Below are 102622 nucleotides of genomic sequence, written 5' to 3'. Positions count from 1 at the left end.
AGGGTGTTGGATCCCTGGGCTGGACCTATATAGATGGTTGGAAGTCAACATGTGGGTGCTGAGTACTGAACCCAGGGTCCTATGGAAGAGCAGCAAGTTTGCTTGTTTGTTTTGGTTTCTTGAGACAGGGTTTCTTTGTGTAGGCCTGGCTGTCCTGGAACTCGCTCTGTAGATCAGGCTGGCCTCGAACTCAGAGAACCAACTGCCAGGGCCTCCAGAGTGTGCCACCACCACCTAGCTGCTGTCAGTGTTCTTAACCATTGAGCAATCTCTCTAGTCCTGGCACACACCTTTAATCCCAGCACTGGGAGGCAGAGACAGGCGGATCTCTATGAACGTGAAGCCAGCCTGGTCTACAGAGTGAAGTACAGGCCAGCCATGTATAGACAGTGAGACCTTGTCTCAAACAACAAAAACAAAAAAAAAAAAAAGAAACAAACACACCCCATTATCTGGTTACACCTAGAAAAAAAAAAAGCAGAGCGACTGGGCTAAGCGCAAACACCTGGTGCTTCCCAACTCAAACACAGCCCATGCCAACAGCCGCCGCCCGCATCGTGGCAGCTGTGACATCATGGCAAGCTGTAACAGCAGCCTCGCGGGTTAAAGAAGCAACTTGAAAGTGATCCTTAGCTTCATCTGCAATTTCTAGAACTGTCCTCTTCCGTTAGGCAGTGGTTGTTTACTCTGAGGTTGAGGTGAAGTGGGATTCAACGGAAGGGTCTGACCGAGAGGACTGTGGTGCTGAAGGGGAGCTGAGGAGGGAAAGCTTCTGCTAGCATTGCCAGGTTGTGCCACTCACTTCTCAACACAGCTGGGCCCGCTGGTTGTGGTCCAGAAGCCCAGCACCAGAAAGATGATGGCCGTGCTCAGCAATGATGTCACCAGGTTGGCCATGGCCACAAAGAAGGCCAACTTGATGTAGTTGTCACCTCTAGTCTGGTAGGAAGAGAAAGTGATGATGGTGCCCATGCCAAGGCCGAGGGAGAAGAGCACATGGCCTCCAGCCTGACGCCATGTGTCCAGCGATGACAAGATAGAGAGCTGTGGAGGAGAGGGTTCCCAGGTGAGGTGAGGCCGACAGAGCAACGAACCTGGGAGCCTGGGGAGTGAGGTAGAGAGGGACTTGCCTCTATGGTCACCAGGCGCCTGAGGCTAGCCATCGCTCCTGGCAGGAAGAGACTGCGGATGAGGAAGCAGCAGAGGAGGATGTAGGGGAAGAATATGGAGAAAATCAGCATCTAGGCAGGTAGGTCACAAGAAACAGGAGAAGGAAGACAGAGAAAACATTAGTGAGGTTGAGGGTGGGCAGGACGCTGTGAGGAGGAGGGAAGTGCTGGGGGGGGCTGGAGAGTGAACCGGTCAGTGGGAGGTGAACAAGGAGGGCAGTGCCTAAGGAAAGTCACCAAAGGTTGACCTCTGGCCTCCGCAGGCTTGTGCAGACCCCGCTGCACACACAAAAGGAGCGTCCCAGCACCCACCCCAATGTCACCCACACTCCCAAACCGCCCAGAATCATGTTCCTGGATCCAGTCTCTTATGTTTCTCTTCTGCCCTTTTACCTGTGCGTCCTAACACGCAGTCCGGGCCCTGCTAATTCCACTCCTTCTCGCTGTCCACCTTGTTCCTGAGACAGGTCTCACTGCCCTGGAGCACGCCGATTAGACTAGGACCCTGGATCCTCCTGTCCCCACCACCCCAGTTCTGGGTTCCAAGGATCCCTTTCTGTCTGGTCTTACACATGGGTGCTGGAGACCAAACTCGGGCCCTTGAGCTGCTGTCCTGGAACTCACACTGTAGACCAGGCTGGCCTCGAACTCAGAGAGTCCCCTGCCTCTGCCTCCCAAACTCTAGGATTAAAGGCGTGCACCATCACTGTCTGCCCATGCTTCTTTCTCCCCAGCCTGTGAAGACCAATCTTCATTGTCTACCTGATTGTACTTAGAAGAATCCAGGAGGTTGAGGCATGCCCCTGGTTGTGTCTGTGGGGCTGTTAGAGGATTAACTGAAAGGGAAAGACCTACCTTGATGTCTGTGTCAACATCCCTGAGGCTCAGATGGAATAAAAGAGGGATGAGAACACCATCTGAGAACCACAGCTCCTCTGCCTCCTGTTCTGTGGGGACCTGAGGATGCGCACAGTCCCAGCCATGTGTTCCTCACCACACTGTATACCCTCAAACCATGACCAAAATAAATCCTTCATGTCAGGTTACAGTGAGAAGACTAATGGGAAAAGGCCCCTTCACACCGAACACCTAGTCCTAGCAGGGACTCTGTTTGTAGGAACGGTGCCAAGAACTGGTATGAGGAATCCAGATGCTCACAGGGACACAGACGGAGCACAAGGAAGTAAACCATTTCTGCAGGGTCACCGTGCACACCAGAAAGCCCAGGGAGGTAGAGGTGATAGCAGAGCTAGGACAAGTCTCTGCTCAGTGAGGTGGGTGTCAGGGATGGTGACCAGAGAGTCCCGTCAAGAGCTTGCTTGAGGTAGCTATGGCCTCTTCCGTGGGACACTTACTGGGGACACTGGTGGGTGTACATGAACCTGTCATCTGGACAGTTGGAGGTCCTGAGGCTCAGCAGGAAGGAGGCCATGGGGACACTTACAAGCACTGAGATCCTCATCCTAATAATCAGGATGATATAGAGGAAGACCCAGGTGGCAAAGAGGCACAGGGTGATGTTCAGGACCAGCATCTCAATCCCTTCTTCCACCTGGCTGGAGGCATCAAGGGTTGTGTGATACCAGAAATACTGGTAGGGCACTGTCTGAAGGCACTGGATCTCTGCAGGGAGAAGGGGGCAGAGATTCAGATACTTACAGGTCACCTCACATGCTGCCTCCAATAGCTCTTGCAACTAACCCATCTCTCTGTCCCTCTCCTTACTAGTCATACTGATGTTCCCATGGTCACGGGAATGCATTTTGCATTGTTCCCAGGGTGGAGGGTAATCAAAGGACTGGCCCAGGTACATGACATTCCAGGAGATCAGCGCGCTGTTGTACAGGCTCACCAGCACACAAGCCTGAGGAGAACAAGGTAGGCCAGGCCCAAGGGGTGACATGGAGGAGACACGGCACCAGGAACTTGTGGGTCTGCCAGCCCCAACCTACCAGTGTGCTGGAGTAGCCCAAACCGCCTAGCCAGGGGGCCAGCTGCTTCCAGGCCTGGATGTTGTCCTTCCGTAGCCACTGTCCAATGATCTTCTCCATGTACAACAGGGGGATCCCCACCAGCAGCAGCTGGATGAGGTAAATCAGTAGAAAGCTGCCTGCGGAGGGGTAGGATCTTGCTCATGCAGCTGGGAGCCCCTCAGCCCTCACAATCCTCCCTGGGAGGTCTCAACACCCCTTCCTTAACCTCACAGCATAGTCTCTGGCTTCACCTCCTCCATTCTGGTGGCACAGGTATGGGAAACGCCACACGCTGCCAAGTCCAGTGGAGAAGGCCACCAAGATTAGGATGTTCTCTGTCTTCTTTGCCTGGAAGTGGTTTGGAATCTTGGTAATTCGGACCTCTCTGGTCCTGAAGCCCCGGGACACGGATGTGGGGTTCATGCCCCTCTTCCTGTACGTGGGTTCTTTCTCCATAGACTCTTTCTCCTTCTTATCATTGGGAAGTGCTTTAGGAGATTGGTCCATAGAATCTCTTCACTGGTTCCACATCTAAAGGGGTCTTGAGGTCACCAAAAACAGCAGACTTTAAGATAGAACCAGTGTCCAGAGAGGCACAGGGAAGTGGGAGGTGTGGGGAGGGGGACAGAAAGTGTTCCTTTCAGGATTGGATTAGGATGTGGGGATGTTTGATTTATTTATTTTACTTTAGTGTGTGTTGTGTGTGTGTACATGTGTGTGTATGTGTGTGTACATGTGTGTGCGCATGTGACTTTTTAAGACAGGATCTCTTGGTATAGTTCTGGCTGTCCTGGAACTCACTCTGTAAACCAGACTGGCCTCAAACTCACAGAGATCCGCCTGCCTCTGCCAGCTGAGTGCTGGGATTAAAGGCATGCGCCACCACTGCCTGGCCTTCTGGGGGGGGGATGCTTGATTTAGAGTAAATTGCTGAGGCACAGGAAAACCCTTTGATAATCCTCCCAGTGTCTGCCTGGGAGCCTACAGCCACGCCCCCTCTGAGACAACAGGCAAGGACTTCGTCAGACTTTTCTGTCTTCAAGGCCCTGTCAAACATGTGCCTTGCTATTGCCAGAGAATTGCTAAGAGAAGCCCTGTGGGAACGGGAAACCTTGAATAAAGACACAGAGAAGACATGTCAGATCCCTTTAGCCAGCTCCTGCTGCTGTAAGTGTCCTGTCTGAACGCCAGGAGGCAGCACTGAGACTGGCACTCAGAGGGGTGCCCTCTCCAGTGAGGGTTTTAACAGCACTTTACACACTAACAACTTCCCAGAGCCAGGGACAACAGCACTGGCTACTGCACACCCGGCTGTAAATGGCTGTGCCTTGCTCTGGTTCCAGGATCGCAGATCCCAGGCTTTCTCTGGCTAGGAAGTGCCTCTGGGCCTCTTCTGTAGGCTGAGTGCAACCAGCATCCTCTTTGGGAACAGAGCAGGAGCCATCCAGCAAGTTTTGAGAAGAGAGAGTGCTACTTGCTGGGTGAGGTACCTCCTGGTCGATTTTTTTTTTTAAATTGTGTGTGTGGAGGGGTGCACATGAGTATAGGTACCTGTGGAGGTCAGATCTCCTGGAATTGAAGCTACAGTCTGCTGCAAGCGTCTGTGCCTGCTGTAGATACTATGAACATTCAAGAGATATCACGATTTTAGCTGATTTTAGCATGATTTTATGCCCAGCACACCAGAACTCCTGAGGCTGACAGAAGGTTCAAGAGTTCAAGGCCAACTTGGGCTACGCAGTGAAACTTAGTCTCAAGAGTACAAAACAAAACAAAAAGACCCCACTGCCAAATCCTTCATGTTAAATGTTTGCTCCTTTTAGGTTTCAGAAGGGGAGGCAGCTAAACTTAGAAACTTATATCACATAGCTTTTTTATTCTGTAACACCGAGAACAGGGACTCTTCTGTTATAGTATATTATAGGTGATTATTATCATACACAAGACTATGTATTAACATCTCATATGTACTATATGAGTTTCTCATCAATTCTACATATTTTCTTCTATTATCACATGTAATTTCCTATGACGTATTTATCTATTATTTTGAGACAGGGTCTCTCTATGTATCTCCGACCATCCCAGAACTTGGCTATATAGAGTAGGCTGGCCTCGAACTCCCAGCAATCAGCCTGCCTCTGCCTTCCGAATGCTGGGATTAAAAGAGTGAGTCTAATTCTTTTGAGATAGGGTCTCACTGAGTAGCTTTAGCTATCCCAGAGCTCCCTATGTAGATCAAGCTGGCCTCGAACTCAGAAATCCTCCTGCCTCTGCAACTGCAGTATTGGGATTAAAGGAGTGTGCTGTCCTGCCCAACCTAAAAATGTGTTTTTTAAGGGTTACTCACAAACTAGGGTCCGTTTAGGGGTCTTCGGAGACAGCCCCGCCGACAGCTTCCCTTTAGCGGTCCGGTCCAGTAGGTCCCCTTGGCGGACAGGAAGAGCGCCTCGAGGGCTGCGGCCCGGCTCCCACGGGAAAGGCTGGCGTCTGAGCAGGGCTTAACGGTCCCTGCCCGCCTGGGCACGCGACCCGGGACGTCAGCGGAGGTGACCGCGAGACCCAGGGCGCCACAGCCCGGTGACCTGCAGCTCGCGCAGGGAGCCCTTACTTCCCTCTGGCCCGCGCTGGACCGAGAAGACCCCGGGTGCCAGGGAACTCTGGCTCGGTGTGGGCTGAGCTAAGTCACTGGTTACCGGATTTCACGGTGTTGGCTCATGGTGCCACTTGCCAGGAGGATGAGAGCGTGGGCTGAGTGACGTCACAAGTTGCCAGTTAGATTTCACACAAGCACATGAAGGAGGGAAAAAGATGCCAGGAAAACTGCCAAGGGTGGAGGGTCACGTACTTATTATCCCAGCGCTTTAGAGGTAAAGGTCTGGGAGTTCCAGGCTCAGAAGAAAAGAAGGAAGGAAGGAGGGAGGGAAGGAAGTGAGGAAGGAGAGAGAGGTGAGGGAGAAGATAGAATTTATGATGTTAACGAGCTAGAACATGTAGTTCCAAATCCTATTTTTGAACTTACTTGAGGAAATGTGAGATTTTTTGAAAAATAAAAACAAAAACAGGGTCTCCAAATTTAGAATTGTAAGAACATCTCATGAAATTCTAGACGAGCAATTCCTAACCCCTTCTCCCGCCCCCCAAAAAAGTAGTAGTGCTGGCAAATGCGCTGTTAAAGGGGAGCCAAGGATCTGGGGGTTAGGGTTCAGAGGATGAATAGAGGATGAATAGACCTGAGAGGAGCAGGGGCCACGTGGGCTGAGAGAGGGGCTCTACTCAGGCTTCTGATAACAGCTACTCCACGCTGCTCCAAGTGAGGTCCCCAACCTTCAGCATCACCTGCTAAGGGAGACTGGGAGGTCTAAATTTCCCCAGTAGTGCACGCTTTAATCCCAGCACTCGGGAGGCAGAGGCAGGCGGATCTCTGTGAGTTTGGGGCCAGCCTGGTCTACAAGGTGAGTTCCAGGACAGCTACAGCTTCAAGGAACCCTGAAACAGAAACAAAGCCAAACAAAACAAAACTCTGTGTGTGTGTGTGTGCATATTTATGCCCACACTAGGATCCGGTCACAGCAAGAAATATGGAGGTCAGAGGACAACTTGCTGGGTCAGAGCTCTTAGATTCTACATCTTGTTCCCTGGAAACTCAGGTTGGCAGGTTTGTGGCACTTGTCTCTGCCTGCTAAGCCATCTCACCTGCCTCTTAATTCATCTTCTTTGCTGTTTTTGGCCTCTCAAAAGCTGCAGAGGGGGTGTCTGTGAGTTCATCACTGACGGACGGTGTGCATGAAGTAGGCAGGGACAAAAGAGCAGTATACGAGGGGTAGGAGCCGTGTATTCGCATAGTGGATAAGTTGGAAAATCTCATTTGACTATGGGGAGAGGGAAGAACGGGTTACCTTGGCATGCTCTGCTTTCTGAACTCACAGCCGCTGCGCTGCAATTGCCTGCGGTGCACCTGAGCACTACTGAGCCCACCAACATCTGGTCCCACAGAGACTGCTGGGCCCACCAGCATCTGGTCCCAGTGTTAGCACATGGCCTTGATCTGCGATTTCTGTCTGCTATCTTCTGTCTGAAGTGTGAGGACCAGTGTGGGGGGGGGGGGCAGGAGAGGGAACTGAGAACCAGTGGGGGAGGCAGGAGAGGGAACTGAAGGTTGAGTAAAGAACACGGTGCACATATATGAGAATGTCATGCTACCCAGTGTTATATATGACCAATATGTATAATAAACATTTTAAAAGTTGAATGTAAAATTAATCAGCTTGTGTGTTTAACTACTAATTTATAAGAAATACATCAGCCTCCAGGGCTGGTGCTGCAGGCCTGTTGTTCCAGCCACTTAGGAGGCTGAGACTGTGGGATTGCAAATTAAAAGTCATCCTGGGCCACAATGAGACCCTGGCTCAGAAAGCAGAAACTTGTAGTTCTGGATTGATTCAGGTCACCAGGCTTGGCACCAAGCACCTCCACCCCCAGACCCATCTTGCTGACCCAAATCTAGTCTGTCTTTCCATCTCCTCCTCCTCCTTTCTTCTTTGTCAGGACTGGGGATGGAAGCTGAGGCTTTGCGCATGTTGGACAAGCCCTGCCCCACTTGTCCATGCTTGGAGGTAAACCAGCTCTCAGGAGCATCCCGCATTCCCACACATACACACTTGTTAGCATTCAGGCATTTACACCGGCCTGCTCTCAGGGTCCTAGAGGGAGATGGCGGCAGCAGCAGGAGCCAAGATGTGACACTGTAGCTACTGCAGCCCCTAAGTAGGGCACTGTCCCTATGCGCATGTGCTACATCCCCTGACAAAAGGCAAGCCCTTCCAGGTCTCTCTCATTCCCCTCCCCCCATCTCAGAGGCCCCCTCTGCACCTCCCCAAAGAAACCGCCCACGTGAGCTCTGCTGCATGCTGTCTGTTGGTGTTGGGCTGAAACTTCAATGGTGAGAAATGAACCACAGAGCTCAACAAACCCACGACTGGGGTATAGTGAAGGAAGTGGGAGAAGTGTGGTGTCCAAACTCACAAATATTCTCCTGAATGCTGGGATTAAAGTGCGGGTCACTTTGCCTTGTGTTGTAGGGCATTCTCTTGATTAATGGTTGGTGTCAGAGATCATAGGCCCCTGGGACAGTGTTGTCTTTTGGCAGGCCATACTGGGTTGCATAGGAAAGCGGGGCTGAGCAGGGCAGTGGTGCTGCACACATTAATCCCAGGCCCCAGGAGGCAGCAGCAGGTGGATCTCTGTATCCAAGGCGAGAATGGTCTACAGGGTGGCCATTCAGGTCTCCACAGAGAAACCCTATCTTGAAAACGTAGAAATAGCTACAGGGACAGAGGGGGGTTGTTAGCATATGAAAAATCCACCACACGTGTACACTCACACATACACACATACACACACACACACACACACACACACACACACACCGGAAGTAGGGGAGGGTGTCAGCTAAAATAACTGTTAGGCCCAGAGAACACAGAACCATCTTCTGAAATTTTCATGGGCACGGCTTTTGCTCCCTTTTCCCATCTCACTTCTGCCTGCCCCTTCTCCTTCCAGGAGGGGTCAGAAAGTGCAGCTGGCTATCTGTGTGAGGAAGAACAAGGAATAAAAACAAATCACTGTCCCCCCCTACAGAGCCTATCCAAAATGAGCTAAATTAGGAAGGGGGAGAGAAAATGCAGTGTCAGTGACCAGGAAATCCCAGTCACGTGACGCTGCGGTGCAGTCATCATGGTGAATTAAAATAAGTCTTCAAGGTTGTGGTTTAAACGCAGGCGAGATGGTTGACTTCCTACGAGTCACTGGAGAAGCGAGAATTGACATACGGTTTATCCAAGGTCAACAGAAAGGGGTACTGGGGAAACGAAAAAAGATAAAATAGCTACTTTCTGGTTATAGAATGTAATTCTGTGAGAGAAAGACAAGAAAGCTTGGTTGGATAATGACAAATCAGAAGATACCATAACAAGAGTCACAATCAATCCCATTTCCTGCCCCTGAGATTCTCTAAGAGAAAAGAAAATTCACAAAGCATGTATGCAAACATCAGTGTAGTAGTATGGCCCACAGAGGGAATTTTCTGGCACGGTGGCAGTGGCCTATAATTCTGGCTGCTGGAGGTGGTGGCACGAGGACGGCGAGCACCAGGCTTTCCTAGGCTGTGTAACTTGACCCTGTTCAAAGAAAGACGCAAACAAAAGTGAAGACCCACAAGTGGATGCTGAAATTTAAGATGATGTAATGCATAGACTACTAATGGTTGATATACCTCAGCATGGCAGCTGTTAAATAGATCCCTCCTCCTATCGTGTATGTGTGTGTGTGTGTGTGTGATGTGTGTGTCAGTGTGTGTGATGTTTGTGTGATGTGTGTGTGGTATGATGTGTGTGATGTATGTGTGAGTGTGTGATGTGTGTGTGATGTGTGTGTGGTATGATGTGTGTGATGTATGTGTGAGTGTGTGATGTGTGTGTGGTGTGTGTGTGGTATGATGTGTGTGTGGTATGATGTGTGTGATGTATGTGTGAGTGTGTGATGTGTGTGTGTGGTGTGTATGTAGCAAGACAGAAGCTCTATGAAACACCTGCATTCTGTGTGCCACGGAAGTGAAAGTCTCATGAAACGATGCTAAGATTTGGTCTGTCTAATGGCCTCTGGTATATTTCATTTTGGCCTAGTCTTGTCTGCATCTTTAACAATGTGCAAGCAGGACGCACTTCACGCCTTCCAAACAGGTCGCCAGTCTTGAAATCAAGTAGCTTTGGTCATCCTGTCCTGCAGAGTGATCGTGCTCGGGTCAAGTCTCTCCTCAGTGTGGAAGTTCTCCCTTCTCCACTGTCCTCGTTACACCCGGAGTGGTCAGATTTCAACCGTGTGGATGCAAAGCCATACCTTATACTAATAAATTTCCATTTCCATGGGATTTTCTTATCTTTGCAAATGGTGACTGAACCTCTGGCCTCGGGCATTGTTGGCAGACATGTGTTCCTCCACTGACTCCATCCCCAGACCTTCACGCATGTTAAATAAGTCAGACTTGGAGATCCTGATAACAGTCCCTTCAGCTTTGTTTCCTGTTCTGTGAACTGCTCTTTCTATGTTCTGTCTGTTTTCTCAATGAGTTGCCTCTTTCTTATTGGTTTATTTGTTATTTATAAGGTTTATTATTTTTGATACACAGCCTACATTTTTTATAGATCAATTTTTTTACATTTTGAAGATATACAGGTCATCATTAGACAGGGGCTTGTTGTGAAGTGTAGACTGTTTTAAATTTGTGACAATCCCCTTCCTTAGCCTCGCAGGTACTAAGGTCACAGCTGTGAGCTACCATGTCCAGCTGAGGTTTTTACATCTCATCTGTCTCATGGAGAACAATAGTGAGAAGTGTAATAATTAATTTTTATGTATTTTACCAGTATGTGTGTCTGTGCATGTCTGGTGCCCAAAGAGGGCAGAAGAAGGTGTTGGATCCCGTGGCACTGGAGTTACAGAGGGTTGTGGGCTGCCATGTGTGTGCTGGGAACTAGAACCAGATCTTCTGTAAGACCAGTGAGTGTCCTTAACCACTGAGCCATCTCCGCAGTCTGAGAAATGTGCCTGTTTCTCACACTAGGCTTTGTGCATTTTAAGAGCACCCTCCCTTCTCTTAGGTCATAAAAGGTCCTTTACAGTTTCTTCTACATCTAAAACCTTTAAAAGTTTTGTTTTATATGTTCAGTTCTTTATACAGATTCAGCTTGTATTAAAGTCCCACTCCAAGCCATCTCCGTCCTCCTCCTCCTCCTCCCTGGCTGTCTCTCTCTCTTCCCTGACCCCTCTTCGTTCCAGACAAAGAATACTGACGTGTGTGCTTCATGCTGCTGGTCCCTATGTGGACACTTTGTGGGAGTTCCCACCTAGTCCACAGGTTCCTGGACCATTCCGGAGCCTGACAGCAGGGGGCGCTGTGGGGAACAGCGCCGGGTCAGTCGGGCTCTCTGGCACATCCTCTCGCCTCCTCCGGGGCTTCCGGCGCCTCTTGTGGGCGACATCATGGACCGTAACCCGTCCCCTCCTCCGCCTAGCTGCAATCAGGAGGACGAGGAGGACCTGGCCGGGGGAGACTGCATTGGGAGCACGGTCTACAGCAAACACTGGCTCTTCGGAGTACTCAGCGGACTCATCCAGGTGGGGAGACTGACGCAGGCGTCCTCCAAACCAAGGGAGTGGATGGGATGCTGGAGGGTCCGGGTGCCAGTTTCCTAACTCTTCCCGGAACACCACCACACACATACTTTAGTCGGATTTTGCTCTGCAACTCCATTGTCACTTCTGAAATCAGTTTCTGTTTCGTGAGCTCTTGTCATAGTGGAGCGCATAGTTTGGAGTCAGACAGCTCTGATCTCCATCCCATGCTGGAAGTGTGATTCGTTAACCCATAACCTCGACTTCTTTCAGTTTCTATAAAACAGGATAACCAGTATTATTGTACACGTGGTTTTTGTGTAGATTGAGATGATGATGATAGTAGAGTGTTTGAAATGGTGTTTGATTTATAGGAGGCTAGCAGATTTTTCTGTGTACTGCCTTCCATGCCGCCAATTCCGTGGTTTGGTTTTGGTTTGTTTTCAGAGACAATTTCTACACGGTGACCAAAACAGTCTTCCTTTTTATTATTTTAAAAGGGTGTTTTTGTTGCTATAAATGAACACTTTCTACTTCTTAACTGGGGATCCACGGATGCTTACCACAACTCACTTAACGATACTTCTTAACCTATACTTAAGGATAGCTACGTTATGTTCCGTGACCAGTAGACTGGTGGCCGTCTCCAGTCGTGTACTATGCTTTTGTAAACTCTTGTACTCACCTCTGAATGCTCAAGTCCTACCCTTCCCGTGAGATTTCACTTTCCTCTTTTTAAAAAAAAAATGTCTTTTTCCTCCCAGGGATAGGTCAAAGTCCTTCATCTTTCTACCGTCGCTCTTTTCACCAGCTCTGCACAGTCAGCCTTTTCTATTGTGACTGTGTTTACATGACTTTCCTACACTAATCTTAAATCATTTGAAAGCAAAAGTTCATATTGTCATTCCTGTTTTTTCTCTTGCAGTGCCTTCAGACAGTGTTTCCTCCAAGAATACTGTAGATCATCCAAGGCACTGCAAGGCAGTTTTTAGAAACTGTTTCGCCAGAGGAAGTACTTTAGGGATACTCTCTTGGAGACATCTGCGTGATATATTACTTGAAGAACTCCTCTGAGTATTTTAACTGATGTGTTTTGTTTTGTTTTGTTTTGTTTTTCTTCTCTCTGTGTCTGAAGATTGTCACACCTGAAAGTGCCAAGTCTGGCTCAGATGATGATGAGCAACAGATGGAGCTCCCTGAGGAAATGGAGAACGAAATCTGCAGAGTCTGGGATATGTCCATGGATGAGGTATGAGGATAAAAGTGAAATTCTAGAGTGAGGAGACTTTTGAAAAGATTCATCCCAGATTTCTTGCTAACCCTCAATCAAGATATTCTTTCAGTACTCTCTGTCTCTGTCTCTGTCCTTGCCCCATCTTGACTATCCCATTCCCTCAAGTTCTTCTCCCCACTTCCCTTTTCCTCTCCTCCTCCCCTTCTGCCCTCCCTTCCCCCCCAATCCCATGCTCCCAATTTTCTCAAGAGATATTGTCTACTTCCCCTTCCCAGAGGGATCTATATATGTTTCTCTTAGGGCTCTCCTTGTTGCTTATCTTCTCTGGGGTCATGGACTATAGGCTCGTTATCCTTTGCTTTGCAGCTAGTATCCACTTATGAGTGAGTACATGCCATGCTCATCTTTCTGAGTTTGAGTTACCTCACTCAGGATGGTTTTTTGTTTGTTTGTTTTGTTTTTTGTCTAGTTCCATCCATTTGCATGCAAATTTCAAGCTGTCATTGTTTTTTACCACTGAGTAGTACTCTAATGTGTAAATGTGCCACATTTTCTTTATCCATTCTTCAGGTGAGGGGCATCTAGCTTGTTTCCAGGTTCTGGCTATTACAGATAATACTGCTATGAACATAGTTGGCACTAGAAAAAAATCCCAGGAATCCACAAGGATGACAAGCTAAGACCCTAAGCAATAATGGAGAGGGTGCCTGAACTGACCTTGCCCTGCAGTCAGATTGATGACTATCTTAAATGTCACCACAGAACCTTCATTCAGCAACTGATGGAAACAGGCAGAGAGCCACAGCAGAGCACTGGGCTGAGCTCCCAAAGTCCAGTTGAAGAGTGAGCAGAATGAGAATATGAACAAAGAGGTCACGGCCGTGATAGGGACACCCACTCAAACAGTCTACCTGAGCTAATGGGAGCTCACTACATCCAGCCAGACAGGGAAGAACCCAGCATGGGACCAAACTAGGCCCTCAGAATGTGGGTGACAGTTGTATGGCTGGGGCAGACTGAGGGTCCACTGGCAGTGGCACCAGGATTTATCTCTACTGCTTGTACTGGCTTTTTGGAACCCATTCTCTTTGGAAGCATACCTGATTCAACCTAGATATAGTAAGGAGGGCTTTGATCCTTCCGCAAAGCAACAAGCCTTACCCTCTCTGGGGAGGGGAGAAAAGTGAAGAAAACAGGAGGAGGGGAGGGGCTGGGAACTGGGATTGGTATGTAAAATAAAAAAAGATAGGGTTTTTTTTTTTTTAGATAAAAGAAAAAAGGCTCATTCCTTCTGGCAAGGCATTATTGAGTGACTGTAGCCCCTCCAGTTTGTGGTTCAGGGTATGAAGATCCAGGAGCTATTAATGTTAAAATCGTGCCTTGAACACAAATACAGTTTCATCCTATGAGCCTCATGGTGTATTTAACATAAATGTGAGCTAAGATAGCTATGACATCACTAGGTAATATAATTTCATAGGACCACTGACATACGTACATACACACGTACATTTAGTCATCATTGACTAAAACTTTATTTATTTAATTTGTTTAGTTTTAGATGTGTGTTTTTTAATAGGCATATCCCACAGCTAACAGATTTAGCTTTTGTACCTTACATTCCTATGTGAGAGCCCTCTCTCTGTGGCCGCATGTCCACTCTAGTCTCACCTGTGTGGTGTGCCCCCTTAGGTGATGTGGGTAGAAGAAAATCTCTGGGGAGAAAGTTCCAGACTGTTGTAGTTACATTGTGATCAGAATTCTTTTTGTTCTCATTGAAGCCCAAGTCCTGATATCGAATGTAACCCAGTAGCATTTATCTCAGTTTTAAGTTCTTACAGGGTAGGATTTAGGAGTTGACTCTTTCCCCATGCCCCTTTCTCACCCCCAGCTTCTAGCTTAGTATCTGGAAGTCAGCAAACGTGTTTGGGTAAGTTATGAGAATTCCAGGATCATGCAGAATAAAAGGAGGTCTAGCCTCTGGTGTGTCACCGTTAGGGTTATATTCAGTTATGGGATCGTTCTACTGTCTTGGTACCAGGTACCACAAAGACTCTTATGTTACTTTTGTCTTTTTGTTTGGTTGGGTTTTGTTTTGTTTTGCTTCTTCAAGACAGGGTTTCTCTGTATAGCTCTGGCTGTCCTGGAACTCACTCTGTAGACCAGGCAGGCCTCAAATTTACAGATATCACCTGCCTCTGTCTCCCAAATGCTGGGATTATAGGCATGTGCCACCACTATTTGACTTACTTTTGTCTTTTTGATCTTTTATTTTTCCGTTATGGATGAAAGGAAGTAAACATGAAATTAAACTTTTAGGGATATCTGTATGCAGCATCTAAATTGCTAATCATTTTTGTTTATAGGATGTGGCTTTGTTTCTACAAGAATTTAAGGCTCCTGATATATTCATGGGAGTGCTGGCCAAATCCAGGTGTCCCCGATTAAGAGTGAGTATATACAGTTCTGCTCGTGCACAAATGCTATTGGACGTTCTTGGGTAACGCACTCCTTGAAATAATTAGATACGTAGACTTTTAGGTTCGGATTAGATTTGGGGAGTCAATAATTTGAGTTAGCGGCTGTGGAAACCAGATAGACATAGCCATGCTAGGCTGCTGCGCTGTGGCAGGCCAAGAAGCAGTGCCTAGACCTGCTGTTTATCTCTCAGTTCACTGTGCCCACAGGCTGGCCGTGAGAACTCTCCGCTCCAAAATCTCTCCATATGTTCCCGGGCGAGGGCTGGCTGCGTCGTGTCACCCTTGCTGGCCTTCCCTTCTCTTTCTCTCCCTTCTCTTTCTTGTACTCAGTGCGGCACTTTTCTGCCTTGTCATTGCCGAAAGCAAGCTCCCAAGAACAGCAGGTGGGAGGGACCACAGGAGCAGTGCAGTGTCCTGAGTGTTACTGTCATTTAGGTCTCTCTGCAGTGCACATGATACAGGCAGTTTGTGAATATCCACTCTCTACTGTTTGCCTTCCTCCTCCTTTGAGACACACATAATAGATAAAAGAACTGAGTCTCAGACTAAGATAATATGTCCAAAGTCACACAGCTTGTAAAGATGGAGCTGGAGTTTAAGCTTATGCCCAGCTCTAGCATAACCCTGTTGTTGCTTCTTTTTCTTTGAGATAAAGTAGAAAATTCCATAGAGTGTATTACAAATTGAATGTTGAATTAAGGTTTTTACAAATATGTTTATGTATTTCTGTCTAGGGATGCTTTGTCCGCATGTCACACACCAGAAGAGGGCACTAGATCTCATAGATGGTTGAGAGCCACCATGTGAGTGCCAGCAAGAGCAGTCAGTGCTCTTGACTGCTGAGCCATCTCTCCAGCCCCTTGAATTAAGATTTTTATTTAGGGGAATGCTCCGCCCATATTGGGTCCTTATATTTACATAAAGTGTTGGTGATTTTGTGGCGTTCCCTCCTTGATTTTACTATTTTTTATATTAGTCATGATAAGTTCAGGAATTAAGCCACATGGCTGTAAATGTGTCCTGGTCACAGCCTGCTACAGCAGTGGTTCTCATCCTTGGCCTTATGAGGAATCACTAGTCTAAATGTCAGCATGGCCCAGATCACTGGTGCCGAGCCCTCCCCAAGAGCATCTGGTCCAGTAGGCTGGGGCAGGACCTAGGTGTCTGCTGTGTTCCCAGGTGATGTCAATACTTTAGATCAGGGCCATACTCTTTTCAAAAACTTTGTCCTGGAGGACTTTCCAAAGTCGTCTACCAGGGGTTCTCCTACGCAGCTGACACAGGAGGTTGGTCTTCAGCGAACGTTCACTCCTCCCCTCGCTATCTTCTAAGAGAACGTGTTTTCTGTCCCGAATCGCTTGCTCTTCTGCCAGTGTTTGAACCATCTGCTTTTTACTAAAGCTCTCTTTAGTTCCTCTCTAACTTTCCTCAGCTTTTGTCCCTTCCTATTTCTTCCTGTGCCCGAGTCTGGACTCTGTCCAGAGTGAACACCCTGTTCTCTTCACAGCCATTTTCTTAGTGAGTCTCAGCGTGAGGATTTGAACTTGTGGTTTCTGTCTCAACCTTCAAAGCGCTGGGGTTACAGGCATGTGCCACCACAGCCAGCTCAGTGCCACCGCAGCCAGCTCAGCTCCCTTTCTTACTCGCTTAAGCCACAGCTCTAGTCCTGCAATGGCACAAGCCCCGACTGCCCTGTTGGTATCTGGTGTCACTTCCAACTTTCCTGATGAGTTTTCAGCTGTGTATTTTCCTTTTTTTTTTTTTTTTTTTTTTTTTTTTNGTTTCTCTGTGGCTTTGGAGCCTGTCCTGGAACTAGCTCTGTAGACCAGGCTGGTCTCGAACTCACAGCGATCTGCCTGCCTCTGCCTCCCGAGTGCTGGGATTAAAGGCGTGCGCCACCCACCGCCCGGCTCTCAGCTGTGTATTTTCTAATCCTATCTCCATCCTCTGTTGTAATTCAGTAATTATCACCCTGATCATAAAAACTCCTGGTGCACTTGGTAAACACTAGCTACTGAGACTAAATGTAGCCTAGAGATTCTGATTCAGTGGAGTTGATGGGGCTTGAAAACCGTCAACAAACTCTGAGTGCTGAATCCCAGCAAGTTTGGAATCCCTGTTCTGTGTAAATGCACCATGCCCTTCCATCTTATTTTTTCCTGTTGATATGACTAATACTTCTGACTGGGAAACCATGGCAACTTCAGACCTATAAACTGTGCCTTACACCCCCTCTTCACGTTCTAACAGACTGTTTGCCATCCCTTTTAGCATCTCACTCCTTTTCCATGTCTGCCATTAGCCCTCATTGATAATAGCAGCCATGTCTTCTTGGGCGAGTACCCTGGAACATGACAGCTCTGGGTTGCTGCTGCCTTCAGTTGAAGATCTCAGGCAGCTTGCTGGACTTCCCTGGGCTTCAGTCTCCTCAGTTCAAGTGGGGACAATACAGTCCCATCTTGTAAATGCTGTGTAAAATGATGTGTGGACAAATGTTTCAGTGTGTTGTGTTCCCTCTTTGAGAACCTCCGTGGCTCCAGACACCATCCCATATTAAGTCTAAACCCTTTGACATGACAGTCAAATCCTTTTCCTCTGCCCCATTTCTCTTGTGCTTCCTCATGGTTCCTGCGTTCTCTCCATTAGTCGTCTGTGCTAAGGATCCTTCTCCGCATAACGCTTCTTCATCTATGACTTCTGCTTTGTGTCTTCTCTTCCTTCTCACCTGTGTGAGCTGTACAAGCTGAGTATGTAAATCTGGATGCCAGCTGTAAACGTCTATATCCTGCCTCCCTCTTTCCTCCCCTCAAACTTGGTTCAGTAGAAGTTTTTGTTCAAGTTGTTATTCTTCATGGCTTTTACCTCACAGCCATTGTGACCTGTGTTACTTGGTTTGACAGGAAATTTGTGTGGGAATTTTAGGGAATATGGCTTGTTTCCGGGAGATATGTGTGTCCATCAGCAGCTGCGAAGATCATGGGTAAGTCCTACTACCTAGTAGCCGTTCTAAGTTTCTATTCCAAGGGAACCCTTGAACCTAGGAGAGGTGGAAGTGTGGGGTGTGCTGTTTCATTGTCTCAGGACACCTTGGGTGCTGGTGTGGCTGAGACTTCTGCACTAGCTATGGACTTGACCTAGGACTGAGCCTTTGCATCCACGGTAAAGCATGAGTTACCCCAGCGAGTAAGGGGATGAGGCAAAGAATATGTAGAGCCCAAATTGGAGCTAGGGGCCGCTGGTCAGAATCCAGAACTATTTAAGCATGGAGAATCCAAGGACTCAGAACTAGTCTGGGAAACTCAATTGCTGGACAGTTTTGCTCTGAGAACTGAGACTTAAATAGGGGAGTGGGACTTGCCTAGGGACCAGAAGACAAAGAGTCGCCTCTAGGATTAAAAGGCTGTCAGACTTAATTAGAGGCTAGTTCTTTTTAAAGCCAGAAAACTTTGGACAGAGGGCTTTTTCATAGTGGAGTCTCAGGTGGTCGGTTACCATGGTAGATCTGAGAACGTGATAAATTTGATGGGCATATTCATTTCCCTGGAGATGGTTCATGGCTGTTAATGATCTAAAGAAGTCTGTGTCCAGCATACATTAAAGTGATTGTTCTTATTGGAGGGTCATAAAGGTTTATCCCTGTCTTCAAGGGCCTGGGCCTCTTGAATTGTTTCTCTTACATTCACACACAAGGTGTTCCATGACGAATTGAAGAGCACGTGAACAGTGATATGTGTCACATAAAGCAGATAAAAAGATGCACAGATAACTAAAGGATATTTTAAGGAAAAACCATAGCTGCTTTTATATAAAATTAAATGCAAAATCAGAAATCTATTAACAGAATTATAGAGGCAGAGCAAGGAAGTGATCTCTGAGGAAGTCAGGGCCACCTTTTCTAGGTGGGGAGGAACACGGTGGGCAAAGGCAGCTGCAGGTGATCAACTCTGCTCTGTACCTTAGAAACAGGAGTTCTTCTCAACCTTTAGGTCATGACCCCTTCTGTGGGGGGTCATAAACCAGATATTTACATTACAATTCATAGCATTAGTAAAATTGCAGTTACAAAGTGGCGATGAAACAATTTTATGGCTGGGGGGTCCCCACATGAGGAACTGTAGGAAAGGGTTGCAGCCTTAGGAAGGCTGGGAGCCACTGCTCTAGAATTTATGAAATGCATTTATGCTTTGTCTTACAATAGAAGATGTCTAAAATGAAATGAAAACTGGCTATTTGCAATGATACTCATGGCTCACGGTGTCTCGGCAGGCAGGTGCTTCTGCAGTGTTTGTGCGACTCAGACCCACCCACTCTGCTAGAAACCAGCAGGTAAGCCTTTCTCGAGACCACTCATCAGAAGCCCTGGGAAAGCAAAGTGCACTCTTGACTGTGGTGGCCCTTGTTGTTGCCCGCACAGATATTGAGCTCACATTTGTCATGTAGGTTGTTGCTTACTTGCCTTTCCCAGGCAGAAGTGGCCAGTGTCTGGGTTGAAAGGATCCGGGAACATCCGTCCATTTATGCTAGCGTCTGCTTCATCATGTCAAGTTCAACAAATGGTAAGTCTCCGTGCACTCTAGGGAGGAAGACTGGAGCACATCCTGGGCAGCTCCTTTAGACTTTTCATTTTAAAAATTTTATACTTTGATTTTTTAAATTTATGGGTGTTTTCCTGCATGTAAATCTGTGTGTCTCTTGCATGTTGGTATGTGCCTGCTGCCCACAGAGGCCAGCAGAGAGTGTCAGATCCCCTAGGACTGGAGTTCCAGACAGTTGTGAGCTATTTCCTGTGTGGGCGCTGGGAATCAAACCTGGGTGCTCTTAATGACTGGGCCATCTCTTCTGCCCCAGAGGCCACTTTGCCCTGAAGGAAGATAAGCCAGTTTGAATAGGTTCCTGGAGACACCTGGGAGGAAGTGGCACCCTGGCAGATTTGGCTCTTGGAGGAGCTTGAGGAGTTTGGCTCCCCCTTGTGGCTTCAGACGCTTGGGTTCTCAGTTGAACACCTGTCTTGACTGCAGTTGACTTGTTGGTGAAGGTGGGGGAGGTCGTGGACAAGCTCTTTGACTTGGATGAAAAACTCATGTTGGAGTGGATTAGAAATGGGACTGCCCGGCTTCCGGACCAACCCCAGGAGGACTCTGAAGAGCAGCCAGTATTTTCTTTTGTACCCAGTATACTGGAAGCTGCCAGACAAATACGGTAGGTGAACTCTTATACAGAATGGTCTGGAAAAATTCAGTTCTTCGAAACATCCTTACATGGGAGAGTCTTAGTTTCAGTAAGCAACCAGTCTCTCTTAGGTTGTGGTGGCAAGAATAGTACAGGTTCAGAGCATCTGCTCCAGTATGGCTTGTCATAGCCTGCTATGGCAACTGACAACAATTTTACGTATTTTTAATAATCAAGGAGAAAAGATTGTCTTGTTTTATTTTACATTAAATGTGAAACAACTCATTGAGCATATTTGTTTGCTCCCTGTTTCCTCCTTGTGTGCACACCAGTCTGTAGATGTTCAGCTTATGTGCACACCAGTCTGTAGATGATCAGCTTGTGTGCACACCAGTCTGTGTAGAGATCAGCTTGTTTGTGCACACCAGTCTGTGTAGAGATCAGCTTGTGTGTGCACACCAGTCTGTGTAGATGATCAGCTTGTGTGTGCACACCAGTCTGTGTAGAGATCAGCTTGTGTGTGCACACCAGTCTGTGTAGAGATCAGCTTGTGTGTGCACACCAGTCTGTAGATGATCAGCTTGTGTGCACACACCAGTCTGTGTAGATGATCAGCTTGTGTGTGCACACCAGTCTGTAGATGATCAGCTTGTGTGCACACCAGTCTGTAGATGATCAGCTTGTGTGTGCATACCAGTCTGTAGATGATCAGCTTGTGTGCACACCAGTCTGTAGATGATCAGCTTGTGTATGCACACCAGTCTGTAGATGATCAGCTTGTGTGTGCACACCAGTCTGTAGATGATCAGCTTGTGTGCACACCAGTCTGTAGATGATCAGCTTGTGTGTGCACACCAGTCTGTAGATGATCAGCTTGTGTGTGCACACCAGTCTGTGTAGAGATCAGCTTGTGTGTGCACACCAGTCTGTAGATGATCAGCTTGTGTGCACACCAGTCTGTAGATGTTCAGCTTGTGTGTACACACCAGTCTGTAGATGATCAGCTTGTGTGTGCACACCAGTCTGTAGATGTTCAGCTCGTGTGTGCACACCAGTCTGTGTAGATGATCAGCTTGTGTGCACACCAGTCTGTAGATGTTCAGCTTGTGTGTGCACACCAGTCTGTGTAGATGATCAGCTTGTGTGCACACCAGTCTGTGTAGATGATCAGCTTGTGTGCACACCAGTCTGTAGATGTTCAGCTCATGTGTGCACACCAGTCTGTGTAGATGATCAGCTTGGGGGCTTTGATGTCTTGTCATGAGAGGCGGTTGTTTATGAGTTGTTAAAACAATGTAGCACTGATAACTGCAAGATTAACATTTGAATTATCTGCTTAGTTGTTAACAGCATAGTCTCAGAACTTATTAGGCTATGTTAAAAGTTACTAATTTTATACCTTTTATCAAATGAAGATTAAGCCACACACGTATCTGCCTCTTCAGTGTTTCCAGCAGTGAATGATGTTGCCAGTGTCCCATCTAGAGAAGGTGGGAGAACTGGAAAGTCCCTTCTGACTGCCCTGTCCAGCTCCTTCCTCATGGCCAGTCAACTCTTACTGTGATCCCATCCTGACAGCCAGACCTCTTCTCCCTTGCTTGGGCAAGTGCCACACTGTCTGCCTTCTGAGCCGCCTGTCCTCTGGCTGGCTTCTCCCAAGCCTTGCAGCTGCTTTTGTGGTGCACACCCATCTTGCTTTCGTGCTCCCGGCTTTTCAGTGACCTTCCGCAGGAAATAGTTCAGGTTTTTAAAACAAACAAAACTGGCGCACAATCCTCCACACAAGGCCTATCCATCCTTGTTCTTGCTTATTCTATGTGAAATTCCATTCTGCAGATGAACCAGGCCCTCTTGTCTCCCAGCCCTTGCTCAAGGTGTCTATCCAACGCCACAAACACCTGCCTCTTCAGGTTCCTGTGGAAACTCCATTTCTCTCAAGATCTCTTCCCTGACCAAATTTCTGCATGGTCTTTTAGTGCCCGGGCCTTCTAGTGTTGAATTCATTTTGTTTTATGGTTATGGCTCTTTACTTCTTTCCTCTCAGACTGTTATGATCTGTGAAGGTGGGTGGAACATCTCAATACTGTCTGTCTTTCCAGCCCCTAGCAGTAAGAGCCCCCAAATGATAGATACTTCAGTAAATGTAGCTGAGCCATTTAATTGATCATGTTTTTCACTTAACTGGTTAAAAAAACAGTATTTTGCGTTCTAAGAATACAAACTGTTGAGCAAAAGAATTAGGTTTTTATGTTTCTGCTTTCTCAGCTAGGAAGCTCGGATGACCTGTAAACTCTAAAGAGCTTCAGGACCGTGGTGTCTGTGCTGTAGGCCTCACGTCCCTCCCATAGAAGTATCAGTAGCATACATGTATAGACTCACACACACTTGCACACACACTCACATACATGCACTCACACTCATGTACACATACATACACACTCACATTCACACACACTAATTCACACACAGACATATGTACAGCTATAACACTCACCTATGCATTCACATACATATATACTCACGCTCACTCACGCACTCATAATACATAAACTCCTTTTCTTCAGTTTTCCCATTTAATGTCAGTGCTAGTAAGCAGAGTCTACTCGGCTGGCCATCTCACGTTCTGCACGTTAGCATGAGGTAACAAACCCCTGCAAGGCGAGTGAGCATTGCTGTTCTCTGACGCTGAAGTTAAGAGTGCTGTGCCCTTTCTGTCTGCTTAGGTCTGAAAACCTGGAAGGGCTGGATGTTTACATGCACATCTTACAGCTGCTCACCACCGCGGACGATGGGATTCAAGCAATTGGTAAGGCGGTTTCTTGGGGCACACTGTCGTTGCTCATTAAGTGTTTGCTATTTTTAAATTACTATTTGTAAAAAATATTTCTTAAGTACAGTGTCCTGATACTGCAAAAGACACATGGAATTTACTTTTTGACCTGGTGTGCCATGAATTCTGCCAAGTTGGTGACCCGCCCATCATACTGCAGGAGCAGAAAACAGTACTGGCCTCTGTCTTCTCCGTGATGTTGGCCATCAGTGCTTCGTGGGCTGCACAGGAGCACCCCAAGAGGGAAGAAGGCAAGTGCAGTTCCCTTCCACCACTTGAACTGGCACCCACAGCTCGTAAGTGCCAGGCCTGTGTCTGCTCTTCATTGGGTTTCTTTTTCAATTTTTCTCCATTTGAAAAGAAAATACCCTTATTCCCCTAGTAACATAAAATGTTCAATGCTTAATACAAAAATATTACAAAGTTTCTAAAAGGCATCAAGGAGGGGACTTAGGGTACAGCTCAGTAATGGGGTGCTTGCTTAGCATGAGTTCCCCCTGGTTCAGTCCCTAGGACCAAAAAGCAAGCAGCACTGAACAGCGTGGCTCTGCCCAGAAGAACTGCCCCACTTTTATCAGAAATACTCCCCAAAGTCCTCTTTCTGCTGACTCCACTGGACTCACGCTCAGCCCCAGAGTGCTTTGGTGGTAAGGTTTTTTGTCTCAGTCCCCAGTGAGGATAGTCTCTATTCAGTCTGATGTCTCAGTATCTCTGACTGTTTGACCTGTTCAGTGCTGAATTAGGGTCCTGAGGTCAAAGGGTCAAAGCCCCATGTGCCTCCCGATGCTTTCATTGCGATTGTGTTGAATGTGTGGTGTGTCTAGGAATGCATTGTGCAGGTCTGTTTCAGAAGTGCCTTGAGATTTTTTTTAGTGTACAGATCTTGCATTCTTATTAGGTTTATTCCTGCACATTTTAATTTTGAAGTCCTAGTCTCTGTTGCATGCTTTCTTCACTGATGATTGTTAGGCTTTATGGAGGCTGTGGATTGTTAACTTTGACTGTGGGACCTTTACTGACTTGCCTGTAGTTTGTTTTCGCTGTGCTTGAGGTGGGACTCAGGGCCTTGCTCCTGTAGGTAGGAATCCTGTTGCCATATCCACATTCCTGTCTTACTGTTCTAAAATCCTGTCTGTCTGTCTGTCTATCTATCTATCATCTATCTATCTATCTATCTATCTATCTATCTATCTATCTATCTATCTATCTAATGTGTATGGGTGTTTTGCCTGCACGCACACATGTACAACAGATGTCTGGTGCCTGTGGAGACGAGAAGAGGTGTTGGATGTCCTGGGTGGGGATTATAATGGGCTCTGAGCCAACATAGGGGTGGTGGGATTTGAACCAAGGTCCTTTGGAAGAGCAGCTGTTCCTTTTAACTGCTGAGCCATCGCTCCAGCTTTTGTCTTACTGTGTTTGGTAGTAGTTCCCATGATAATCTTTAGCTTTGTCTGCTATCAAGTCACATCTACTTTTGTCATTCTCTATCTCTGACTTCTTTTTCCTATCTAAGTGGGTTGCTTAGTGCCTGCTGGAAACATCTTTATCTTCTTCCCGACTGTTGAAAATGGCGCTAGAGTTTTGCCATTTAGTGTAACTGGGCATATGGTGCTTGTTTTTGCCTCTCAAGGATGTTTTTTTGTTTTTGTTTTGTTTTGTTTTGTTTTCCTGAGACAGGGTTTCTCTGTAGCTTTGGAGCCTGTCCTGAAACTAGCTCCTGTAGACCAGGCTCTCACACAGATCCGCCAACCTCTGCCTCCCGAGTGCTAGGATTAAAGGCGTGCACCACCACCACCACCTGGCTCAAGGATGTTTTGATCTCTCCCTGTTTTAAGCTTTTTGTTTTGTTTTATAAATAAACACTGTTTCTGAGTGTCGATTCTATATTTCTGGAGAGGTTATGTCACTGGCCAAAGGAACCCCGAGTACTGGCTGGGGGAGCTAGTGGAGGCCGTCGTGTGAATCCTCGGGAGGAAGCACGGCCGATGGAGACAGGCACACATGAAAACACTGGGCACTGTGCTGGAGGAGCAGGGCTGAGGCTCTGTGTGGCGAGGGTGGCTTAAGAGTGAAAGGAAGAAAAGCAGCGCAGCTGCCAGGCAGTGGAGTGCGGAGGGCTGGACCTGCTGGGAGGGAGATAGACTGGGTAGGTGTGGCTGTGGTAGCCAGCCAGGGGCTGATGAAGGTCGAGTGGGCAGGCTGTGCGGCAGCGGCTGAGGAACAGTAGAAATGCAGGGGCATAACACCAGGCTGTTCCCTATAGAGACTGGGAGGGTGAATGGGTAAAGCAGCTGCCACTTACTGTGACACGCACACACGACTGGCTTTGAGCGCACTGCCCGAGGGGTCTGAGTGCGTGCTAAGGGGCAGTTTAAGTCAGCAGTTGGGGGAGGTGTCATGGTGTCAGCTAAACCTCAGAGATTTCTTGGACTCGCTCTGACGTGAGAAACGAGGGATCCTTCTCTTAGCGCAGACATGTTTATCTTGTTTTCGGTCGTCATGCAGTTTGTCCAGCGAGGCCATCATGCTGTCGTGGGTGTCATCTTTCTAGAGACCCATGGGGAGCTTTTTCGTGAGACCAGGAGCATCCCACTTGTTGCTGTTGCAGGACTAGGCGTTCATACTGCTGCCTGCTCTGCCACCCAAACTTGATGTAGTTTGTATGTTTAGGCAGAACATGGACATCCACGTTAACTCCTGTCACAATTAGCTGTCTCCTCTCCTCACTGTTAACTCTCTGCTTGCCTGCTTCAAGCCTTTCAGAGAAGCTCTGGGGAGTTGGGGGTTATTCCAGTTTTGTGTGATGCTATGATACAACACTGACTATAATCAACTTGGCTGCAGGGAGGCAGTCTGTTTGAGCTTATAAGTTAGAGACTGTCATCCGTGGAATCAAAGCAGGAACCACCCTACCTGTCTATAGTCCCCAAAACACAGGTGGCACTGGTTCAGGATGAGTGGATGATGAACGAGTGAACAAATGAAGGAATACTTACCTGGCTGGTGTCATTCTCTTATTCGGTGCAGTGGCTCTTCCTCTAATTGACAGCCTGATTCGGGTGTTACAAAATATGGAACATTGTCAGAAGAAACCAGAGAACTCCACAGAGTCTGACCCAGAGGAGCCTACAAACTGTGGTTCAACCCAAGATGAGTTCCATATGAAGATCCTGAAGGATATTTCATGTGAATTCCTTTCTAATATTTTTCAGGAGTTAACAAAGGTAGGAAAGAAGTATTGGTGGTTTCTTATAAAAGGCGTGGGTTACTAGACGTGCTGAACTTTAAACTGCTGAGGCACAGGCAGCTGTGCTGTGACAGAACTGAGACCCCAGCCATGATGGAGAGAGGACCTGGGTATAGTGGCCGGGCAAACTCTGGACCACTTGTGTTCTCAGCTCCATTATTGTTTTTTATGATATTGAAAAAGATTTCTTTTCTCCTCCCTTCTCCTCTGCCGGTCTGATGCTGGGATCTGGGCTTCATACATGATAGGCAAGTGCTGTGCCTCTGAGCTGCAGCCTCAGCCCCGCTCCTGTTCGTTTTCACGGGGGAAGGTGCACATGTGTAGAAGTCAGAGCACAACTGCAAGAACTGATTCTTCTCTTCCACTATATATATGTATATATGTATATATGTGTGTATATATGTATATATACGTATATATGTGTATATATGTGTAGTATGACTGTTTTACTCAATTTGGGAAAATTTTGTTATTATTTTTTGTCTTAAAATAACTGGTCTTGTTTGTGTGTGCACACAGTTTATGACATTAGACATATCAACAGACTACTAAAATTTATATTGATAATTTCTGATGTGTGAAAATGTTAGTTTTGTTTGATTTTTATTAATGGATATTGTAATTTTATATTAACTCAACAGGTGAAAATTTGTGTTCTATTTTGATTTACATGTTTTATTATTAGTGAGCTGGATTATCTTTCCATATATTTGTATATTATTTGTCTTTACTTTTTATAAAGATCTAATTTTTCTAAAGTTTCATATTTTTGTGATGCTTAGAGCCCACCCCAGGGCTTCTCACATGCTAGGCAGGTGCTTCCCCTCTAAGCTCCATCCCTGGACAGATGAATTGATTTTGATGGTTTATATGAATTTCTCCAGGGTTACTTATTGTCTCCATTGCTGTTCTGTTGCTGTGAAGAGATGCCATGACCAAAGCCACTCTTAAAAAAAAAAACACATTTAATCGGGATTTGCTAATAGTTTCAGAGATTAGTCCATTGTCATCATGGATGGGAGCGGGCAGGAGAGGTGCTGGAGAAGGAGCTGAGAGCTACACCCTGGTCTGCAAAGAGGAGGAGACATTGGCTCTTGCTTGGGTTTTTGAAACCTCAAAAACCTCACAGTGACACACTCCCAACAAAGCTACCTACTCCAGCAAGGCCATGCCTTCTGTTCCTAATCCTTTCAAATAGAGCCACTTCCTGGTGACTAAATAATGCATCTGCAAGCACCAGCCCCACTCAAACCACCACAGCGTCTTTTTTGTTTTGCTTTCAGATATGTTTTCGATTGTTCGTCATTGCTTTAGGTTTGGGAGGAAAAGACAAGCCTGTTCCTTTGTCTTTAAGATACAGGCAAATAGCAGGAAGGTGTGTTGATTAAAGACCCGATGGCATGCCATGAGACTCGTAGATTCCACTTCAGGGAATTTGGGTTTAATCTTGAGGAAACTGGGGTGCAGCTGAAGTTTTCTTTCTTTTTATAAGCAAGTGATAAGATCAGTTTGGAAAGATTCTTCCAAACACAGCAGGCATAAAGGAATTGAGTTGAGGGTTGGAGGCCACGAGCCAGCCAGTGGGTTTATAGACAGTAATCTTTGGGAATAGTCTGGAAATGATAGCCTGGGATGGGGGGGGGTTGCACAGGAGGGGCCAGCAGGCAGGCTTCCGTGAGTGGCATCCTTCACTGAGGTTAGTAGTGTTCGGGGTACACAAGGCTCTTCATGGCAGCTCAGCTGAGGGTTTGAAGTGCCGGTGGGACCAGTTGTGATTGAGTATACTGATGTTTATCTGTTTGCCAGGTGCAGCGTTGGACATTTTCCTTTTCTGATACTAAGTTTTCTTTTGTTTGTTGTAGGAAACTGTGGCTCAGGGACTGAAGGAGGGCCAGTTAAACAAAGAGAAGTGTTCCTGTGCATTTCAGAGCCTCCTGCCCCTCTACAGCCCCGTGGTGAGTAGGGAGAATGCACGGGGGCTGAGATTCTGTCAGAAACGGTGGTATACCTTACACGATTCAATGCCTTGTGCCTTGAGATTAATTATGATCTCAAGAGGAAGGAATCAACATGGGTTTATAGTGCTCCTTCCTATTATGAAGTAGACAGCCTGTATAGTAAGTGAAAGTCTAAATTTTTTAATTAAAGTTTTTTGAGATTTTGTGTGTGTGTGTTTCCCCTTAATATATGTCTGTGCGGAATATGTGTACAGTTGGCTAGAAAGGCCAAAAGAGAATATTGGATCCACTGCAACTGGAGTTACAGATGGTTGGGAGCTGCCATGTGGGTGCTGGGAATTACATCCAGGTCCTCTAGAAGAATAGCCAGTTCTGAACTCAGGAGCTAAATTTTTCTTCTCTCTCTCTCTTCCCTGCCGTTCCCCCACCACCACCTTGTGAGATTGGGTCGCACTGTTTAGCATAGACTGATTGTAACTCTATAGTCCAGGTTAGCCTTGAACTCATAGAGATCTGCCTGCCTCTGCCTCCTGAGTTCTGGGATTAAAAGCATGTGCCATCATGTCTGCCCCCAAACCTAATTTTTGTGAATACATTTTTATGATTTTTCACACAACACTATTTATTACCATTGAACACAATTTCAGAATAAGAGTTTTTAGGAAAATGAACTGTGGAAAATGAAAGCGTAAGGGACCTGTCAGCAGAGAGGGTTATGATGGAGTGTCGGTGCACAGAGGGCTATGATAGAGTGTCGGTGCACAGAGGGTTATGATAGAGTGTCGGTGCACAGAGGGTTATGATAGAGTGTCGGTGCACTATCCTAAAGGGAAGCAGTTGGGGTCTGTGATAGCTCAGGAGGGAAGGAGCTGGTCAGGGCTCGCACTTCTAGAGTCACTACTAGAGTATTTCCGGTGACTGCAGGAAGTGCGGTGGCTGACCCCTGTGAATCTGCTGCATGCTTCTGTCGGCTTCAGAGCCTCTGGAGGAGCATTTTCATAGTTGACCACGAATGTCTTTAAATGATGGAGGAAGGACATTGGTTAATTATAATAAAGAAACTGCCTTGGCCCATTTTATTGGTTAGAACATAGGTGGGTGGAGTAAACAGAGAGAATGCTGGGAGAAAGAAGCTTAGTCGAGGGGTCGCCATGGTTCTCCCACTCCAGACAGACACAGGTTAAGATCCTCCCTGATAAGCCAGCTCGTGGGCTACATAGAATATTAGAAATGGGTTAGAACAATATGTAAGAGCTAGCCAATAAAAAGCTGGAACTAGCCGGGCCAGGCAGTGTTTAATAGAATACAGTTTCCGTGTAATTATTTCGGGCATAAGCTAACCATGTGGGCGGCCGGGTGCCGGGGACGCAGCCCTGCCGCTCCTATTGGTGCTGCCAGGAGCAGAGTGTCTCACAGTCATTTCTAAAGGTTTGGATTTCTTGTTTGCTTAGTAATAGTATATCTTTCTGGAGTCTTTGATGGAGTTAAAAAATAGTTATAGTTTTCCTTAGTTATGATATAGATTATTGTAATTTTTATTTGATAACTGTTTTGTTATATGTAATTTTGCTATGTTAAGTTAAAGCCTTCCTTTTTTTTTTGTTTAAACAGAAAAAGGGAAAATGATGGAGGAAGGTCTTTGGTTAATTATAATAAACCAACTGCTTGGCCTCATAGCTTAGAACATAGGTGGGTGGAGTAAACAGAATAGGATGCTGGGTGGAAGAGGAAGTGAGGTCAGACTCTGCTAGGCTCCCGGAGAGACCCGACAGCTCTGCTCTCTGGAGCAGAGACGCCATGCTCAGCTCTCCCGGGTAGACTTGACAGCTCTGCTCTCTGGAGCAGAGACGCCAGGCTCCGCTCTCCCAGGCAGCTCCGACCCAGGATGGACGGAGGCTAGAATCTTCCCATTAAGCGCACCTTGGGGTGCTTACACACATCATTAGAAATGGGCTAGTCCAGGTGCAAGAATTAGCCTGTAAGAGCTAGAGTTCATGGGTCAAGCAGTTCTTTAAATGAATACAGTTTGTGTGTTGTTACTTCGGGCATGAGCTAGCAGGCGGCCGGGGTGCTGGGGACGCAGCCCCACCACTCCTATTTCAACATTTAAAACTGCCTATTCCTCCACTACAGTTACTTGGTTCTTCATGTGATTCACAGGTGGAAGACTTCATTAAAGTCCTATGCGAGGTTGACAAGGCTCTTGCCGAGGACCTGGAAGAAAGCTTCCCTAGTGTGAAGGCTCAGACTTGAGACCCAAGTTGGAATCCTGCTCTCTAAGGAATAAACTGTTTCCTATGGTTTGAAGTTGGCATTTGGAAGATTTGGATGAATGTTGTATCAGACCGTGTACTTCCTGATGTCCCTCCTCCCCATTTACCCCACTTTCATTTGCGCCGGTCACTAGCCATCAGCGCACACCATCCCCTTTCCCAGTCCCAGTGGCCCACCGTGCAGATCTTTGCACTTACTTACTCATAACCATGAGGGCTGTGCTGTTCCATCCAGGGATGAAAAGGAAGAGGCATTCTAGAATGTTCTGGCAGCTTCCCCTGACCCCTGTTCTGTGTTATATTTAATGTCCCGATCCTCCCTGCACTCTGTAAGAGGTAAAGTATAACCGGCTTAGAGCGCTAACCTGCTAATACACTGTAGTGGTTATGTGAGCATTTAACAGGCTGTGTAGACTTCCCAGACTGTTAGTGACAACTTGGAAGCAGTAGTTACTCTCTTAATTTGGGTGTCTATTGCTGTACAGAGACACCATGACCGTGGCAGCTCTTATGAAGGAAAGCATTTTATTGTGGTGGCTCACTTACAGTTCAGAGTTTAGTCCATTGTCATGGTGGGACATGGCAGCATGCAGGCAGACACGGTGCTGGAGAAGGAGCTGAGAGTTCTACATCTTACAGGCAACAGGAAGTTGACTGAAACACTGGAGTAGCTTGAGCATAGGTGAGACCTCAAAGCCCACCCCCACAGTGACACATGCCCTTTGGGGACCATTTTCTTTTTACTTCTTTCCTCCCTTTTTCCTTCCTTCCTTCCTTCCTTCCTTCCTTCCTTCCTTCCTTCCTTCCTTCCTTCCTTCCTTTTTTTTTTGGTTTTTTGAGACAGGGTTTCTTTGTGTAACAGTCCTGGCTGTCCTGAAACTTTCTTTGTAGACCAGGCTGTCCTCAAACTCATTCCCAAGTGCCAGGATTAAAGGTATGTGCCACCACCACCTGGCTGGCATTCTCTTTCAAACCACCACAGTTACTTTGCCTTTGTTCCCCCGAGAGTCACTCTGGTTCGCAGCTGGAGGTGGAAATGCATGGTTTTGCTTCAGAGCGTGATTTACTGGAGCAAATTGTAGATGAGATTGAGGGAATGTGACAGCCTCTGCAGTCTGTCTCCCTGGTGCTTCGTCCCTCCAACCAAGGCTTCCTGATGAGGATACTGGCACAGCCAACCAGGTGCTTAGGATTCAGTCTGCATCACTTGAGGTACTAACTGGAGTTCTTCATTGGCTTTTTAAAGTCTCAGTTGTGCATAATAAGGGCAGCTTTACAAATCCATCCCAGTTCTCCTCAGAACCTTTGAATCTAAGGGGATGTTCTTTGTACTCCTTGAAGGATTTGTGTTTATAAAATGTATAAAAATTATCTTCATTATCCCAGCTAAACTGCATGGAGACTCTTGCCCTGAGGATTGTTGGTGTCTTCTCACTATGGAAACTGAGTATGTGGTTTGGCACTAGCACAGCCTTGTTGGAAGTCTTTAGTGGTTTTGTGGTATAGTAGGTAGGGAAAGAAACTATCAGAATCTCAAACATGAAAAGTTTTTAAGATATTGCTATTCTCAGTGCTTATTCATTGGGTTAGTCAAACCTACAAGCTGGTCAGACATCGTCCTTGTGGCCAGGTGTACCACGAATTCTATTTGGTCTTATTAATAAAAACCCGGAGTCTGATATGGGGTTAATGTTGAAAGATCAGGGAAGCAGAGCGGCCAGCCACTAGTTCTTACCTCTACTGAATCCTCAGACCAAAGGGGCGATCCTGCCCTACAGATCATCAGACTGGATGTCCTGAGCTCTCATCTCCTCCCACCTTATGTTCATCTCCACCCTGCCATGTCACCCCAGTCTCCACCTCCTTAGTGCTGGGTTTAAAGGGACGTGATCCAAAGTGCTGAGATCCAAGGTGTGAGCTCTGTTTCTCTTTAGACTAGTTCAGTCTCACCTAGCCCAAGGTGGCCTTGAACTCACAGAGATCCATCTGCCTCTGTCTCCCAAGTGCTGGGATTAAAGGTGTGTGCTACCACACCTTGAACTCAGGGATGTTGCAAGGAGGGGCTACTTGTTCTTCCTGGCTTCCCAGCTTGCTTAGCCCCGAAATAACCACACAGAAACTGTATTAATTAAATTACTGCCTTGCCCATTAGCTCTAGCTTCTTATTGGCTAACTCTTATATTAATTTAACCCATTTCTATTAATCTGTATATGGCCACATGGCAGTGGCTTACCGGGTAAAATTCCCAGAGTCCTGACTCTGGTTTCTTCCTCCCAGAATTCAGTTCTGTCTTCCCCGCCTACCTAAGTTCTGCCCTATCAACTAGGTCAAGGCAGTTTCTTTATTAACCAATGAAAGCAACACAAAGATAGAAGGACCTTCTACACCACACAGAGGTCTGCCTGCCCCTGTCTCCCAAGTGTTGGAATTAAAGTGTTTGCCACCACACCCAACTACTCTCTTTCTTTTTTATTTTAAGTACTTTAACTTTTTTTCTTTTCTCTCCCAAGCCTGCATATATTTTTAACACACTGTAAACCATGTAGAGGTTTTCTTCATCTTTGAATCTCTCTTTACTGTATATGTCTCTCTTTTTGTGACCATGTGAGTATTTAATTTGCTAAGCCATATGACTGGGATTAAAGCCATGACTTTGATGGCTGGATCCAGCCCATTACTTAGCTTTCTGAGATTCCAGCCTCATGGCAGAAGTACTATGGGAGCCTTGTTTATGCCACCACTCCATGGCGTTTCAAGATCCCTGCCACCACCAAAAAGCACGCAGTCACCTTTTCATCAACACCATTTAAGTGTTTTGTTAAAAGCTGCAAGGTTTTGCAGCTAAAGCTGAGTCAGGAAGCCTCTCTTAAATGAGAGTGCTTGCCTCTAACAAGCAGAGTCCATCCGAGAATGTGCTGCTATCAATAAGCCGTGCTTTACTCTCTCCCACCCCTCTCTTTTGTCTAGAATTATTTCCCAAACTCTCTCAGGTTTATGTGGATGCAGTTGTCCACATGGGCGCCATTGTGCTGACTGAGGTTTCTGTTCCGCCTGGTCCCTGTAGACCAGGCTGGCCTCAAACTCCCAGAGATCCACCTGCCTCTGCCTCTGCCTCCCAAGTGCTGGGATTAGAGGTGTGTGCCACCACACCTTGAATTCGCAGAGGTCTGCCTGCCCCTCGGTCAACACAGCACAAACAAAATCTCACCACAGCTATGCCCGACTTAGAGTAGTGGGAACCATGGGAAACCAACAGACCCTTTGTGGAGATGCTGCTACTTTTGTTCTGTGGTCCATGTTTTAACCTGTCTGTGCTGCACATCTGCATAGAATGCAAAGCCTGCATTGATAAAATCGTGTAGTATGCCTTAGTTTAATTTGTATGACGTCAAATTCGCTTAGATCTCGTCTTGGACAGCCCAGGGAGCATCTGTGAAATGTAAGGAATCTAGATTTCTAGTGCATTCCACAGCCAGAGGTGTGGATGGACCTCTGTGACCAAGCAGCACCACAGAGCAACCAGGCTCACCCTGAGTGTTTCTACCTCAGGGTTCTGGCAAGGAACACAGTTCTGGGAAAGGCTGTGTGACTCTGCACCCAGACCTGGAGGAGTCCGTACTCAACAACAGCGGCTACTTTGGACTAAGTATATACTGCAAGTACAATCCACTAAACAGAACTTAATTGAGCCTGATACAGAATATGTGTAAGGGTGGAGAAGAGTGTGTCAGACACAGGACCTAAGATTCGTGATAGAAGTGGTCCCCATTGGTTCAGGCTTTACCGTGTAGCATCCACTGTACAAACACATTTATGTTATTCCATAATGGTTCCGAAGGCAACACTCGCCATTTTATAGATGGGAAAAGGCTAACTCAGAGTGTCTGCACACGTGCCTAGCGTCACACAGTTGGCAAATAGCTGCCGTGGAATCTACTCTAGGCTTGCCTGGCCCTAAAACCAGCCTTCTTCTTTTTCATATGATCCTAGCAGCCTATGTGTAAGCATGGATTAGATCGTGAAGGGTTTCTAAAGGAATCTGCCTATCCGCGTCCCCTTCCCTGTCACTGAGCTGCCTGCATTCCTCCCTGTTACCATGTCTGACAGAAGGGGAATGATGTCTGATAAAGCTTGGAAAATGAGCTTGGCTCGGGGGTACGAGACTCAACATCATGAAACTTAGAAGGCTGGGGACATGGTCTGGGGCAGCCAGTCAGCCATTGTTTGTCCACTGTGGCATGTTTTGACACTAGGAAGATAGATGAACAAAACCCAGAGGCAGCATTCTGAAAAGACCACAGTGGACAGAGCAGACAGAAGTCTTGTCCCAGTGAGGGCTCATACTCTAGATGTATAAAGATGCAGGCAGATGCTGCAGACTGCACAGGGGACAGACGAGGTAGACAGCTGTGGGCAGATCCTTTCACTCAGCTTACCTATGTATCTGTGTCCTTGCTATGCCTCCTTGGTGAATGAAGCATGCTTTCCTGTCCCTTGACTTTGAGCTGGCCCGGGTCACTAGGCAATAGAATGTTAGAATAGGATGCTTCTTCGCATTCAGCCCCCTGCATTCCTGCCATTCACTGGGAGGAGAACATGTCCTGGGTGATTCTTAGACCCTGCAGGACAAGAAATTAATGCTCGGTCTGTGATCAGAAGTCTGTAGACCACTGGTTCGCAGCCTTCTTAACGCTGCAGCCCTTTAATATAGCTCCGTAAGTTGTGGTGACCCCAACCATAAAATTATTTCATTGCTACTTCATAACTGTAATTTTGCTACTGATATGAATTACTATGTGAAAATAGTAATATGCAGGATATCTGATATTCAACCCCCATCCAAACGGATCATGCCTCACAGGTTGAGAACCATGGCTGTAGTCCATCCTGACTCACATGCAAATGAGTAGGAACTAAAATGCTTGTTTTGAGCCAGTGAGTTTTGGAGTGGCTTCTTAGTACTAATGAAGTAGCTTTCTGAAACAGCCCAAGGGAGATGCTGCCTTGGTGTTCAGGTGCCCTCTGGCTTCATATCCCATCTGAGGTCTTCAGTGTAGTTCCTGATTCAAGTCTGTGAGTATGACGGCCCTGCTGTAAAGTGCACTGGGCATGAGTCCTGTTCTACACAGTCATTTGCATTCCTAGTCTTTTTTTTTCCATTGGTCTGAACTGTAGCACAAAGCTATAGTTCCAGCCCTCTGGAGGCTGAGGCAGGAGGGTCATGAGTTCAAGTCGAGCCTGGTTGTAAAGCAAAATTCTCTCTCAAACAGAGTATTAACACACACCTATATGTAGTTATAAGGTGCAACATGGTTGTAATACATTTACATAAGCCACACAACAGTCGGAGTAATCGTTCTGTCTCCTGTTTATCATTGCTTTTTCTTGAGAATTTAAGAAAAATCCTTTTGGTTAGCTAATTTGAAATATGCAGCTAAGTAGTTACCCAGCTGTGTCACAGAACGTTAGACGTGTGCTCTGTCCGATTGTGCTCATCCCTGAGCCCCTCTACTCTTTGCACCCAGCTCCCACCACCTCTGGGCACCCTTATCCCCTTTATTAGGAAACCATTTTTTCTTCCATGTCACCTTTGAGAGCTTGTGGTATTTGCTTTTCTGTGTCTCACTTATAACAGCCTACTTTCCGTTCTTGATAGATGTAGGGAATTGCAGGCACAGGAAACCATCTTGGCAGTGGGAAGACAGGCGAGGAAAGACGCTACCAGACCCTGATTCGGGTTCTGAAGAGTCCCTGTCCTCAGTGATACATCACTTCAGTGGGTTTGACCAAAGGCAATGAGAAGCCTGGCATCTCGTCACAGGCCAGAAGCTTTGGTGACAGACAAGGGGACTAATGTGAGCAAGTGTACATCAAGAATCAACAGGACTTGGTCACTGACTTGAGGCAAGGCAGACCGGAGAGTATGTCATGGTCTCTATTTCTCCGTGAGCCATGTTTGTAGCAAAACTTTCAGAGCTCCTTGGCTGTGGTCTCGGTGTATTCCTCCAGCCCCTAAACACCTTGCCTCATGAGACACCTTGAAGGAACCTTAAATACCAGCTTCCTCTTCCACTGCTCAGGCAGCAGTATATATTCATGAAAACTCCCTTGCTTGCTAGGCTCCTGCTAATTACTTACTAGCCTTGTATCAATATTGGGCCTGTTGACCTGCAGGCTCTTTGCAAGTGGAAGACCATCTGCCCAATGCTGTCATTGGGAAGGCTTTCCCTCCAACCATAATGAAATCACTAAGATCATTTCCTGCTCCCAGCCCTTGTTCAGGGCTTCTATCTACTGTCAATACAAGGTTATTAAAATGCTTCAGTAAAGTCCACATGTCCTTTTCATCCTGTCCCACAAAGATTTGTGTTCTAGTGATGGAAACAATAAGTAACAGGTGATGTCAAGCCTATTGTAATAAAGAAGGCTGTTTATTAAAGTGGCTGCCCCCACTGTTTTTCCTTTGACATCATAGGGTCTGTTTATAATGGCTTTTGTGGTTTTCCCCACAGCATCCGACACTCATGATTGCAGGAGACACCGAGGTTTGGAAACAAGTCTTTTCAATACAAATGGTACTTTCCTGCTCAGGCCCAGCTGCTCACAGCTTCAAGGATAGAATATGGGAAGAAAGGACAGAAAGGATGGAGGGGTTGTGTGTTTTGAAGGAGTTTGACTTCCTCAAGTCTAGGCTTTCTGCTTGCAGGGAGGGTGCATTGAAAGCTCAGAGCATGGCTGTGTGGGGTGGGTCCTGCATGTGCAGCCACAGTGGACGAGTCCAGCACCAGGACTTTATTGTGCCAGTCACCAGCTCCATTAGAACCAATCAGCACTAGATCCTGAAGCTGCCTGTGGACACCTCAGCATCTGAAGAATTAGCGTCTCTGGGGAGCCACTCTTCCCTGAGCCTGTGTTTGGGAAGGGTGTGTGAGGATGCCCCTCTTCCTTTGGGATCTCTATTGGAAATGCTGGGGAATTCGCAAATCCAGAACCATGCTTTCTTCAACTGTGGCTGCTGTCCGACTTCTGCTTGTAACCAGGGACAGTTCGCAATTAGCAAACACTTCTCTGTAGGAAAAAAATTCCGGGGACGTGGACCCCGGAACCAACTCCCTAGATAAAACTCATTTTTTTATATCTGTTTTAGCTTTGAATAAAATAAATGACTTGATTGTTTTAAATGACCTCAATTACTTTCATTTTTTAAATTGTAGTATTCAATTTATAAAGAAATATAGACGGCTTGCCCCAAATACATTCTATGACAATGAACAGACTTGAACAATGGAAAATTCACATTTTCATTTGAGTTCCCAGTGGTATGAAAACGTTGGTAGTCAGATTTCCTGTTTGAACCTGTTTTCATGGGGCCTGGCTCTTCCTTTAGAACAGCTGAGGGGAAGCACACAGAGCAAATACGAAGTCCTGGAGATGCTTTTTGCTTTTAGGATGTTGCTGGCCTCTTGGAAGGGTGTTCTCTGAGTATTGTGACCCCCAGAAGCCCTTCGGAGGAAGGTACCAGCTGCTCTGTAACCATAAGCCGCCCCTCCTTTGATAGGGAGATTAATACATCCCATAATCATATCCTGCTTTCTCTGGGCCTAGAGTTTACTCAGCCTTGAAAGAAATGGAAATTAATTGAAGAAAGGACAACAATATTTCTTATTTCCTCTCTGAATTCATCTAGAAAAGTGATTGAAAGAAACTCAAGGGTTTGCTGCTGTCAGGAGCTAAGAGATTCGCTTCCCTTCGCAGTTCTGGAAATTTTAAAAACTAGAAGAGCTGAGCTCCGTGGTCTCCCCCAGAGCAGAAACTCCACGGGGTACACAGGGAGTGCCGTCCTAGGGAGGACAGACTTATGGCCCTGGGGATCCATGTGGCGGGAACAGAAAGCAGGTTACCGCTGATGCCCATCACCAGAGGAACTGTGCTGTCTGGATCTGTCCTCAGTCTGTCTCTCTCCCACAAAACATCCAAGTTTATTTGCCATGTGCTGGAGTTTGGGGAAACCTAACTTTGGTGTTTGTTTTTCATCTTATTCTAAAATTTAAACTCAAGGTTTTTTGTTTTTGTTTTGTTGGTTTTTTTTGTTTGTTTGTTTGGTTGGTTGGTTTTTGGGTTTTATTTGTTTTGTTTTTGTTTTTTTGTTTTGTTTTGTTTTGTTTTGGAGACAGGGTTTCTCTGTATTACTTTGGAGCCCGTCCTGGAACTAGCTCTTGTAGACCAGGCTGGCCTTGAACCCACAGAGATCTACCTGCCTCCGCCTGGGATTAAAGGCGTGCGCCACCACCACCCGGCTCTGTTTTTTTTTTTTTTTTTTTAAAGCTCCTATCATCAGCTTTTGGGGGAGGTGAGACAAAGCCTTGCTACATGCCCAGGCTAAATGGAACCCCAAATCCCGTCTCCAGGCACTGCGTGTGTACTGCCAGCCCTGTTTCATCGTTCTTGTCTCGTTCTCTCCAGCTGCACTCTAGCACTGGTTTCCACGTGACTTCACGAGCTTCTGTGGGCAGAGGACTGGTCCACTGTGGGAGAACTTGTGTATCAGCATGGATTCTGTTAAGGTGTATTAGCATGGATTCTTCAGAGACCTTCAGGGTGTTGTCCCTAAGTGCTCTGTTGATGTTTCTAAAAGAGGTAAGATGGAAACTGAGCTGTAAAGGACACCTACTCATTCATTCCTTCCGTAGTCTGTAGTGACCTGAAGTTGACCTTGTGTGAAGTATTGTGCTGTTTGTGAGACTAAAGAGGCGGGAATTCAAGATAGGCCAGAAACAAGGGTGCTAGTTAGCACCTCCTCTGTCATTGCAAACCAAGGCCCATGCCTCTGCCTCTGATCAGTCCTCCAGGTTGAATGTCCAGGGCTTCCTAACACCATCCCACTGCCTTTCCATCTTCATGACAAGGTCAGCAGCTAAATGTCTGTCCCCATTCATCCAGCACAGAGATGACTCTCTGGCTGCTCCGGGCTCAGCTCTGTCGTCTGCAAAGGGAAGCTCCCGGTTAGCTTCCCAGAAGTTCTCAAATTGAGATGTGGGTGATGCCAACAAGCCTGCCAAAGCAGGGCATGGTGATGTTACAGCAGAGGGGGGAGGGGAAGAGCCAATCCAGGTTGTGTGCAGGAGACTCAAGGGGCCTAAGCGGGAAGAAAAAAATCAGAACCTGGAATTTATCTTAACTGTAGAGCATAGCCTTAAGTCACCAGAACCCTCAAAGCCATGAGGGGGTTAAGGAGAGCACAGTGGGTCTCATGAGGTGAGGCCCGTAGCTACCCTTCTGCACCTGACACTATCGTAGTAAGAAGCCATTTAAAATGTGAAGTTCTTTTCAAATTAAACACAAAGCTATTCTTTTTTTTTTATGTATACAATATTCTGTCTGCGTGTATTCCTACAGGCCAGAAGAGGGCACCAGACCTAATTACAGATGGTTATGAGCCACCATGTGGTTGCCGGGAATTGAACTCATGACCTTTGGAAGAACAGACGATGATCTTAACCGCTGAGCCATCTCTCCAGCCCCACAAGACTGTTATTAAAGGGTATATTTAAATTCTTGGATCAGACCAAATTAAAACCGACAGGGATCTCTGTTTTATTACTTCAGGGATGGGGAGGGGGTGGGCAGTTCAAAAGAAATATCTAATGTGTTATGAACAAAATGCAGCTGTTGCCTTCCACCCCCGCATTTGAGAATAGTGCATGAAGTGCTGAGGCCCTGTGTCATGGGTGCGGGGAGAAGATGGAGTTGCCAGCGTTGGAGCTGAGAGGTGAGAATATTCGGGCATCTTCTGGATTCTCTGTAGGAAGGTACACTTACCATCCCTCCACACACACAGACTCACTCCCCAGGAAAAGAGAGATCAAAGACAGACCAATATGTCAAGAGGCTTGTTAGCCTCCCCCCCCACACACACACTCCTTTCTAGTCCCCAGAACCCACGACAGACTGGCTTCCTGTATCCCCCTAACAAATGTTTATTGATTGCTGGCTGTATGTACTTAATTCTGGGAGTGCAGTGTTTGGTATATGGCATTCCCTGGCTTAGCTATATATAAATGAATGAGCATCATGCCTCCCTTTTGCAACTAATAAAGCTAAGCTTATAGCAGATTCCCAGACTCCTAATAGGCCTGGAACCAAGCCCACTGGGGGGATTTCTAAGACCTGATGCCAGTTCTACCCTAGACCTACCAATTTAGTTGGCAATGGGAAACAAACTGGACCTTTATACTTTTGTGGGACAGTCTTTAAACTTGCTGAGTAGCTAAGGTTGGCCTTGAACTACCAAACCTACTGCCTCCACCCCTGGGCATTGTTATTATAAGTGTGGGTCACCCTCTCTGGTCATGCATTAGGTTTTGGGTGTTTGTTTGTTTGTTTGTTTTTAACAAAGCTCCCTGAGTTTTTAGCAGAGTTTGGGGGATCACTGATTTAAGAGCCTCTTACTTGTTGGAGCCCCCAAGACTCTGGGAAGTACCTTGTCATTTTGAGTTTGTAAGCTTACATTGTTTTTCTTAAACAGGGCACCTATACTGAATAGGCTTCAGGTCACAAGTGGCTCTGACCTTCCCTGTCCTTGAGTGCTTAGTCCAGAAACTGGTGGCTGAGCCAGAATGAGCTTTTCAGAAGTGTGGCTTGGCGGTAAGACACAGATTTACAGCCTCTTATGGTGGTGCTACCATGAGAAGCTAAGCCTTTACAAGCTACAGCTGACCCCTCTTGTGTCCTTGACTCTGTCTTTGGTTGATGATCTTGACCATGGTTTTTGCAGTACTTTCAGGACGAACTGAACTGTACTAGAAGACTTGGTTGACTGCAGGTAACAGGGTTTTACTACAATGAATTGGATTGTGTGCCCAAACAAAGATTTGTTTCTCAAAGCATTTCCCATACAAAGTTTTTGGGAGTGACACTATGGTCCCTTCCTGTGTTCCTGCAGTTCTTCTGCTCCTTACTCACCCCACACACACCTTTTCTGGAGGAGTTGCATAAAAACACTTATAAGGCTGGTTTACAACACTGCAAAATGTATTTCAGTGACTTTATTCCACAGGCAAGCAGCCATCTCTGCTACCCTGTGGGTGGGTCACAGACAGGCTGGCCGGGTGTGGAGTTTCCTCTTCTGTGCTTTTGGCCAAGTGCATTGCACTTGGGTCTGTGTCTCAGGGTGCATTGCACTTGGGTCTGTGTCTCAGGGTGCATTGCACTTGGGTGTGTGTCTGGGTGCACTGCCTGGCATTCAGCGAGTGAGCATGACATCGGCTGAAGGGGGAGAAGTTGGAGCTCGTGGTCTGGGAGATCACAGGGGCTCTCAACGGCTCTGAACTCACTGAGTGGCTGTGTGCTTACTCATGTCACCTATAAAGCACAAAGACCAGTCTAGGGTACCCTCAGGCTTCCTTTCTTGGCCACACCTGGCTGAGAGTCCCCTTGGCCCATTCTGCATAAGAAGCGCTAACTTGGCCACTCAGATCCATTATGTACGTGTGTGTGATTCCTAGTGGCTGTTGTCTAGTATTCCTCTTGGAGAGCCATGCACTAGAAATGCTGCAAAGAAAACCAAAACAAACCCCAATTGTGTGGAACATGAAGTCCAGTCAGTATGCAAAGCGCTATATGAACTAGAATCCTGCCATGAATACCAGGTAGTTCTAGGCACACTGGCTTCCCTCCTGAAAGCATTACAAACGTTTCACCATATATAGCTAGTTTCCTTCTCTAGGGAAGAATAAAGGCCAATTAAGGGCTTGGCTACTGCCCTCTGTAGGGAATGGCTGGGGCTGTATTGATTTCTTTTCCCCACACTGGAGTCTGTAGAGCATCCCTACATCTGGCACATCTGGGAAAGTGCCTCATGAACCTCTTCCAGGTGGAGTCTGGGGCACTGTAGACTGCATTTCCTGGAGATGAGAGGAGAACCCTTTTCTGTGTTTGGCTCTCTGAGACTAGCCATCCTTGTCCCCGCAGGCACATTTTCTTCTCTTGGATGGAGTCTTCCTGACTGCTGTGGAAGGCAGGTTGCTCCACCAAGCTCAGTACAGAAACAGTGAAGGGAGGCTAACTATGTTGGCTCACTTCCCCTGATGTAGACTCAGTGAAACCCTTTTATAAAAGGTTCTCTTCAGAGATCATTAAATTAGACAAATGGTCCAGGCTTTGTGCTCAATGGTCCCAACAAACCCTGTTTGACTTGCTGCTTGGAAAAGGGATTGGCAGCCATGAATGAGACGGTGATAATGCCTCTGTACACAACGCAAAGCAAACAAGACAGCAGACATGGAGGGCATCGGTGTCCAAGCTCAGGGCCCGTTTCCTCCATCCCAATTGATCCTCAGAGGATAACCTCTCCATCTGAAAAGCCCGAACAACCACTCTCCTGGTGATTTCCAGCGATTCTGAGCACTATGCTTCCACAGGCAGAGGCCCTTTCTCCACTCGCTTGGGCATCTGAGCAGAAAGGCGTATCTTGAGCACCCTTCTTGTCCTCTTTCATCTAAAGGGGACACTGTAAGCTACAGTCTTGGCTCTTCCAAGTGCAACTGAGTACTTAAATTTTGTTTAAAGACGTACTTTTATTTTCTGTTTATGTGTTTTACTTGTATGTATATCTGTGCACTATATGCCTGGTACCTAAAGAGATTCGAAGTGGCTGTTGACTGCCCTGAAACTGGAGTTACAGATGTTGCAAACTGCCATGTGGATGCCAGAAATTTAATTCAGTCCTCTGGAAGAGCAGCCAGTGCTTCCAACTGTGAAGCCTTCCTTCTCTTAGCCCCTTGAGTACCTATAAAACTATCTTGGGAATGTTAGGAGGGGTCTGTAAGATTCAAAACACAAAGTTAACAAAGCCTACACACCCTACAAAACTAAAAATGAAGCAATCATTGTATTCTTTAGTCTGAATTTTGAAAACTCTGCAGCACACTGAGACAAATGTTTCCGGGGCTAGAGGAAAGCCTTGGAAGCCTCCCCATTCATGTGTTTTTAGGCAACCGCAATACAGAGCGAATGGGAGGCTTTGTCATGACTAATTTAGGCTAATTTCTCAATGAGTTTGGAATGACCATCATTTGGGGGAGGGGTGATTGATGGAGCAAAAATGCTCACATGAAAAACATAGTTTTCAGTTACATTTTTTTAAAACTACTAAGAAATGAAGAGGATTTGAAATGAAGCATGCATTATATTTGAGCAAGTTTGCCCCTACCTCTCCTTCTCAGTAAAGCCATGAGGTGTTATCTGCCATGAGAACTTGCTGAAGACATCCTGTGAAGGTTATCGTACTCGCTTGTGTGTGACAGCAGGGAGTAGATTTGGATCTGAACTCTGGTGTATAGATTTGTGCCTAGATCTCCCCCCAAAACCCCTGGGTGTTATCAGATGCAAGCACTTGCCCGGGGCATCATGTGAGGATGATAGTCCTTCTAGGGAGGGGATTTTATAGATCTGGATCTGGTGCACTCCAGAAAGTTTGTCTCAGCCTGACCTCTCCCATCACCCACTTTCCCCTCTTCTGATTAAATCTGCCATGACTTCTAGTTTCTTGTGGTGCTTTCTATAAACATGTGTTTTGTGCCCAAACCTCCCTGGTGAAGAACAAAAAAGAATGTCTTGCCTCATTGTCCCCTCATTTCTCCCAAATATGCCTGTGCTTTTTTGTATTCCTTCTGAACAAACACGTGTGGTATTGTTGTTGGTTTGAGAGCCGCCTCTCACATGACTGTGCTGGAACCTACACTGTCTCAGTTCTTTCCCTGAAGGAGTTTGTAGCGTTGAGAGAAGCAAGGAGGCCAATACTACGTCAGAGCTAGAAGAAGCTGAGAGAGCACAGCATACAGCTATGTTTTCTGGGGGTGGGGGGCTGGCATGGCTTGTTTCCAGTCTCCCTCAGTTAAATGAAGAAATTTAAACTAAGTACCTGTAACTCAAATCCCCTTTTGTCTTAGAAGTAACACAAAGGGTAAATACCACAGAGCTAAGGGACAGCAGCTGCTTCCAGCTTCTGTCCTGACGTAGAGCCTTGGAAGGTCACTCAGCCATTCTCCGTCTCTGTTAGTTTAAGAACCAATGTAAACAATATAAAGATACTTTGCTAAATGAAAAACACTAAATAGATTTTAGAGATTACCAAGCCCATTTACTCACTAGGCTGTGTGTGCCCAGGAGTCTACTGTATAGATGAAGAGTACACTGTTTTACTTTAGACCTTTTGCTTGTTTTGTTTTCAAAACACATTTTTCTCTAAATGGATTTTTCCCTTAATGGCCAACAAAAGTCACATTGCAATATTAAAAATAATTTTCTTTGACCCAAATCTCGAGACTCAAGACAATATGGACATTGGACTCTCAGTCTCTGTGTAACATGGAATTAAATTCTCATGGGGAGCTGCAGGGTGCCTCTCTTGCGGAGGACCCAGGTTTGGTTCCCAGCACCCACATAGTTGCTCACAATCATCTTTAACTCCAGTTCCAGGGGATCCTTTGACCTCCATGGGCACCAGGCACACACATGGCGTACAGACATAAATGTAGACTTTTCCTTTAAGGAAATTCTGAATAGACCAGCCTGAGAGTGACCTCACTGTAGTGATTCATCTGGGTCTGAGTGCTGCGTGATGAAGGGACACCTTGTGCTATCTGTACACCTGCGTTTTATTATTTAATGATTCAATACTTAAAATTCAGCAGGAATTTTGCTGTCTTTCCGGTTAAAAATTCTAGCATAAATGTGGGAGGAGCTCCTAGACCCTCCCCTGGATGAGGAGCTATTGCCAGTTGCTGTCTCTATCTAGGGGAGGGAAAGTCAGTCTTCTGGGGTGTGGCCCCTGGTGGGTTGCCTCTGTCCCAGTCAATGGGTCCACAACCACGTGTGTATGCACAGCACTAACAGGTGATGTTTAAAAAGAAGATGGGTACAAGTTGGAAGATGTGTTGGGATGGAGGGAATTTGAGGGAATGGATGGTGGCTATGATCAAGATAGACCACATACATGTAAGAAACTAAAAATAAACAAGCAAATAAAAAGTCCAAACAGGAATGGGGATTTTCCTCATTAGTTGGAACTGTCCCGGAAAGTGTGAGGCCCTGGGTTTGATCCCTAATTCACAATAAAACAAAAAGATACATAATAACAAAGTCAAATATAATGTCTTGTTGATAACTTAAAACTTACTGTATAAAATAATGGGCCTTTTTATGATATGTTCATGTGACTATATAATGTACTTTGATCATTTGTATGCCCTTCTCCCATTCCCTGTACCTTTTCTTTTTCCTAATTAATTAAACCAATTAATCATTAATATTGGTCTACTTGATTGGATTGAAAAATGCCCAGGAGATTAGGAAGAGCTCAGAGTGTGGCTGCAAATGTGCCCAGAGGCGATTAGATCAGGGACAGGCGATTAGATCAGGGTCTCTGTCCTGGTCAGTGGTTTACTGCGTCAATGGATTAAAAGTCTGCATTTACTTTGGGGAAGTAATAGAACTGGGCAGGGTGGGGCCTACTTGGAGACAGCTGGGTCACTAGGGTCACTTTGATGAGTATGTGTTGGCCTCGGTTCCTTCCTGTTGCTTTTTGCTTCCCAGCCCACCATACTGAGCACCTTGGCTCTCTTTACTCCTTCCATTGTGATATTCTACCTCCCTGCGATCCAGAGACAATAGCTGCCAGTCCTAGACTTGACGCCTCTGAATCTGTAAGCTGAGGGAAACACTTGCACCTTGAAGTTCTTCCCGGCTGGTGTTTGTCTTCCGGAGTTAAACTGTGCAGCCCTCGATATGGGTGAACTAATTTCCATTACTAAAGGGTGAATGTTTTCCTTCATAGTTTTATGATGTTCACAAAAGAAAACGTTAATGCACACTGTGCGAAGGCACCCGACAGGGAGAGAAATACAGGCAATAAAGAGAAATAGAAAGCTAAGCTGCCTGCTGTCTCACAGCTAATGAAGTGGCTGTGTTGGGCCCCAGGGTCTTCTTGGAGTCCGTGTGCTGTCGGTGCACATGGGGAAAGACCTTTACTTCCTATGGAGATGATTCTGGACTTTCCATATTTGCTTCTCATCTTCTTCTTCTTGGCTTATGGGAAGACACTTTACACTTCTACAGTAAGAGAGGGCAATGTGACTAAGGGGAGCCAGGGAATGTCGAAGCATCTAAACTCTGGTATTGCATCTCAAAATTACTATCCATTTTGGTGGATATATTCCACCTATATTCAGATGACACAACCCTAAGATGGAAGTTTACAAAATCCCTGAGCAACCACACAGATCACACAGAGAAGAACAGCTCTGGAGAGTCACTCAAAGACTGTTGAACAAGAGTAAGAGAGAAATAAGCTTTTATGGTGTTGACATAACAAAGAGACAATTGAATGCTGCCTTCGCTGTACTTACCACATATTAGTCTAATGGAAAAATTTACCTTGTTTTATATTTAAATGGGACACCCATAAAACAGGTGATTCAGAGCCCCAGCCCAGAAATCATATGCGCACACTCTACCTCCTTTGCAATAAAGCAGAGAAACATACATACACACACACACACACACACACACACACACACACACACACACATTCATGCATGCATACACATACTTTCTTTTCTTCTCTCTCTGTCTCCCTCTTTACCCCCCTCCCCCATTTGGATTGCTCAAACTGGCCTTGAGTGACCAGGCAAAGATACCTTGCATCAATTTCCCAAGTAACTGAGATTACAGGTATGTCCTACCATACCTGGTATGTCACACACACACACACACACACACGTTTAGAAGTGTGACCAGAGGGAGAGAGGAAGGAAGGAATAAGGGAAGGGAGGGAAGAAGAGAACCTCGTGAAAAATTTTAATCACTCTCTGGGAATATAGTAGCTAACTAACCTCGCACTAAGGTAGAGGTACAAATATTGAAAATGCTGTAGAAAGACCACCTCATCTTCATCTGTAGGCAGGGGCTGCTTGTTCATTCCTGGCTGCCCAGACTCGAAATAACCACTCAGAAACTATATTATTCAAATCACTGCTTGGCCAATCACTTAAGCATATTTCTGGCTTACTCTTATATCTTAAATTAACTCATTTCTATTAGTTTATATTTTACCATGGGGTTCATGGCCTACCAGCAAGGTTTCAGCTAGCAGCTCGTGTCTTTCCCCTCTGGAGGCTCCATGGCGTCTCTTGACTCTGCCTTCTTTCTCCCAGCATTTAGTTTAATTCCCCCCCACCCCGCCCGCCTAGCTCTACTCTACCCTATCACAGGCCAAGGCAGTTTCTTCATTCATTAACCAATGAAAGCTACACAATATACAGAAGGACTTCCCATACCATTTTCCCTTTTCTGTTTAAAATCAAAGGGATGTTTTAACTTTAACATAGTAAAATTACATATAACAAAACAGGTAACAAGCAAGAATTACAATTACAATATTTATATCTACTTTATATTTTATCATAACTAAGGAAAACTATATCTATAAATTCTTCAACTCCATCAAAGACTCCAGAAGGATATAATATTACCTAAATTAAGCCAGGCGGTGGTGGCGCACGCCTTTAATCCCAGCACTCGGGAGGCAGAGACAGGCGGATCTCTGTGAGTTCGAGACCAGCCTGATCTACAAGAGCTAGTTCCAGGTTAGGCTCCAAAACCACAGAGAAACCCTGTCTCAAAAAAACAACAAAAAAAATATTACCTAAGTTAATAGGAAGTGCATTGTAAGCTACTTCCAAAACTCTAGAATTGACAGAGACATCTTTCTGCCTGGACAGTCACCCAAAGTTCTTCTGTACTTTTGGGGCATCCATCTTCAGCCCACAGGCCCATAGTATCCAGCAGACTTTTCCATGAAGCAGGAAATTTCAAAGACAGTTCCACCTATATTGGCAGTTTGTCATTCACTTTCTCCTGTGTCCTGCAGAATATCTAGCAGACTCTTTCATGAAGCCGAAACCCTGAACGATCGTCTCACCTTTTGGCAAGTTCAGCATCCATTTCTCTGTGGGTCCTACATGTCTAGTTCATACATATAGCATCAAGCTGTCCAGGCAAGAGCAGTTTCTTACCCAAATGGAGCCATAAGGAGCCTCTTCAGTGCCCATCATCCTCTTGAAGTAGATTGGTGCTGCCAGGAGCAGGTGTGTCTCATTGTCATGAAAAAGCCTAAGTTTTTAAAACATCTTAAATGCCATATTCTGAAAGTCTCTGAAATATTTAAAAAATACCTATCTAACTGAAACATAACTCTATATATTTAGAAAACCTAACTACCACATGACTACACACTTGAATATTATAGATGATTATCTATTAACCTATATTTCTTAATTATACATTATATTTTCAAGTGAACTGCACAATCACAATACCCTAATCAAGAGCAGAAACATACATATAACAATATTGACCCAAAACCTGCATCAATAGAACAAGATCCATACCAATACAAATTATTTATTTCTATATATTATTCATATCCCCCTTTAAATGTTAACAAACATTTATAAACAATCATCTAGGGAATTTGGGCATAGTTCTCTCCAAACTGCTTCCTGCTTTTTGTTGGGCAGAGTAATTTTGCAGGGGGAGCGGTGTTCACAATGACCTTTTGGGGCATCTTGGTCCATTAAACCACATTAGTCTACCTTCTTTCTCCCAGCATTCAGTTTAATCCCTCCCCTGCGAGTTCTACTCTGCCCTATCACAGGCCAAGGCATTTTCTTTATTCATTAGCCAATAAAAGAAACACATATACAGAAGGCCCTCCCACACCATTCATCTCAAGTCAAGAAAAAAAGTGGGAGAACTTTTAAAATTATTTTTTATCCTCTAACAATTACACACACACACACACACACACACACACGTCTTGACCATATCCACCCCCACACCCTATTCTCACTGGTCTTAACTTCTCCACATGCCCCTCCTGAGTGGGACATTGTGAACTCATTCTACACCAAGATGACTCTTATCCCAGAAAGGCAAAGTGATTTACAAATGAAAACAGAACTATGCAACCATTCCAGGGAATGGCAGTAGCTCATTCAATAAAAATTAGTGTGTATTTCTGCAAAGAAAGAGAGAACCTCCTTTTTAGACTGGTGAAAAGGAAAATTTAGTTAATATGATACTTATAGCAGACATGGTTCTTTTAAATTGAAAAATAATGATTTAATTTTAAGTGTGTGTGTGTGTGTTATGTTTTAAAAGTGATCAGGAGTTACAGGTAGAGCTGCCTGATGTAGGTGCTGGAAACTAAAGTCAGGTGCAAGAACAACAAGTGCTCTGACCTGATGAGCCATTTGTGCATCGGGGCTGTTAACAGAAACATTAGAAATACTCCCACAAAAAGCTGGAATAGATGTATGGAACATGTTCCTGACAGCCCTAACATACAGTCTATTTTGAATTCTCCTCTGTGTCTCTCTGTCACAGCCCCTGTCTCACCTAGGAGCCACCCTCTTGTTTCTCAGCGTCTCTTGGCTGAAGAGCTGTGCTATCTTCCAGGTGTGTTTCAGGTGGTCTGATTTACAAAGTCAGAGGACTTTCCAGCTGACCCATAAGAACGATGAGGGCACCCCCTCTGTTTCCTCTATCGTCATCTCCTCTTGGTGGAGTGTTCCAGCTCCTCTCTATGTTACCTTTAAGAAACATACATTTTTAAATTCTCCTTTACCCTGGAATCACCTCAACCTGTTCCTGTATTTTTCTGCTTCCCATTTGTAACTCTGGAAGCAGCAGCCATCAATCAGTGGCCTAATCATAAGGTCACTTTGACTATAGAAACAATAAAAAATAAGTTGTGAGGAACAGAAGACTTTAAGTGAATTTAAAGACAAGTGGAAGGTTTTGGTGGTGGCAACCAAGATCCACAATCTCCACCCAGGAGGCACAGCCTCTAACTCCAGGGCTCATGAGTCTGAAGCTCCAGGGGTCCCAAAGTATGACAGACCTGCTCAGGTGACACGATGAGACCTCAGCTCAGCTAGCAATGGCGAAGGGCTGCTGAATGGCGAGTCCCCTCTGCTGGCCACACGGCAGGCATGGAGGAGAGCATCCGTGCTGGTCAGGATGGAAGGGCTGTAGACCCCGCCCAGTGGGAATACAAGCTGGTGGAATACTCCGGAAGGCAAGTGGGTCTCCCACATCCGGAATCCACTCTTCACAAGCGCTGTGATAAAAGTATTTGTTTTTCAGGCAGACTTTCACTGTGGAGACCAGGTTGGCCTGGAACTTGCCATCTTCTGCTTCTTCCTTCTGCTAAGATGACAGTGCCATCACGCCTGGCATATCTGCTTTTATCGAAACTTAAGTTCTATCATTTATTTGTAACTCATTTTATGCATTTACTTATATGCATGTACAAGTATGTGTGTGTATAGATATGGATGGTATGTGCATGTGGCATGTGTGTGTACAGGTATGTATGATCTGTGTGTATGCTTATGTGTGTATAGGTTAGTATAGTGTGTATGCACGCGTGTGTACAGGTTTGTATGGTGTGTGTATGTGTGTGTAGGAATGCATACACCACATCACATATGGAGGTCAAGGACAACCTGGGGTGCTAGTGTACCTCTTCCCTTTGCTTGATGTGAGGAGGGGGGGTGTCTCTGTGTTGTTTATTGCTGAGTCCATACACCAGGATAGGGGCCTAAGAGCTTTCAGGGATCTTCGGTCTCTGCTTCCCATCTGCCGCAAAAGCACTGTGATCACAGTACAGCTTTCCCACTCAGCCATCTCCTCAGCCTGCCACAGTGTTTTTTCTGAAACGGAATCTGTTTGTTTGTTCGTTTGTTTTGTGATTTGGAACCTCAGGGATCTTCGTGACTCTCCCTCCCTGGAGCTGGGATGATGAGCAGGTGCCCGAACACTTGGGTTTTCCTTGAGTTCTGGAACCTGAACCTAGGTTCCCATACTTGCAGGGTAAGTGCTTTTCTGAGTGACCCATCTTTCGGGCCTGTCATTGAGATGGAGGTCTTGATATGTTGTAAAGATGCCTCAGTGTCCCAGGCTGAGGTTACTATAGATGCGTACCTCTGTGCCCAACCTCCCACAGACAAGTACTGAGAAAAAACTGCATGTCTCTGTGCCAGGCACTGGGCTAGTTAGTGAAGATTTTAGCATAAAAAAACATTCTTTCCCCTGTCCCCAGCTGGTTGGTTTCTCCCCATGTGTCTTGAAGTTCAAAGCCAGCCTGAGTTACAGAGCAAGAAAGACCTTGCCTGACCCCTCACACAGACTCTGCAATACACACACATTCAGCAATGCAACTGATAATATATGCAACCTGAAGTTCAAAAGCATTGCGATATGTGCCTGGAACAAAAGCCCAGTTAGACTGTATAATCCATTTTTCTCATTCCAGAGAAGAGAAAATAATAGGGACAGAATCAGATCAGTGATTGCCTCTGGGAAATGGGTGCAGGTGGTGAGAAGTTTGAGGCAAGCAAGTACTTTTTGGAGTATTTATTTGTATTCTATATTTGATTGTTTGCATTGTGGTTACATACTGTTTGTCAAGACTCAGAATTGTACACCTCAAAAAAAAGTGGATATTCAGCCATACATGCTGGCTTATGCTTGACTGTCGGCACTTGAGAGGGAGAGGCAGGAGCATTGCCAGAGCTCTAGGCTAATCTGAGCTATGGAGTGAGTTCCAGGCCAGCCTCAGATACAGCATAAGACCTTGTCTCAAGAGCCGGGCTGTGGTGGCGCACGCCTTTAATCCCAGCACTCGGGAGGCAGAGGCAGGCGGATCTCTGTGAGTTCGAGACCAGCCTGGTTTACAAGAGCTAGTTCCAGGACAGGCTCCAAAACCACAGAGAAACCCCGTCTTGAAAAACAAACAAACAAAAAAGACCTTGTCTCAAAAAAAGCCTCCCCTCAAAAGAGTGGATATGTCTTTGCTTAGTTTATGCATTGACCATTTAACCCAGATTTCCAAAATCTGGACAGGAGAATGCCCTATAATACTAAGTGTTGTGTATACAGCTGGCCCTCCTCACCCAGGAGAATACCCTATGATACGAAGTGTAGCGTATACAGCTGGCCCTCCTCTTCCAGGAGTCACACATCCACCTCTTACCCTGCATTGAAGGAGGTCGTTGGGTGGAGGCTGGGGGTTGCTTCTGCAGACTTTATTTCCTTGTCCTTAGTCCATGCAACACTATTATATTTACATAGCAGTAAAATTGCGTTGGGTACTGTAAATAACCTAAAGATGATTAAAGCCTACAGAATACACGCATGCTATAGCACATTCCTTGTAAGACTGGAACAGCTTACAGACACTGGAGTCTGTAAGCATCCTGGGAACAGTCCCCCCAGAATACAGAGGGGCCACGGTTTGGAGCTGTAGTATAGCGCCTAATAATGGATTATCAACAGATAAATGCTTTTGGATTCTATGCCACGTTCGTATAGCAGGGAGAGTGATATTTCAGTAAACACAGTATCTTTATCTGTGTGCATCCTAAACTTTTTTTAATTGCAGGAGTACTGAGCACTTCTAAAAAGTTCAGTGGCTGTTCTGTCTAAAGGAATAAAGCTCTACACTAGGAGAAAGACAAGGCAGGCCTAGGTTATTAACCCAGAAGCTCAGGGATAAGCCAGACACGGGGCGGGGGGAGGGGGGGAAGTCCTGCACTGGTTTCTAATCTTGGAGCCTCGGTCCAAGCCCGCGGGAGGTCACTGTGTCAATAACAGGTGTGATGGGGTTTGGAAGGAAGTTCTAAACGGATTGTTTGATCTTACTCAGACTTTTGTGGCTGAGGATGAGTCAACATTAACTTAATTAAAACTCCTGGAGAATAGCTGAGAATGAGAGGTCCGCCTGGGCTGCTGCCAGAGACTCCAGGTCAGCGCTGGCTGCTCCCGCCTACATTCGCACTGCTCCATCCTCATTAGCCGCTGGCCCGTGAGCCCGGCACCCATTGGCTGTTCAGACAATGTGCTTCTCTCATAAGAGGCGGCTCCTCTGGTCTTCAGGCGACCCTCTGAACTCTGGTGCCTCTGAGGTGAGTGGAGTGATGGGCTGGCTCCTTCCCGGAAACCCGTTTCTGGGGTCTCCCGGTAAGAACAGGTCTAACCTCCAGAAGTAGCCGGGTGGAAGTCCTACCCCTGTGGGGTTCCCTCTTCTTTCCTTGTAGCTTCTTTGGGGGACAGAAGATCCTATTCTTTAGGATCTTCTATGTGCCAGAAGCAGACTCTTTCCCTTGTCGGATTTGGGATTTACAGGGAACCCTGTGAGGTAAATACATATTGTATTTTATAAATAAGGATGGATCTGGGGATTTCGAGTGGGAACCCAAGTCTGTGTGACTCCTTGCCAACAGAAACAAACACATTAACCTTTCTTTTCCATTTAAGGGTAGCTCTCTTTTCTTTCTCTCTCTTTGAAGGGAGCCCTTCCTTAACCTCCACCAAAGGGGAGTCTCAGATGCTAGGCCTCTCAGCACCACACCTGCACTCTGTACCCCGTCCCAGGTCACAGCTGGCAGAGGCATAGGTCCTTCCTTGAGACTCGGGGCTTGTTTATAGTGCAGGTAAACTTAAACGTGATGAAATGTAACTGTCTGATTTTCAGAGGTGTGAAGTGTCCTGGCCATCTTGGAATGGAGGTGGAGGGGACAAGCCCCACATGCTCCAGGGTCACACACTTGGTCACTGGAGTTCACCTGTGCATGTGTTGTAGCTACTGCCCTAGATCACTGCAATCATCCAGAGGGATGCCTTTCTCGAGGGTTCTTTTATCTTCGGTGTGCTTGCTTAAGCCTATTTGTATTCCATCTCCACTTCTTTCCCTAAGGAAACAAAAAGTTGGTTTGTGCACACCCTTCACTATGCTCTGCTGAGGCCACTGGTCAGCTGACCTCCTTAGCAGGTCTTATTTCCAGTGCTGGGTCCTGCACACTGGGGCATCTTCATTCAGATGAGCGGGGTTGCTGTCGTTGAAACTGACTCCTTACCTTCCAGGGTGATCTTCTGCCCTTGAAGGTAAACCTCTCCCTTTGTGGGTGACCCTCCCTTTTATTATACCTGGCCGGAAAGGGGCTCGAAGGGGAATAGAAGGCTAAACCTGGAAAGAAATACCAGAGAAAATGTTAAGGTTCTGGCAAGGGCTTTGGGATTGCTGAATGAATGCCCTTAGGCTAGGCAGATCAACAATGCTGTGGGAATGTGGCTGTCGGCACAGCCACCTGAATACACTAGGCCAGGCCTCAAGTGTCCAGGACAGCAGAGGGATGTGCGCTGTCAAAGACCCAGTGTCAACATGTGTCCTCACCTCCTACAGCTGTGTGACCATAGCTATGTTAGTCTTTTAAAGTTCTAGTTGAGTTTACAAATAAAACAGAAGGCCTGGTCCCCACTTTGAAGGAGCTTTACTTCATTTTCGGGTACAAGACATATACGTATGAAGCAGGTGGGGAGGCCACCCAAATTCTGATGGGAGACGAGGTAGACCCTCACAGAGGACTTCGTTTGCAGCTTGAAATAAGCAGGGGGCCTGCCAGAGGCTGGAGGGCTTGATCAGTGCCCTCCGAGGTCAGAAAGAAAACAATGGAAAGTTCTGACACCCATCAGGTGCCCTTGCCTTTCTGGGCACTCTGATAGGGGGTGTCTCACTTTCTGGCCCCACTGCTCCCTCAAAAAGCCTGTCAGACCCATGAGTTTTGCAGGTGAAAAAAATGGGAGCAGGGAGGTGGAGGAAGTCACCGCTGCTGCCCTGCTCCCGTGCTCAACCCTCATCTGAGCTTTCCCTCTCCAGACACACCATGATTGAAGACAAGGAGAACAAAGACCGGTCCTCGGAAAGGAGCAGAGTGACTCTCATTTTGTCATTAAAGAATGAAGTTGGAGGACTCATAAAAGCACTAAAAATCTTCCAGGTATGGCTTTCCCATAAAACCCATCTGAAAACCAGTCTCTGAAATGCTATTGAGAGTGTAAGGTTCTCTCAGTCAGTTCCTCAGAGATGGCCTTCAGAAGTCTCTTTTTAAATTGATTTTTATTGAGCTCTACATTTTCCTCTGCTCCCCTCCCTGCCTCTTCCCTCCCCCATCCACCCTCTTCAAAGGTCCCCATGCTCCCAATTTACGCAGGGGATCTTGTATTTTTCTACTTTCTACTTCCCATGTATATTAGATCTATGTAAGTCTCTCTTAGTGTCCTCATTGTTATCTAAGTTCTCTGGGATTGTGATTTGTAGGCTGTTTTTCTTTGCTTTATGTTTAAAAACCACTTACGAGTGAGTACATGTGATAATTGTCTTTCTGTGTCTGTGTTACCTCACTCAAAATAATGTTTTCTAGCTCCACCCATTTGCCTGCAAAATTCAAAATGTCATTATTTTTTCTGTTGTGTAGTACTCCTTTGTGTAAATGTACGACATTTTCCTTATTCATTCTTCAGTCGAGGGGCATTTAGGTTGTTTCCAGGTTCTGGCTATGACAAACAAAGCTGCTATGAACATAGTTGAGCACATGTCCTTGTGGCACGATTTGAGTATCATTTGGATATATACACAAAAGTGGTATTGCTGGGCCTTGAGGAAGGTTGTTTCCTAATTTTCTGAGAAATCACCACACTGACATCCAAAGGGGTTGTACCAGCTTGCATTCCCACCAGCAATGCAGGAGTGTTCCCTTTTCCCCACAATCTCTCCAGCATAAGTTGTCATCAGTGTTTTTGATCTTGGCCATTCTTACAGGTGTAAGATAGAATCTCAGAGTTGTTTTGATTTGCATTTCTCTGATGAACATTTTCTTAAGTGTCTTTCAGCCATTTTAGATTCCTCTGTTGAGAGTTCTCTTTTAAGGTCTATACTCCATTTTTTTTTTATTAACCACTTACTTTACCAGTTCAGGGAGTGTTGTTCAGGGAGTGGAGACACAGCTCAACAGGTAAAATCGCTTTCTGTTCTTGCAGAAGACACAGGTTCAGTTCCTAGCACCCACACCAGGCAGCTCACAGCTATCTCTAACTCTAGTTCCAGGGGATCTGATGTCCTCTTCTGGACACTGCACACCTCTAATGCACAGCACTCAGAGCGATATATAAAATAGATAAAATATTGTGCAGTTCTAAGAAATGGGTAAGAAATACAACAGCCTAGGAAAGAATAGACACAGATAGCTAAGAAGGAGATGGGGGAGGAGTCACTGCATAAATTTGAGAGATTTCAACTAAATAAAATGTTTTACACCTAATGAAATGCCTAACCGTGTAATATTGATATTATTTAATGATATGCTAAATATTTTCAGGTGATAAGGTAGCAAGAATTCTGCAGTTATGTCATTTCCTACTTTCAGAGCCTTAGTACACTTTGTCCTCAAATATGTGTTCAACGCAGCATAGGGAGACTGAGGGCTAATGTGCATTTTAAGAGCCTTAAAATGTTCCTATTTAAAGTTTCCTTTTTATTTGCTGTGCGTGTGTGTGTGTGTGTGTGTGTGTGTGTGTGTGTGGTATATATACACATGTGCAGAGGCCAGTGGAGGATGCCAGGTGTCGTTCTTTGCCATTCTCTGCCTTATTCCTTTGGGACAGGGTCTCTCATTGGGCCTGGATCTAGGCTGGCCGCCAACAAGCCCCAGAGATTCCCATCTGAAACCCCACAGTGTGGGGATTGCTTCAAGCGGCTGCGCCAAGCTTTTTATGTGGGTATTGGGGATTCAAACTCAGATCTTCATGCTTGTGCAGCAGATACTTTCACCCACCGAGCCATCACCCAGCCCCTCTTCTACAGTTCACCTGATGAAATATGGGTGAATGAGGCAGAGCACACATGTTGATGGAACACTTACTGTGTGCAGGGTACTGGACTCTACACTAAGCGTGTGGATCTGAAAAGAAACAGACATGCTGCCTTTCTGCACAGAGAGTATGATCTGGAAAAAGAGGCAGACATTAGGCACTTTAGTAAGTACAACACATACATACACACATAAAGAGAGATACCAGGTACAGTAACCTCACTGACACTGGAGACTCTAACATAGTTTAAGGACACAGGAACACAAAAATTGATTTGTCTCTCTTTTTTTTTTTTTCCAAAAATTGATTTCTAACAAACTGTGTGAACAGGCTATGTTATGGTGCTTGCACACCACATGGCTGGGCAGGTTCTAGAACAGACTGCATGTATACAAAACCCTTATGAGCGGGGTGGTCATTGAAGTTAATCTCTCTGCATGTCTTGATAAAATAAGAGAGAACACTGCCTATCTCATGTCATTAAGATAGTTAAACTGTTCATAGTAAACGGTCAATAAATGTTGACTGTCATTATAGATCAGGGTTGTCTCCATGACTATCAGTTAGCCATTCAAAGACTAAACATTTACATGCAGACACGGCTCTAGAGGAACATGAGAGAGCCTCACGGGAGAGCCTCAGCCACCTCTTCCACCTGTTGCTCTCTTCCTTCTTTAGTGATGAGCTATAAAAGACAAGCTTTGCTACTGTTCCCTCCTTGCACTGTGAATTAGTTTGTTCTCAGTGTGAACAATGATATTGATACTATCTCCCTTTGTTCTTTTACCCCTTCCTTCCCAAATTTAATACTATATTATTATTATTATTATTATTATTATTATTATTATTAATTAATGACATACTAGGAGTTAAACTGAGGGCTTTGAGCATGCTGCATGAGGGCTGTGTCTCTCAGGTGTATCCTCAGCTCTGTTTACTTATTATTTTGAGAGAAAGTCTAGTTATTCAGGCTACCCTCAAGCCCATGATCCCCCTGCCTCAGTCTTCCAAGTGGCTAGGATTGCAGGACTATACCAACAAGCCTGGCTTATATTGTTATTTGTGTTGCAATTACCTCTGGACCTCTAAAGTATATACCTTTATTTCTTCTTCCATCACCTTTCATTTTTATTTATTGTTAGGGTTTCTGTACATGATTAAAAACTTGACATACTGCATTATAAAGAAAGTACCAGTCTTCAGTAGTTTAGACTGGCCTGGAACTTCTTCAGCCTCCTGAGTGCTGTGCCTGCAGCTGTGAGCCACCACACCTGGCACATTCTTAAATGTTGCCCGATTTCTCAGAGAGCCTCAGGTACAGAGCATGGCAGACGCTTTCTCCACGGAGTCTTCTCCCTAGCCCCGCATGGTTTCCTAGCTTGGCCTCCCTTCTGCCATCTTCATTTCTGTTCGCTCCTCAGGTGCACTGCTTCTGTTCCCTTGGACCCACACTTCTGTCTCTTTGATGGGTATCTGTGCATCTAAACCTGCTGCGTCTGTTTCCTTGTGCTCTCCAACCAGACGCTAGATGGTGATTGGTCCCCATGTTTGGCTTTTGTGTCTGACATGCTTTTTCCTCAGATACTCAAATGCTGTCGCCTGAGGCTTGCACATGTGGTACTCAGATCTTAGACTGACAGGGAAAGGGAAGGAAAGAAGCAGTGTGCTTCACCAGTTACCATGGCTGTCATATCATTTTGACATACATAAAATTTTCAAAAAAAATCCTCTGTTTTTAAAAAGTAACAATAACATCACATTCTGAGAACTCATTTTATTGAGAGAATTTCTCCAAGAGTCTTTCATCCAGGCAATTTGATGTTTGAATTTTTTTAAAAAAAATTTTTATTTATTCTTAAATGTTTATTCTCTCTCTCTCTCTCTCTCTCTCTCTCTCTCTCTCTCTCTCTCTGACTCCCTCTGTCTCTGTCTCTGTCTCTGTCTCTCTCTTGTGTGTGGGGGCTGTGTGAATGTGGAGGTTGGTGTGAGGAGTCAGTTCTCTCCTTCCACTTTGTGGGGTCCTGGGTTTGAACTCAGGTCCTCAGGCTTGGTGGCAAACACATTGACTCACTGAGTCATTTTGTTGGCCCATGTTTTAACTTTTTTTTGAGAAAGAGACTATGGGAGCTAGAAATTTAGTTTAGTGGTGGAGTGTAAAATGTACAAGGTCCTGGGTTCAGTACTTAGCTCTGACTGAACACACATACACACAGGGACACACACATACACACACACAGAGAGAGAGAGAGAGAGAGAGAGAGAGAGAGAGAGAGAGAGAGAGAGAGAGAGAGACTATGTAGCCAGGGTAGCCTCAAAACCACTACGTAGTTGAAGAAGACCTTGAATTCCGATTCTTCTACTTCTTGAGTGTTGGAACTCTAGGCATGCGCCATCACAGCTCAGCACTTGGTGCTTAGATCTGAGTTCTAACCAACCCTGGCCATATGGAGGGCTCCTGTGGTTGTCACTTTACTGGCCTTTAAAGGGCATGTTGCAGCAGGGAATTATTTCCCATTAGTAGCATTAAACCCACCTTCATCCCCCATTTGGGCAAATTCTGACAAATGTTAAATTGTTTTTAGTGCTAATGAAAGTATTCTCCTCAACGATTATTAGCAACCCAGGTGTGTCCACTCAGTATTTACCCTCTGCTTTACACAGGAGAAGCACGTGAACCTGTTACATATCGAGTCCCGGAAATCAAATCGAAGGAATTCAGAGTTGGAGATTTTTGTTGACTGCGACATCAGCAGAGAACAGCTGAATGACATCTTTCCCCTGCTGAAGTCCCACACCACTGTCCTCTCTGTGGATTCCCCAGATCAGCTCGCTGGGAAGGAAGATGGTATGTTTGAGAGGGCAACACTCCACCTCCAAGAGCGAGCTCTCAATGTCTGTCCAGCCTCCTCTTCATCTTGAGGACAAGGAGACAAAGACAACTCTGTCTTTTTAAAGTCCTCATAGTGCGGTAGTGAAGGAAACACAATGGCAACTGATCAGAATTCTGGGGGGAAATCATGAGGCAGCATTTTACGGAGGATGGAAGATAAAGGAGCCTTGAACACGAGAAGGGTGGGCTAGAGGTTAATGCTCTCTCTTAGCTCCTCAAGCACTTCCAGATTCCACAACCCTGGTCTCCCCTCCCCTCACTCTTCATGGGTCTCTTGGGTACCTTATTTGTCTTTAGTGCCAGACAATTAAGCGGCTATTTGAATTTGGGGGAACGTTGGCAATGTTTGACATCTGAGATCTGAAACTCACTATAGACCAGGTTCCCACCAAAACCTGCTCGGGTGAGATCAAGCCTTCTGAGATTTCAGATGGAAAAGACAGAGGCGAAGGTCTTCATTTCTGACAAGAAATCATTATAACTTAGTTAAAACAAGAGACAAATGGATTCATTTTGTTACTTTGGATTCAGTAGCGTCTCTTCAAATTACATCACAATCTTTGGAGTGTGACCAGGGCTGCTGTTCATATGCCTTCATGTTCTTGTTGAACTGGATTCACCTCCATTTCTGGCTGGCAGGGAGCAACTTCCCTGAGTCCCTGAGCTCTCTTCTTAAACAGGAAGGACAAAGCACTGAAGAAGGGCTGACTTCCATGTTCCCCCTCCCACTGGCCATGCTTGCCTTGGGTAGGCTGCCTTGGCATCTGCAATCTGCTGACCTCACCTACACAGCAAAGAGTTTTCTAGAATGCTAGATGGTTCCTTTGATATTTAATGTATACCAACTCAGGTCAGATCACACACAGACAGACAGACAGACAGACAGACACACACACACACACACACACACACACACACACACACACACCAGGTAACTTAGGACTCCAGTTCCAGAGGATCCTACACCTCTGGCCTTCTTAGCACCAAATACTCATATGTAGGCATGCATGCACACACATATACTGAATTAAAAATAGTTCAATAAAAACTTTTCAAGAAGAGTTTCTTTGTGTAGCCCTGACTGTCCTATAACTCGCTCTGTAGACCAGACTGGCCTCAAACTCATAGAGATCTTCCTGCCTCTGGATCCAGAGTGCTGGGTTTAAAGGCGTGCGCCACCACCTCTGGCAATTTTTTTAAATCTAGAAATTAGATATTTGGACATGATACCCTACTCCAAACAAGCACTGCTGTTAAAAGCCTTTCCAGGACTTGCACGCTGGTCTGTAGACTTGCATTATCCTAGCCTGCCTCCATAGGACGATTATATATGTGAGTTTAAACATTTAAACATTTGGTTTGTTGCTTAAGAACAGTATTCTTTAGCACTTGGGAAATCAGCCTGAAGATTAATTGTTTTTAAGAAAGTAAAGCTAATGAGTTTAATTAAAACATAATTCCTATGAATAGAGCAGTTCACTCGTTTTATTCATTTTTCATCAATATACAAGTCTCACCCAACTGCACTTTCCTGAATGTCTCTTTGGTTAAGATTATCTCCTCAAATCTCAGTGGCTTTGGGATTTTATTTTGCAGTTTTGGAGACTGTTCCTTGGTTCCCAAAGAAGATTTCTGACCTGGACTTCTGTGCCAACAGAGTGCTGATGTATGGGTCCGAACTCGATGCAGACCACCCTGTAAGTTATCTTTTTAAAACACTTCGGTAAAAATACTTTAAGGCAAACTAAAAAAATTAAGGACAACTTAAAAACTTTAAACATTGATTTATTTATTATAGTTTTATGTGTGGGGGTGTTTTTCCATGCATATATGTATGTGCCTGAAAGCCAGAAGAGGGCACTGAATCCTCTGGAACTTGAATTATGCATGGTTGTGAGATACCATGTGTGTGCTGGAAACCAAACCCTGGATCCTCGAGAACAGTCAGTGCTCTCAAAGGCCAAGTCATCTCCCTAGGACTAGGGGTAACTACTGTGTTTTTCAGACAAGTTAATAGCATATATTAACTATACAAAATACTGAGTTTCATTGTGATATTTCATACATATATAAGATATTTTGACTATACTCACTTCAGTTGCCCTGCTCTGTTCCTTCCCACAAATAACAAGGGCAACTTGATTGTGGGAAAATGCTTTTTCTGAACTAAATGGAATTTGTGGGATTGGGATTTCAGGGAGTATGAGCAGCTCTCCCCAGAGGTAGCAGTGGGCCAGCAGACAGGAAAGAATCCAGTTCACTGGCTCTGAGATCTGCCCTGTTTCCAGCATTCGTTATAAAGCCATGCCCAGAGCCGTGCAGCTGAGTGTGTTTATAGTCAGCTCCTGCTGAAATGGGCCTGGGTGTTTGACATGCGCTAAAGGGGGTCAGAAAAACCCCTACCACCATGCTGCCCGGTTTGACCGATTAGGCGGTTGGTGATCCGAGAAGTTGTTTCCTTGGAGAACTTCACAGCACAGCCACGAGCTCAAGAGCTGGAACCCAGAGCACTGGACTTGTGTTTGAATCTCTGGGTTCTAGGGAGGGAAGAAGAGAGAATGCAATTGTGGAGTGTCACAGATCTGGTCTGCACATTAGCACCTCCTGCTTTCTAAGCTGCTTGAACGTGGCCATGTATCACATGGTATGTACTTTAGATAGCCTCCAGAGGACCCATCTGGTTGCCAGACAATCTTACCAAGTAGCTATTTGCAGTGAAGTGGGATGCTCACCCTCAGGAAGCTTGCAGCCTAGTTGAGGATGAGCATGTCTTAACATATTGCAAGATAATATGTACAAAATGTGCCAGAGGACATTAGCAAGTCGAACATACACCAGAGAGCATATGCTTCTGGCTGAAGGCATCAGAGAAAGGTGACATTTCCACTGGATCCCAAAAGATTTCAGCAGGTGAGAGATGGAAAGAAAAGACAGTGGGGTAGGGGCAGGGCACAATGTGAGCAAAAGTTCTGAGATGAGAACCCCCGGGGTGTGTTAATAGAAAGGTGAGTACCAGTTTTACACGCTGTCTACTGCTAAGGATGTTCACCTCCTTCATACTTTTAAATTTGTTTCTAATTTACCATGATTGCCACATCTTTCAGTAGTTTCCCTGCCTCCAGCCTTGCCACCCTCACACACATGCTTGAAGTCATTAGACTGGAAGCCTCACTATGACCATTTTCTCTCCTCTTCCACACATCAACAGTGGTTGGTCCACACAGCATGGTAGACAGTCCAGTGTGACAGCGAGCGGTAGGCAGAGTAGGCGTGGACTATTACTGGCTGTACAAAGGCACAACAGATGGGAACTTGGGGAATCTGAGGCAGGAGGAGTAGCACTAGTTTTAGGTCAGCCTGGGAAAGATGGTAAGAATATGTCTCACAAAACAAAATGAAACAGGCATGGAATACCATGAGACAACATGGGTGAGCCTTGAGCGAAGCCAGCTACAAGAGGCCTCATGTTTATGGTTCCATTTACCTGCAGTGTCTAGAAGAGGTGACTAGATCCCTGGCCGGCAGAGCATGGGTTTGGGAGGGGGATGAGGAAGAGATAGCTAGTATGATGTTTCTTTTGGGGGTGACACTATTTTTCTGAAGTCGCTATAGTCTATGACCCTGAATACACCCATGAAATCAGAGGGTAAGGGTAAACACAGTGATAGACGCCTACTGTCTCAGCCACTTCCAAGCCTGAGAATTACAAGTTTCAAGGTTAGCCTGGGCAACACGGTGAGATGTTGTCTAAAAATAAAAAATAATAAAAAAAAAAAAAGCAAGCAAAAAATATGATCATGGCTTTTAGTTTCTATTAATGTTGTCGCATGGCATATGAGCTGTATCTCAGTATAGCTGTTAGTCTAAGAGAACACCAACATAGCTCTGAGGTCAGATCTAAATCCCCGAACAGCCCTGTAATCTGCAGGCCCTGAACTAGTCGTCAACACGATCCGTGCACCATACAAGTTCCAGAAGCAGGGCGTGGCTTGCATTTTTTGTATCCTGAGCATGTTTTCCTTCTCTGTGCAAGTTCTTGTGACCCCTCTGTCCTCCACCTTGCTCTCTCCACATGATGGACACAGCTTGGAGGGGGGGGTCACTTCTAGGAAGTTTAGTTCAGTTAAGTCACTATTTTATGTATTCATTTTGATTTTAGTATTATTTACAGAGTTCTAGGCAGACTCTCTGTTGCCAAATTACACCTCAGTCTTTTTATTGCCAATTCTGACCATAGGTAAGCATAACTGAAGGTAGAGTCAAGTGATTAGGAGAACAAGTAAGAGAAGAGCTATGTACCTAACTAGGATGGCATTCCGTAGTCGGCCTTCATCTTTGTACTCACTGTGGCATCTTTGTATAAGAAGTATTATTTCTCTTTGTATCCATGAGATGATAAATTGTCACGGAACTATTGACATCAAAATTAAAACGCTCACGTATCTCTAAGCATTGTTTGCGTGTGGTAACAATTGTGTTGTTCTTCGATATCTCCAGTCAAAACAATGAATTGCTTCCTAATGTCATTTTCAAGTGTTTTTGGTTTCAATACTTAATTACTTTTAATTATCAGGGCTTCAAAGACAATGTCTACCGTAGAAGACGGAAGTATTTTGCAGAGTTGGCTATGAACTACAAACAGTAAGTATATTACAAGCCAACATATCTAACTTTGAGATAACAAAATAATGGAATAAGATGTGTTTGCATAGCAAGTAGAAAGTCAAGTAAGTGTAACTACCTAACTACAATGCAGAATTCCCCATTTTGATCTCATTAGCGGGGACCCCATTCCCAAGATTGAATTCACGGAAGAAGAGATTAAGACCTGGGGAACCATCTTCCGAGAGCTGAACAAACTCTACCCGACCCACGCCTGCAAGGAGTTCCTCAGAAACCTTCCTCTGCTCTCGAAATGCTGTGGCTATCGGGAAGACAACATCCCACAACTGGAAGATGTCTCCAACTTTCTAAAAGGTAGTAGCCAACAGATCTGTGTAAGAGGGTGTTATCTGCGTCAGCAGGAACAGTGTTGTCTGTGAGGAGTGAATTCTAGTTACGTGGAAGGGCCAGCGTCTTCTAAACTCATCCTGGAGGACTGGATACTTTGGGTGGTAACTTGGAGATGTAGGGACTGTTTACTAAATGTTTAAACATTGACAAATTAGAACCTGTTTCATATAATAGAGAGATTACTATATACATATATATATAAAATATTACTCCTTTTTTAAATAAAAAGAAGACCTTATTTAGAAGAGTCATGTGAAAACAGCCTTGCAAAGTTAGATCTCATCAACGAGGATGTCTGTACCAGACCTCTGTACCTGCCTTCAGGGTTGTGTAGAGGAGACAAGGGCATCTGTGCACTCTCTGACGCTGGGTGGTCTCTGATGCTGAGTGGTCTATGATACTGGGTGATCTCTGATACTGGGTGGTCTCTGATGCTGGGTGGTCTTAGTTGGGAACTCAGTACAGGGTCTGTGGGATGCTAGGCAAGAGCTTATCTCTGAGCTGCATCCCTCAGTCCAGAAGTTATGTTTTTGGTTCATATTGTTAATTTTTTTTCCTGGCATAAAGTGTTGGCTGAGTTTCTTACACAGTTAATAAACACCTTCCCATTTATTCAACCCCTTAATTCTCCTTATTTAAAAACCATGCATAAAAGCCTAAAGGAACCGAGCAGGGAAATACAGAATGTTTCATGAGGATAGAAATAATGTATGTGTTTCTGATGAAAAGCTAAGGTTTGAAACATGGTACAGAAGCACTGCAGGGGTCCTCGCTGGATTCACGCAACCACATGAGTCTGTGTCACAGGCGCCGTTCACTCAGGTTTGCAGGAAGCATTTTGTAGACATGAAACTGAGAGCTGCTCCCTTGGGGTCTGGAGAGGGGCTGGCCGCAGAGCCGCTTACTGTTTCAAAACTTCCACAATAACTGCCCCAGGAAAATTTCTACTGTCAGTGTGTAAGAGTTAAACTACCCTGCACATTTGAAGGAGGGCACCAAGTGTAATCTAAGGCCTACTGAATTCGCGTTTCGCCTTTATCATCTCCTGTGCTCTTTGAGCACATTATTAAGTGTTGTATACCTTTTACAGCAAAGAGAAAAATCCTTTTGTAAGCATGCAAGAAGTATGTAAAAGGATCACTGCCTGGTCGTGGGATGTGCTTAATAATGCTTAGCTTACCATAGTACACACAGGCTACGTTTTAGTTTCCACACCCCTTGGAAGTGCTACCTGGTGCCACTGGCCAATGTCAGTGGTCTGTGGCTGAGGTAAACGTTTTCTGTTTTCTCCTTTGTTCTGCAGAAAGTACAGGGTTTTCCATCCGCCCTGTGGCTGGTTACCTCTCACCGAGAGACTTTCTGTCAGGGTTAGCCTTTCGCGTCTTTCACTGCACTCAGTATGTGAGACACAGTTCAGATCCCCTCTATACTCCAGAGCCGTAAGTACTCAAGTCATTCACCCATCAAGTAGTTTATAGTAATGGTGCCCACTTCACAAAGCATCTTGTGAGTGTTCAGTGAAGCAGCATATGTCAAGCCTTTAGGATAGTGACTGGCATTAAAGCATACTCCGTAACAACCAGTTATTAGTAATATTAATAATTATTATTATGTTAATTGTCAAATCATTAGATGCCAGGTACAGTTCTGTGCACAAAGGGTGTAAAAATCAGATAAAATTACTGTCTTCATAAAGTTTTATTTTGGGGAATATACAAATGATAGATAAGTAAATGTAGTAAGTTTCATGTCAGATGATGGTGTGTGCCATGGGGGAAAAATAAAACTAGGAAAGAAAGGATACAGGCATGTATATGGGATTGCTTTGGGAAGTGTGATCAGATAGGGCCTTTATTGAGGAAGCGTGGCACTAGAGAATAGATTTAAGTGGGGGACTTGAGATGTCAGCGGAAGCATGTTGAGAAGACAAGATTTGGAACCAATGGCATTTCTGTATTCAGTAAATATCCCTTATGATCTATCACTCCTGATCAACTAGAGTAAGAGCAAAGTTGACTTTGGGTTGGATTCAACAGTAGTTTATGCATTTGTGCCAAGCATCACAGCGTGACGGATTGTGTCTCCGTTTCAGAGATACCTGCCATGAACTCTTAGGTCATGTTCCTCTCTTGGCTGAACCCAGTTTTGCTCAATTCTCCCAAGAAATTGGCTTGGCTTCACTTGGAGCTTCAGAGGAAACTGTTCAAAAACTGGCAACGGTATATATCTGGAAAATGCTGTATAGTTCAGTATTCTCCACTGGGTGTGGTTGGCAGTATTTGGGTAATTTGAAGTCCATGTTCAAGGTAGCCATTAGAAAATTTGTTTTTGCTTTAAATGCTTATAATTTAAATAAGTTAAATGAAGTTATAAAAATTTAAGATTTCTCCAAAAGAAACACAACATTAAAACAAGACAGAAAAGCACAAGATTGATTTAATATACTAATTTTTAGATTGAAAAATGAGTGATGGGGCTGGAGAGATGACTCAGAGGTTAAGAGCACTGCCTGCTCTTCCAGAGGTCCTGAGTTCAATTCCCAGCAACCACATGGTGGCTTACAACCATCTGTAATGAGATCTGGTGCCCTCTTCTGGCCTTCAGCCATACACACAGACAGAATATTGTATACATAATAAATAAATATTTTAAATAAATGAGTGATGTCTTATGAACCAGGGAAGGAAGGACATTTTAGGATGAGGCTTAAGACAGATGAATATAGGCTTGGCACCACTGGGAGTTGCCTGAAAGTGGAGAAGGGTTGAAAATAGACTCACTGGTTATGAATTTGTGGTGTAGGGATGTTGGGCGTCCCTGAGACCTTTTGTGGAGTCCTTGAGGACAAAATTATTCATAAATAAAAGACACATAGTGTATTTTTAATGTGACAGACAGGGCTCAGATACCACATTGAGTCTGAACTTTAAGTGACTACCGTATGCTGAGTGAGGTAGTTAAAGAATATGAACATTTCTTTGAAGAGGGGAGCCAAATGCCTGCCCTTTTCTAACTGCATAACTGCATAAAGCTGTTCATATACTTGAACCAAATACAGAAGCAGATATGGCAATCCATCTGCCTCCCCATCAGACATTAAATACTGTCTAGCCAGACACGGACAAGACGTGAACAGATGGGCTTAGCTAACTCAGTCCCTCCACACTATGAATCCATAGGATTGTAATTGTCAAAAATTAAAACCAGGGTCAGTGAGATGCTCAGTGTCCCCAAGCCTGATGACCTGAGTTTCATCCCATGGTGGAAGGAAGAAACTAGCCCCACAGGTGTCCTCTGACCTTTCACAGGCACGTGTGTGCGTGTATGAATGTGTACATACACACACATGCAAATAAATGTAAAAGAAATTAAATTAAAGTTAAAAAGATATTGGCTACATAGTTGGAAGCATTCTTCCTACTACTCCAGCTCCAGGGGATCCCATGGCCTCTTCTGGCCTTTGTAGGTGCCCGTACACATACACATAGGTAAAAATAATCAAAATAAATTTAAAAGATGAATAACAATTATAAAAAATGCTAGTCTTTTGTTACTTTTTGTTTTGTAAAATATACTTTTGTTAAGTGTTACTTATGTAGCCACACAGTGGGTTTACCACATTTAAACAGATTTTTAAGCACCTTAATTGTTTCTTGGTTTTAACTTTAATATGGTCAGTATAACTAGGGGTAACACATACACACAGAGAGATCTTTGAACTCCTCAGTAATTTTCAACCCTGTATTAGAGTCTTTACCCCAAGTTTAGAAAGTCCTGGTGCACAACAGGGCCAGATTGTGGAAATACTTGGGGCCTAGGCTGGAAGTCCTGGGCTTGATTCTGGGTGTGCTTTGGGCCAGTGACTAAGAACTGGAATTTCTTTAGAGTGAGATGTTCAGGATGTGAGCGTGACGTTGGCATCCTTTTGCAGTGCTACTTTTTCACTGTGGAGTTTGGTTTGTGCAAACAAGATGGACAGCTGAGAGTCTTTGGTGCCGGCTTGCTTTCTTCCATCAGCGAGCTCAAAGTAAGAGACATCGGTCTTTGCACATAACTGTGTCCACCAATACATTCAACATGTCTGGAGGCAGAGCTTACATCTGACAAGCCTTTACTATGGCAAATTTCTAGAAAAAATGGGTCTTTTAAGTAGAAAGTATTTTAAAGCTTTAAACAAATTTCTGGGATGCAAGCAGTAAATTCTGAACCAAGTAGGGAAGTGAGACCTGGTTGCCTAAGAGAGCAATGAGAGAGCTCTGGGCAGTGAGCCTTGGGACAAGTGCTGTCTAAGGTACTGTGCTAAAGGAGGCTGCTCCGTGGTGATGGGTAGAAGTGTGAATGTGACCAGTGGAGGTAGACAGTAGGTGTTGTAATGCATATATAAATAAATGAATAAATAAAGATACTTGGCTTCCTCCTATGTGGTGAAGAAAGTTAAAATATAACCCTTGAGATGGTTTTGAGTCATTTGTGGGGGACAGCAAACGTCTTTTGGGTTAGATTGGATGAAGCAGCAATGTAGTGAGACAGTCTGGGGTTGCATAAATTAGTTGCTTAAATCCTTGCATAAATCAGTTGCTGCAGTCCTGAATTCTGTGGAGATAGAGGCAGTATTTGATCACCATGCTTTGTCCCCCAGCATGCGCTTTCTGGACGTGCCAAAGTTAAGCCCTTTGATCCCAAGGTTGCATGCAAGCAGGAATGTCTCATCACAACCTTCCAGGATGTCTACTTTGTATCTGAGAGCTTTGAAGACGCAAAGGAGAAGATGAGGTAGAATCTATCCCCCTCAAGCTTCCATTTGCTGCAAAAATAATGTCCAAAGATACAATAATCACAGGTATAAGCAAGTAGGTAATTGGATGCCCACCAGGAGCTTTCTACCTAAGACATATCTGTTTAGAATAGGTTGAATATCATGTGTTAAGTAGTTGCATATGGGAATGGGATACATTGAGAGACTGGCTCCTCCCCATTCCTTCCCAGCAGAATTTATAGTTCAGCATGGACAAGTAACTATAGACACAATACTGAGTAATAGGGAAGTGATGCGAATAGAGACAGAGAGGAAACACTCTTGCCTCCGTTGGTCTCCTCTCCAGCCGGAGAAGCACAGAAATCGTGGAGGCAAGGGAGACAGATGGAAGACTGGCTAGAACTGAGATGTGTCAGGTTTTAGGCTGAAATGGCATGGAGAAAGAGAGAGTGATAGAAATGCATGGGGCTATTTTATTGCAGTCAGATCTCCTGCCTGCATCAGGTAAGCATGCTGCCATGTGAGGAGAGCTGGAACACAGCCACTTCAGATACTTTTGAACTCCAGGCGAAAGTAAAATCTGGACTAAGATAGAGGCAGTGGGGAGGAAGTGGCTGTGGAAGCAGAATCCACAAAATAGCATGCAATTGAGGAAGTCAGGAAGCCACACTGTGAGGACAGGGGATTGCAGGGCTTAAGACCATGCTTTATCTTCCAGGAGCTTGCTATGCACAAAATCAAATAACAATAGCAGCTGTGCTTTCTCTAGCACAGATGGCATCCTTAGGCAAAGCTGCAGTGGTCCCCACTGAGGAGACCAGATGGATGGGAGCCTGGATTCTAGTACCCAAGCATGTACACTTGGTCCAAGCTGTGCAGTTATCCTTTGGGGTTTTGAGCATGATTGTTCTGTAGGGTACCAAGGAAGAGGTTCGAATGTTGAGTTGATAAAGGAGACAGATTTTAAACCATGAGGAAAGGGTGGGGGGATTAAAGTCACTTGAGAGAAAGCTAGAAACCTAAGCTGAAAAAAAAAATCACACAAGTATGGGAAATTAGGTCTCTCTCTCCCTCCTCCCCATCCTGTCCCCTCTTTTTATTATGTAAAGCATAGCTGAGGAGTGTCTTACTTTGTGGCTCAGTATTGCCATTATCTTCTGAATACTGGCAGATAAAGCTACTGTGGGTGATGCCCTTAGTGAAGTCAAGAGGTCAAGAGATGGGCTATAGACCACTTCCGTGACATGAGACATGGGATTAGTGCTCAGTATGGGAGAATGGAGAGGGGGAAGAGGGAGAGGGAGAAGGAGGGATTGAGGTTTCCCTCCAAGGCCACAGGTGTTGACGTCACTGATGTCAAGACAGAGAAAGCAGGTGTGTGTGTGTGTGTGTGTGTGTGTGTGTGTGTGGTGTGACCAGGTCTTCTGTCCTCTGTTAGGGTTTTGTCACTCACACTCATAGAAATTAACACTCCTTTACTTGTCTTAAATAGAGAATTTACCAAAACCATGAAGCGCCCATTTGGAGTGAAGTACAATCCGTATACTCAGAGTGTTCAGGTTCTGAGAGACACCAAGAGCATAACCAGCGCTGTGAGTGAGTTGCGGTATGACCTCGATGTCATCAGCGATGCCCTTGCTCGGGTCAGCAGGCAGCCCAGTGTGTGATTGTCTCCAGTCCGAATCCAGAAAGTCAGTGAGCTTCAGTTCAGAGCCAGGGCCACCTCTCGCTTCCCCCGAAGACCTGCTTGAGGAGGACAACAGCTCCCAGCTTAACAAAATTTCTTATCTCTCTCTCTAATAAATCAGCCACTGTCTCTGAAAATGCACACCTGGATGCTTTAGCCACTGCTGACAACCTTCTTCTTCTTCTTCTTCTTCTTCTTCTTCTTCTTCTTCTTCTTCTTCTTCTTCTTCTTCTTCTTCTTCTTCTTCTTCTTCTCCTCCTCCTCCTCCTCCTCCTCCTCCTCCTCCTCCTCCTCCTCCTCCTTCTTTTTTGGTACCTGCTTAGGGAAATATAATTCACATATCATGTGATTCACCAAATGCCCATTTAAAATATTTTATTTCATTAAAATATAGTTAAATCATCTTCCCCTTCCCTTTCTTTCCTCCAACCTCATCCCCCAGTATCACGGCCTTTTTTACTGAATACCCACTTTTGATGGGGCAAGTTGTTTGACACTGGTCAGAGCTGGTCTTACCTTGATGCTGTTTCCACCAGTTCGTCATCAGCAAATGGTCACTTTGAATGCCCTGACGAGTGTATCTGTAGCTGTTACTTGTCACCAACCTTGTCACAGCTCAGACACATTCACAGACTAGATTTATAGGAGACCAGCTGTCCTCACTGCCTGCATGGACAGACGTGCAGAGGGCTTGGCCCTCGAGCGTGACTAGCAAAGAGCAAGTTGGCTTCAAGTGCAGTGTCAGACGAGGACATGGAAGTCACCAAGACTCAGCCAGGCATGGCAGTGCCTGCACTCCCAGGTCTCCCTGGCGCCTTATTTCAAGGTGTCACAGCAGAACATAAGAACATGAGGAGGCAGTGAGGGAAGAGGGTAGGAAACGAGGAAAGAAACAGAGAAGGGCCAAGGAGAGCAGTCTGGTCTGAGAGTGTGATTTGTGGGGACTGTGAGGGTGGAGAGTAGTGATGTCAGACATGGAGCATGCGCAGAAGCGGCTGTCTGAACTCTTCACTACTGTAACAGAGTGCAGAGGCAACCGACGTATAGAGAGGAAAAGTTTAGCTTTGCTCATAGGTTTGGATGCTTTGGTCCATTAGAAGTTGTTCCTGTGTTCTAAGTCTGTGATGAACCAAGGCGTTGTGGGAGAATGTGGCAGAGCAAAGCTATAAACTTCAAAAAGGATGGAAAAAAGAAAGAGGGAAGACTTGAAATGAGGAAGAAGGTAGAAAGAGAGAGGGATGAGGAGAGAGAGAGACAGAGAGATCCTATAGTACAATGTAGGAGTTCAATACTACCAGGGTAGTTCAATACTACCAGGGTAGGACAGTGGGCTCAACAGTTAAGAACATTAGCCACTCTTCTAGAGGGCCTGGGGTTGATTCCTAGCACCCACATGGTGGCACACAACCATCTGTAACTCCAGTTTTAGGGGGTCCAATGTCTTCTTCTGGCCTCCATGAATAGCAGGCAGGCATGCAAATGGTGCATAGAACACATGCAAGCAGAACGTCCATACACATAAAATAAAGAAATTAAAAACCTCTATTTTTCACACTAATAGTGAAATCAAATACCATTGAACATGCTTTATTTCAAGCCCACTAGATTGTTTACACTAGATTTTTTTTATATCCTTTTAAGACATCAGAGGAAATTGTTAACAGCTGCATTGTTGTCAGTCTTTCTTCCCGGACTTCCTTTGGGACCGCCAGCCCCCCAAATAATGACAAGAAGACTTATTATTAATTACGAAAACCTGGCCTTTGGTTTAGGTTTGTTCCCAACTAGCTCTCATAACTTAAACAGCCATATCCATTAATCTACACTCTGTCACACGACTTTTTACCTCTCCTCCATTCTGTTCATACAAGTTGCTCCATATATTGGTGGCATCTTCTGTCTGTCTAGATGCATCCCCCTGAGTTCCTCTCTCTGCCTGGAAGTCCCACCTAACCTCTCCTGCTTAGCTATTGGCTGTTCAGGTTTTTATTAAAATGAATCACAACAACACATCGTCACACAGTGTACAAATGTCCCACAATGCTGTATTCCATCCCGTGCTCTGCGAGGAAGCAGACTGAGGAAGGGTGACTCAGCCGTCTCAGCTCTTTATAAAAGTTCGCTTTCACAGCTACTGAGCATCCGTATGATGATGACATGTGAGCGTGTCTGAAATCATTTGACGTACAGACCAGCTAGTCTGTTTAGTCACCAGGAAAAGCACTCTAAAGAAATCATAACAGACAGCATAGAGACCCCATCTGCTGTGTCTGGTTATTTTCACAAGACTTTGATGACGCTGGAGAATCACAGTGGGTTTTTAAATGATGGTGCTTAATATTTGCTCTGACTAATGCACTTTAAAATAATTAGTAGCTTCAAGATAGTGGAAATATTTAGTGGCGGTCTTGACTTTGTCTAACCTCTGGATCATGATATTTGGCAAATCAGGGAGGGATCCAAGAGTTTTTAGAGTTTTCAAAATACCTAAAAAAATTTAAATAATTATCCAAACACCAGGACAGAATGAAATCAAAAGCATGGCTTGCAGTTCTTAGCCGGAGACTCATTCCTGACCACAGTAGCATGTCTGACTTCAAAGAAAAGAGAAATATGAATCATCAGAATGCCTGTGTTCCTTAACTTCATGCTTTGGCATTTCGAGTTACATAAGGAGCAAGGTACGGTAAAATGTGTGGAATCATTGATAATTTGTAAGTTGGCTTCCAGAGAAAGAAAAAGCCAGGACTTCGCAGAAGCAATAAATAGCAGAGACCACATGTTAATGTCTATGAAGTGGATAAAGATAATTGTGATCCATTTTGCTCTTGTCTTCATCACACTGTGGAATGTACATTTATAATTTAAAAGTTTGCTATTCTACTGTACAATAAACTCAAAGTTCATGTTCTTGAAAAGTGTTCTTTTAAGTACATTTTATTATTTTATTTTGTGTGTATGTATGTGGGCCCCAGGAATCAAACTCCAGTTATCAGGCTTGGTCACAAGCACCTTTAACTGCTGAGCCATTTGCCCCTCAACAACTGTTTTCTTTTTTGTCAATCATACATTAAAAACAGATTCAATTTTATATTCACAATCATTTAGTTTAGAGACCCTAGCAGGGTGATGGTTGGTTCAAAGAATCAGCCATGGGGGAGGACAATGAATTAGAACAGAGAATGAAAATGCCACAGTGGAACCCATTGCTTTGTATACCAACTCCAAACATTTTTTTAAGAAAGTGCAAAATATAAAATAAAGACCTGGAGAAAATTATCTCACACGAGGCTTTGTAAGAAGCCGATTTATGGTTCCGAAGAGATGGCTTCTCATCAGTTAAGAGCACTCCCTTCCCTTACAGAGTACCTGAGATTGTTCTCAGCACCCACATCTGCCAGCCCACAGCTGCCTATAACTCCAGCTCCAGGGGCTCTGATGCCCTCTTCTGGTCATCACCATATTGTTTTCTTCATGTAAAGAATCATTAGCGATAACTGTTTTGAGCAGGATTCCCCCACATCTTCTGGATGATTCTGCCTTCCTCCAGAGAGAATAACTGCTATTTCTAGCAGTCAATGTATTTATTATGGCATGGGACGATCTTGGTCCACTTAGGGATGGAGCCAATGAGAAGCTGAGCTTCAGCTTGGTGAGGCTGGTCTACCCCCAGGCCACCCCTGCTCAGTCTGTAGTGAAGCACAACTAATTAAAACTCAGAGACAGATACTGGGGTTCAACCTGAAGGTCAGAAAAGCAAAACATGCAGCCACTGGCTCTTACCTCTGCCTCAGTCCAAAATGGCGACCCTGCCTCCAAAAATCTCAGAATAAGACTCAGACTGAGAGCTGTCTCCTCCTGTTTTATAATCCTCTCTAGTTCCGGGGTTAAAGGCATGCACCACTACTGCCCAGTTTCTATGGCAAGCTAGTGTGGCTACTGGGATTAAAGGTGTGTGTTATTGCTGCCTGATCTGTAAAGCTGATCAGTGTGGCTGTTTTATTTCTCTTATCCTCAGGTAAGTTTTATTTAACAAAATACAAATGAAATGCCACTACAGCGTAGCTCTTTAGGGGTCCCACTAAGTGTACATCAGGGGACCTGGCTCCCTCATCGCTATCCCCACCGCCTCCCCAGTACTATAAAATCATGGCTCAGTTTCTCAGCTGCTACTCTCACCTTAGATTCTCATCCTCCAGCCAATGCTTGCTTGCTCCAAGGAAATGGGGAGTGCCGGTAGAACCTTGGCTTCCTGTCTGGGCCTCTTGCATTTCTGTTGCTCTGGAAGCTCTCCGATGACTTGAAGCATATTTTTAAAACAAAAACAAACAAAAACAAAATACACTTTCAGACAGCTTTTCTAGTTGAGGGAACTGGTCAGCAGCAGCTTGGCAATCTTTCTGTGGAAAACGGAGCTTGGCCTCTGTTTGGCCTCACTGCCGCTTGGTTCTCTGTGGACTCACTCTTCCCTGGTCCCTGCTGGGAGGACTCTGCTGAGGGGGCTCTGGAAGGCTCTGGAAGCTCTGCTTTCCTGTTCTAGATGACTTCATTTGGAGAAGCGAAAGAACCCCTGAAATTCGAGTTTAGTCCCACTTTTTTGCCTTGGGAACACAGCACCTTAGGTAGGCAAATGGACAGAAGAAAAAGCTGCACCTTCCAAAAGTTCCACAACCTCCTCAGCAGTGCCACCAATGGGGACCAAGTGTTCAAATACCAGAGTCAATGGGGACATTTCTCATTCAAAGCACCCCACTTTCCACATTCCTTAAAATTGGTCTGTAAGTAGCTCTGCTTTGCACCCCGTTCCACATCAGGATTTTAAAGGGAATGTAGTTTAGGGTTAGTGTTCTCTTCCAGCTTGTATAATGCTTTGGATTCCATCAGAAGCGCCACAAAAGGAAGTCCTCTACTATGGACTGAGAAATAACAAGCTTTAGGGTCAGAGCCTTCTTCCTCCTCTAGGACCGAGACTAGAGTTCATTTGCTCCTTTAGTTCCTTATATCCCTCCCCCACTCACTAGAGGCTTGGTCTCCTTGAGCACCTACGTGGCCGGTAGTAGGGAGCTGGAAGAAGCAGGAAAATTCTCGTTGGGCTAAGTGTTGGGAGGGGCACCAGACCTTCCTGCTCTTGATAAGTATTAATGTCAGTTCACTCTGTTTTGGGTGGTTTGTAAGACCTCAGTATCTGTTGAAATTGGAGCAGCGGGGCTGCGTCCCCAGCACCCCAGCCGCCTGCTAGCTCATGCCCGAAATAACAACACACAAACTGTATTCATTTAAAGACTGCTTGGCCATTATATCTATCTAGCCTCTTCTCGGCTAACTCTCGCACCTGGACTAGCCCATTTCTAGTAATTCATGTAAGCACCCCAAGGTGTGCTTACCGGGAAGAGTCTAACCTATGTCCATCTTGGGTCGGAGCTTCATCGCGTGTGCCTCAGAGAGCAGAGCTATCGGGAGAGCTGAACATGGCGTCTCTGCTCCAGAGAGCAGAGCTGTCCAGTCTTTCTGGGAGCAGAGCAGAGTCTGCCTGAGGAGTCTTACCTCACTTCCTCCTGTTTACTCCTCCCACCTATGTTTTAAGCTATCAGGGCAAGCAGTTTCTTGATTTAATTAATCAATGAAATCAACAGATTGATATATGACACTTCCACATCAAGTATCTCTTGATGTTGGTGTCTCTGACTAAGACTATTAGCTTCATCTCTATCAGTCTCTCAGGCTCTCTGAACCATCAACCCTGGTCTGGTGGCTAGCTATTGCATTTCTCATCACGAGCCAGACTTTCCCCAATTCAGATGTTTTTTGTTTGTTTTGTTTTTTGGGTTTTTTTTGTGTCCCCATTGCAGTATCTTTCCTTGGAGCTGAAATGGGTGGGGTTCATATCACACTCTCAGCCTCTTAACAGTAGCCAGATATCCAGTCGGGATCTCTTTCAGCCTCTCTCATCTCTTAGGCAGGAATCCATCTAGATTTCCCGAGATCTGCTTCACAAGTTCAGGTTTGGTTTCTCCCACCTTACTTTATTTCTTTTTTTTAAATTATATTTAAATATTATTTTTCTTTCCTTTTTTATTTAAATAACTTTTTTTCCATTTATTTTACCACCAGTTTCCCTTCCCTTCTCTCCTCTCACCCCCTCCCTTTTCCTATCTACCCCTCCCCATCCACTCCTCCTCCATCTCCATTGGTAAAGGGGCAGGCCTCCCATGGGCTTGCACAAAGCATGGCCTGTGAAGTTGAAGTGGGACCAGAGCTCCTACTCTTGAGGCAGGGTCAGGTGCGTGGGCATGTACGTGAGGAACAGGTTACCAAAAGCCAGCTAAGCACCAGGGAGAGGTCCTGCTCTGTTAGAAGCCTTACTAAGAGACCACGCTACACAGTTGTCACACATGCAGAGGGCCTAGGCTGGTTCCATGTAGGTTCCGGACTGTTGGTCCAGTGTCCATGAGCTCCTGGAAGCTCAGGCCAGCTGTCTCTGTGGGTTCCCCCGTATGACTCCCTGGCTGGAACAATCCTTCCTCCCTTTTCTTCTGCAAGACTCTTACCCTGTGCTTGTCTGTGGATCTCTGCCTCCGCTTCTATCAGATAATGGATAGAGTATCTCTGATGGCAATTAGGGAAGTCACCAATCTGCTTACAGTAGATGGCCAGTTCATGCACCTCCCCATTATTGCTGGGAGTCTTAGTTGGGGCCATCTTTGTGGGTATCTGGGGGTTTCCTTGGCACCAACTCCGAAACGGACCGCCCTATCAAGGTGTCTCTTTTGTTACTCTCCCCTCCATCCTGCTTCCAACCCATCTCCTGCACCCTGCCTGCCAACCTGCTTCCTCTAGTATCCATTCCTCTATCCTCCCATGCCCTGCCCCCAGTTTACTCAGGAGATCTTTTCTACTTCCCCTTCCCAGGGAAATCCATGCATCCCTCTTTGGGTTTTCCTTGTTATCTAGCTTCTCTGGGGCTGTGGATTGTAGGTTGGTTATCCTATAGTTTACTCCTAATAACATCTATAAGTGAGTACATATCATGTTTGTCTTTCTAAGTCTGGGCAACCTCACTCAGGATGATTTTTTCTAGTTCTATCCACTCGCCTGCAAATTTCATGAGAGCATCTTTTATAGCTGAGTAGTACTCCATTGTGTAAATGTACCACATTTCCCCCTATCCATTTTTGGTTGAGGGGCATCTAAGTTGTTTCCAGGTTCTGGCTATTACAAATGATGTTGTTATGAACTTAGTTGAGCAAGAATCCTTGTGTTATGATTGCACATCCTTTGGATATATGTCTAAAATTGGTATAGCTGTGTCTTGAGGTAGATTGATTCCCAGTTTTCTGAGAAATAGCCATACTGATTTTTAAAGTAGCTGTACAAGTTTGCCAACCCACCAGCAGTGGAGGAGTGTTCCCTTACTCCACATTCTCTCTCGCATAAGCTGTCATCAGTATTTTTGATATTGGCCATTCTGACAGGTGTAAGATGGAATCTCACAATCATTTTGATTTGCATTTCCCTGATGACTAAAGATGTTCTTTAAGTGTCTTTTGGCCATGTGAGATTCTCCTGTTGCGAATTCTCTGTTTAGATCTGTACCCCATTTTTTAATCGGATTATTCGATATTTTAATGTTTAGCTTCTTGAGTTCTTTATATATTTTGTAGATCAGCCCTCTGTCAGATGTGGGGATGGTGAGGATCTTTTCCCATTCGGAGGCTGCCATTTTGTCTTATGACAGTGTCCTTTGCCTTACAGAAACTTCTCAGTTTCAGGAGGTTCCATTTATTAATTGCCAATCTCAGTGTCTGTGCTATTGGTGTTATATTTAGGAAGTGGTCTACTGTGCCAAGGCACTTGAGATTAACTCCACTTTCTAGTCTATCAGGTTCAGTGTGGTTGGATTTGTCTTGAGGCCTTTGATCCACATGAACTTGAGTTTTGTGAAGGGCAATAGATATGGATTTATTTGTTTTCCTTACATGTTGACATCCAGTTATGCCAGCACCATTTGTTGAAGATGCTTTCTTTTTTCCATTGTATAATTTTGGCTACTTTGTCAAAAATCAAGTATTAATAGGTTGTGAATTTATGTCAGGGTTTTTGATTTAATTCTATTGATCCACATGCCTGTTTTTATGCCAATATCAAGCTTTTTTTTTTTTTTACTACTATAGCTCTATAGTAGAGCTTGAAGTCAGGGATGGTGATGCCTCTAGAAATTACTGTATTGTACAAGATTGTTAAACATTATTTTAAGGATTTTTATACAATATATTTTGACTATATTCTTTTCCCTCCCTCAAGTCCTCCAGGTCCTCTTCACCTCTTTCTCCTTTCCTCTCAACATCCCCAACAAGAAAAACTAAAACCCAAAGGAAAAAAAAAACAACAAAAAAACAAGCCATACCACCACCACCACCAAACAACAACAAAAAGGCACACATGAAACACGGAGCCTGTTTTGTGTTGGTCAACTGCTCCTGAGCATGGGGCCTGCCCAAGAGTGCGGTTAATATACCCAGTCCATTCCGTTGGAGAAAACAGATATTTTCTTTCCCATGTATCAGCTGCAAATAGCTTCTTAGTTAGGGGTGGGACTTTCGTGCCCACTTCTCCTCCTCGGTGCACAGAGACTGTGACAAACATGTACGAGACCTGACCAGATCCACCTTAGTTTGTTGTATGTGAGTCATTGCCCTGTATTGCTTTGGGAACTGCTGAAAAGGAGAGAGAACGGTCCCGCTACATGCAACTGTGACATCCTGTAACAACATGCCTGAAAGGAAAGTTGCAACAGAAAAGCAGTAAATATTGCCCCGATCTCTCAGGACTTCGGGAGCAGAGCGGCTGTGCCTGGCTTGCCTGTGTGCTCCAAGCAGCACCACCCACCTTCTTAAGATTTCACAGTCGTGGGGAGAAAAGACCAGGGGCTGTCTTCACAAGGTCCAGCAGGCAGTAACAAGCAAGGAGTGTGGAACGTGAACAGGTGAGACCTGGATAGTAGCTTCCCGGGGACACTTTCCAATGTGAGGGCCAGGCAGGCAGGATGAAGTCCCTGAGACCTGTCTGCAGAGAGGCCAGAGCTGTGAAGTAGATCATTGCCTTAATCTCATGTGACCCTATCTCCCCCCACTTCAGGTTCTGAATTCCACTTTCCTAGTGCACATTGGTACGTTGTACTGTTTAATTCCCTCCAACGTCATGACATCGTCGATAAAAGCCATATTATATGAAAATCTATCTTGGATGAGAATTATTCATCCTGATGATCAGAATTAGGGCAGGCAGTTGTGGAGGGTGGGGACAGCTTAGGGACACAACAGACAATAGCCAGTACTAGGGGTGTTACCAGGTGCGCATTCCCCGTCGTGACGCTAGGCCACCCAATATTCTCAGGTTCCCACATGCACAGAGAAGCGGGCTAAGGCAGCTCCCGGAGGACTCCGCACTGGACCCTTCCCACCTCCGGGCTCAGCTCCCTTCCCCACCACACTGTGTTATCCTTGTCAGGTCAGCCCTCTGGGCAGCATGGGGCACGTAAAGAGCTTTCCGAATGACTGTGATGCGGAATTACGAGCGTGGGTGCAGAACACATTCCCCCCCCACACGGGTGTGTTGCCTGGAGGCCGCGAGGTCCGGTCTGACAGCGCTTTGGCTGAGTTCCTTCGCGTGGGGGTGGGGGAGAGAACTGTCACCAGCATCCTCCCTCTCCAGGCCCACTGGCCCCGCCTAGTCCCTCGATTCGTCCCGCAGGCCACGCCCAGCTACCGGCCTCGCCCCGCCCCCGACGTCCGCGGCCCCGCCCCGTGCAAGCCCCTCCCGGAAGTGCCGGCGGAGCGTGTGCATGGCGCGCGTGTCCTGTGTCTCAGAAGCTGGCTCCGCCGCGGCCGCGCTCTTCGGCTGGGTACGTGACTCCGCCCCCGGGCTCGGGAAGCGACTTGGGGCGCGGAGACCCGGGAGCGCCCGGCATCTGCTGCGTGAGTGAAGGGGGAGCTGAGAGGCAGAGGCCCACGCCAGGGTCCTGGGTTGAGCACTCCGGGCTGCGACAGGAAGGAAAGGGTTCGGAGGGAGGGTCTCCCCGCGGTGCCTGAGGGGCCTGCTGCTAACTGGGGCTTGAGGACCGGAGGGACTGAGGCTCTTCGGGTAGACCCTACCTTCAGGGGAGAGCGTCCATTCTGGGGAAGCTCTCGGCTGCCTGAGCGCCTGGGAGGCAGCGTGGAGGCTGGACAGAGAGAAGATCGCTTGGTGACAGCTCGTAGGGCCACCTGTGTCATCGAATCTTTCTTTTGCCTGGAGGATGGGAGGCTCCTTACCAGCGCCGTCACCCTGGGGAGCATCCTGTGGATGTGAGGCCTGTGGAGTGTGGCCGCGCGAGGCGCAGACCCTGCATATTTGCTGTTACTCTGCTCCGACCGGATCTTACCTTTTCTGGGGTCGTGGAAGTCTTGGCTGCTTCGGTTTGACACTGAACTTTGAGAGAATCCTTATGTGTGACTGGAGAGGAGGCTTTATGCTCGCGAATGGGGGGGACATGCGTGGCAGGAAGCATATGTTGGATGTTACAGTTCTTAATATTAAATGCCAAAATTGTGATAGGATGCACGATTTGTTAACGGCAGTCTCCTTGGCTACAGCGGAGGTGTTCTGAGAGTGAGTACTGAGCTCGTGGTGTTCACATTGGCTCTCTTGGTGCCTGGCATCTTGTAGACTCTGGGGATATATTTGTTGACTGAAGAATGAATGAATGAACGAATGGACGAAACAGATGAGTACCTGTGCGCACAGCCATGTGGAAGGTTTGGGAAGTCCATACATGTAAAGCTGTTCCAGTTCTACTGCTAGAGGAGGCTATAGCACCTATGTTTCTGCCAAGATTGGTATTCATTGACATATCTTTCACTTGTTGAGTGTCAGGCTGCTGGAAGGCAGATCTTGGCATGGCCTAGCTGACTCAGCTCCCTGAGGTAGCACTTGAGGTGGGGGCGGGGTTAATAACCGAATGTGTTGCTGCCTGTCATTTTCCAGCCAGGAGACTGTTGTCTTTCCGGCAGAGGAAAAATATCTGACAGAAAAAGCCTTTCAGATGCAGCCTTAAATGGACAGAGGCAGAACAGGGTCGAACCTCACTTTTCTAGTGTGCTTGGAGGCCTGCTGGCATAGTCTTCCTGTTGCGTATTCAGGCTTCTGCTGCCATGACAAAACACCACAGGCTGGGTTCTTGAACAATAGAAATTTATTTTCTCATAGAGCTGGAGGCTGCAAGTTCAAGATTGAGGTGTGGACGGTTTGGGTTTCTCTGAGGCCTCAGGTGGCTGTTTGTTTGTGGGTGGGTATCCTTGGTGTCTTAGGAGGAGACTAGATGGCTGCACCAGAGCCCCACCCTTACGGTCTCATCAGTTAACCTTAGTTACCTCTTTAAAGGTTGTGACTCCAAATACAGCCATATCGGGACATTTAAGAGGTTAGGGCTTTAATGTAGAAATTTTAGAGAAACACAATTCATCTCTCACAAGGGTGTGTGTGTGTGTGTGCGTGTGTGCGTGTGCGTGTGTGTGCATAAGCTCTGGATCCTTTGTAAAGAAGGAAGGTATACATAGTTGTCATAAAGTATATTAAAATTTCCTTTGCTCAGTTTGGTTTTAAGGCCTCTTGCTGCGTTAGAGACTGGTACATAGCGTGAACCTGGGGTTGTTCCTGCCTGTCTTCTCCCTCCAGTATTTCTTATCCTGCAAGTCTGGTAATAGGGCAACCAGATTGGCTAGAGACCCCAACACATGCTCTCTGTTTCACTCTGCAACAGTGTTGCATTTGACCTTTCCAGGGTGGAGCCTTGGACCTGATGCAGTCAATGCAGTTTCAGGTTTAGGGGAGTAGCTATGAGCAAGACCAAGTCCCTGCCTTCATGGTCTATTTCTAGGAGATGGGGTAGACTAGTCAAGTAGGCAAGACTCACTGTAGTGCCAAGGAAGGATACAAAGAAGAGAAAGGTGCTGAAGTGCTGGAGGTGAGCAGCAGCCCAGAGTCTGTGGCTTACCCTCTGGGCTGCCTCCAAGCACATCCTCATTAGACACAGTAAGAGCTAAAGAAAGAAGCCAACTACTGACTTGGTCACGTCGTTGTGTAACTATGGATCATTACTTGAGCCTCCCTGGGCCTCTGTTTCCTCATCTGTAAAATGAATGCTAATGCGCCTTAGTTGTGAGGATTGAAGGTGTCTGTCATGTCTACAGAGAACACTTAGTAGGAGCTGTATTGTTCCCGAGGCTCTCTTGACCTGTGCCCCTCCAGTAGCTCATTCTTCTTGGAGCCCTGCTGCACTCTGGAAATACCCAGCGGACAGGAGGGTTTTAGTGGGTTTGCATTCATGCCTTGGGGGTTGTTTCCAGTCACATGTTCTCATTCAGGGGTCCTCAGAAGATGGGTTTTAAAGGCTCCACCACTCACCTCCAAAAGAACCAGCTTGGGAGTAGACACTTGAAGAGAGGAATTTCTGAAGTATTAAGTATTAAGAACTGTGGGTTCACAGTTCCTCTTCTTTAAGTGAATATGGCAAGCTCTGAAAACTTAGAACATTCTGGGCCTTCGGCTCTTTACAGTGTGTATTCACTGTTGTATTTATATCTTCTGTTGCAGAGATGTTACTGTTTAATTTAATGGACATTGCCCTCTCTTTACAGCATCTTTGTGATATGTATTTGTGTATATACTGAATTCTATTTCGGTAACCAAGCTGTAAACATTTCAGACTAGAGACTTTTTTCTTCCAGTGTTGGTGACTGAACCTAGGAACATGCTAGGTAAGCACTCTGTTGCTCTGCTGTACCCCTAGACCTGAACTATGTATGCAGTTGATAGTGTAGATCTACAAGGGAGATCTGAATCTTGGAGTCGCCAAATGCTATACTTGAAAAGGCCCTTTAGAGATAAACTGCCTAGGTCTTGTACTAGCTCTGTTGGTAGAGCATGGGACTCTTAATCCCAGGGTCGTGGGTTCGAGCCCCACATTGGGCACCATTCTGTAGTATGGAGCCGTGGGCTGTGTTCCTGCCGCCCGGCTCCTGGCTAGCTTATGCCCCGAAATAACAACACACAAACTGCATTCTTTTAAACACTGCTTGGCCCATTATTAGCTCTAGCTTCTTCTCATATCTTGCCTAACCCATATTTAATAATCTGTGTAGCATCAGTCTTACCAGGAAAGGTTCAGCATGTCTGACCTGGTGACTTGCTTCATCGCATCTGCCCCAGAGAGGAGTGGCATGGCGTCTGAGCTCACTTCCCTTCTTCCCAGCATTCCGTTCTGTCTACTCTACCCACCTATGTTCTGACCTATCGGGCCAAGCAGTTTTCTTTATTAATTAACCAATGACCTTCCCACATCACAGGTGAATGATGATGCGTCCTGTTAGGGATGCAGCATCCTTAGCTAACTGAATAAATACAGAAAGTCATTGTCTGCTTCCCATTGAGGATGTGGGAGGGGAGCACAAACCTAACTCCAGAGTGTTTTCTGCTAACTTTTTCTTTATCTCTCCCTCCCCACCAACTTTTTTTCTTTTCCCAGCTTTCCTGGATAATTAGCTTTTATCAGAGGGCTTCCTTGGTCTGATTCCCAAAGGCAGTTTAGTCTTGGTTGGGTTTTATTGCCCTTGTGATGCCACATAGAATCGCCTGGAAAGAGAAATGTCAATGGAAGGCCTCAATCAGATTGACCTGTGAGCACATCTCTGAAGAGACTATCTTGGTTGATGATTGATGTAGAAGGTCCAGTCCACTGTGGGTGGTACCATCCATTGGTCGATGGGCCTGGGCTTTCTAAGAAAGTCAGTGGAGAGAGCCAGAGAGTGAGTCACAGGCAGTGTTCTCCATGGCTTCTGCTTGATCAATCTCGGTCCCCTCTTCCCCCAGCAGCCAACTAGGAACAGTGTTGTATATACATGCAGGGAAAGGTGAGCCACATGGTTGGCTAAGTTGTGGATGCCACAGATGCCTCTGAAATAGGAATCACAGTGCTCACAGATGGGCTGGTTCTCAATGTAGATTGACAAGACAGCCTCCTAAGAACAGGTGTGTGAGATGTCATGGGCTCCGAGAGGTGTGTCGGGGCGAGGGACACGATGGCTAGATGGGTGCTGACAGTTGGGCCTTCAAACTGCTCTTCTTCTGTGTTGTATTTTATCCCCAGGGTGCAAACAGCTACGGGCAGCTTGGCCTTGGCCACAAGGAAGATGTGCTTCTTCCCCAGCAACTGAGCAGCTTCTGTGAGCCCGGATGCATCAGGAGTGTCACAGGAGGTGGGGGCCATTCTGCAGCTGTCACAGGTAGCTCTCTTCTCAAATGGATAACCACTCACTTTTGTATTGAGGTGTTTCCCCTTGGAAATAGAAACCTTGCCATCTTTTAGTCTTTTGTACTTCTCAGAGAGCAGCATTTGTTTTTGTGAAAGAGCCAGATAACCATTAAGGGAATCCTAGCTTGCCAGAGCTTGAACTCCTGAGTTCCTTCCCTTCCCTTTCCCTACCCCCTTATACAAATAAGGCTCAGAGAGGAAGGCTTAAGGTCATAAGGCAAGTTGGTGAACGTTACAACCTGTTTGAGTTTTACTTTGAAACCTTTGCAAGTAGGTGAAATACCCCTTGAGATCAAGAACTTTACCTTACCTTGTCCTTAATTTTCTGTCCTAGTGCCCAGAGAGTACCGGGGGCCACATATACTTCAGCTTAGCAAAGGCAGTGTATGGCATACGATTGGGAATGGGAGCTGTGGCTCAAACTCCCTGGGCTCAGGTGCTTGTTCTCTAGTTCATTAGCTCTGCGGCTCTGGCAAGTATCTCCCTGTACAGCAGTGGTCTACTCTTACTTCTGTTGTAATGATAAAATGCCACAAGCCTCTGAAGGGGAAAGGATTCTATTCGACTTAATATTGTCTTTATTGCAGGGAGTGAAGGCAAGAACTTAAAGCATCACCTCCACAGTCAAGAGTAGAGAGAAATAAAGGCATCTTTGCCCGCTGGCTGCTTGGTCTCTTTATTCTAACACAGTTAAGGGCTCAGCCCATGAAATGGTGCTGCCCACATTCAGATCAGTTAGAAGTCAAGACAGTCCCACAGACATATCCACCTGTCAGCCTGGTCTGGATAATTCCTCATTAGTACTCCCCTTCCAGGTGATTGTAGGTTGTGTATGTTGATAGTAAATGCTAACTAGCACACTCAGTTTTCTCTCTGTCCTGTGCGGATAATAACAGTAGATAAACTTAGGGTATTTCCAGCACTGTTTTAGGGCTTTTACAGGCCTTTGGTGTTCCTGTCATCATGGATTCCTCCCTTCCTTTGTAAAGGAATGCTAAAAATTATATTTTACAACTGTACTTATATAAAGTAACTATACCTAAGAATGGCATTTGTACTATATATGAATTATTGTTACATTAAAATCAACTTAAAACAATTTGAAATTAGATAGCTTAGTTAAAGGCCTATGGGCCTTTCGAAATATTATGGGGCCTAGGTACGTGTGGAAAGGACTTCCATGCTCAGCTCTTAGGACAGCTCCTGGCACATTCTAAGTATTGAGTTGATGTTGGCGTTCCTGTGATCATAGATGCTCCATTTGGTGATATTGGCACTTGTTACAGAACTGGGAGTTTCCATTCATTCATTAGATTTGAGGCCCTTGGCCTGATTCTTTGGTTCCAGAACACATTAGCATGCATCAGTTAATAGCATTAATATGGCCACGAAGCCTATGTCTGTGGCTCCAAATAATACGTGGTAACCTTTTCTTACTTTGGGAGTTGTGACTCTCTCCCTGTGCATGCTGACACTGGAGCTTTGTTTTAACTTTGTCGTAGTGGCTGCGCCTTAATTTACTGCTATTCTTTCCGCCAGCACTTTCATCTCCACAGTTGCGGCCTGCTTCTTTGGAAGCGGTCTGGCCACTCCAGCCACAGTGTGGTGGGAATTTTGTTCCTGTGGATACCACTAACTGGAGCTTTAACTAAATCTCTATTGTTCTGTTTCTAAATAAGACCTGAGATACGAAGGCTGGGGTGAAAACCTGTGAGCTCAAAGAGGTGAAGTAACAATTAGCTAGCCCTCTCTCCTCACCGGTGCCACCCAAAGAGAAAGTCCTTATGCTCAGCCAAACCACTCCAAATCCCTCCCAGCTACTTCCTGTGTGTTTCTCTAACTCTTCCAAATGCCCTCTGATGCTCTATGAATACTTTCTGTCAACTGGTTGCTTACTCAGCCTCCTGTCTCAAGGTTCATTTTATTTTATTAATGCAAATGCAAACTTGGGGTTCACAGTGTGATCAAATATCTGTTTTGCAGATAGAGGAGGACTCTTTGTTTGTGGCCTGAATAAAGATGGGCAGTTGGGGCTCGGCCACACAGAAGATGTTCTGTGTTTTACCATCTGCAAGTCTCTCCTTGGTTGTCCAATCAGACAGGTGGCCTGTGGCTGGGATTTTACCATTATGCTCACAGGTAAGCTCTCTCTTGAATAAATATCACTACCAAAGTTTTTGGGTGATATCAGTGTAGTGTGTGTGTGTGTGTGTGGGGGAATGGTTAAATAAGAGCCTCTGTACTTTTGAAGAAAAACAAAACAAAACAAACAACAGCAAACAAACCACCCCATGAACCAGTAAGTGTTCTCTATTAGGGAAATTGCAGGGTACCTTTTACAAGGAGAATTTTAACTATAAAGGAGATTAGGCTGGAATATACATTTGCCAGAGACTGGAGGATGAACCGGATCTCATCAGGTGGTCATTTCTAGTCCCAAACGCTCATGAGAGCTATGTGCCTGGTCTAACTGACCAGGAGTGCCATAAGAGTTCTTATGTGCTCGTTGTCTTAGTTAGCATGTCTCCTGCTGTGATGGCATGCCATGACCCAAAGAACTTGGTGAGGAAAGGGTTTGTTTGGCTTACACATCACTGCTCATCATTAAAGGAAGTCAGGACAGGAACTCAAGCAGGCCGGCAACCTGGAGGCAGGAGATGATGTAGAGATCATGGAGGAATACTGCTTACTGACTTGCTCAGCCTGCTTTCTTATAGAATCTGGACCACCTGACCAAGGATGAACCTACCCAAAATGGACCCTTTTCCGTCAGTCACTGATTAAAAAAATGTTCTATAGCCATATCTTCTAGTTGGGGCTCCTCCTCTCCAGTGACTCTAGCTCGTGTCAAGTTGGTGTAAAGCTAGCTATCACTGTATAACAATGAGGGAGCAGGGATCTCACAGCACCAAGGGGCTTCCATGGTGACATTACTGAGGCTCAAACCCAGGGCTTTACATGTGCTAGACAAAGGCTCTACCACTGAGTTATTTCTCCATCTCTCCTTCAAAACATCTAGTCTCTATGAAGACAGGTCACAGAATGAGTTATGGCTGTTATGAGTTGCTAGAATAATTCTTTTGGAAGCAGCTGGTTTGTTACTCTGTTAATTGATTTCTCTGTTTAACTCTGTCCTTTCTAGCTGGGTTTAAAGGACACCTGTAGTTTCTGTCTCTTCATGCTCGTGGATCCCTAGATGTGTAGTGAAAGTCCCAGGCCTTTGCACACAGCCTTCTACAGAGGCTCCTGTGTCTGCTGCCTTCTTCTTACTTGCCAGACTCCCTGTACTTTTCTTTGTTGCAATGCCCAGTGGTCCCTGCTTCAGAACATGCCCTGTTGTACATTCACTAACCGTCGTCCAGTATTTCAGTCTTCCTCGGCTGTCACCATTTCTCTTTTGCAGAGGAGTTCCATATGTATCCAGCTTGACAGTAATCATCAGAGTCCAGATGGGCTGGGGAGGCAGCTTGCTGAGCACGGGAGCCCTGACTAGATTAGCTCTGAAGAAGAAAACCTCCTTCCATATGAAGGATTTCAATGCTAGATATCACTTTGTGAAGTACTTATTATGGGCCATGTTAGGGTCGAAAGAGGCAGAAGGGAGCACTGTTCCCAACACATCACAACAAGTTGTGAGAAAGGCACCAGTCACAGCTGGGGAACAGACTATCATATTTTTATGGATGAAGGTTAAGTTGGAAGACAGGGTTAATTATGAAGACAGGTGGTTCTAACATTCCTCTGGGACAAATTTGCCCTTGCCCTCCAAACTTTAGACTTGTCTCCAGGGGACACCCTTACTTTGCCAGGCCATACATGTCTTGTCCTTTTCTCCAGACTCTTCAGGTGAGTGTGTGGGGAAGGGCAGGGAGGAGAAAGGCCCAGAGCATCACAGTGTGCAGAATTTGTTGGCTGGAGACATGGGAAGTGGGAAACATGAAGAGGGAGTAAGTGTTCAGTCACTTCAGTACTGGGCTCTGAGTTAAGTGCTCTGCACAGGTAATTAGCCATAAAGGCTACAGGTGGCAGGTAATCTTTAGTGTGGAGGAACTGAAGAAGAAAAGTGGGGTGCCTGCTGTATCCTCTCCCCCTGTTTCCCGGTTGGTCACAGGTATCTCACTCTTAGGTCTGTAATCTGAATGCTTGTGTTTTGCAGAAATAGGTCAAGTTCTGTCATGTGGATCCAATGCCTTTGGCCAGTTAGGTGTGCCGCACGGCCCTCGCAGATGTATGGTTCCACAGACCATTGAGGTGAGGACACCTGGTTTTAGCTGGTTCTATCTTGCTGTTTCTAGGCTGTTTCTTTTATCCTCACTCATATGAAAGACTAGGTAGGTCCTTGAAAGCCCATGGAGTAATAGAACTTGAGTTGAAAATAAGTTCTTCTGTTAAAAATCAGTTTTAGGGGAATCCATGCTGGGTGGAAAATTTTTCATCTTCATGCACGTTATAAGAGTTTATAAACTTGGATAGCAGAACTGCACCTCATATGCTCATTGTTAATGACGGGAACTGTGTTACAGACAGGTCCGAGTAGAAGTGATTTGCCTCATGACACTAAGTTCAGGGTCTGGGAAGATGGTGTAGTGAGTAGAACACTTGCTGTGCAACCATGAAGATTTGAGTGTGATCTCCAGAATCAATTTAAAGCTGGGTGCAGTAGCACAAGTCTGTATGGTGCTCCAATGGGAAGATAGGAAGCTGAGACAGGAGATTGCCTGAGAGCTTCCAGGCCAGCTAGCCTAGCATATGAAGTGGCAAACAGCAAAGACCCTGTCTAAAGCAAAGTGAAAGGGGTGGAGCAGCCCTGAAGGTATCCTCTGACCTCCTTATGCTTGTGATGGTATATGTCTGCATCCACAGGCATATGCGTGCGCGCACACACACACACACACACACACACACACACACACACATATATGGAGTTTTAATGACATTTTTAAAAGATTATTTTATGCACATGTATGTTTTGCCTGTATGGGTGTCTGTGCACCACAAAGACCAGAACAGTGTATGGGCTTTAGTGTTATGATTGAGCATCTTTTTTGTTTATAGACCCAAAAGTGGTATTGTTGGGTCTTGAGGTAGATTGTTTCCTAATTTTCTGAAAAATTGCCATACTGATATCCAAAGGGGTTGTACCAGCTTGCATTCCCACCAGCAATGCAGGAGTGTTCCCTTTACCCCACATCCTCTCCAACATAAGTTGTCATCAGTGTTTTTTGATCTTGACCATTCTGACAGGTGTAAGATGGAATCTCAGAGTTGTTTTGATTTGCATTTCTCTGATGGCTAAGAATGTTGAACATTTTCTTAGGTGTATTTTGGCCATTTTAGATTCATCTGTTGAGAGTTCTCTATTTAGGTCTAAACCCCCCTTTTTTTATTGGATTATTTGTTCTTTTGATGACCAATTTCTTAAGTTCTTTGTATATTTTGGAGATCATTTCTCTGATGGTTGGCGAAGATCTTTCCCCATTCTGTAGGCTACTGTTTTGTCTTGTTGACCGTGTCCTTTGTTTTACAGAAACATCCCAGTTTCAGGAAGTCCCATTTATTAATTGTTGCTCTCAGTGTCTGTGCTTCTGGGGTTATATTTAGGAAGTGGTATCCTGTGCCAATGCGTTCAAGTGTACTTCCCACTTTCTTTTCTATGAGGTTTGGTGTGGTTGGTTTTATGTTGAGGTCTTTGATCCATTTGGACTTGAGTTTTGTGCTTGGGGATAGATATGGATCTATTTTCATTCTTCTACATGGTGATATCCAGTTATGCCAGCACCATTTGTTAAATATGCTTTCTTTTTTCACTTGATATTTTTTGCTTCTTTGTCAGAAATCAGGTGTTCAAAGGTGTGTGGATTAATATCCGGGTCTTCAGTTCCATTGGTCCTCCTGTCTGTTTTTATGCCAATACTATTGTTTTCAGTACTGTAGATCTCCAGTAGAGTTTGAAGTCAGGGATTGTGATGCCTCCAGAAGTTCCTTTATTGTACAGAATTATTTTGGCTATCCTGGGTTTTTGCTTTTCCATATGAAGTTGAGTACTGTTCTTTCAAGGTCTGTGAAGAATTTTGTTTGGAATTTGGTGGGCATTGCATTGAATCTGTAGATTGCCTTTGGTAAGACTGCAATTTTTACTGTGTTAATTCTGCCTACCCAAGAGCATGGGAAATCTTTCCACTCTCTGGTGTCTTTTTGAATTTCTTTCTTCAAAGATTTAAAGTTCTTGTCATAGTAGTCTTCCATTTGTTTGGTTAGAATTAGTCCAAGATATTTTATGTTCTTTGTGGCTATTCTGAAGGGTGTTGATTCTCTGATTTCTTTAACCCTTTTAGCATCTGTGTACAAGAGGACTACTGATTTTTTTTTAATTTAATCTTGTATCCTGCTACATTACTGAAAGTGTCTATGAGTCTTAGAAGTTCCTTGGTAGAATTTTTGGGATTGCTTATGTAAACTATCATATCACCAGCAAACTGTGAGAGTTTGACTTCTTCTTTTCCGATTTGTATCCCCCTGATCTTTTTTCGGTGTCTTATTGCTCTAGCTAGAACCTCAAGTACTATATTGAATAGGTATAGAGAGAGTAGACAGCCTTGTTTTGTTCCAAATTTCAGTAGGATGCCTTTGAGTTTCTTGCCATTTAGTTTGATATTGGCTGTTGGCAGTCAGTGCTTTTAACTATCTCTCTAGCTCCTTGACTTTTTTTTTAAAGTATAGGATCTTATGTAGCACCGGCTGCACCCAGACATATTATATAATTGAAGCTAGACTTGAACTCCTGCTTCTCCTGCCTCTACCTGCCATGGCTTTGATAACAGATGCATCACCACACCCAGCATATCTTTGGAAACTTGAAAGCTAATTTCATCTATCCAAGCTGTTGTCGTTTATATAAACATAAATGTAGCATTTGTGAGTCAGGTATTTTCCTTTCCTTTGTTTGTACTGAGGCTCTGAACTCTGTGTGCATGTTTTACTGGTTGCTTTGAATCTAATCACATGCAAGGGTTCAGTGTCCACATGTAGCAGTGACCATGGTAGAGAGTGAGTGGGAAGCAGTACATTTGGCTTTTTTTAAAGACTTTTTCTTATTGACTTTTTGTGGATTTTACATCATGCATCCAGATCCCATTCATTTCCCTGTCCTTTCATATCCACCCTCTGCCCTTGCAAACCATGCCCCCTCAATAAAATAAAATTTAAAATAAAACCAAAACAAACTAAAATACAAAAGAAAGAGAGAGAGAGAGAGAGAGAGAGAGAGAGAGAGAGAGAGAGAGAGAGAAAAGAAAGGTCAGTCAGTCTCAGTGTAGAAGCTGTAGTGAGACACAGTGAGTCACACAAAATACCCTTTAGTCTGTACATCTTTACTTGCAAGTGTTCATTGCAATGAGTTATAGATCTGATTTGAGGGCTCTGGCTTCTACTACACCATTTATACTGAGCCTCACCGGGACTCCTCTTGGATATCCTGTCCTTGCCCCATGTTATGGAAATCCTGCAGCTTTGGATCTGCAGGCCTGCCCCCTTCACATGCTCCAGCAGTTTATTGATAAGGTAGATGTTGGGATGGACCAACTCATAACCTGTGTTCTGGGCCTAGGTGGTAGTTGGGTTGGTCAGCCTGCCGGCTTTCCCTCAGCAGCAGTATCTACACTGTCAAGGTGAGCTCTCCAGACTGCTCTGGCTAGCTCATCCATTGCAGTAGGCAGCAAGGAACCGGGCCAGTTCTCCTGCTCACTCCTTTGGGGGCCGGCTCACCCACACCCTCAGGGACAGCTGTACTGTTTTGCTCAGTCGAGGTTCAGGGCCTGGGCATTTGGCTTTTGTTTAGAGCTCTTTTTATGATATCCCACATAACAGGTTTGTGAAATTTATGTGTGTCTTACTTTGCTTTGTATTCCTGTGATTAGCATCATGAACAAAAACAATTTAGGGAGGAAAGGGTTTATTTCATCTTACAGCTCTCAGGTCCCACTTCATCACCCATGACTGAGGGAGGACAAAGTGGGGACTTGAGGCAGGAACACTGCTTTCTGGCTTGCATTCAGCTTCATGTTCAGTTGCCTTTCTTTTCCCAGGACCCACTGCCCAGGAGTAGCCACTTACAGTTGACCAGGCCCTCCCAGATCAATCGATGATCAAGAAAATGTCCCACACGCTTGCCTACAGGCCGGTCTTATGGAGGTGTTTGCTCAAACGTGGTTCCCTTTTCCTGTGTATCCTAGTTTGTGTCAAGTGGGAATAAAAAGTAAAAGCATAAAATTGTAAATGGTCGTGATGAGAATAGGAAAAATTTCAGGAATACACAGAAATCAAGAACGAGTTTCTCTGACTCAACTTCCCTTCTACCACCTTACCTCTGATTAGAAGTGGAAGATGCGTTTTCATTGGAGGTCTCAGATCAGCTTCTGTCATCTTGTGGAGTTCTGTTGCTGGCCTGTGGTCTGTTATTTGTGGGTAGTGGTTCTGAAGGGCTGCACAGAGTCTAGTTCTGCAGAGCTCTGGGTCCCCCCGTAACTCCCAGGAGCAAATAGGTGGCCTTTAAGAACCTACATATGTTATAATTAATTTACCTTAATTATAGTTGATATAATTAAAGAATACGGGAAGGGACAATGGTTAAAATACGTTGGATAGCAGAGTCAGTAACTAAGAACATTTTGATGGGCTGTGTCCCATGTGGCAATGGGAGGGATATACCAGAATGAGAACTGTTGAGACTCTATTTATGGATGGCACTGCCATGTTTGGGCATTGGATTAAGTCGTAAGTACAGTGGTGGTTAAGATCTGTCTTAGCGCCTGAGAGATTTGTAGTGGCTCATGGTAAATACATGCAGTGTCATTGTCATGCCAGAGTCATGAGAGATGCTCATATAGTCCCAAGGGAGGAGGATTGGACTCTTATCTAGCGGGAAGTTTACCTAAGTCCTGGAGTTGAGTTAGGTTTCCCTGGCTGGGGCTAACAGGATACAGAACATGTGCCAAAGAACATTCTAGGCCAAAGGAACAGTGCGGATGATGATGTCAGCAGGTGGTCAGGCTGGAATATGGGAAAAGTGAAAGTACCTAGGTGGAGTGGGTACGCACAGGTAGTAGTAGCACATAAGATAAAAGCTTAGAGAGATGGGCCATTGGTTATTTTAGGAAAAAGGAAGGCAGGAAAGAAGATGTGTTTAAAGAACCATCTACTCAAACTGTTTTGGCAGTCAGATTTTATTTTGCCCGAGGCTAATGTGATTGGAGACACCAATGTCAGAAGTATAGTCTCCAGAAAGGAGCCAGAGCCTTGCCCTTTGTGCCAGTCAGATTGATCTGGTATGATTTGGTGTTTTGGTGTGATCTCTTGTGCACTGGAGCACAGATTCTAGGCAGAGTGGTTCTTAAGACTTGTTCTTAGCTTTTACACTGTTGTTGAAAAGAGAATGACTGAGGGACAGGGACACAGCTCAGCATGCAGAAAGCCTTGTGTTTAATCTCCAGTATGGCCTGAACCGGACATGGTGATACATGCGTTTAATCCCAGCACTTGGGAGGCAGAGGTAGGAGAATCAGAAGTTCAAGGCTTTCTTTGGCTACATAGCGAGTTTGAGGCCACCCTGGGATATATGAGGCCACAGGGGAAGGAACAATCCAGAACCTATCCAGAGGAGGGAAACTTAGTGATAGCTGCTGCAGCTGGGATGTTTGTCTAGAGTTCTTCATTAGTTATCTACTGCAGTGAGACAGTAGCTACAACAAGCATTATGCCACCATTTTTGAGGGTCTGGAATGGGACCTCTGAGCTGATTTTTCACAAAGTAGCAGTGAAGACATAGCTAGGTACATACCTTTATGGGCTGGACTGGGGTCCAGTCTCATTGCCAAACTCTTACGATGCTTCTGGTGGGAGTCACAGTTCCTGCTCTGTGGACCTTTTTGTACACCTGGCAGGTGGCTTTCTTAAGAGGAGGCCTCAGTGCCTCTGACTCACTCTGCTCCTTTATTCTTTCCGGTAGAAGTGTGTCAGTAAGCCCAGCCCACACAGGGGAGGGGAATCAAGCTCTGTGACTTGAAGGGAGTAGTATCAAAGAAATTGAGGACCTATTTTTAAAACCGCCGCATGATGTATTAGAGAGGACATGACAACTGTCTTCAAATATTTGGAAAGCTTTGTCAGAAGCTAAAGGCAGCTGGGTTTGGCTCCATCTAAAGAGATACATGGAGATGTGCAAGGATGGAGCAGGTGCCTAGGGAGGTGGTGAGCCCCATGTTACCGGAGGCAGCTACTGGGCAGGGGTTGAATGATCACTTAAGGAAGAGCTTCTAGCCTTGGCTAAGGATAAAACTGGGTCAGGAGGGAACACTGAAGCCCTTGCTATTTAAGTCTTATTGGAGCACAGCCATGCTTTCTCATCTCTAGCTGTTTGATGTCACAGAGCTGAGCTGTGTGGCAGGAGCCATACGGTATTTGGTTGTTTTGGGGAAATGTTTACTGGATGACTTTGGAGGTCCCCCCCCCACACCCTTGAGAGGCAGTGCAATGTAGTACTATGATACAATATTTTTAAAAAGTTATATTTCAGGGTTAGGGCGATGGCTTAATGGTAAGAGTGCTTGTTATACAAGCATGGGAACTTGGATTTCAATCTTCAGAACTCATGCAAAAAAAAAAAAGCCAAAGTAAGGGCAAGAGAGATGTCTCAACCATTAAGAGTAGTTGTGGTTCTTGCTGAGGACCTAGATTCAGTTTGCAGTACCCACAACCGTATGTAACTCTAGTTCCATGGGATCTGATATTCTCTTCTGACCATCACAGGCACTAGGCATGCATATGGTACACATTTAGGAAGAACAGACATATACATAAAATAAAATACATCTTTAAACAAAGCCAGGGATGACTGTGTATGCCTATAACTCCAGCACTGAGGGAGCTCAATGGCCACTGAGCCTTGCTGAAACAGGGAACTTCCAGTTTAGTGAGAGACCCTGATTCAAGGCAGTAAGGCAGAGAGTGATAGTAGAAGATACTCAGTGTCTTCCTTTGGCCTCCTTGTGCCCACACACTCATGTGCACGCAACACACACACTCTTGTGCATGCAACACACACACACTCTTGTGCATGCAACACACACTCAAGTGCATGCAACACACACTCTTGTGCATGCAACACACTCTTGTGCATGCAACACACACACTCTTGTGCATGCAACACACACGCTCAAGTGCATACAACACACACATACACACTCAAGTGCATGCAACACACACTCATGTGCATGCAACAGACATACAAATACTTAAGTGCATGTAACACACAAACACATATGTGCATGTAATGCGTGCACATACAACTGCACTCAAGTACATACAACACACACATGCATACAACACACACTCATGTGCATGCAACACACAGACTTTCATCTCTGATAAATAAAGAAGCATTTCTGAGTGAGCATATTGGGTGGGGGTGCTTCAGACTGAATTGAGTTTGTACGAGTTACACGATATTTTATAGATGAATGATTCTGAGAGTAAATCCTGTTCTTTCTTTGGACAGCTCCTGAGAGAGAAGGTTGTTTGTGTCGCTGCTGGACTGAGGCATGCGTTAGCCACTACAGGTAGACCACCCAGCCTTTATTTCTCAAGTGAGCCCATTCTGAGCAGTAGAGCTCCAGGAAAACTTTGTAAGGGGTGTCGGCAAGGGGCCGGCTGTGCTGTAGCTCCAGTTGAGAGGAGAGACCACAAAGTAGAAGTCATTGGAGAGTCTTCTTCAGGGGAGGAAGGGAGTGAGCTGTCTGACTCTCTTTGTTGCAGACATGCTGCTAGGTTTTTCATAATTTTATTCTCTCGTTCAGTCCTTACAGCCAAGGAGTGTTGTTAGTTAAAGTCTCACCCACAGGAGTTTGTAGACGCACGTGTAAGGGAGGGAGGAAGAGCTGGAGACTGTCAGTGTGGACTCTGCGGCCAACTGTGTTGCCTTCCTGCTGGATTTTAACATTGGTGGATGGACAAGCTTTAAGTGCATTGTCTTCTGTACATGAGTGGGCAGCATGTATACGGCCACTGGAGGGCAGGTGACATTAAGGTAAATAAGACTCTGGCCTTGGTTTGAAGATCCTAAAGGTTAGAAAACAATTGATACATAGATAGCTCTCATGGGCACCAGGCATACATGTGGAGAACAGACAAACATGCAGACAAAACATTCATACACAAACAATTTTTAAAATGTGAAATCTTGAGTTTTGAGAGAATTATAACCCCACATGAAATTGCTAAAAAACAAACTAGATCCCCACAAGTTCTTTTCCCAGCATCCCTCAGTGGTAATACCTTGCAGAATTAACAGTGCAGTAGCTCACCCAGGATGCTGATGCTGATACAGTGAGGATGCAGAGGAATTTATCACCACGAGTTTTCTCCTGCTGCTCCCAGCCTTTTCTTAGCCCTCAACAACCGTTCCTGTTTCTCGTGTTTGTAATGTCACCTCTGAAATGCCCTAAGATGCTCCCATACAGTACTTGACCTTTAGTTCCCTGGGTATCTGTCTGAGCCATGTGTATCCATGACTGATTCCTTTTCATGACGAATAGCGTGGTATAGATGTGGCACTGGATTAGCCTGCCAAAGCTGTTATAACACAGTACTGCAGCCCAATGGCTTAAATGCCATACCGCCCCCCCCCCCCCTTCTCCCTGTTCTAGAGACTGGAAGCCCAGGATGAGTTTCATTAGGATTGTTTCTGGTGACACTTTCCTTGGCTTGGAGATGCCTAACAGGCTCTTCCTCTGAGCATCTGTGCAAAGACAGCTCTCTCATGACTCATACGTACAGGCACTAGTCCTAATGGACTAACCCCACTTCCCATAGGTACTGCTCAGCTTTCCTAACCTCTGTAATGCCCTGTTTCCAAACAAAGCCACACTAGAAATTAGGGATTCCACACCTGGATATTGGGGGGTGGGGCACAGGACAGTTTATAAGAGCCAGTTTGTTTAACTAGTTATTCACTGAGGAATGTCAAACTCGTTTCTAGTTTTGGCCTATTTTCAATAACCTATAAACATTCGTGGACAGTTTTTTATAGGAATGTAGATTTTATTTCTTTGGATTAAGTGGGTTAAGGAGGGTGACTGCTGAGCTGTGTGGTAGTGACTACTTGTTTATAGATGGCTCTTCTCTTAGAAACCTGCAGGGCAAGGCCAGGCGGTGGTGGCACATGCCTTTAATCCCAGCACTCGGGAGGCAGAGGCAGGTGGATCTCTGTGAGTTTGAGGCCAGCCTGGTCTACAAGAGCAAGTTCCAGGACAGGCTCCAAAGCTACAGAGAAACCCTGTCTCAAAAAAAACGAACAACAACAACAAAAAAATCCGCAGGGCAATGGGCTAGAGAGAGGGCTCAGTGGGCCAAGCACTTGCTACACTAGTATGAGGACCTAAGTTAAGTTCCCCAGCACCCTACTAGAGCAAGGCATGGTTGTGTGTATCTGTAATCCTTGTGCTTCTATGCATTAAGTGGCCAGAATCCCCAGAAGCAGACAGGCAGTAAACCTTGTGTATGTAGCCAGTAGACAAAAGACCCTGCCTTAAGCAGGGTAGAGAGGGACGTGGTTTGACTTTGTTCCTGCCCCCCCCCCCCCTTTTAATTCTTCATATAGAATGTAGAGGTTCAGTTGCTATGGAAAGCAGTATAGTGGTGCCATATAACCAGTCATAGCTTTGCTTTTTTTTTTTTTTTTTTTTTTTTGTTTTGTTTTGTTTTTGTTTTTTTGTTTTAGGTAAGTCTCACAATATAGCCCTGGCTGGCCTAGAACTCACTATGTAGACCAGGCTGGACTTGTACTCACAGAGATCTACCTGCCTCTGCCTCTGCCTCTTGAGTGCTGGGATTAAAGATGTGTGTCATCACTCCCAATTTGACAAATAAATTTTATAAAAGGGAAAAAGGAGGGAGAGGTAACGAGATCAGCAGTGTATAGGATGAAAGACACCAGCTATAACTGACACATACAGCAACTGAGACAGGAACAGTTCCTCGGGTGTCCGTTGACAGGTGAATGGGCAAGCACAATGGGGCGCACACATGTGTAGTCCCCCGTCCCTCCCCCAGGGATAGTATGAGCTTTAAAAGGTATAGAACTGTTGAGAGGCTTCTCCCTAGATGAACATGGTGCTGAATGGCATAAGCCAGTCATAGAAAGGACAAATGCTGGCATTCTCTTCATATGAGTAGTCAAAATTAGAGACACTGAATGGTAGCACCATGGCAGGGGACCAGGATGGGAGTTGAGTGGGTACAGTTGAGTGTTGCAGGATGAAGCAATTTGGAGATGGGAGGATAATGGTTGCATACCACGGTGACTGTGTGGTACACTGGGTTAGACACTTAAAATGGTGAAGGTGATATGTTTTACACTGTACATATTTTACAATAAGATATTTTAAAGAGAAGCTGGAGAGACCACTCATTGGTTAAGAGTACTGACTGTAGAGGACCCCACATGATGGCTCACAGTGGTCTGTAACTCCAGTTCCAGGGAATTGACATCCTCTTCTGGCCTCTGCAGAAGCCAGGCACACGTGGTGCAGTTATACATGAAGGCCAAACTCTCATACATATAAAATGAAAACTAATATTTGGGGAAATTTTCAAAGGGAAATAATTCACTCTTTGAGACATTGTGGACATATCAAGCAGTTGTTGTATGCAGGCAAATTCTGCTCTTGGAGTTTATCTGCTGGTTGTAGTCTTGGTTTATTTCAGGCCTCTCCTGTGCATTATTGTCAGTGAGCATAGCTGCTGCTTCATAAAGCAGGCTTGTCTGTTGCAATATGAGAGTGCTGGCTGTAGAATGGTCCAGAGGAGCAGACCTTGATGTTGGTTTAGCTGGTGGATCCATGCAGTGCACATCTGACTAGCTGCCAAATGCATAGGATTTTATCTGTGCATTTCTATGGGGTTTGGGATGTGGGTACGTAGGTTCAAAAGGCCATTCTACTGAAATAATGACTGCCATGCTATCTTGAAGTCACAGATACACTTGTATTTGACAATAGAAAATCCAAATTCACCTTGGGACAGAAAGGCACTACCTTGAGTGTCAGCTGAACCCCAGTGTTTTTTCTGCTATTGATTCCCCATGCAACCATGGCCAAATCACAATCTCTCTTCTGGATCCTCGATTTCTCATGTAGTGAATGTGGGGTGTGGACTCAGTGGTCTTCAAGCTTCCTTTCAGGTTAGCCATGAGCAAGTCAGCATTCCAGGAGCGTTGCTGTGGGGCAATGCCTGGGACTTTGAGAGGAAGTTTTACTACACTGGAGTTTTCTCGTGCTCTTAGATTGTCTGAAAAGCTGGATTTGTGTTTGGCTCAGAGGTAATTCCTGTGGCAGGTCACAGGCCCTTGAAGCAGCCCCTGTGTAGCACTCACCTTGGCTGCAGTTCCATTGGGAATTTCCTGTAGCAGTGAGGGTCTAACAGCAGTGTAGTTTAACTTGACACACATTTTCTCTTTTCCTTTCGTCTCTGCTGGGAAGTGAGTGGCAGCGTGTTCCAGTGGGGGACTGGCTTGGCATCTTCTGGACAACGCTTGTGTCCTGGGCAGACTCTGCCATTGTTTTTGACAGCAAAGGAACCAAGCAGAGTGACAGGTGAGCTCCTTATTTCTTTATAGTCTTTGATTACTCTTTGTGAGGAAGTAAGTAGACCTTCAGAAGATGGGTAAGTGAAGTTTCCATCTCTCAGTATTTTTCTAAACATTTTATTTTGTATGTCTTCCCTGCATGTATGTCTGTGCATCACTTGCATGCCAGGTGCCCGGGGGGGGGGGGCAGAAGAGGGTGTTACATCCCCTGGAATTGGGGTTAAATACGGTTGTAAGTTGGTGCTGAGAACCAAATTCAGGTCCAGCCAGTACTCTTAACTGCTGAGACATCTCTCTAGCCCTAAGCCTTTGGTATTTCTTGATCTTTCTAATGCTCTCTCTTGGTTGGGATGTCAGTATTTTTGTAATTTTTGTGGCCCCAGGAAACTCGCTATCTTTGCCACCAGAGTCTGGGACCTGTTGATTGATAGATGCCTGGAGGTAAGTGGAGACCAGCAAAGAAGTTCTAGACTGGGTCATAGCTACTTGGAAGTGATGTAGGAGTTTGGAAACAGGATGTAATAATCTAGTGAGTCTGCAAGTCCTGAATCCTAGGTGCAAGTTACCCACAAGGCATCTGGGTGACTGCTCAGGATCAGCCCTGCTGAGTTTCCTGTATGGCCAAGGGGACAGAAATGACCTCAGCGCAGGCAGTTATACTCCACAGAGAAGACACTGGCTGTGCCTCTGTGCCATTTCCTTCTGCCATAAGGGAAGCAGGAATGAGTAAGTATGTAGAGCAGGCATGGGGTGTCTCCATGTGGAAACACAGTAGGTGATTTGCACTCTGCTCATGGGTCTGCTGGTGGGTCTTATTTTGATTTGTTGACCTATAGGTACCACCCCCTCCTTTCTTTTCTCTTTTTTGTCTTCTACTCTCAAGTCCTCTTCAGCTCTTTGTCTCTGAACTCCACTCTCTTTGTAGGTCTTTCTGATTTGTGTATGGTACCATGTCTATCTCTCCTCTCCCCTCCCCTCCCCTCCCCTCCCCTCCCCTCCCCCCCCCCCCCC

At 45.4% G+C, this 102622-nt stretch overlaps 4 protein-coding genes across 5 annotated transcripts in view; 3 read left to right on the top strand and 1 right to left on the bottom strand.

The window, feature by feature from the left end:
• Nucleotides 1-735: 735 nt before the first annotated feature.
• On the bottom strand, nt 736-3910 carry LOC126493313 (sodium-dependent neutral amino acid transporter SLC6A17-like). Its single transcript, XM_050130271.1, has 6 exons — nt 3394-3910; nt 3122-3279; nt 2895-3033; nt 2614-2792; nt 1131-1241; nt 736-1044 (listed from the first exon to the last, which is right to left on the bottom strand). The coding sequence occupies exons 1-6, from the start codon at nt 3647-3649 to the stop codon at nt 799-801; spliced, it is 1089 nt and encodes a 362-aa protein (XP_049986228.1). The 5' UTR covers nt 3650-3910; the 3' UTR covers nt 736-798.
• A 7245-nt stretch (nt 3911-11155) lies between these two features.
• Saal1 (serum amyloid A like 1) lies at nt 11156-32187 on the top strand. The gene is made up of 12 exons (XM_050130264.1): nt 11156-11317; nt 12450-12563; nt 14915-14998; nt 17929-18008; nt 19295-19354; nt 19469-19584; nt 20047-20227; nt 22921-23003; nt 23090-23278; nt 26058-26254; nt 28140-28232; nt 30396-32187. The coding sequence occupies exons 1-12, from the start codon at nt 11183-11185 to the stop codon at nt 30486-30488; spliced, it is 1425 nt and encodes a 474-aa protein (XP_049986221.1). The 5' UTR covers nt 11156-11182; the 3' UTR covers nt 30489-32187.
• Nucleotides 32188-55294: 23107 nt separating this feature from the next.
• On the top strand, nt 55295-71816 carry Tph1 (tryptophan hydroxylase 1). Its single transcript, XM_050130265.1, has 10 exons — nt 55295-55411; nt 59943-60126; nt 61768-61868; nt 64745-64812; nt 64952-65148; nt 66488-66623; nt 67277-67403; nt 69116-69211; nt 69824-69957; nt 71433-71816. The coding sequence occupies exons 1-10, from the start codon at nt 55298-55300 to the stop codon at nt 71605-71607; spliced, it is 1332 nt and encodes a 443-aa protein (XP_049986222.1). The 5' UTR covers nt 55295-55297; the 3' UTR covers nt 71608-71816.
• A 9617-nt stretch (nt 71817-81433) lies between these two features.
• Sergef (secretion regulating guanine nucleotide exchange factor) overlaps nt 81434-102622 on the top strand; it is a 217877-nt gene continuing 196688 nt past the window's right edge. For both annotated transcript variants that reach the window (XM_050130258.1, XM_050130259.1), the window contains exons 1-6: nt 81434-81528; nt 85810-85945; nt 87958-88113; nt 90131-90225; nt 97526-97586; nt 101505-101618. In XM_050130258.1, the coding sequence (XP_049986215.1) occupies nt 81469-81528; nt 85810-85945; nt 87958-88113; nt 90131-90225; nt 97526-97586; nt 101505-101618 (622 nt within the window). In that variant the 5' untranslated portion in view covers nt 81434-81468. The remainder of the gene's footprint in view (nt 81529-85809; nt 85946-87957; nt 88114-90130; nt 90226-97525; nt 97587-101504; nt 101619-102622) is intronic.

The sequence above is a fragment of the Alexandromys fortis genome, unplaced genomic scaffold (assembly GCF_014885135.2).
Source record: "Alexandromys fortis isolate MF-2015 unplaced genomic scaffold, M_Fortis_MF-2015_v1.1 scaffold_342, whole genome shotgun sequence".
Classification (NCBI taxonomy): Eukaryota; Metazoa; Chordata; class Mammalia; order Rodentia; family Cricetidae; genus Alexandromys; species Alexandromys fortis.
The sequence above is the reverse complement of the archived record's forward strand: the minus strand, read 5'-3'. Positions and strand labels throughout refer to the sequence as shown.

Coding starts and splice junctions, on each gene's coding strand:
- Saal1 (XM_050130264.1), top strand. CDS start 11,183: ATGGACCGTAACCCGTCCCCTCCTCCGCCTAGCTGCAATCAGGAGGAC. Junction 14,999..17,928: donor CCAGGTGTCCCCGATTAAGA/GTGAGTATATAC, acceptor TTGGTTTGACAG/GAAATTTGTGTGGGAATTTT. Junction 18,009..19,294: donor AGCAGCTGCGAAGATCATGG/GTAAGTCCTACT, acceptor GTGTCTCGGCAG/GCAGGTGCTTCTGCAGTGTT.
- LOC126493313 (XM_050130271.1), bottom strand. CDS start 3,649: ATGGACCAATCTCCTAAAGCACTTCCCAATGATAAGAAGGAGAAAGAG. Junction 3,280..3,393: donor GTGCCACCAGAATGGAGGAG/GTGAAGCCAGAG, acceptor ACCCCTCCGCAG/GCAGCTTTCTACTGATTTAC. Junction 3,034..3,121: donor TGGGCTACTCCAGCACACTG/GTAGGTTGGGGC, acceptor TGTTCTCCTCAG/GCTTGTGTGCTGGTGAGCCT.
- Tph1 (XM_050130265.1), top strand. CDS start 55,298: ATGATTGAAGACAAGGAGAACAAAGACCGGTCCTCGGAAAGGAGCAGA. Junction 55,412..59,942: donor AAGCACTAAAAATCTTCCAG/GTATGGCTTTCC, acceptor TGCTTTACACAG/GAGAAGCACGTGAACCTGTT. Junction 60,127..61,767: donor GCTCGCTGGGAAGGAAGATG/GTATGTTTGAGA, acceptor TTTATTTTGCAG/TTTTGGAGACTGTTCCTTGG.